At 40.2% G+C, this 144179-nt stretch overlaps 2 protein-coding genes across 5 annotated transcripts in view; one reads left to right on the top strand and one right to left on the bottom strand.

Moving 5' to 3' along the window:
- Positions 1 to 4031, bottom strand: part of ECHDC3 (enoyl-CoA hydratase domain containing 3) — a 6553-nt gene extending 2522 nt beyond the window's left edge. Inside the window, exons 1-3 of the mRNA XM_038153377.1 lie at positions 3758 to 4031; positions 3550 to 3671; positions 485 to 582 (exon numbers count right to left, since the gene is read on the bottom strand). Coding sequence (XP_038009305.1) covers positions 485 to 582; positions 3550 to 3671; positions 3758 to 3879 — 342 coding nt within the window. The 5' untranslated portion in view covers positions 3880 to 4031. The remainder of the gene's footprint in view (positions 1 to 484; positions 583 to 3549; positions 3672 to 3757) is intronic.
- A 19314-nt stretch (positions 4032 to 23345) lies between these two features.
- Positions 23346 to 136959, top strand: USP6NL (USP6 N-terminal like). 4 transcript variants are annotated; one of them, XM_038153374.1, is made up of 15 exons: positions 23346 to 23498; positions 28543 to 28632; positions 77259 to 77332; positions 79389 to 79471; positions 96277 to 96316; positions 100965 to 101045; positions 109192 to 109299; positions 111170 to 111279; positions 113500 to 113548; positions 115191 to 115311; positions 118417 to 118511; positions 120060 to 120125; positions 120213 to 120312; positions 122452 to 122604; positions 133400 to 136959. In XM_038153374.1, exons 2-15 carry the CDS (start codon positions 28629 to 28631, stop codon positions 134842 to 134844), a joined length of 2529 nt encoding a protein of 842 aa, XP_038009302.1. In that variant the 5' UTR covers positions 23346 to 23498; positions 28543 to 28628; the 3' UTR covers positions 134845 to 136959. The 4 variants fall into 4 exon arrangements, with proteins under 4 accessions (XP_038009302.1, XP_038009303.1, XP_038009300.1 ...); XM_038153375.1 differs by lacking the exons at positions 23346 to 23498; positions 28543 to 28632 and adding an exon at positions 39756 to 40059; XM_038153372.1 differs by lacking the exons at positions 23346 to 23498; positions 28543 to 28632 and adding an exon at positions 47124 to 48025.
- The last annotated feature ends 7220 nt before the right edge of the window (positions 136960 to 144179 follow it).

Genomic DNA, 144179 nt, shown 5'->3' with positions numbered 1-144179 from the left:
TTAACCTCCCCACCTCCCTGACCTGTGTCTTAACAAGAACTTGGACAACCAATGAGACAGATCTTACTTTCAGATTGTCTACTTGTTGTGTAAGCTGATCCTGAACTTTTAACTAAATAAATGCTGGGAAAGAACATTTGATCACAAGTGATGTGAAAGTGGTTATCCCTAGACTTCTAGAAAAGACAAATTTACCCAAATACTCAGCTGCAAGGAACACTGGCTAAACTAAGGAACACACCCTGACTGTGCCCACTGCTGCAGACATGCACATTGGCATTCTACCCCTTCTGTGTACATGTAGAGAAGTCCAGGGCAAACATAATTTCACCAGGATCAGGCATTAAAATAGCAGAGCAGCAAAAATCAAAGAATCTGAAGGAATAATCTGTACTTTAGCAAGCAGATGACCAATGCTGTCCCTCCTCAAACCAATGTTTGCTCTTAACACCAGGCAATAGAGAGGCACTCAAGAACTGCTTACCTCTGCACATAGTTCAAATACTTGGGAATGATGCTTCACATCATCTTCATTTGATAGTTCCTTTAAATCATGGCCAGAACAAAATACAGGTCCTTCAGCTGCAAAGAATTTCAGGAAAAGTCAGTCTGAAGTAATAAAAAAATCAGGCGCTGAGCATACTAATGTCCCAGCTAAAGGGATGTCAATGACATGTCAATGTTCAAAAAGGAGTTTGGGGAGGGAGTTTTGAACAGAAATATTTCCTTCTGGGTTTTATGGTAACTTTAAATTGCTGTAAAGCAACATTTAAGAACAGTAACACCCATTACCACTTTTCAAGGTCTCATTTTACTTCCATTACACTTAACTCAGTTAGAAAGAATGACTTCACCTCTGAGCCCAGTTTTGTGTAAGGATGTTCAAAACAGCTCCTTGGTACAATACAAGCTTATCAGCTGGAGCAAGGCTGGAGTGCTCTGCTCTCAGACTGATAAAATATACTTAGTCCTATTTATTGTACCCAGAATTAATTATTAACTTTTGCTAAATAAGCATCGGTGTTTTTCCTGTCATGGTGCTGAAGGTCACAATGGAAAAAGAAAGAAAAAAGGTTATTGTGTTACAGGAGAACCAGAAGGGTTGTTGGAGTTTTTTCTCCACTACTAAACTGTCATCTAGAGAACCCCCAAAAGCACGTTCAGGGTTTGGGCAGCAAAAGAGAAGGTATCTGTGGAACTAAACTTTGGATTTGGTAAGACAAAACACTCAATACAGGTACACAATCTATACAACAGTGTTCCTTAGTCATGCAACTACCTGCCATTAGAATGAACCAATGTGATGCTTTACAATCCTTCAGAACTTCTCAGGTATTTGTATGGCTGTGACATTTCCAGCTACACCTATGCAGATCAAACCTTACCTATGGATTTGTTTCTTACGAATCAGATTATTGAGACAGTCTATCCAGAAATAACCAGACAATTGTCAGTCAGCTCATGGGGTTGGCAATATATATCTGGAGATGATTAACTACATCTGCATTTGAACCTCATTGAAGAATCTGCTGCAAAGTCTGTGTCAGAGGCCCAAAGCATTCTCTGAGGAATCTTTTATTTTCTTGCAATTTCTTCTTTTGCATTTTATTCAGCAGAGGAATTAGAAATAAACGGGAGTGTGCAATTTCTAAAAAAACAAACGCAGTTGTGCTCACAAATTCCCAGAGCCAACTGTTGGTCAACAGTTGTGGCCAAGCAGAGACCAGTGATGAACGGTGTTCCTCTGGGGTCATATTGGGACCAGCACTGTTTAATTGTGGGGGATAGAGTGTAAGAAAATAAAGCTAGTGCAGAAGGCAATCTCACCCCCACGAGTTGCAGCTGTGCTAATTACCAAGATTAGGAACAGGCCTGCCCTTAACAGGCCACAGCTGTGTTCAATTAGGATGAGTGCTATAAAAGGGTGGGTGGGGCCATTGAAAAAGGGGCTGGCATTTGTTGGCCGTGCTGTGAAGAAGGAGTCTGTGCTGTGAGGAGCTGCCCATGAGAAATCACCAAGAAGGTATGGAACTTTTGCAACAAGATGACAACATTTAATTTTTTTGTTAGCAAGGTGGACAGTGGGATTGAGAGCACTTTCAGGCAGTTTGTCAATGGCATGAAGCTGTGTGGTGTGGTCAGCGTGCTGGAGGGAAGGGATGCCATCCGGAGGGACCTGGACAGGCTGGAGAGGTGGCCCTGGTGTGGCCCTCATGAAGTTCAGTGAGGCTGAGTGCAAGGTCCTGCACCTGGGTCAGGGCAATCCCAAGCAGGGGCTGGGCAGAGAAGGGGGTGAAGAGCAGCCCTGAGGAGAAGCACTTGGGGTTCTGGGGAGGAGAAGCTCAGGATGACCCAGCCATGAGTACTCCCAGCCCAGAGAGACAAACGTGCCCTGGGCTGCTCCCAGAGCCCCGTGGGCAGCAGGGGACACAACTGTTGACTCCCAGAGCACTGTACTCCCACAGCCTTTAGTGTTCACAAAATTTCTAACAGCTGTATGAAATGAAGAATATGTATATTTAAACTCACTCCTGTGAAATCAGCTCTCTTCTACTCTTGTGTGTGTGCCCTAATACACAATTTCCCCCTACATATAGGAAATAGCATGATCCTAAATTAATAAACCAATTTATCTGAGATGTTTGGAAGGGGGGAAAAGGAAGGTTATTTTAAAATAGCAAGAGGAAAAAAAGATGGCTTAAGTACATCTCAAGTTTCATTATCTTTAAGAACTCTACAGCTTAATATGTAAATGGAAGGAAACTGTAACAGGCTCTGTGAGAGGCTGTTTTACATCTGTGGGTCATGGGTGTCTGTGGTATTGATAGTCCAGTCTCTCTTTCACTGGAGTGTTTTTAAAAAGAGTTCTGACAAACCAAATGATGAGGCTGATCTTGGCTCAGAGCAGGGAAGCAGAGCACTTGATTTGCAGAAACTCTGTCAACTGGACAACAAGTGCCATCCTACCATTGCCTGTTCCTGCACAAAACCCCTGTGTGGGAATGTTAATGCTTTACTTTGGTAACTCTTAGAACTTTTTTTTTTGGCTTTTGTTCTGTTTAAAGTAATCCTTACATACAATCTGAAAACCAACTAACCCGACCCTAAACTGCTGAGGGTAAACACCCTCATACCCCGACTGAAGTGCTAACATTTTGAAACGTGTTAATGCTTAGACATGTTGGCTAAAACCAAAAGCGTAACACAACCGCAGTCAGTCGTTAGTGCTGAGTTAGGATTGAGGAATTAAGAACAGGAAAGGGGAAGCTGGGGTGAGTATAGAGCAAGAGCGTGACAGGGAGGCCTGCCGGGCACTGACAGCCGCGGGAGACACGGGAGCATTAGGGAAACACACGGGTCCCTTCCCGCCCGAGGAAGAGCGTGACAGGGAGGCCTGCCGGGCACTGACAGCCGCGGGAGACACGGGAGCCTTAGGGAAACACACGGGTCCCTTCCCGCCCCGTTTCCTGTAACTCCCAGCGAGGTTGGGGTTTCGGCTCCGCGTTGGCCGCGGTGCGCCCCTGCCCGCCCGGCCGGGTGCCACGGTACCCGCGATGACGATGACGCGGAGCTCCCGGCTCTTCACGTCGTGCAGCAGGTCCCGCCGCAGGCTCTGCAGCATGGGCAGCGACAGCGCGTTCCGCCGCCGCGGGTTGTTCAGGACGATGGTTCTGCAAAACCCGTGAAACATAGCGGGGTTACGGTCACCGAGCTCCGAACGCGGCCGCGTCCCGGAGCCCCCGGCGCCCCCGCTCACCGCACGCCCCCCGCCTGCCGCCGCTCCGTCAGCGGCTCCGCCGGCGGGGCCTGCCCGGCGGCCGCGGCGCTGCTGAAGGCGGCCGTGAGGCGCCTCGGCAGCCGGCACAGCCGGGCCGCCATCGCTGCGGGTCGGGCCGGGCAGGGGCGGAGCGGGCCGGGCGGGCGGAGCTCCGGTTGGCAGCGCGTCCCCGGCCCGACCCCGGCCCGGTGCTGCTGCCGGGACACAGGGTCACAGAATCGATCGGGTTGGAAAAGACTGGTGAGACCATCGAGTCCGACCTATGACCAAACAGCACCTTGTCAACCAGACCGAGTGCCCCGGCCAGGTTTCCTTATACAGCTCCAGGGACAGTGACTCCTCCGCCTCTCCGGGCAGCTCCAATGTCCAGTCGCTCTTTCTATGAAGAAATTCTTCCCAATGTGCAACCAAGTCTCTCCTGTCACAGTTTAAGATCATATCCCCTCGTCCTGTCGCTGGTTGCTTGGAAGACAAGCCTGACCCCCTCCTGGCTATACCCTCCTGTCAGGGAGTTGTAGAGTGTGAAAAGGTCCCCCCTGAGCCTCCTTTTCTCCAGGCTGAGCCCCCTCAGCTCCCTCAGCTGCTCCTCTTCTGGCTTGCACTCCAGCTCCATTGCCCTTCTCTGGACACTCTCCAGCACCTCAATGCCCTTCCTGAGCTGAGGAGCCAGAACTGGGCACAGCACTCGAGGTGTGGCTCACCAGTGTCCCTGGTGCTGCTGGACACATCATTCCTGGAACAGACTATCCACACAAAGCCTCCCTCGGTCCTGCTCTCAGGCCTGACTCCTGCACTGGAAGGCCTGGGTGGGCAGTGGTATCATCAATGAATAGCTGGGGTCTTGGAGAGCACTCAGAAATGTGATAATTTCTTCAGATTCCACTGAGCATTTGCATCTGTGACCATGGGATGGAGATTAGGACTGTGCTGAGCGAACTTGTCTGTGGCACTGGGGTGGGATCTGTCATGACAGAGAGGACAGTGGTGTCATGCAGAGAAAATGACATCGCTTTGAGGCCCAGAGTAACTGGCATGACATGACATTCAGTTCTGCAGGGCTACATGGGAGCTAAGAAGTTCATCATTTATTCACTGGGAACTCATCATCTAGAAATTGTCATGGGAAATGGGTGTGTTCTAATTGGTTCTGCAGAATCAGTCTGTAGTCCGTATGATGCATTCAAGAAGCAAAAAAAAGGCAAATTGACTTTAAGAGGTGGTTTGGTGATTTTAAACTTCCAATGTAATTTTAAAATTCAGAGTATTTTAGGGACTTACAGGTACATTCACAGCTCTTCTTGAATATTGCTTATGCTTCTGGTCACCTGTGTTCCAGAAGTCAAGCTAAGAGAGAGGCAGCCATGTGGCTGAGGCAGCTGGGGAACAATCTCATCTGCCAGGAGATGCTGACAGGCCAAAAGACCAAGCAGCCTTTTTCCACAAGATACAGGTACCCTAAAATGGAATAGATTTATGTCCCACATGTGCTCCTTGTAAATGTAAATCTGTGCTCCTGCTTCCTGATCTCCCTGTTCTTGTGAGTTGTTGCAAGGTACTTGTAGGTTCCCAAAGGTGTCTCTAGTTTTTGTCAGTGTCTGTTGAACCCCTGCAGCCTTTTTGACTGTAGTGGCAATTGAGGCTTCTCAGTTGTGAACATCAGCTTTATAAAAGAACCATTTGAATTGTGTTTAGTACTATATTTACTTACACAGATATTAACAGCTTAGTGTGGGGATGCACTATCTGCTTACTGATTTTATGTTGTCTAACACAATTACCCCTCAGATTCCTGGGCATTATGGCTCTACAGTAAGAGACACAGTAGGTTTATGTATATTTATGTACATTTTTCAGTGTTGAAGGTCACTGTCAGACCTGAGAGCTAATTCTGCTCTGGGCTTTCCCCACATGACCATTTTCTTTTTCTCAGGGTTGTTTGTACCTCATGGTCATTCACTGAAAAGTTCTTCCAAAATTTAATTTTAATATGCAGTAGGAATTTGCAGAAAAAAAAGTTAAAAGATCCCATTTAGAAGCAAATGAGATTATCTTATATAGAACTCAGCAGTTTCAAAGTCCCTGCTTGGTTTGGCAAAGGCCAGCACACCGAGGACACAATGTGTGTGCTGCTCTGGGAGAGTTCCCAATCCCCTGAAACTCTGACCACTGACCTCTTTCAAACTTGTGAATACCACCTGATTTTTTTTTTCTTCCAGTTCCTTCTCTTTCTCCGTTTGCTTTTCCCTTTTCTGTCCATTTCTGAGGAAAGAGTATTTTTGCGGTCTTCTCCAAAAAGCTTATTTTTTATATAGTGTTTCCAGCTCTCTGGAAATTCAGTTCTTTTTAACTTTGATTGACAACCTCATGTTTCCTTTCACACCCACCCCCATTACAGATTGTGTTTTGGCTGCAGTTTCCCCAATGCATTTAGGGGACCTGCTGCTGCCTTCTCTGAGAAAGTACTGAAAAAAACTTTCCTATTTCAGACAGATTTCCTTTTCACAGCATTTGCCAGCAGTATTGTGGTTATGGCTGAGCTCACAGTTTCAACTGGAGACAGCCAGAAGCCAGGATTGCAAGTACCAGACAGGGCTTTTCTAACCTTTAGCTGTATAGATCCTCATAAAAAATGAAAAGGGAGAATTCAAAGGACATGATGTGGCTTCATCCTTAGATCATTCCAGAAACTATCAGCGTATCACTGTGCAGGAAAAGATGTTTTGCAATTCAAGTGTGCTTAGCTGCTGTAAAGGCCTCTGTGCTCTCCATTGTGATGTTTCTAGATAGCATGCACGGACAATAAAGATACAGGATCCCTTCCTTCATGAAGCACAGGTATTTATTTGGGTCTTTATTTCCTTGGCTTTCAGCGAGCCCAGATGGGATGTGAATCTTGCAGGAGCACCTGCTGCTATAAATAGCAGGTCCACCCAGGGAAAAGGCAGACCTTGTTGGGATGCAGCTGAAATGCAAAATACATCCACCTGCACATATGTAAATTGGTAAATTTATCTATAAAGACATTTCTATCAATTGGAATGCTATGATGAAAACTTGGTACTATTTTATGGAACATGAGGCAGACATATCCTTAGCAGATTTTCATGCAAATTATTTCTTGTCAAATGTTGGCATTCCCAGAGGATCTTGTGACCTGATTTTCAACACTGCTGAAGGCATTCAAATCCCACTGGGATCCAGAGGGGTTTGGCACCTTAAGAACTCAAAGGCTGCTTAATTCTGCGCAGGTGTGTAGTAGTTCCAGGATAACAGGGAGAGCAGGGTCCTGTTCTTGCACCCAGGCCAAGGAAAATCATTTATTTCCCTGCTTTGTAAATTGTGCTAGCAAAGAGCTAGACTAGTGCATCATGGTTTCTCTGATGTGGAACCCTCCAGGACTGACTAAAGAAAAGATGAAAAAAGATTTTGCATTTTTGTTTCCATTTAGCAAGGGTTCTGAGCTGAGTCCCAGCACCACAGGATGGGTGCTGTCTCTGTAACATTTTTATTGTGTCCTTAGACAATTTGTGTTTTCTATATTGCTGTTAGGACAGAAATAGCACAGAAACTTCAGGAAAATACTTAATTGTGCTGGTATTTTCTAAAAGCATGAAACCCTTTTATTCTGTTCACAACTCAAATTCCCATGACCCTGCTACCAAACCTCCTTTGAGTCCTAGCCCTGGGTTTTTTTCTTTGAAAAGTCTGGGAAAGGTAATTTGTATATCAGCCTTCTCTTTATAGAAGCTCTAATTATGAAGTAGTAATTAAAATCAATTACAGGATTAATGTATAGGAGACTATCAGAAATTTTAGCATGTACTTTAAGAGAAAGTTATATATTTTTAAAAATACTGATTATTCTGCTAAAAGAAAAGATTTTAATCCAGTGTTAACTTCATGACTGCCATTGAGAATTTGCAGCAGCCTGTGAACCAGGCTAATCAGTCAGGCTGCCAGTCAGGTTCAGATCAGGTCCTTCCCTGCCAGTACTGCTGCCTCCTGCCTTTACATTTAGCATTCCTTCAGCAAACAATCCAGTGTCCTGTTTGCTCTTGACATGAAACATAAAGCTCCCAGAGTCACTTCTGCTGCAATGCCTTGCAGTTACTGCTCAGAGCTGTTTCCCAGACACTGTGTGGCAGCACTGCTCTGTGTAACGGGTGCTTCTTATTTTCCCTTCTGCTTGTGGACCAGGTGATGGACCAAAGCCCTTTTGCCACTGTACCCATTTCTGCTCCTCTTCATTTGCTCTCTTTCTCTTATCCTCCCCACACTCATCTTTTATCCTATATTGTCCTCACTGTTAAAGTGATTTATATTTTCCTGGCGTCAACATTAGATTTTTTTTTTTTGTATGTGAGATTCTTAAGATGTGAACAATGACCAGAATTATAAAATATGTGAGGCTATAACAGGCTTGGAAAAAAGGGGATATTCATTCCTTTCTTCAGAGGATCTACCCTTAAGTTCCCAATTTAGTTACTTAATCCTGCAAGGCTCCCTACACAGCCAGTAGAGACGTTCTCTCCCCCGCAGGGCTGAGCAGTGTCTAAACGAGCTGCCTGCTCCCAGTGCCTCTCCAGGCTCCTCCTGCTCTCCGTTCATTGCACCGCTGTCGGGGTGTAACCCCAGCTGGGGACTCAGCCCCGCGCAGACGCTCACTCACCTCCCCTGACAGGATCAGGGAGAGAGTCAGAAGAGTAAAACTGAGCAAAGTCATGGGTTGACATAAAGACAGTTCAGTTGGTAAAGCAAAAATGGTGCACAAAACCCAAGGAATTCATTCCCCACTTCCCATGGGGGTGTTCAGCCATCCCCAGGACAGCGGGGCTCTGCCAAATGTAACAGTGACTTGGGAAGACAAACACCATCACTCAAAATGTCCCTCCTTCCTTCCCCGAGTTTTACATGCCAGTCATGACCCCATATGGTCTGGGATAGCCGTTGGGTCAGTTGGGGTCAACTGTCTTGGCTGTGTCCCCTTGCTCCCCTGGCCTCCTCACTGGTGTGGTGGGGAGAGGAGCACAGGAGGCCTTGACCTTGTGTAAGCCTTGCCCAACAATAACAAAAACTCCATGATCTATCAACTGATTCCAACACAAATCCAAACCAGCCCCATGCAGGGTACTGTGAAGAAAACCAGCTCTGTCCCAGCTCAAATCATCAGTAGAGAACCGAGGCAGACTGGTCTGATGCCTCTTGCAGGGCATGTGAACTTTGCCTCATCCACATGAAAGGTACAAATACTGACCTAAGCCCAGGGACCTCAATGGAAGAAGGGAGTACCAGAATCCTCTCAGCCTGATGATTCTCCAGCTATATCTCAGGATTCACTTCCAGATGTCAGTGCCTCTCTGCTGTGGTTACAGACAAAAACACTGCTGTGAGTGAAGAGATAAACTGTTGCTACTGTTTGGGGCCAAGAGTAAAAGTCTGCATTAAGTTGTCAGTACTTGGGAACACCCTCTACTGCGGCCTGGTTTTGCTCCAAGCAAGCTCCAAAAGCTCTGCAAATGAAGCCAATTCTCACCACAAAATGGCATCTACTACCCAGCTTGTCCCTGGCTCTGCTAGTAACTAAGTTACTGTAGCAAAATACATTGAATTTTCTGGACTCTTCCGGTTCACCCGTTTCCTGCCCCTTGGCCAATTTTCAACTAGTTTGATTTTCTTTCAATCCTTTTCATCTCATTACAACCACCATATTAGAACCAGGGAAAATATTAATTGTTCAATTAAATTGGATTTTTATCCAGTGAGAATACCAGACTCTTACAAATGAGCATGAGAATGACAGAATCCTAATAGTTCCTTGGCACCACCACCATCAGAAGCTGCACAGGGATAACACAGACAACATCCACCTTAGGTAGAAAAGTTTATGAAGTCCCAGAAAAAATTAGTTCAGTGAGGAGCTGAAGCCAGTCATGTCCATACCACACCAGGGAAGGAGGAGGGGGAGGTTTTTATTTGTCCTTGCACCATTTCATGCAAGGGGCTTGACACAGAACGCTGCTCATTACTGGGTCGGTGGTGACTTACATATCTCAATGGTGTGTATTCTACCTTATCTTGCATCTTATCTCCCCGGTGCTGTGTCAGACCTGGCAGCCAGGAGGCAGGACAAGGAGCCAGCAGGGAAGCTGCCAACTGCTCATGTGCATTTTCTTTATGGAAGGAAATGCCGGGCTGCAGGTTGGGCTCAGACCATCCAGCTGGCCCCGATACTCTCACCACACACTTCCATCTTATCAAGGCCACACATGTTAAATTCACAGTGTGTTGGCACAAAGGAAGGGGCGATGGCCTGATCCAACACAGCTGTCTGATATTGTGGAGAAACATCCTGTAACTCTCTGTGTCAAAGTGCTCGTGGTTCCTGTTTCCAAGCAGAGGAAGCAGTAATACATAATGAGCAAAGAAAATTATTCTGTGTTTAGGAAATACTAACCCACAAATTAAAAGAGGCATTTTTATAATCAAGAATTCTTTTAGTTTTGAAGGAAAAAATAAAAAGCTTCAGGAAATTATGTCTGCCAGACCCCTGGATCTGTCAAGGAGATTGGAAGAGATGCTAAAAGTTGCAGGAAAATTACTGCTGAACAAACAGACAGAAATGAGTGCTTGCCTTGAGGAAAAGGTTGCAGCCCAGGCTCAGTGATGCTCTCTCTGGTGTGACCTCCTGACCAGTCCATGGGTGTGCCAGTTGATACACAGCTGTCAGAGGCAGCCCTGCTCTCACCCAGCCAGGAGCTACAGGCTGTGGAGGGGTTTGTGCCACACAGACACACTGGAGAGAGGATTTAAATACGTGGGGAAATTCAGGTTATTGTAACAGTGCATGACAGAATAAAAATAGACTGTAAACAGTGTTTACTAGTCCTGTAGTTGAAGAAAGAACCCGAGTTGATCGGATAAAAATCCCTGACACTCCATGTTGCTTGCCCTCTTGCTTCCCCCATCCCTTCAATCCTCCTGACCATTCCCTGAGCAAATGTGCTGTGGTGGGAAGAGTGCAGGCTTTTGGCAGGTCAAACACAGCAGTGAAGCCAATGAAGTCTGTGGCTCTTCTCTAATTTGAGGTGGTAATTTGGGTCTCCAGTCTCTGGCCTTCGGTGTTCTTAGGAGAGGTGGATACTTAAGATCACTGAGAACCCCAGCCTGCAGTTAAATGTAGCAGGAGACAGACAGTCTGATCCTATTTCCACAGGAAACCAGGCTAAAATAACCTTCACAATCTTGTTAAACTCCTACATTTAAAATGACGCCGTTGTTTTCATGAACAGCCTCCTGCACAACAGCAACACTACAGTGAACTAGAGATTTTCATCATTATCCATCTGCTTTATTGAGAGCTGAACCAATTAGTACTGGAAAGATTCTTAATATGGCAGTGGACTTATCAATTATCAATGAACATTTTAATGAACTAATCCCATTAGTGATTTTTTTAGAGTTTCATTTATTTTTAACAGCTGACTGACTAGTTTATCTTTGTTTTTATTTTTGCTTTTTTATTCCACTTGTATGAGAAATTTGGGCTTGGGCTTCGCAAGATAGCAGGAGAGACGTACATGCTGATTTCTCCCTCTCTTCTCATCAGAGGCAAGGAAATCAAATGCTTCCTTGATTTACATCCTGCTTAATCCCACTGACATTAATTTACCTAAATCTGGGTACATGATTTGTTACAGTATGCAAAATATGAGGGTTTGGCTAGGTCTCTTTGAAATAATGCAGCTTAATTTATCACTTATTTTTAAACATGGCCACCTCCTTTTCTCCTTCATCAGTGTTTATATGCATAGTTCTGGAGGAGGCAAAAGAAGACCATTCCTGAGTAGTAAATTTATTTAAATTTGGACTTCAATGATCCTTGTGGGTCCCTTTGAACTTCAGGATATTCTATGATTTTTTTTTTTTAATTTTTTCTTGTTTCAGGAGTACCTTTTGTGCTTGGCATGTTCAGCTCTGGTAACTTGGGTGCTTTAGCTGACACTGCTATTCCCAGCAGGAAACCTTCAGGGAGATGAACAGCACATATTTAGACATCTGAGACAAATGAAATAGGATTATATGAATTAATTGCAGCTGCAAAGACTTTCAAGTTCTTCACGTTTTTCATGAACATACAGATTTGACTGTTGACAGTGGCACAAGGTTTCATGTGAATTGCTGAGGATGGAAGTTTCTGACTTTGCAAGGCAGCTGAATCCCAGTTCAGTTTGAAGCTGGTGGCTGGATTCTTACAGATTTCACTGTCATCAGGTTTCCATCTGCCAGTTTGCTGGACCTGGCACAGCAATTTTCAAGCACTGACACTCGTGGCAACTCATGACAGTTCATGTAAAACCTTCTTTCAGCTTTGGGATGTGCAGTGCCATCAAACTGGACTGGATCTGGATGATCTTTAAGGTCCTTTCCAACCAATACATTCTGTGATAATATCATCTGTGCAGTCTCAGAGCCACAACAGTACAAAAAGGAATTTAGACAGCACCTTGAATCCCCAGTGCTCCCAAAATTACAGAGGTACATAATTGCACAGCTTTTTGACACTGAAAGACCAACTACTTTTCTTCAGTTCACATTAGCACTAATCAGTTGTCTAGATCTGGACCAATCCATAGAAGTGAAATTATAGGACATTAGGGAGGTAGTAAATCATGTTTATTACACCAGTAACTAAGGCTGAGAAAGTACAAAGCTCTCCCCAGAAGACATTGTACTCCCTGCTCCAAAAAGCTCAGAGCTGGAGAAAAGCAGCTGAAAAAGTTTATAAAGTGAAGGTTGTAAGGTTGTAATTTGAGAGCAAGCATGTAGTACCTTGGAGTCAGTTTGAGAATACAAACAGAAAGAGGAAAGAAAGGAGAAGAGACACTGAAAAGAAGATTGTTGGAGTAACAGTCCCAGGAGTGGAATGAAGCTGATGTAAGAGATTTTGAGCACAGGGACTGGAACGAACAACCAGTGAATGTTGAGCCAGCACTGCAGACTGGCTCTGGGCATGGCTGTCACTCCTGCCTTGACAGCTGCTCTCATGGCTTGCTTCTTCCCCATCTGAGAGCTGCTTCCCCCAGAAATGGGGATTGTTCTCAGTACAGGTGTATGCCAGAGCATCTATATTTAATTTTTTTCCCCTGAACTTCCTTTTAAAGCAGATTTAAGGAGTGAAATACAGAGAGTATGCAGAGGGACATCTGCAATATTATGTTGAAAATACTGCCCCAGATCTCAAGTTTAGGAATCAAAGGTGGGAATCCACATGCTAAACTGGGGAAACTCTAATGCTGGTTTGAAATAAGATCTGGCTGCTCACAGCCTCACTGATGAGATGTTTTGATACCCCCTTGTATCTTCACTATATCAGCTCTAGGCCACCTCAGGATGCGACCTGTGCTGAGGGAGTTCTGTAACACACTGAGCTCTCTGTCAGTTTCTTCCATCTGCTCAAGCAGGGATTAGAATTTGTCTCGAGGAATCCCCATTTTCTTTTTATAGCTTCACACTGATTCACCATGGGAAGGGGTTCAGTTATGAGGAATGTTGCAGGCTCTGAACTACATCCTGCTCAGCTGCACACCTACAGCTTCCACTCATTTGTAAAAAAAGGCTAACATGCATGCAAGAAGGTAATTTGGTTCTGTTCCTGTTATTAGACCTGCATGACTTGATATTACTCAGAAATAGTTTCTGGCTTTTGGACGCCTGTTATTATCATTAGAAGTCTTTACTACTCTTTGTAGGAGGAGGCAGGCTTGAGATGAAGAATAATTCTCCATATCCTCAAGTTCTACTGTTCCCTTTCCAGTTATGTCCAAAAATGACAGCTGGAACAAAAAAGCCAGTCTCCTTTCTTTGTATGTGCAGGTAATTTGTAGCTGCATTCTGTCCAAGATTACAAATATCCAAAAAAATGTGGAGTTTTTTTTGACCTATTTCTTTGATCCAATTCCCATCCCCCAAAAGGAAATCAAGCAATGTCCAATCCTGCAATGAAAACCCTAAGGAACAAAGGATTATTTTAATACATTTTTTAAAAGTGTACTTACTTAAAAACTTTAAGTGTAGTTGATGCAGCTGGGGGTAGGAGAATGCAGTGGATGAGCCCATCTCAGTGCCCCTTCCAATTCTGTTTTCTATGGTAATATGATTGGGAAGAGAATAATTACCACAATATCCAGTGTGAACACAGGAGCAGATTTGGAGTGCTGCCTGATTGCAAGGTATTTGTCTGACACTCATTGTCATTGCATGAGAATGCTTAATAGGCATTGAAAATATTCCATTACATGGACCATCTCTGGCAAAAATACACTGTCTGATGTTTTGTGCTCTGTATAAATGCCAAGTGTTTAACACATGGACATTCAATGCTACCAGCTGAAAACACTAAAACCTGTAAATCCATGATTCTTATTTGCAACAGAAATACCAAGAATCTTTCAGTTTTAAGATTCTTTAATAATCTTTCATGCAAACACTTTCTTTTCAGTATGGATGAACAATGGCAAAGGGTGTTTTTTCTATTCAGAAATAGATAATGACCTTATAATCATGAAAAGGACTAATGAGACTGATCTTTTCCTACAAATGCAGATCCTGTTCTGGCACCTGAACAGCTGAGTAGGAGGTAAGAGTATATTTAAAGACTAGATACCACACAGAGCAGATTCCTCTTTGGTTCTTGTACTGGTTTATACTCACTTCTCAGCACTTGAGATTGTATTTTCCAAACACTTTAGTTCTCTCCATTTACTTCATCAAAGTTTTACTTCATCAAAGTCATTCAAATCTGGATTTTAAACCTGTGCTTCTACCGAGTTGTCTGGAAGCAGATTCATTTACCTAATGTAAAGGTGAGACTCAGCACACAGATTAAGACACCTAAATTTAGGTGTCTGCACGTAGGTGCTGACCTGTGAGGCGGCTTCGGAAGCTCCGGCGAGGCCAGGAGGCACCGGCCCGGGGCTCGTTAGCTGGAGAGGGCTCCAACCCATTCACCGGTGATCAGATCGCAGCAAGTACTTATGGAGCAATTTCCCAGGGTAATCAGTGAAAGTCTGGAGAGTGGGGTTAGGGCGGCATCAATGCAGTCACCTGTAAGGGCTGTATCATGAGCTGCCTCATGGCCTCAAGCCCTTTGAGTGCCGTCCAGCCCCCAGAATGGGAGCCCTGACACCTGGCTTACACACAGGCACACACACTGTGGACATAAGGACCTTAACCTAAGGTTAAGTGAGATTCATCCCACGCGAGGAAGGGATTCTCTCAGTGGACTTCATACAGGAACCAGGCTGTAGAAGAGTTCAGAACTCAGGATAAGCAGTCTCACAAAAGTAGTGGTTAGATTACACCTGTCACCCCGTTTGTCTACGGCTTGCCTGGAGCCTCTGCACATACCAGGCTTTTCCCAGCTCTCCCACAAAGTCTAGACAAGAAGGAAAAAATATTTATGGACAATAAGGGTGTGAGGGTGTGGCCAACAATTCCTTCTTCCCGTGGAAAAGACCTGGGGGTGACTGATGCAGGACACAACACGATTGTCCTTTTCTATTTCAGTGTGGCTGTTTCAGAACAAAATTATCGAGAAAAGGCTGATGCAGCTTGTGTGACAGATTTTCCTGACTGTGTGGAAAGTCCAGGATGTATTTTAGGTGATACATTTTGTGTCATTTAATTAACTGATACTGTAGCTACGTTTGCCCTGCCAGAGGATTTCTAAACTCTTTGTACCAACTAATTTTAGTTGAGAGACAGTACAATGAACTTACTCCATTTTCTGCATTTTCACAAATTCAGATTTCACCCTTTATCTTAACTGAAGCAGCAGCAGCAGACCTACGTATTTTCCATTACCTCCTCCCCTGCTTCTAATAAAAATTCAACTATGGGTCAAATCCTTGGTTGGAAAGAGTCTATACAGTCCAGGATCTCCTTTGTATAAAAAAGTTACAAAAACAGGATGTGTTTTATTTGACTAGAGTGAACTTAATGGTCATGGGTCGTTTTCATTTAAGACACATTTTTTTTCTCGTGGTTTTCAAATGTATTTTGTTTCTCAAATGACAGCAAGAAGAAAATGTATTTTTCTTAGCTTTTTTTTTTCTTAAGGATCTCAAGGCAGTAACTTTGCTGGCAGTAATTTGCTAAATATTGCAGCCTCCCTATAAAGTGAATATGTCACTACTGGCCTTATCTGCTTTCTCAGCTTTCAGGCTTATTTCCCTCCAGTGGGAGGGAAGACCTGGGTGCTTTCCAATCTAGAATTATTAAGAGGACAGAAACACCACATATTTTTATGTACTTTTTTTCTCTCTTTTTTTTTTTAATCACTTGTATTTTTCTTCACTTGTCTTCCCAAACTGAAAGCCTGATAATGAATTCTTCTTTTATTTCACTGGCATACTATTCTTTTCCCTTGTATTTAAGTACTCCCCAGCTAGACTCTAGTTTGCCTTATTCCATTCATTCCCTCTGGAAGGGTTTTCAAGTTTTGAGAGTTCACCTCAGGAAGATTTCATAATAAGAACTCAAGGAAAATAATATAATCTTGCTTTAAAACACTTCCTTCCTCTGTTTTGCTGATGAATTATAACAATTCACAATACCATCTGGCCAGCAAGTGGTACAGAACTTATTTCATTGTTTTAACTGTATTTGTTTCTTTTGGTTATAGAGCCCATAACATGAGGATTCCCCTGCTGCTGTTCTGTGATCAGACCCAGAGTACAACAGGAGATCAAGATGTGCCCAAATGTCTGGGACTGGGCTATAAATAGCCCTGGCAAATGATCTGTAGACTTAGATGGAATTAGAACGTGAATGCTGTGGTGGAGAAATCTTTTTTTTTCTTAGGGGGATTTAATAGAAACTTCTTAAGCTCATAGACTGAATTGAAAAGGAGAGAGGAACCTGGTTTTTTTTTGAATCCAGTTTTGACATAACTCTGAATAATGGAAATAGAATTGGACAAGACATTTTGAAGAACTTTCTACAATCCCAGTTTTGAGGAATCTCACGGAACAGTTCATGAAGTTGAGTAGTGCTCAAGCTCAAGTCTAGGAAGGACAGCTTCCATCCCAGAACGTAACCGACAAACGAAACATATTCCAGCTCTAAATTTTTCACATGTGGATTGGGAGCATTAGTGGTGATACAGAGGGGAAGTACCACACCTGAGCCTCCCCCAAATCACCTGCAGCACTCAGTGCATGAGGGGAATGAGACCTCAGGGTTTCTAGGTCTTCCCTCCAAGCACATTTGGAGCACTCATGACTATCAGACTTTCAATACATAATTTCAGGCCTGATTCAATGCGGATCACAAGGTGGTGCAATTTCAGTGAAACTACTGCTTCTTATCTTTCACTGCTTCTTATCCTACAGCTGTTAATTTAATTCACTTGTGTGATTTTGAAAGACTGTGAAAATGAAGAATTACTCAAAACAATCTCTAGTCTATGAATGTTCTTACAGCTCTTACCAGAAGGTGAGTGTTCTGGTGTAAAGGTACAGAGCACTCAGCAGCAGGAATTCACTGTCTGTCCCATGAGCAGGTGCCCATCCTCAGGGTCAGTGCTGCTCCACTCAACCTTGCTGACAAGTGTCATGCTTGGTGTTGATTGTCTGATATAGAACTTTTGATCACCAGCTTTTTCATATAAGCTGTGGCCAGACAATAAAAGGCAAAGGTCAGTGCCACATTAAAGACAGAGGGCATAAAGTTCTTAGAATTTATTTTTAGTTCACCAAACCATTCTAGTCCTGAGGTCTAGATTATTTAAAGCAAACATTGCTGTATACCCACACATGGTATTTTCTCCCATGTTGCCTGAGTTCCACATGCTCACGTCACTTCCATATGAACTACAGCATAATGCAAAGCTGTGTCGTATTCTTTTAATTTTTACACTGAAGGATTTCAAATGGAACCTAACATAATTAGATTACATGTAATCTCTTCCCATTTTGATCCTATTCTCAAGAGTGTTTGCAAAGGAGCTTACTTGAGTCTTAAATGCACAACTTGAAACCACTCTGACGAAGATGAATAAGAGCAGCATGCTCTTAGGAAAACATCCTGATGTGCAGGACAAAGCCTCGTGGCTTTATTCAGTGAAAAAGGTGTCTCCATGGGCAGTGTCTGCTTCAAAATCCTCGACACGTAATTTTTTAAACTTCTGCACAAAACCTATAGCAAGTTGATTCAGAGTCTTTCCTTATCTATTTGTCTCTTGAATCAACATGGACTCCTATTCATACCTGCTTGTCCTAGGGCTTCTACAGAGCTGTGTGGTTTCTATTCAGGTGTCAGCCATCGAGATAAACTGCAGTTCAGAAGGGTTTTCAAAGAGCCATCACCTTCCGGGAGTACATTAAAAGGGATTATGCATTGCCAGACAGCAAGTCTTGTCAGGTCAGGGCAAAACAACATTTTAAGCCGATTGGCTCATATATCTCAAGGTATGTGTGTCCTTGCACAAATTCACTTTCCCCTCAACCCAGTTATTTAAGAAAATCCACCTTTTGTGATGTTGATCGATCTGAAGTGTGGTCAGATTGAATCTTGCTTATTATCCTGAGGTTACCAAAGGAGAAATATCTCTGGATGTGATAGTGAATTACTGGACTGTAAGGAAACTTTGAGGAAAACAGCCTGTTACTTGGTAGTTGATGCCTCACCTTTCAGAAAGCTCTTCCTTGCATAAAAAGGATAAAGCATGTTTACACTTCAGAGGTATTTGCTGAAAGTTTGGGAAGCTTCATCCTACTTTACAGTCTCAAGCTGGCTTTATTTACCAAAGTTGAGGGGTGCCTTTATTGGCGATGGTGGCTGTGTACAGGGACCTTGGCTTCCCTACAGGATGAAACAGGGTACCTGATGTAAACATCAGCCTCAGCAAGATCTGTGAGCACACCTTCTTCAGTGGCCAGGAACCTGAGTAACCTCATGTCCCTGTGTGTGAGCAGCCTGACCCTGGGAAATGCAGCAGTGGCCCTTCCCTGGAATGAACTCTGTTCCTAATGGGTGTGAAACAGCTTGAGAGAGCATGCCCACCCTCTCGTTGGCTTGTTTCACTCTACAGTTGCCATATGGGCTTAGTTAGGGAAAAGAGAAGTGCGACAGGACTTCCACTTCCCTGGCAAGATATTGCTGCAGTTAAGGCTTCGTAGGAAACCTTCACACTGCTTTACCCCGAACAGGAGGCTGACCGAACACAGATGGCTCAAGGCAGAGGGGGAAGAATGTGTTTAAATGCAAAGCCCAACTTGCATCCCCCACTTCACGTTGTGCTACATAAATTCTACATGAAGCGGAGCTGGGAAAAGACTCTAAATATCACATTGCTGGAAAAAAATTATCTTGATCTTTCACAAGGAGCTTTACCTGAACGAACTGAATCTATTTCTGCTCCATCAGTCATTCACATTTGTCTTTCTGCTGTTTTCAGCAGCAAATGGAAAAGGTCATAAAGACATAGCTTTTGAGCTACATTAGACAGGTAATTACACCTTTGTCAGGATCCAGCAGCACAGCAGAGTATCGACACATTTTATTACACGCTCTTGTTTTCATTTGCTTGTAACTTCATGAAAATGATTCCCTTTGAGGCTTTTAGATTTGTTGGTGTCTAAGAAATGATTCTATTTCTGTTAACTTTGAGTTGCTTTTGACATTCTGGTGGTTATGAGTGAGTGCTAATAAACTTTAATAGTGACAGTGCTCTGAACGCTGACTCTATAAATACTGTCATGAGACTCCTGGTTCCTTGTCTTACTGTGACTCTACATCAGACCTGCACTTTACAAGAATGTATCTTTCAGCTACCCTCCTGGAAAATCACAGGAAGGCACACAAAAGATGAAGCTGACATTTTGTTTTTTTGTTGTGCATCATTGCCAATAAGACCTAATCTTGTCTTATCTCTTCTTTTTCTTCCTCTGCTTTATGTTCTACTTTTCCTTGATTTGAAAGCTGTATGATTTGATTATAGCTTTTCCCTTTTTTCACCAAATCCCTTTGCCTTCTGCTGTGGGAGCAGGATGACATCCTGTTAAAAAGAATCTAAAACTCAGGTTTGGGCAAATATCAAATATCCCAATTCATGTTTTAAAGCCCATTTTGTGCTTTGGTTTAGATACAGCCACATGTTTTCTTCAGCCAGGCTTTCTGAGTTTTGCATTTGCTGTGCACAGCCAATTGTGCACTGTCTAATGTAGAAAAGGATTTCTGGAAGTTCTGTAACATAGGAGATACAGGTAAGTGACGTTTTTGGTGTTGTGATGTTTCTCAGTGCACTGAAAAACTGCTTGGTATTAAGGAGACCTGTAAAAAAGGGGATTTGTACTGTGTAAGTGTACTAAATGTTGTTCTTTGTGTAGTTTTCATAGAAAAAGAATCTTAAAAGTTAGATCAACATATAAAAGGAGAAAGAGATAAAGACATGAGAGAATATTGAAGTAACAGAATGAGACAGAAGGAGGTGAATGGGAAAAGGCAAGAAAATGCTAGAGGAGACAGAAAATTTGGGAAAAAAGGAAAGAGAATTAAGAAGAATCTGTCTTGACAGAAAGAGGGGACAGAAATAGCCCCTTTCATCAGGCAGCGAGCACTGCACGCATTCAAGTCTGATTCCCATGGCAGGAGCTACCAAAAGCAGGAAGAGAGGCCTGAACGGGTGAAACCTGAACCTCAACAAACCAGCAGAGTCTGTGGACAATGGGACTGGCTAAAGGCAAAGTGAACAATCCCAACCAAAAGGAAAACAGTCCTTTAGGCAGCCAGAAATAGTGAAGCAAAGGGCAAACCCTCCTACTCCAAGTCCCACCCGACTCCTGCTGTTAACACAGCCCTTCCTATGAAATGCAGCATCTCCATGTGTGTGTACAGGGAAACCTCTGCCTAATCATCAGCTGTGCAGAGCTCCTGGAAATGGCAATGACACGATCAGAGAAGGGATGGGCTGGAAATAACACCTGAAATTTTGGGGAACACCTTTATTTTTGGGGAAAATAAACAAAAGCAAACCCAGCAGGTGGTATAGCAGCTGAGTGCATCTAAGCTTATAAAATACTGAAGTTCTTGAGCAGCTTTTTTGGGAATAAAGAAGGGGCAAGGCCACTCTCATCTATTTAAGAAATGGTCTTGTGGTCTTCCTGAAGATTGATAAAGGATTTAATCACTCTAGATCTGCTGTAAATTGTGCTGAGTTCTATCTGGTCTGTGTTTAATAAATAAAAATGAGATAAATTCATTACTCATATTGCAAATTTACTCCTGGCTGTAATGTTGATCCCTCATTCTGCACCTTTTGTACTGCTCCAGGGCCTGGAGTTGTTACTCAGAGGCACGTGGCACTAAGTGGGTGCCTTATCCAGCATGTGGGATGCCACCTCAGAGCTCTTGGTACCCCTCAGAACTCTCTGTTCCCCACAGGCACCAGGGATTCTCCTCCTCTCACTTGGCTGCAGGTGTAGCCCTGGAGTTGTGCCCAGCTCCTTCATGTTAAAGTCATGATGTTCTCCTGCTGTGTTGTCCCAAAGACTCCAAAAATAACTTCTCTTGCAGAAAGAAGGAACAATTAAATGTTTTCCTTTACTTCCCTTGGCTAGGCCATGGAGGGAAGTCAGAGCAGAGGGAAAGGGCCTGGCTGGGAACTGCTGCGGGAAGCATTTGGGAAGCCTCTCTCTAGCCTTGGGGAGCACAGAGAGAGTTTGGGGTCATCATCTGTCCCCACCCAGGACTGGGATGTCCAGGAGGAACAGGAGAGGTTCTCCACTTCCATTCTATGATGTGAAGCTGTGTTCTATCCATCTCCATTTCTAAATCCTGCTTGTTTTCCAGGTTCCTGACCTTCTTACACATCGAGGAGTGGGAGTTGTACCCAATGTGCCAGCTGCGTGAGTGACCCCTGTCCCTCTGGCCTGGAGAGGTTTGGACATCACATCATCCCTTCTGCTGTGCCTAGGGGCTTGCCCACAGGAAACTGGAGCAGCATTTATCCTCTAAGAGCTTCCTGTGGGAGTCATTCCTCTTCCCAACTCACACACCCATGCTGCTAGAGCAGAGGTGGGTCTTCCCTCCCAGCTCCTCATGTCTTCTCCATGCAGATAAAACCACAGGTGGGGTGTCCTCTCTCTCTCGAGCAGGGGGATGCCTGCTCCTAATAGCAGAGACTCTGGTCTCTACTGGTAGGGCATGGAAAATTTCCTCTTTAAGCTCCTCTAAAAGCTTTGGTGGCCCTCTTTAATTGCCTCTCTTAAATTCCAGAAATCCTGCGTCAGCTTTCCATGGATGAGATGTAGGCCCATAATGAGGTGAAGATATTTTTTTCATGTGTCTGGAGTCTGCCAAACCAGAATGCCCACTTCTTCTTCTCCCTCCTTCCATGCCAACACTCCCAGTGATTTGGCACATGTTTTGTGTACACTGGATGCTGTCTGGATTATTAGGGAATTGCTTGTTATCTGAAAAGATTATCTCCAGCACAGCTAATTCTCTCAGGCACCAGGTACTTTCCAAGTGTTCCACTTGTCTTGGCGCACTGAAGTCTTCCTTGCAAAGGTATTTTTCCCTCACACTTGACAAGAGTTGCTTCCAGAGGCTGGGAGTTCCTGGTCCTTTCCTGATCCTCTGGCCAGTACCCACATCCCAGGACAGGAATCCCAGTTGCTTGGCTTCATTACCATCCAGTGCTGCACTGTCGGTCACAATAAGTCTTGCCAAATATTCAGTGATTTAAGTGGAAATAATCTTAAAAGAAATAATTAAAATCACTTCCAAAGGGAGGAATTGTTGGAAATGATATCACTTTCCTAATTAATTTTTTAAAGTAATTGTTTTAATTAATCAAAAGCAGTGTAATAGTCTCAAGCAGTGTAATTCTCCACTTTGGCCAGCACGTTATTGTGACAGACTTATTGTTAGATTGCTGAAACTTTCAGTTTTGCTAGACTAACCCCGATAAACTTCAATGAACAAAGGAAAGCTGGACACCAAGGATCCAAAATTTATGGCCCTCCAAGCATATATTGGAGTAACCATAAGAGACTAACAAAGACATTACAGCCTAACACTGTAGACTCTGTCAGGGAAAAACTGATAAAAAGGCTGAAAAATGTGGACTAATTAACACTAGAAGCAAGAAACCAATAACTAATAGAATAGCAATTCAAATGAAGAGAGTTGTGCAATTTAGAACCAAAGAACAGTAATTCGTTTGCTGAAAAATGTGTGAGTGAAAAGTTTTGGAAATGGACTGCATATGACTGGAGTTATCTGCGAATAAAGTAACGCCTACTCCCCAATACTATAAAATAAAGAACTCGGGAGCTTGATTTATCCCGATGTTTTTCGTGTCCCACTGGAGCCCAGAACTGGACACAGGAGAATGTGTGCCCATACTGAGAGCCTTGGCAGCTCACGCAGCACAGCCATGGAGTTTCTGAGGGCACCAGGCCCGCTTTGTGTTTTTCCCACCTTCTCCCCGCAGCAGCTCCGGCCGCGGGCAGGCGCCTCGTCCCGAGCGCAAGATGGCGGCCGCGGCGGGTCAGCCCTGTGGGAGGGGCGGGGGCGGGGAGGGTTTCCATAGCGGCGGTGTCACATCGGGGCACTTCCTGGTCGGAGGCTGCCGGTCCCGGGGCAGCGAGCACGGACGCGCCGCTGGGGAAGGCGGCGGAGGGAGGCCCCGGGGAGAGGAGGAAGCCGAGCAAAGGTAGGGACGAGCCGGGACTTTGCTCCGGCCATTGTGCGGCCCCGGGATGGCCGGCTGGACCCGTCCATTGGGGGGGTGCGGGGGGGGGCGCGCGTGTGTGTGGAGGTGCCGCGCCGGACCCTCCATTGAAGCGGGTGGGTTCCTCCCGGCTGAGGGGAGGCGGGCGCTACCATCCTCCCCCGGGGGGTGGCGCACCCCCCGCGAGGCCGGAGAGGTGGAAGTGGCGGGAGCCGGCTCCCGCAGGGTACTGGGGTGCTGGGACTGTTCCATTCCCAGCGGAGGGGTGCGTGTGTGTTTTTGGAGGCTCCCTGCCCTTCCTGCTGGGGAGGGGGCGGCGCGTGGGGGGCTGCGGGACGCGGCGGAGCCGGGAGAGCTGGGGGAGCCCGGGGGAAGCCCTGTGGAGATGCCCCTGGTCCCGTTGTAAGGTTGGAGTGAGGTGTGGCGGCGTGAGGGGCCGCAGTCAGAGCGGGCTGGGGAGCTGTGTGTGTGGGTGTGTGCTGGAGGGACTCACGGCTTTAGGTCCGACACTTGGGGCCTCCTTGAGGCCCCTCTCCTCTGGCCATGTGGCAGACGACAGTGCCGCCCTAGTCAAGAGTAGGGACGATTTCTCTGGCTGAAGCCTTTAATGTGACTTTCTGGCACCGCTGCTCTCTCTGTACCTGCTCCCTCCTCTGCTTTTTGTAATACTTCAGGTATGTGGTGGAAAGCGCCAGGCTGGCAGCGGTGGGCTGGGACGGAGGGCGTCCCCCAGGCTGTGCTCAGCCCTGGGTCTCCATGGCTCTCTCCCAGCCCTCAGACTCCCCCGGGACTCCCAGCAAAGAGCCAGTTATTATCAGGTGTTTCAGGTTCTTTCTGTGGCGTGGATGGCCGCCTGTAGAAAACCACCGAAGCCACTGGGCTGCCAGCTGAACGAGAGTCAAGTGGTGGCTTAAAAGTCACTGTCTCCAAACTCCTGTACCAGTTGTTCACCCGCATATGCTCGAGAATAACTTTCTTTGTGCCGTTCGCTGCTTGGAGGAGGCAGCTGCACTGAAAACTGGCTGTGAGGGAAGCTGGTTTTCAGCTTTCCCTGAATCACAGTGGAGTGAAAACAAATCCGCATCTGCTCTGTTCACAACAAATGTATCTTGCGGAGGATCATTCAGTTAGGATAATTATATTAAATAATTGTTTTCTATGGTTTTTTAGCTTGCTGCGCGCCCTGCAGTCTAGAGCTGCTGTGTGACAGTCGAAACTCCAACTCTGCCAGGCGTGTGTGTATTGAACGCAGCGGCCAATCAGCAGTGCCTGAAACTAAAGGCGATTTGCCTCAACGCTTTGTAGTGTAAATATTCCTGCTATGAACAAAGGAGGGTGTGTCGTTGGGCTTGTTTCATTTGTACTTCCATGTGCTTCCTCATCTGTGGCCAGTCAGTGTTTCTGTGTAGGTTCTGAAACAGTAGCAATTGCACTTCGTTGTGAATTGTGCGTTTGTGCTGTCTTGGGCATTTTACTGAGCTGGGGTGCTCAGAGGCTTGGTGCGATATTAGGCATTTTTGTTATGTTCTTTTTGATAGCTGTACTCTGAAGTGACTTAGTTTTACTCCTTTCTAACTTTTGTTGTTTCTGATTATAACTTTTAAGTTAGTTCAGTTGAGATGCAGTGTAAAATAAGTATTTAGTAGAACTGCCTTTTAACCAGCTATTCCTCTGCCCTCTGATTATACAGCACGGAAACCACCAATTTCAGACCTAATGTTTTGCCAGCCAGCTATCTGTGCAACTCTAAAACACAGTGCTTCTGAAATCTGTCTGTTTTCTGTGAGGGGCTATAATGTTTGGTTTAAAGAAGACTGTACATGACACTAAAATACTGATTTGTGCAAGGCAGGCTCTCTTTAGAGTGTTTGTGTGTTTAAGCAGGGCAGTTGCATGCTGCTCCTGTGATTCCTGGTTCTTGGGAGCTGGGGGTATAAATTCTTAATGTTAACCCCTTAGTATCTAACTTAAACAGATCCTACAGTAACACACACACAGGCTGGACCTGAATCTTTAATTGCCAGCTTTAAGGAACATCTCTGGGTAGAGTCACACTGCATGGAAGTACAATATGCTGTAATTTGCTTCCAATCTGGCTCCTGCTAATTATCCTGAAACAGAGTATTGGGTAAAAAAAAAAGAAACCTGGCACCAGCTATGGAAACAGGTAATTGAATGTATTGTGAGTGCCTGTGAATTTGCAGTTGCAAAGAGCTTTGCTCACTGCAGGTATTCCTGTCAAATCTCAGCTGGAGTGCCAGGAGTTTCACAGCTCCTGGAGGTGATACTGCCAGCAGCGAGAGAGTACAAGTGTGTCACTGGAGGAAACATGAGGTGTATGCAAGGGTTAGCTCTTGAAGAAAAGACAAAGATCAAGGGTATGTGTGGGTGGGTTGGTGGTTTGTTTTTTTATTTTTTATTTTTATTGTAGCCTTGTTGATTGCAAGGGAAAGCGGAAAGAGTGTCCGGCAGTGTTTTGAATTAAAAGTTTTTCCAAGATGGTGTCTTCCAGAAAGACACTGAACAAGTAATTGTCTTTTTTTTCTGTTTTGTACTAGTTGGTAGTATTTCTGTACAAGAGAGAACCCTGCAGGCATTGAAATAAATCCGGTTGGCTGAGAAAGCAAAGTGAAAACAGTTTTTAACACACATCCCTAGGAAAAGGTGTTGCTATTGCAATGCAATGGAAAACAGGGACTGTCTGCTGTTTGGTAGCGTTGACTTTCAACACTGCTTGCTATTGCTGTACTCAAAATTACAGATGAAAGACAAAACTTTCCTTTTTCTAAAGAAGTTACTTACAAGGGAAATTATATAAAACACACACGTTGTGTTATTTCAGAGAACAACAGCTGAATTTACCAGAAGTCTGCATTGTGTGCTAAACAGATGCTAGCAGTAGCTAAACAAAATATTTAGACACCGAAGGCAGTAGAGGAGCAGCACTTTATGGCTGGGTCAGGTTGCTCTGGTGCACTGGAGCCTTCACTTTTCAGACGTTTGGGTAGAACAGAGCTTCTGTATCATCCCCATCTCATTTCCTCACTGTTACGTGACAAGATTTTTATAAGCAATGAGGGTGCATAATTAAGCTATTATTAGCCTTAAGTGGTTTTCAGAGCTGCTGCTTTGTTTTTTCCTAATGAACAGCCCTTTCCTGTACATACACACAATAAAATGTCATGTAACACGATGTCTCAGAGGCTAAGGATTGTTAGTTTGTATTTACAAAACTAGGGTGAGATAATGCCTTTGGAAAATCAAGTTGAATGGGAGACTCTGGTCTTCCAGTTGATTATGCATAAGATTCAAGAAGAATTTGGGCCCCAAGGTTGTGTGAAACTGGTCAAAAGTGCTTTGGACCTGGTTTGAGGGATGTCTAATCCATCTGATGTTCTTAACATAATAGGTGTTATTAGCCCAGTAAATAATTAAATGTCATGGGAGTTATATTTGCTAATTTTGCCACCAGTAACCCAGAGGAAACTGACAGGGCTGCAGTTTTAATGATATGTTTTAACAGACACTTCATTTTTGAATGGGCTGTGTGTGCTTAAATATTTAATTTAGCAGACATTCATGGAAAGTTGACAGGGCCTGCAGTTCAAACTGTTCTTCACTGATGTAGCATCTCATGGCTTTGTGTTCATCTCTGCTTATGAGACAAACATTTTAGAATGTTTGTGTGGATTTTTTCAGCTGCCGTCTTCCCCTACTGAGTCTCTTCCCTGTGTTACTTTTTCAGTGCAAAAAAGTTGCTTGTAATTTTCAATCTGCAGCTTTACCAAAGGCTTCCTTTTGGCAGCTGGATTTCTTTTTTTCATAGTGTGTGTGGCTTTGATGTTTACTTTTTAAAATTGTTTTAGCAGTTGATAAAGGAACCTTCTTGTGATGTCCTGTGGTAGTTGTCCTGTGGTAGTTCCTGTACTACTTTGCTATGTGCTGTAGATCTGTAAATGTTATGTGAAGTCATAATTTAGGAAAAGTTAAATCTCTTCTTATGTCTTTTTGCATTTTACTTTGTGGGGTTTTTTTTTTTTTGAGCATGAAGAGATCAGGAGAGTTGAGACTTGAAATCTGAGTCAGCACAAGATACCTGGCTGGATTAGCACAGGTGGTGAGGTTCAGCAGGTTGTAATTTGTTTTGAAAAGAGGAAATATATCACATAATATTCCTTAGTTTACAGATAGTCTCCACTTGTGCAGGTATTAGAATAAAACTCTGTACAGCTTAGTAGATGTGTTGGATTTCTTCTTTTCATCTCAGCTGTGAGTGAAGTTTCTTTCGTTTAACTGTTCTATCAGACTTGGATAAATTTGCTTTTAGCAGCAGGAGGGAGATTATATAATACATTTTTCAAAATGTACTTGCTGTGCTGTCATTGTTGGAGATTAAGTCCTCTATATTTGGCTTCAGGGAGGACCAGGCTTATTGTTAGTGAATCCATATCTGCCCTACTTGGGTATCTTCTGAAATCAACGAGGAATTGGTGGAACTGTAGGTTTATAGTTGCTGGGAATGGTAACTTTTTCACATTTTGTTTCTGAGAAGGAAATGTTTGATGTTAGTGTCAACCTGTGCTTGTTTAGTAATCTTACTTGCATTTCTTGTGTTTTAAAAAGTGGGGTTTTTTGCATTGTTTTGCCAGCTGAGGTTGCTGAAGGAAAATACCACTTAGGAATTTTCAGTTACTATATCCATGTTGTAGTCTTGTCCTTTTAACTTTTTAACTGCTCCCAAGAGATAACAAACATTATATTTTACAGCACTTTTTTTTCAAAGCACATACACAAGTTTATAATGTGATTGTTAGAGGAAGGTTTTGGGTCGATAAACAGCCCAATGTATCCATAAGCAGTAAGGCTCCCCAGTCATAACAAACACATCTCTGTTTTCCTTTCTTTTTTCTTTTTTGAACAAGGAGGATGAAAAGAGAGTAGGAAAGACAGTTTATGTGTAAACATATATTCTGGCGATTTGAAGTTGAAAAAATTATATGTATTTTTATTTTCCTCCCACCTTCAGGACATGTATACCTCTGAGAAACCTTCTCCAACAAGATACCTTGCTTCAAGACCTGTCTTGGATTATATACAAAGAAGTTTCCAGTCATGAGTAAGTAGATTCCTTTCTTTCAGAAAAAAAGAAACCCTTAGGTTGTAGTTTAGAAGAACTGTACTTCTGTAGTAGCTTTTGGGAGGTGGTTTTTCCTTGAAAATATTCATACTGAGTTTTGTGTCTTCGGTCCTGTTAAAATAACCAAATAAACCTGAGAGTTGGCAGATGCCATTTTTAATTTGCAAATTTTTGGTCAATGTGTGCTCTGTGAGACTTCTCTGTAGTCTGGTCTCATTTTCAAGAAGCTGAGTTCTGTAACAAGATGATATTTGTTTTATTCAGTATAAATAAAACATGTAACTCTGAGGGGAAAGTGCCTTGGGTTTGCTGAGAATTCCAAAATTTGTGACTGCCTAGTAAATTAAAATAACTGGTAAAATCCAGCATAAAATCAATGGACTTCATTTTATAGGAAAAAGAGAAATACGTTACTCAAATTCTAGTATAGAGGTTTGATCCCAAAGGAATTCTGCATGTATTGGAATGATCTGAGCCACAGAAAACTGTGACTTGATGTCTGTTCTGGTGGAAAAAACCAGATGAAAGGCACCGGAAGTTTTGCTTTAGGTCATATCTGATGGGTAAGATAACCTCTTTTTAGTGAACTCTTTTGAGTATTTGAAGGTCTTGTAAGTTTTGCAGATGTGAGACTTCTTCATGCAGCTTTTGTCATGTGTGGAAATAAGGATAAAACTTAATTTGCACAGGAACTATATTTGTAATGTAGCTCAGCTTCAACACAACTGTACTGAACGTGCCGAAGGAAGAGCATCTTGTTCATAGGATAATTATATCCTTTCTTAGTAAAATAAGACCATTTGAGTTTCTGGGAGGAAATGAGTAAAGAAAATTGTTGGTTAAATTTCTTGTCAAGCTAAATGAAAAATGATTGCTCTTGACATCTGGAAATAAAAAAGAATGATGAAGGAAATGCTTGCTTAAATGCAGCAGAGGAAAAATTACACGAAAAAAAAGCTCAGAAGAGTTTCTGAACTATAGGGTTCATGCTGGTGTAGGTAGAACTATTTTAGTTTTTATACAGATTTATTTCTATTTTCATATTGCTTTTCACGCTTGTTTACTTTCTGATGTTTAAAATATTTGCTGGATTGCATAGAGGACAATTTTCCAGGCAGTTATTCAAACATCCTGATTTGTCAAACACTTTATGTAAATCTTCATTTCTGGAGCTTTTCATGTTTTTCATTGCCTTATGTGCAGTCCTGCTGTGTTAAGCGTGACTTCAGGATGCTGCTGTGGTGGTGCTGGTTTGGGTACAGCACACACAGACAGTGCTAGAGCAAAACACCCTTGGTTTTGGTCAGATTTGGAGCTGATTCCAGGCTGGAGGGTTCAGCTGTTCATTAGGAAGAATGAAGACCCTTATTCAAATGCAAGACAACATTTTGGCTGTACTTTTTGTGGTGGTCAGTAATGATGTTCTTCAGTGCTGGGTGCCACATTCTTGTGGGAAGGTGGCTGCTGAAGCCTGTGCTGTGATGGGCTTCAAGGGCACAACACAAAGTGCCACTCTTGAAAAATATGCTTTAGAGTTTGGCTGATGTTGAATTTCTTAGTTTATGGTTGACTTGAGAGAAACTTTAACCATAAGCACAGACCTTAGTTTTATGCTCCTCTTTCCTAAATAACTCAGTCAGTAAGGTATGTAAGTACCATATCTTATGAAGCTGCATTTATTTGCACAGTCTCTATATGTGTGCTTATTCTCAAAATCTGTGGGCACCTAGAATAGCTAGATGTCTTAAAAATTGTGGCAGTCTCCAGTATTCCTAAATTGTGCATCACCTAGTGTCATTCAAACAAAAAATCTATCCGAAATGAGGTAATCTCAGCCTTCAGAAAGCCACTAAAAACTCCAGAATGCTGTTAAGTGCAGACTGTGTGATTGAATCCTACTTTTTGTCTTCCTGTGATGTACTTGATTCAATACATATTTCCATTGCTCTTTGTGAAGGGCTGTGCTAGATGCTAAGTCCTAAAATGATTAAATCATTTTTCTAATATCTGTCCTAAATTTCTTCACAGGCAAATCATACCTATTTGGGCTTTTTACCAGCTTTATTCACTAGTTTTAAGTAATTTTTACCATATAATGTTTCTTGTTTACCATATAAAATTTGTTACACAAAGCTTATTATTTTATTTAAATGCCTTGTAGAAGTAAATCTGTTAATATCCTGGTACTTATAAAGCACACACATACTTATTTTTAAGCCAATGATAAGTTAATTTCTTTTGAAAGTGAATGAGAGAATTACTTTTTTAAACTTTTTTGATAGTTACAGTGCCTGCTTTGGATCCTGTTGTACTGGATCTTTCCCTGTGTTGGGAAGAGCATTGACAGGCTTGCAGAGTTCACCATTCATAGTGATTGTTTGTTGTTGGACAATACAAAAAATCTGTTGAAACTGAGGCAGTCCCTGTTGAGGATTTTATTTCATTGAAATAGCTTTGTAAATGTCTGTTTTCATAAATAAGGGTAAGACAGATTTGTGTTTGAAATTGTGCTTTTCCGTTGTATGCCTTAAAGGACACTGAGGTCAGATCCTTAAAGGGTTTGTAACAGTATCAAGTGTAGCTAGGTGAAGTTCATTATTGATTTGTTTTGTATTTAAAGATAACTTTTTCAAGAAATCCTGGTGGATGCAACCTGCCTAGATTGTCCCACCACAGCAAGTGTTGATTTAATCTACATTTTCTCCAGATATTTAGTGGCCAGAAAGCGTGTAGCGTCATGATAAATTCTTAATGTTATAAACTCTGCTCTTTATTTTTGGGGATTTTCCTGTGCTTTTCTCCTTTGAGGAAGGCTCAGTACAATGAAATTATTTGAGCTGCTGCAGTGAAATGTAAAGTTAGTGCACACTATTGCAAGAAGCTGCTGACATCTTCATTTTTTTCCCCCTGAATGTATAAGGTGCAGTGCCAACTTACAATACAGTGTATTTCTTTCCTGACTTTGTCTTTCTGCTTTTAGTTTTATTTCTAACACACTAAAAACGTAATGCTGCATGCATTTGGGAAGATCACCTGCTTCTTTGTGCTTCACTCCCATCAATTCAGGTTTTCTTTCTGTTTGACTGAGGGTGGGAACACATTTTGTGTGAGAGAAGACATTTTGAGAGATGCTATGCAGTGTAATCTTACATTCTGCAAAAGCTTGGTGTGGCCTGGTAATGATGGGGGCAGTTTTTGCCTCTCCAGTTTGAATCAAGCCCACAGTGGTGTGATTAAAGGCTGCTTCTGTTTGATGGCTGGTTACATACCTTGACCTCTCATTACAGCTCTGGCTTTCTAGTCTGTGTTCACAGAGGAACCTTGTGGTTTTGGGATTTCTGAAAACATAGATTTTGTTTCTTTTCTTCTGTGTTCTCATAGTGTATGTAAAGACATAGTTTTGCCTGTCAGTTTCCCTGTTCATGAGCATTGAACTTGGGAATTAAAACAAATGTTAAGGTCAGTCTTAACATTTTAGGTCAGCCAGATCAAGATGCAGTGCTGTAGTGAGTCCCTCTAGGCCAGGTTGGATGAGGCTTGGAGCAGCCTGGTCGAGTGGAAGGTGTCTCTGTCCATGGCAGGGCATAGGAACTGGATGATCTTAAGGTAATTTCCAACTAGCATTCTACACATTATTATTTCTGTGCTTGCAGCTGAGGAAAGTGTCCTGGGCATCTCTAGAGCTCCCTGTCCTAAGGAAAGTCTGTGAGTTAAGGCTGGCTCCTTTTCCCCCCTCATCCCCAGTCTCCACTCCTGGTGTGTCAGAATGAATCTGTAGTGAACTGAGGACCAAGTCAAACTGTTCATTAAATAAATACTGGGGCTTTTTGTTTGTTTTACCTGAAGTGTAGGTGGCTGTGCATTTTATGTAGTGTGGGTGAATTGTTGCAAATAATTAAAGAACAGAATGATTTGATGGAAGAGGCTCTGTAGTCATCACTTCTTTGCAATGAGGTTGAATGAAAGAAAGGAAGAAGTCTAGGTTCTGATTCACTGAGACAACTGCATACTAGGGAGGGAAAGCTTACCAAGAAACTAAAATACTTTAACAATACATAATAATGAATAGTTAAAGGATGTCAGATTATTATGTTAAATGCTAGGTTTTTTAGTTTTGAATTATGAACCCTGAAAGCCTAGTCATAAAATACAAATTTGAAGCTACAGTTAGTGAAGTGTTTTCACAATTGTTGTGATTTCACAGCAGAGTTATCTTCTAATCTTCATAAATACTGTGACTTGAGAAATAGAGAAGAAGCAATTGTGTGTCCTGGGTTATTTTTCCTAAAACTTGAAATAGTAATTCTCTATGAAAAACTGAAGCTGTGAATAATAAAGAATTGTTGGCTACAGGGGACAGAGAGCCATAATGCAGATTTGCAAAAGATGACTTTGAAGACTTGTGAAATGTTTGTAAAAATTTTTAAGAGTTAAATAATAGCAAATCCCCTGCAACTCAGCTATGTGAAAAAGAAGGAAACCCACAAGACTCTTAAATAGTAAACTACTGTATATTGGTGACTCCCTAAAAATTGCTTCATTGAGAATATCAGTGTTTATTTAATTTTTCCTCTTCTTTTATTGGAGCTGTCAAGGGAATTCACCACTGTAGCTGTAGTGACACATGAGAATTTGCATCAGTAGTTGTACACTGTTAACTTTTTTTGTGGTGGGGTGTTAAAGCATGAAAAAGACATGTTGTTTGGCTCTGGAATCTTGTGCTAGGAGAACTTGTCACTTGGTATTGCTTCACTGTTGCTCTTCTGTGTTGTCTTAACTTTTCAGATCCCTTTTTTTGGGGTACTGCTACTTGCTGCTCCATCTCCTCTTTATAGTGAGCTTGTACCTGGTGAGACTGAGCAACTGGGCTGGAGATAATTTCTGACTCAAAATACAAATTCAGAGATCAGAATTAATGAGTTACAGAAATCTGTGTGGTCTTAACAAGGAAGTTTTGATTGAAGATTCATTAGAAAGGTTTGGGCTGCAGGAGCCAAGGCTGAACTCAGGGTCTTAAAATTTCATGACCTCTTTAAAATGTTGCCCATGCCAGTAATGGTGCCTGCCTGAATTCCTGCATTCTTCCTTGTTACTGGAGCATTCCTGAGGCTGCCTGGGACTGAGGGGGCTCCCTAGGCTCTTGCCTAGGTAGCTGCAGCCATGGGTGCCCTGCTGCCCTGCAGGGAGAGCAGTGAACGGGTGGGGATCAGTGATCTGTGGGGCAGATTCTGGTAAATGCTGCTTTTGCCTTGCTGGAAGTGTGCATGGAGCTGTAGCTTAAGTTGTTCAGGAATGTGGTAATCTTGGGCTTCCTCTGTGCTAAGCAAGGAGAGGCATCTCCAGAGGGCTAATCAGATCTTGGATGACCCAGTTTCTCACCAATACTGTAATTAAACTGCTCCTCTGAATACACAGGGTGCATGAGTAGCAATAAAATACAAACCCAAATACTTTGTACAAAACGGATGTATCACATGGGGAAAATGCAGGCACATTAGAAGAAACTTACTTGTTGTTTTAATATTTGCATTTTATTATATTGGATTTTTATTTATTCAGTTGACGTAATGATGCAGCTTCTCAGACCTTGTGGATTTTTTTTCTCATAGTACAGCTATTGAAATAAATCAGAACACAAATGAAAGCTTTTTGAAATTTGTCTGTATTTAAACAGATTTAAAGTTATTTTAAAAATTTGTTTTCATAATCCTTCCTTTATTTTTGGTCACTTCATAATCCTTCCTTTATATTTGGTCACATTTTAGGATATTTATGGCTGGTAAGTTGTGGCTTCCTTTGCACTTAAAATTTATTTTTAGGTCAGAGAAGCAGATAAACAGTTTTTGACTTTTATTCTGTCACGTATTTACTTGCACAAAGTAAGTCTTCAATCTCCATAGTCTGAAATGAAGCTGCATCTTTGCAGGAGGTTACAGTTACCAAAAATGTATTAATCACATCCAGAAGCTGTGTTTGCAGGGGGTTGGTTCAAGTTCAGTAACATCACATTTATAGGGCTTTGCTAAAAAGAGGTATTGTAAAATATTTACTGTTTAATTTAAATTAATTAATGTATAATAAAGTTAAATTTATAAAGCCCTTTGCATACATTTCAGATACATTGAACATTTTTTAAAAGGTGTTACATTTATTTTTTAATTTATTTTTCCATAAAGGGAACTTCAAATCTATCCTCTTTCATTTGGGCTTTTCCTGGCAGGTTAATGGGGCTTGCCTAAATAAATTAGTGCAATGTGACACCTACTTTTAAAGAGATGTAATTTCTGTTTGTAAACCAAAATGTTGGCACTGGCAGGAAACTATTGTTAGTTTTGAGCTGACAGGAGAGCTGTGGCAGGAAAATTACCATCATTAATGCTGTTGGAGTTCCAGTGTTGTCGTGTACACACAGCGTTCCCCAAATGTGTCCTTTTTAGGTACTTGCACTTCACGTTTATTCTGCCATGTTTGTGCTGGGAATTAAGATTGGGTTGTTTACAAATTATTTACTTCATTATACTCTAGCTGTGTGTTTCTGAAACAGTAAGGATGATAAAAATATGGTTGTGATAATAATTTATGTATATTTAAACATTCATTACATGTTTTATTTGTGATATGTATTTTATGTAGTTTAGTATTATATATATATAATATAGTATATATACTATAATATATAATATACTATAATATATATAGTATATATAATATACTATAATATATAGTATATAAAAATATATATACTATATAATATATATAGAGTATTATATATATATATTTAATATTTTATGTTTTTTCTTTACAATGTAAAATTATATACCTACATTAGAGGTAGTAGAATTCTTCTATTTAGGTGTTTATAAATAAAGGAGAATAATCTTTTAACCTTTGTCTGCCTCTGTTTTGATTGATGGCCAGTAATTGATGGAGTGCTGAATTATTATGACTAATTGGCATACACGGGAGTACATGGCTTTGGCATGGTAATAGTCTCCCATTACACAGTTTTTAATTTAAATCTTAGTCTTTGGGCCTCTCTCTGTGCTCCCTTATATAGAACATTGCACAATGCTGCCTTTATCGGGGGCCTCTGGTGCTCCTGCAGCAGAAGGAGCGAGTGGCGCAAGAACACTGTAACCTTGTTCTCTGGAGTGAGTATCAAGTATTTGCCACTATGTGAGCAATTCATATTTCTGGGATCCTATTCATCGTGTGATAAGTTGAGGGTGGTGTTCAAGTACATTCCAAAGGGGGAAGGATACAGAAATTCCCAACTAAAGTACAGATGAAAAGCAACAGTTATAAGTGTAGATGTTTGGGTGGGCACCCCCTTCTCTGCATAAGGCACTGCGTAGTCACAGAACCATGTTGCAGTTACTGCAGCAGGACTTTAGAGGCTGCAGTTTAAGCTCCCTAATGGTGGTGTTATTTCCTGTTGAATCAAAGAATTCACAAAACAGCTGAATGGGATGAAGGATGAAGAAGAACTTTCCCAGCAGCAGTGTTAAATGAGGTGCTCCCTGGACTTTCCTTGCCTGTTGTGAGCCATGTTCATTCTCATTTTCCATACAAATGATTGAATAATGTGCAGCACTGCGTAGGAAAAGTGAAGTACTGCTGCTCGGTGGTGTAGCTTTATCACAGCTATGAAAAATAATTGAGCTGTAGCCTCATTTTATGTTGTTATTCATGTTCATATTCAAGAAACAAAGCACCTGATTTAAAAGATGTGTGGTTATTTTAAGCTAAATTGACTGTGTTTCAAGAAAAACTATTTTGATATACTTTACCCAGCTACTGATAGGAAATAACTTCTTTGATTTGTAACACAGTTGGAAAATATTTGGGGTGGTTGCCAGAAGTGGGGTTATGTAAGTAACATAGCGAGATTATTGGCTCCATATTTAAGATCTTTTCTTTACTTAAACTATCCAGCCTGTTATCCTTGCAGTATTTACAAGGATTGCAGATGTTTGTTGGAACAAAGTAACTGCACTTAAGTGATAGGATTGATATCCTATCAATCAGCTGATTATAAGGCTTGTTTAAGCTCTCATTGCAAAGGACCCTCTCCCCTATAATTAAGGTATTTTAATTCCTAAAGTTAAATGTGAGACTGGAAAGATAACACTGGAATTTCTTCAAGGCTGTTGGTAAACCTGTTCCTATCCTGCTCAAAATTTCTGAAGGAAGCACAAATCTGTGTAGAACTTCCAAGTTCTTCTGGTTTGGGAAGCTGGTGTGATGTGCTGTTTTCTTTCTTCTCTTCCTTTTGTTTTCCTCAGTTTTATTTTGTGTAATATAATGGTCTCCAGAATGGAAGGCATACCAATGTGGTGTAGAACCTCAGTGCTTTTGGCCAGGGCAGTCATGAATCTAACAGATCACTAATGTATAAGGGCACTTTGTTTTAATAAAGCACTTTGGTTTGCAATAGGAGAGGATTCTTGAATGCAGTCTTTCTGTTTTAGCCTTGAAAAGCTCTTTGAAAACCTGCCTAATTCTGTTGTGGAGTGCTGAAAGCCTTACTCAGAGCTCTTTTGAGCACCAGTCAGACCTGCCAGAATTTTTAGGGACATAGGGAAGTAAGTCTCTCACCAGAATGTTCTGTTGCATTCAATAGAAAGCTTTTTCCTTCTCTTTTTTTTTTCTTTGTAGTAGAATTTTATACAGCATTATATGAGGAATTTCATTTTGTGGTGTTACTGTGTCTGAGTTGTACAAACAGTACAATAACCTTAATTTCCTGCTGTCCCCCAAATTTAGCTTTGGAGGTGACACTTGTGGGCTGCAGCTCTGAGTTTTTGGAGTGATGCTGTGCCACAGCCATGCTTGTGGTCAGGCTGCTCAGCAGACCCTGTTTGCCTTGGGAGCTTCAGTGCAGTTACAGCTCATATTATTCTCTATCTGGATGCAAAAATAGACAAGCTTTTAGCTTCCTCTCTTCCCCAGTTGCATCAAATTACCGTAAGAATGTTTGAAGGATGTCATGGTCTTGGAGGACAGGAGAGAAAAAATTTGGTCTTGCTTGCTGTAAAAAGATGAGGTACAAATTGAAAAGTGTCAATTTTGCTTTTATTTTCTCCTCACTTCCTTCCCTGCTCCCCCCCTCCCTTTTCTATGTCAGAAGCAGTGACAAAAATATTTGTCCGTTTTGCTCTAAGTATGTGGTAGGACAGTTTTCTTTTTAGAGCAAAGGCTAATGAGTCACTTTTAGAGGCATTTCAGTATTTATTTATTCCCTGTGCATTAAAACAAACTAAAAAAACAATATTTATGTGAAACTCACTGTAAGGCTCTTGAGTGTTTTTTCCCCCTCTTCTTAATGCAATCAGTCGTTAAGTGGAACATCCATTTAGGAGAACTAACACAGTTTGTGTTTTTGTTTAACACTGTGTATTCAGTGGACTTACAGGATGATATTGCAAGGCCAGGTTACCTGGATGTTATTCAGTGAAATTTAACAAGGATAAATCCCCTGCAAGGGGGTTGATGACACTTCTGTTCCTCGAGCACTGGTGTGGTGCCAGTGGGAGTTAAAATGCTAGGTTGCAGTGCCTGAATGTAATACTGGGTAGAATGAGGACCCTTCTTGTCTGGACCATGGCAGTTGTTGGCTGAAACTTGGCATGGTTTTAAATTCTCTACAGCTGCAGAGAACATAGAGAACAGTAAATACACTACAGTTTTCCATCTGCCAAAACTGAGGCCGTGTTAGTAGGTCCCTGTGTTCTTGTTCATGGATAAGTAGGTAAGGCATTTTTCATTTGGATAAATTGACTGTCTTAAGGTGAAGCTGACTAAAGAAGTCTCAGATGCCCAAGTGCTTCCACCATTTTTTCATTGATGAGGTGTCATGGTTTGGTGCTGGCCCAATGCCAGTGCCCCCATGAAAACCCATTCTCCCCTGGTGTCTGCTGTGAGATGCGATCAGAGACAGAGCAAAGCAGGCCTCCACTTGTAAACAAGGAAAAAACTTTATTATCATGTAACTACAATAAAATTAACACACAGAGCAGAATGGAAACCTCTCAAACATTTTCTCCTCCCCCCACTCAATTTCCACAGAATAACACAAAACCTTAGTTCTTTATCCAGTCCATCACTCTTCAAATAATCAACACAGTCCATCTCCACCCTTCCGACAATCACCTCTCATTTCATCAAGGAGAGAGGAGCCCTCCTTGTGCCACAGGCCAATCCCCCGTCACTCAGCACCACACGTCGTGACTTCTTCCTTCCATGTTCAGTGCTCTCACCACTGCACATGGACCAGAGCTGCTTTTAGGGTTTCCCCTTTCAAGGATGCCTTGCCCAGTTCCAGAAGAGAACGACAGTCTCTCACCTTTTCGGGACACCAGTCCCCCCCAATATTTCACCCCCTGGGGCCGAGGGGTCTCACCATCACTCATCACCTGTCGTCTCCGCGCACATCACTCCTTTGGCACCACCTCCCTTTTTCGGGACACCAGTCCCCCCCAGTATTTCACCCCCTGGGGCCGAGGGGTCTCACCATCACTTCTTTGGCACCGCCTCCCCTTTTTTCGGGACACCAGTCCCCCCCAATATTTCACCCCCTGGGGCCGAGGGGTCTCACCATCACTTCTTTGGCACCGCCTCCCCCTAAAATGCAGTCTCTGAATTACAGGAAAGATTCTGTCCATGGCTATACAAGAAAAAGTCCAGCCAAAAGCCACTCCATCATCTCCTCCACCTAGGATTTTTTTACTCAACTTCTCTCAGTCGTTCTTCACTTGCACAGCTTCCATCACACTTCCCTATTTCCTCTCATCCGTCTCTCTCCTCCTTCGACTCCCGGAGGATCAGCATTTGCCAGGTTTCCACCGTCCCACAGAAGGGTTAAAATCACAGTCTCTGCTCGTCTCGAACTCCCACACCGCTCCGAACTCTTCCCTTGTCGGCCCCCCCTTCTCTTCCTCGGCCAGGCCGGTGCTTATCAAGTTCAAGATAGCACTGGCACCTCTCTCTTTCCCTCTCTCTCCCGAGGGGGGGGGGGGGGGCTGCCCACCACCTCTCTGAGTTCTTCCACCCTTCCATCTCTGTGGGGAACTCACTCTTATCCAAGCCATCGCCTCCCGTCCTCTGCCCAAGGCTCCGGCCCACCTCCCTCGGCTGCATGGCTTTCCCCTCCCCCGCCCAGCCCGAAGCTGGGCAGGGGAGGTCTGAACTCTCCTCCGACTGGAACCAAGAGGAACGTTCCCCTGGGCGTTCTTCGCTTTTAACCCCTGTGTTCTCAGAGGTGTATCCATATCCTCAATGGTCAAACCAGGTGCCAATATCCACATCTGGGCACCTATTGGTTTGACCACTACCACCTCCCAAAAACTCATTTCCTCTCAAACCACGACATGAGGGAATAGGAGAACTGCTCAACAGTGGCAGCATGTAAGTAGTCACAGTTAACATGATTGTCACATTCAAGTGCTAAGCTTGGATTTTTTTAAAACACATTAGTTAAAATCTGCTTTGAAAGCCTGCATTCTGAGAGAACATAGAAGGAGAGCTGGAGGCAGAGGTCTGAAAGTGACAGGTAATGGTGTGTCCCATTAGAACAAGTGCAGGAAGCAAACAGACCCAGGTACACTTCCTTTCAAAGGAGGGTGGTTCCTTTCTGCTCTGTGTGACCTTTGGGTTAATTTCATTGGCTGCTTTTGAAATGTTGAATTTGTTCTTCCTTTGAATGTGTGTCTGTAACAGTTTTTTCATTACTAAGGTAGATTGCATTTGTGGGATTAGATGCCACTTTAAGCATTAGATTAGCCTTTACAGAGTATTCAAAAACTTGTTTTGAAAGTTTGGATTTTTCTTGCAGAGACAGAAAGCCACACTGTGTACTATTTGCTGCACAAACTATGGCTGCAAATACATGGGCTTAATAAAAGTAGTGTGTATTTTGCAGTGGACTAATAAGGTTTGATGTTCTTCCTGGTGCCTCTCTACAGCTGCATTTTATTACTTGGATTAAATATCAGCCTAGAAATGTACATGCAGTGAAGGATTTAATCATGCTAACAAATAGCAGTGCATAGAATTTTCTAGTTTTTCTTTGCCTCAGGGAGGTACAAGATTATTAGTCCCATTTATATCCTCTTCAAAAGGAAACCAAGTAAGGGTTTAAATTAAAAGCAAAGTTTTTATTTTTCTTCTTTCTTTGAATTGAACACACATTCACTTTTATCAGTCTATGCCTGATTAAACTAATGAATGTACTTTGACTTTGGTATTAGCACATGTAAGATAGTAATAGTTTTGATTTTTGTTTAATATAGCAAAACTGAAAAATGTCTTTAATGACTAGTGTGGCTTCTTTCTGTGTGCTTAGGTTTGACAGAACATTTAATGATATCCTTTAGCTTAAGATAAATTTGTTGATTAGCACTACAGCCATGACCCAAATCCAGGCAGTGTAAAATCACTGCATATTCTGTTTGAAATGCTGCATATTATTGGTGAATATATTTTAAATAGTTTTTGTTATTGTAATTACAACTTCATTAATATCTGATTTCTTTTTGAGACTTCTAGTATGCATCTTTTTTCTTCTCAGAAGAATCCTTCATTTGCAGCTAAAGCTATATGAAAACTTGCCAACTATATGAGGAAGACTGAGAAATGCTGTGGGATGTGTGCATTCACTGAGATGAGATCTTGTACTACCATCCTCTTTCTTCCTTCTGTTTAAAAAAAAAAACCCTCACCAAATATTATTTTACCAATCATTTAAAATGGACTGCTTAGAGACAGTCTTTTTGGGGGGGTGGGGAGTGGTGGTGGAATTCCATTTGCTTTGTTGCTGCTTTCTTGACCATTTCTTGAGCCTTATAAAGTGACCATTTGGCCTTTGAAGGGCATGGTGTGAGTGTGAAGAAAAAGAAATTGAATTAATTTGATGATTCACAATAAGAATCTGTCGTTCTATTCTTACTCATTTTCATAATGCTTTATAGCTTGCTTAACACAATCCTAATCACATAGACCCAAAAGACATGAGTACCTCTGTATCTAAGGAATTCTGCACTGCAGCCTGAGCTGTTCCTTTTGCCAGGTCTTTATGGGTTAAATATCTAAGAGCTTTTGGAACCCTTTGAACTGTTGCTAAATGGTGCAGTTTAGATGCACTTGTATGTCTAAACCTACAGTTCTACAGAAAATGGAGGAGCAAAGAAGAAGCAGTACCCTTTGGTCATGGAGGTGACAGGTATAAAACACGTTTTTTGTGAAGAAAAAATAAATTGTACATCTATACATGCTTTTTCCTTTTTGTTATTTTTTTTTTGGAAGAGTGCATCAAGACTTCCATGAGCGCAGACTTCTGATACTGATCTCCATTAGTGTCTGGTGTCTGTTATCAGGGTGTTAAAAGTGATCTACACAGGCAGTTCCCTTGGTTTCATCGTGGCTCTCTGAGAAACTCACTGTCTGTCTTGTTATGGTCTAGAGCCATGTGCAGAATGTGTTGTAGCAAGAGCTGAGGGGGTGACAACTGTGCAAGAAGGGTGACAGTGAGAGCACTGAGCAGGGATGGGATTGTGCAATGTGTAGTTTTCCTTCACTGTGTGCTGTAAGCCCTGCAGAATGTGGCCCTGTGTTTTTCTGTCTTCCCTTTTTCCCAGTTACAGCATTTATTTTTTCTGTTTTGGGTTTATAGTGTTTTTTCCAAGAACAGTAGAATTACTTTCATTGACCATTTATTGAAGTTTTCCATCATTTGAATTTAATGAACGGCTTTCTTGTATGTTTAAAGTATAAAGAAAAACAAAAAAATAGCTTTCTCTTGAAATTATTACTTTTCCAGCCTTTAGATCAAGCTACTTTCTCTTCTTTAGAAGATGCCTTCTAAATAAGGCTCCTAGATCTGCAGCCGTAGTTTCATGCTTTAAAATTTCTAGCAAACCTGCTAGAAATGAAGAAAAAAATACTCCTAAGTGGATGCAAGTTCTATTGGATTAAGCAGTTACTGACTCTGAAGGACCACTGAGAAGACTGTGAAGATGTTTATTTATTTTTCTGGATGCTTTGCAAAATGCATAGCCAAAAGCAGTCATCTTTGAAAAGTGTTGTCCTGAATAATAAATGGAGTTGTGTCACTCGTGCAAACATTTTTACAAGAAAGGCTATCAGAATTTCACATAGGAATTCTTGAGAGCATTAAGTTTTCTTCTTTTTGCCTCTTTCATGCTTCAAAGAATGATCTTTAGGAAATAATGAAGATTAAGAATTCAAAGTTTCAGAGATTTATGGAGACAGTTAGTTATTGATTTGGAACTCTAGAATTCTTGTCTAACTATGACAGGTTATTGAAAACTTAGTAAAAGCTGTAGGCTTCTGTTCAGAGATTGGAAAATTAATTCAAAATTTTAGTGAGAAACAATAGATAACCTACTTCATAGCAGCTGTAGTAATAATTTTTATTATGATATATTGCCTGTCTTAGAGCTCAATGCCTAATTGTTTGGAGATAATAATTTGAAGACAGGACATGACAGGAGTATCATAAAACAAAATGTTTCTGGGGATAGTGGAGATAGTTAAGGCGTATGCCTTAGCTGCTGGATAGACTATCTGAATTCATTGTTTTTGCAAGAAATAAACAGTTTGTGGTGGTTTTTTTTTGTTGTGAAGGGATTATGCAAATGTTCTTATGATATACTCTTCTTTTTATTTGATATTTAAAGACCCTTTCCCCTGTTGCTTGACTTGTATTTCCTTAATCCTTTAATCTATTCTTGAAAACTTTTATCCTGCATATGAGAGAGTGGTTCCTGATGGGAAAATCAACTTCATTTTCTGAGCTTCTTTGTCAAGATGGGAGGGACAATGAAGCAGTTGAAGCAGTTGTGCCATGTATGGTTCCTGAAACTGCAGCTTTTAAAGCAAACATTCAGATGGGTCATTAAGAGCAGGTGCTCTCACTTTTGATGGCGCTGGAGTTTTTACAGCCCCTGTTCCAGACAGCCCTGCTGGGACAGCCCTGCCCACAGCCCTGCTGACTGTAGGGTGCTGAAACACCTTCTGGGTGTTACAGCCTAGACAGGAGGGTCCAAAGAGCAAATGCACCCTGCTCCCTTGTAAATCCCCTTCTCCTGCCTCTAACGTCAGACTTTGCTCTATTGCAGAACTAACGTCACCAGAAGTGTTTTGTGTATTTACTTGCTTTCTAGAAGACTTAAGGCTTGATCCGGCTGTCCCTGACAGAACTGCCCTGGGCTAGGACCTTCCTGGCCATTTTGTTATGGGCTTTCCATTCCCTGGGGTGTCAGGCCTGAAAGCTTGGCATTTTAACCATGTGTGTAGTCTAGCAGCTAGGGAAAAGGGCACAATTCTGGCTGTGGGGACCACAGGGGAGGATGATGAAGTCAGACCTGCACAGGTTTCTGCAGAGATAATCTGGGAGTAATCAATATGCAGAATATCTGAATTCTGGACAGTTCAGATTGATAAGAGATAGAAAAAGAGCAGTGAGAGTAACTTTGCATCTCAACTCTAATGTGTGCAGGGCTGCTGCTCCTATAAATGAAAGCCCTTGAGCCATTGCAGTGGGTTGGGTTTTTCTCTGTAAGTAGCTTGTACATATTTCTGTAAACGAGGACACAAGAAGCAGGCACTTTTTGGGTAGCTGCAATGCTGCCTGGGAAAACCCCGAGGGTTCTTGATGGTTTTTTAATAGCCTAGACAGAATGCTGTGAATATATAAACATTACAGATTAGAAGAAGAGAGTGAAAGAGAAAATATTAAGTCTTCCTCAGACTTAAATTCTGATCTTCCCCACCCCCTGTCAAGTACCTTTGACAAATACCCACTGAGCCATCCTTCTGCAGCATCATTTGTGCTGTAAATGTGTTACCTCCTGGCAATATGCTTCATGAAAAAGAGCTGCTTCCAAAGATCAGTTAATTATAATTACGTTACCGGAAGCATTTTTATTCTGAATTATGATAGCTGACTAATCAGGATGCAGGTCATTTTTTTTATTATGCTTGTGAGAGATCAAGGGCTGTACACAGTGATCCATAAAATTCCATCCTGGTTAACTGTTCCTTCCAATATCAATGTATTTCATCATGTTGTTAACATGGGCTTGATTTCTGTATTCCCTGCAATTTTGAAGGCAAGGAAGAAAAGCAAAATCCAAGAACATCATCAAGCACATATTGCTTAGCAAGCTCTCTGTTGAAGAGGAAAAATGCTTGGCAGAGATCAGTGGTCTATGCACTGAATATGTAGCACTACTTTTTTCTCAAACAGAATCTACTGAAGTTGTTACCCTAAATTTATGTCATGGTTTCTTTGTGGTTCACCTTGTGTATCTGTGTCAGAATTGCTGTGAACTTCCATCTGGTGTATCCTTGCCCACAGTGGGTATTTTATCAGGATGTGTGGTCTGAGAGGTGGCAGTTGTAGTGACAGATTGTATGGAAGTATCAGTTAGTTCAGTATCAGTCAAAGATAAGAGTGAACTATAACCAAGTTCTGACTCACAAGTAACAGATGAAGTTATACAATTTAGTGTGTTTTATTTCTGGAAGTCTTTTTGGTTTTGCCTCTATACTAAAGCAGGTTTAGTGTTGCTGTCTTGGTGTATAAATTGATTTGAGGAAACACAAATAGCAGTCACCAAGCTTACTGTGTAATTCTTCAAAGTTTCAGTGATTTGTTGAAATTTCTTATTTATCATTCCTGCTTCAGGCTTGCACCATTTTCTTTACATTGCATATGGAATGTTGTTTATATTTTCCTAAATTATTTTAAGGCTTTCTGAGCTTTTCGGGTTTTTTTTCTACATGCCATTGTCACAATAAAAAAGAGAGGGAAACTGCTGTGCCTACCAACTTTGGAAACTGTTTCACATTGAGGAAGGCAGGTGTGATGTGAAAATGACTTCCAGTCCTGAAGTTCTTGTGTGTCTTTCTTTAAAAGGGAGGACAGGGAACTGTACCAGCAAGGTAAGGGGCAGTTTGGAAGAAAAAGGAATTACTTCCTTTTTGCAGTTGAGAGTAGGTACTGATGTGCTTAATTTGTTCCTTTTAAAATAATTTTTCACAAAAGTAGGTACAAGTCATGCCTTCTTAGTTCTTTCTTCCTCTGCTCCCCTTTCCCAACTGTTAATTTTTGTCAGTCCACCATCCTCTCCTTGTTCCAGCACTTGAGAGTGTTATTGTATAACAATTGTATATTATATTGTATAATTGTATTGTATAATCAACCTCATTTAAAAATCAACTGTAGGACCTGCAAGGTGTATTCTTGCTTTGGAAGGCCAAATGGGTGTTATTGCTGAATATTTTATTCAACCTTAATATCTTTTTTCTTCCTTTCTCTTCCTATCCATAATGTGTTAATATAAGGACTGTCAAAAGTTTAGTAATTCTGTACTAGTTGTGTTTTGTGCACCATGAATGTAAAAGTCAGTATTTTAGAGAAAATTTGCAATGTAATAGAGTTGTAAGTAATGGTATTCCTTTGGTTTTATATCTTTGGCTTGAAGAGAGGTTGTTTGATTACCCAATTAAATAGAGAACCAACACCTCATGGTGAGATAATTGTGGAAAAAATTCTTACAATGGCAGTTTTGAGCACTGGATTATTAAATAACAGACCTCCAGGTAAACCTTACTGCACAACCCTACGTTTTACATCTTACTTAAATGTTTTGAAATGATACTTGTTCTGGAAGGGTCTGCTTGTAGTGATCTTCTCCAATCCTCTCTAGGTATAAAGTCATTAGTCTTAAACCTGGAATTTAACTTCATGTCCAGGAGTTAGAAATTATTCTTAATATAGAAAAGCTGATGATTCTGTCTGTAGCATTTTGAAGAATGTTTCTTTAAGCTTTCTCTTGGGTGGACACTTGAATGTTTGCAGAGTGGGAGAAGAAATTGGACAGGGAGGAGGATTTTACTTGTCTTTGTTTTAACTAACCAAATAGGATAGAACTTTGGGTTGCTCTTCCTTCTGGCAGAGATTAATGGGCAGGCTGTGAATGAGACTGACATAACAGACATAGTTTGTTGTTCCTGGGCTCTGTGTGATTCAAGAGACTGACATGGACATGGATAAATATGCCAGTAAATCTTAAAATCTGAAACGCTTGTGATGAGCAGCTGGAAATGGAAAAATGGAAAGAGATGACCTCTTCTCCTCCCCCATCTAACACTTAAGCAATGGGAACAGAAGGTCTACAGGCCAGAGAATGTGGCCTGTGGTTTGTTTTCATGTTACAGTTTTCAGAACATGCAGTTGGCTTCCTAAATTGATCTCTGTGTGTGCAAGGCCTCGCAGTGCTGTGTAGGAATTCAGTTTTCTGAAGTGTTCACAGAGCCTCTTCAGGCCTGGCAGTTATTTAAAGTGATCATATAAAACATGAAAAGTGATCATATAAAGTGATCATATAAAACATGATTCCTCAGGATTTTTTTTTGGGGGGGTTGCTCTGCAGAGGCTTTGACAAAAGGCACTTCTGAAGGGCCTTTGTATATTTTCCAAATGTCTTTAAAAGTGTTGTGGGGCACATACAGCAATCTCTCTGCCTAAAATTACCTGGCAGAAGTAATGACAATACCTTTGCTGAAATAGTTCTCTGGGCCTCTGGTGGTGGGTGAGAGAACGCCTGAAATCTTCCCAGGATTTCCAGCGTGCCTCCCGGTGTGTGAGAATTCCTGTCACGTACGAGGGTGTCAGAGGTTTCTGTTCGAGGGGGGAGAAGAGGAGCCCAATGAATGCCTTTAGCAGGAGCCTGCTTGTGCCTGATGGAGTTTTTGCAGGCTGGGTTTAATTTTAGTTCTCTTGGTGGGTCTGACGCTGGCTCTGCACTGCACCGGAGTCTTTCTTTAAGCATTACGTGAAATTTCATGAACTGAGACTGACTTGAAAAGAGGATGCAGCCACACTTGTTAGTTACTGAGCCTAGGGGAGCACGCTGCATCTGTCGACACTCTTTTCATGAGATTATTTTTCTTTAGCTGCTTTGTGAACGTTTCCTTTAAACTTTATTTAGAGAAATCAGTATGTGTTCTCTGCAGTAAACAATTCTAAAATGTTCTATAGAAATACATTTAGGACTGCTTGCAGTTTTTTGTCTCCGTGTGCTGAAGTCACTTTAAATCCATCACCCCAGCCTGTAGAGTCGTCAGGCAGAAATCTTGCTGGGAAGGTAGATGAGTTCTTCCTGCAGCAGTTTTGCTTGAGCATACTGAAGACAGCCATGTAATAAGGTGTAGTAATGAAACCTGTTGGAATTTTAGAGGAGCACCTCATTCCTTTGATCTTGCTAAGGAGCAATGATTCAAGTGCTACAGATTGTAAAGGATCTGGTGTCGCCAGCAAGACGGAGAACAGATGCTGCCAGGAAAGGTAAGAGCAGCTCTGGGATTTACTCAGTGTTCTCAGTAACTTGCTGTGAATCAGAAATATTTGGGGAGTTTGTTTGTAGTTAAATTGCATACTTGATACTTAAAAATGCTCTTTGTTGTAGCATGTACAGCTGCCATAATTTGGCTTGGAACTATATTAAGCCTAATTATTATCGTTTTTGCAACTGCTGCTTTCCCAAAGAGAATCCCAGTGACGTTTGTGATGCTGAAAATTGAGTTTGTCAGCATCTGTAACTGTTACTGTTGTACTAAAGATTTGCCCTTTTTTTTGTTTGTTTGTTTTTGTGGTAAAAACATTTTTGTTGTCAGGAGCGCTCAGGATGTGAAAATAGCAGTCGTATTCTGTGTAGTTTTGAGAGTGAAAATAGTTTTTAGAGTCGTAATGCTCTAAATGAGAATAAGAGCAAAACCAGGCTTCTTTAGAGCTTATGGAAATGGGAGACTGGAAGTACACAGCTGCACTGCTGGCTAGGTTTTACAATTAGATTATTTTAGATTACAACTAACTTCAAAATCCAAAATCCCTCTTGCAAGTGTAAGAAAAACTACTTGAAATAATCAATGATTGTTTGAATTCAATTGATGTTAAATGCTGTTCTCCTTTACTTCAGTGTGTTGAACATTTGTGGTTTTTTTTGCTAAAGTAGTGCCATCTTTTGTGGTATCTGGCACACAGCTAATGAGAAACTGATTAAACACTTCTTTTGTCTTTTACATCTTAATTATTTGCAAGTGCTAAATATTTGGTTTGTAGAGGAACTAAATAATTTGTAGGGATAACTTAAAAAATTTCATTCTTACTAGAATTAATTTGCTGGGACTAGTTTATTTTGTATTGAATAGGTTGTGAATAATTTAGGATTTACAGCATCTGCCTGTTACTGTGCCATTTTTCTATTCTGCCCTTATGTGTAATGTGTGGCTGTAGGCAAGTAGTTTTATTTCAAACCAAGTAACATCAGGCTGCTCTAATTGTAACAAGTCAGGTAATGAAACACCTCTGTAAGTAAACAAAAGGAGTGAAGGTAGAACTGGGCTCAGCTGTTACCCTCTTTTTCTGAAAGAAAAAAAGGTAAGGTTCCTAATTATTTCCTTAGATTTTGCAGTGATTGGTTGAACATCTCCCCCAAGAGTTGTGTAGTTTCATCCCAGTGAATTACTTGACTTCAGCACTGTTCAGTGTTCATTTTTGATTTGTGCTGCTTCCAGAGAAGGACGAAGGGACAGAAGCTCTGTTCTGCACGTACCTCACTAGTCAGGCAGGATTTTTATAGAACTACTGTAAGAACTGCATAAAAAGATGTAACACCAAAAGCCATAGAAATACTTATTTATAGGAACAGATTCAATGGAATTGAAAGGGAAGGCTTTGAAAAACATGAAGAAATGCTCTTTCTCAGTTCTAAAGCTTTCAGGTTTTTTTTCTGTTTATTTTACTCCCTTAGTGAAAGACATTAATTTTGGTCATTGTTGGGTGGTATTCTCAAGCTGCTACTAACTGAGCTAATTAGGTGTTAGCTCCTACAGAACCCGGTGGTGCATTTTGATGAGCAATGTTTAGATCTTTACATTAAAAAAACATTCAAGTATTCTGAAGAAAACATTTACACAAGATGCAAAATGCTGACAGGTTTTGGTGATCGATACAGTAATTTGAGTAGATATTAGATTTTTTTTCTTCACAGCGTGCAACATTAAGCATCTGGTGTACATGAAGGGCTGTATTCTGCAGAAATGACTCATTCTCGGTATTGTTCTCAGTAAATGGAAAAATGGACTTGTAAAGAAAGAGTTGCTAGGAAGCCCACTGTGAATGTGAGGTGAATCCGTTGAGACACGGGGGATGATGTGTGAAGTGTTTACCAAAGTGCTTTCAAATTGGTGTTACTAAACTGTAAAGATTGTAAATCCCACTCCTCAGGTCCATCCTCCTCTTTCTCTTTAAAAAGTGTTTTCATTAGAATATAATTTCTTGGGAGGTAAATGTTACAAAGGAGCACAGTGTATTAATTGCATAGTTCATATGTAGTATCAAGTTAAAAACTTCTTTAAGACTGAAGGTCCTAACCAAGTAACTTTTTATAAATGGTACATAAGGTTGGGGGGAGGGTGGGGAAGGATTCCTCTGCCTTCCAATTTTCCCAAGATTTATTTTCAGACCGGGGCTTAGAAGCACAGTTAATAGCCAAGAGAGCATCCATCATTCAACATCAGAAGCTTGTTATAAGGTCTGCAGTAAGCACAGCTACTCTGGAGATGAAAATTCAATCCCTGCAGAAGAAATTCCTGCAGAATGCCATTTAAAAGAGCCCCATTACTAATGCTTCATGAGTTGAAATGTAGATTTAATGGGGTAGCTGAGGAGCCTGACAGAGTTGCGGAGTCTAATTTTGGTTTTTTATGGGCCAGTCTGTTTTCATTGTGGCTGTGACCTATGCCACAGGTCAAATTAAATTAAATTTTCTGTATCATAAGAGGTTGAGAAATAGGTGGTTTACAAGACTAAATCCCACAAAGAGTCAGGCAGTGTGAGCATGAGTGTCTGCCTTGTCTCCCAGTGCAAGACCTGTGGTTCTGGTTTAGTCTTCAGTCTTTGGCTGCTGAAGATGATATCAGAAAATCCTTCAGTAGGCCTGGGAGTCTTGCTTAGTGAATACATGAAGTGAGCTAAACAGTCAGTTTTGATTCATAATGTCTCACATTTCCATACTTTTTAAAAATCTTGTGCTGTTTAAAAATTGAATTATTCAATATTTTTAGGAAAAAAAAAAGTCCTATAATTGTTTTCCATAGTTTTCCAATTGCAGTGAAGCTGAGTATGTATATTTTGTTTTTTGGTTTTTATGGGTTTAGTCTTTGGGAAACTCCAGACCCTTACCATGTCAGATTCGTTAGAGGAAAAAATTGCCACTAGTCATTTATTGTCAGAGGAGTAACCCTTTACATGTCCTGTAAGTCTGAAGGTGAACATGAAGTTGTAAAGAAATTTAAGGGGTTGGCATTATTTTATTTATGAAATCAAAACTCTGCTTTGAATAAAATGATAAATCATGGCAGTATAAAATTCTCTTGACAATGTTCTGATTTGAAGCCAAACATTTTATGAGATCTGAAACCTTTCTGAATTTTAAAAAATAGTTCAAATGCTACTTGTCCTAGAGAAATCCACATAGAGTATAAATCTACTAATTATTTTCTTCTTTTCCATCACTAAAATCTTGGTTGAAATCCAGGTTGTATAAAATTACTGAAGAAATACTCATGTTTACTTCTTTCCTCCCTTCCTCCTCTTACAGATGGCTACAGCCGAACTTAATTGGCAACATCACCTTGATGTTAGGATATAAAAAGAGACGTTGTATTAAAACACTTCTAGCAGATGGGACAACTAAATTGAAATCACAGAATTAAAAAGAGATGCAGTATTTCAGTGAGAGAGAGAGAAACCTGAGAGAAAACTTCAGTTTAATGCTGGTTTTTTTTAATAATGCAAGAGGAGGCATATGTTTGGTCACTGCACTGTTTGGGCCTATGAGGTATGTAAATGTTGGGCCAGCTAAGGATAACTGTGTTTAAATTTTCCAGCAATAAATTGGGAAGTTAGTGCCTGGATTCAGAGCAGCCAGTACTGTGGTGGTACCTTGTATTTCACACTTCGACTTGACAAGAAATAAGCATTTCTTGTCAATGAAATGTTTTCTTTGGTTTGTTTCTCTGGGTGTGGACTAAGTTGATTAGTTGCAAGATGGAGAAAATAGCAAAAAGGTTCCACATCAAGTAGTCATGGTGTTTTCTCTTTACCTTTGGTGATAATAGAGGAAAAGTGTGCTCAAATCAAAAGCATTCCATTGAGGCATCTACTAAAATATGAGAAACTTCCTTCAATCCCTTGATTTTTCTGTTTGTTGTAGCATCTTTGCAAGGAAGGCTGAGAGTTTTGCCTCTTATGGGAATTTCCAGGGTTACTTGAAAATCTTATTTTATTTTTTCATATAATACTGTTATGATCCATCTTGAGTATTTTAACTGATAAATGCTGGATTAGAAGTAAAGGTTTCTCTAGATTCATATACCTATCCTCAAATTACTTCATTTTTTTAAAGGAGACTGGCCAGAAGAGCCAAGTTTAAAAATATAAAAATTAATGAGCTCTTCAGTGAGCTGAAAGCAGGGAGTTAATTTTTTTTTTTTTTGGTCATTAAATATGAAATTCTGCTCACAGGAGCCAAGATAATGTATGGTAGTCTGCAGCTCATCAGTACAGGTACACAGCTTCAATTCACAATTTACTGTGGCAAAGTTTCCAGCAGTGTGACACAATTTAACTCTATTTCAACAGTTCTTCTGACATTATTTGTGCTGAAGTTTCAGCTATGGTTTCACAAATAATTAATGTTGGCAGAAATGTCTCCTCCTGCCTTGCCTCTGCTGCTCACTTGGCCTTTCGATCCCTGCTCAGATGCCCACAGTGCTTCACCTGCATTTGTGTACCCGTGCTGTGGTTTGGAGAGGGACACTGTACTTCTCATTCTTGCTGAGCTACTGTAACCTTGATCAGTTTATCTAATCCACCTGCTAATACAACTGATCCACTGCTGGTGCAGCTCCACAGAGGTGCTTGTGAGCTCCAAGGAGGAGCCAGCAGTGGGATGGGAGTGAATCCATGGGGACAACCTTCCTTCAGTGCTGCCACTGGCTGAGGCTAATGGGGAATGCTGGTGGGATTTCCTTCTGCTGGAGTGTGAAGAATTAACCTCGGGATGATACAGACACAAGCAAGTAATAACACAGTTGGGTCACACTGCACAGCTGGACACACAGTGACTCATCCAGAGTGTTTTTACCTGATATTCTCTATTTCTGTGGCTGGCATTTGTTATGTCTCACCTTAAATAATAGTAACTTTCATGGGTTACACCTACATCGTGGCTTTTCCATTGAATTTCTTATCCTGACATTTTATTGCCTTTTTTACTTTGTTTGAAATTTTATTGTTCCGCTTTGTGTGATGCCAGCTGCAGTGATTAGGAAAGGTCCTGGTGCTGCTTCACCATATGTAGCTGTTAATGGCTTACTTTAGTGTCTGTGTATTTGGTTATTAGGTAGGTAGCATCATTAAACAAAGTCTGTAGGTGTTGTATCTTGGGAATTGGTCTGTGGCACAACAAAATTAGTACAGACAGCTAGAATTCATTTAGCTGTGGAAGAAGTGCAGAGGAAAGAAACACTCACTACTTGTTCTCTCCTTCTGCAGTAATGTTAGTTACCCAAAATGAGATAATTTACAAGCAGGTAAGCCCAGCAAAGGCAGCTCATCCCCAGCTTCCTACTGTGATTTGTTATTCTAGTATGTCTTGGGGTTATTTTTGGGAAGGTGTGACCCTAAACCCATGAACTGTCAACTGTAATATTCTCAGTAATCCTGAAATACAGTTTTAGGGTTCTTATTTGTAGCACATGGGAAATGTGGGAGCTTTAGATAAAATATTCCTATACAAGTAGGCTTGAACGAGAAGGAAGAGTAGGGAATGGTGCAGTAGTGTAACAGGAAAGAGCACAAGAGGTTTGCAGTGATGTTTTTGCTAGATGGGACAGAAATTCAGTTCTGTGTGCATCAGCACAGCTGTTTTGGCATCACTGAGGCTGATCTGACTTGCTGTGTGTGGGGATCTGCAAACCCTGTCCTGGTTTCACTGCAGCAGGAGGCACCTGGCAGCTGGGTGAAAAGACCAACTGAAAGCAAGGTGGGTTTGTTGGGTTCCTTGAAAGAGGAGGACAATGAATGATTGATTCAAGATTAACATTTGGGAAGATTAATGAGTAACATAGTTTTGAGCTCGAGCTGGTAGGATGAGTATATTTGGCTTTCCGGTTTCAGTGATGCTCCAGCTGAGACAAAGATTCTGTGTTGCCTGAGGCATTTGTGCACTGTGTTAGCAGTAGAGCCAAGATCTCAAGCCTGGATCTCTGAACATGGCCAAAAGCTGTTTGTATCCTGTGCCTTCCTTCTCTACTGGCTCTTGTGCTTCTATCAGTGTGGGAATTTTACAACTAAGACATTTTAGTTTGGGTTTGGAGACATTGAGAAAAGGCCGGGAAGCTCTGCCTGAAGGATCTAGAAGAACAAGCCTTATCCTCACTCTTGCATTTTCATAGCTCAGGTGAACATGTTTTTCTGGTCTTGAATTTGGTGGGATGGCAGTTGTGCATATGCTGTTTTCAAGCATATAGAACTTTTTTCTTGCTGTCAAAGTGTAATGCTGATGTTATTTTACATAAGCAAGTATATTTCTTTCCTTGAAGAAAAACTTGTGCTGTTGCGACGTGCACACTTCAAGCAATGAGGGATCATCTAATTTGTTTTAATGTGTTAAGTTCTTAAGTTTTCAGTATTTTATCCTCATACTTATGGAATTTGAAATTCAGTGTTAAATATGAATGTTGATGTCCATGTGTGTTAATTGGGAAGCTGGTACAGAATTTATTTGAAAAGCTTGAAAAGGTGACAGTTTTTTGTTAAATTGCAGTGGGTACGATTAAGCAATGGCACAGAGATAAATGCTAATATTGCTTGTTTGTTTGTTTGTTTTCAATAACTTAGAATGTGGTGAATATTTCAAAGTGACAGGGTCCCAGCTGGACATTTTCCACAGCAGGTAATGAGAGCAGTTGGGTGGCTTAGACAGTGCTTTAGTGTATATTGACATTTACAACTTCCCTCGACATCTTATTTGGCTTCTTCAAAGTATTTTTGTCCTGTTGAACTTCTAGATCTTTTGGTGTAGCTTGTAAGGAAAACATCCAGACTCCTCCAATCAGCTAGCAAAGCACTTTTAAATATTTTTCTTTTAGTTAATCCTGTCTAACAGCAAATAAAAATACGGTTTTTTCAGTGGATTAGCCTCCACTATTTTGTCCTTCTGGTTGCAAATCCAGGCAGTTTCTTTTAAAGGAAATTATCTGTCAGCATTAGTATTAAACTATCCATAAAAATGTTAATTTGAACTGAATTTCCAGATCAAACAGAAAATGTAATTAACGTCAGTTAATTAAATTCTTGGTGGAAATGAGAAAATAAGTACACAGATGCCCAAGACTGCTGTTGTCTCCTTGCTAATAAAGCAGCTAACGAAGCATTTTTAGGAGTACCTGGAAGGGGGCAGGTCCTTGCTGAAAATAATTTCCTCAAGGAACAGATTCTGCTCCCTTCTGCTTCATGTCCCAGGTGATGCAGGTTTTTTCCTCCTGCTGTTATTTTCAGTAGCATTATTACATGTCATCACAAACAAATAAAAGGAAATAGATGTGCAGTCACTTGATTACACACTCTTCTCTCCAGGAGAACAGCACGACCCCTGTGTCAGGTGTCATGGTCCCTTAACTCTGCACCCCAAGCCGGGGTACAGATCTTGAGACCTGCCATGAGGGCTCCATGTGTGCAAGTGGGCTTTGGTGTAAAGTGAGTCTGGGCTGGCTGGCCACAGCTCCCATGAGCAGATTCTGGCCACGTGGAGAAGCTCATGGACACTCAGCTCGTGGACTTCGGATACTCTTGTTTGCCTGATACCAGTGCTGGGTTGAAGGTGTTCTCTGCTGCCACTGGGAACAGCTCGAGTGCACCCTGCACACGGAATTGGTGGTCAGAGCAATAACTCTGCAAGACAGGGTTGACCTGTTCCTTTAGTCTCAGGGTGTTCTGAAGACCTCAGGGGCTTTGTAACTTTTAAGCCAGGTATCATCCTGATTCACACAGTTGAAGCCATACATCCTTGGGGAGTTAAAGTTGTGTGCTGCAGTTGATATTTTTCCCTCCCTTGCCACTGTGTGTGTGCTAGTTGTTTTGTTGGTTGCTTGGTGTGTTGGTTTTTCTTTGTTTAACAGTAATTTTTTGTCTGGCACTGTTGTGCTTTTCAAACAACACATTATCACAATCTGGATGCTCCACTCCTATGGCACATTAGCCACAGGGCTGTTATAGTCTAGTGCAGGTATTAATGACATGTAAGTGGAATACTAGGAAAAACAGTCTCCTTATTTACCTGTGGTTTAATTCATCATTGAAAAATAGGTTTCTATTAAAGGATCTAAGAATCAAATGTCTTTTTCTTAGCATTCATGTTATAGTGATGGCTGCACCTTCCCTTCCTTGCACCACTGCAGGCACCAGTTATATCTGAACATGGAGTGTTCAAATATAACCTTTCTATTATTTTTCTAAAAGCAAATAGCAAAGTCCTGTAAATTTTGGGGGCAAATCAGATTGCACAAAACTTTCTGCATTTATTGACTGGAAAATATTTTTATTCCCTGGAAACTGAAGGGGAAATTGGTTGTTTTTTCTTTGTTTTTGGATGAGACATTTTTCTTGTGAGATGTACCTAATATACCAAGAAAGATTAATGTGTAAGCATTTGGAGAGGAACATGAGTGTGAACAGGCAAGTTTCACCATATTGCTATGTGCTAATTTTCCCCCCAAAATATTTTGACTACTACAGGGCACTCTTCAAGCCCTTTTTTGTCTCCACTTAGTCAGAGGTATCTTACAGAGGTTAAGGCTGAGTTTCAGGCTTCCTTCTTAGAAATAAATCCTTCAAAGTTTTAGTTAATAATTTTGGTTTACTGATTCCTGTCACAGTTAGAATGGAAGTGAAGCTTTTGTTGCTAAACCTCATTTCTGAGTGGGAAATAGCAGGAGTCTGAAGGACATGGTTATAATGCAGTTCACAGGTCTCAACTGGAATGTGAGAAGTTGCCTTGGTCTGAGACTTCCTCTTGCTGATAGAAAAGGAAATACTGTTTGTGCTAATGAAGGGACTTTGGTAACTTGAATATGCTGTGATCTCTCCTAGAGAAATATTTTCTGTTTCGTTGAAAGTCACGTTGTTTGGATTGGTGGAACAATTCTTCATCACTTTCAAGTGTTGGGTGTTCCTGGGATGTTTCCAGGGCTCCCCAGTGTGCAATCTACTGCTGATTTCAGGCATTGCACTTTGCTGTGTGATGTATAAATGGCTGCACCATTGCGCCGTGTCCTAATTTTTCTCCTTCTCTAAAGAAAAAACCTGACGAATCCTTTCCTTTTTCTGATGCCAGCTGTACGTTGAAAAGACTTTTAAAATGTTTTGAAAAATTTCCCCATCTATGCTGCAGCTGCATCAAGTCTTGAAGCCACCATGTCACATCACTGGGTAAAAGAAAATGTTGTGTTCACAGACTGTAGTGTGGATCACACATTGCACAAATCAAAGATATGTTTTTGTCAATTCTGTGCCGTGAATTAGTACTCTGGCTAGGTTTTGAAAAACGTGGGATGAATGCTAGTCTGGAGCTTGCCAAATCTATAGATGAAAAAGAAAATAAGCTACACAGACTCCAATTCCCACTACTATTTAGTTTATAGGCATTGGAATGACCTTCTAATCTGTGCAGTGATAATTGCCTGTTTTACATAATGTGTAAAGCTTTGCAGAGGAGTATTTGTAGTGATGGAACATGTATTAAAAATCATTGTCTGGCGACTAATAAGAATGTAAAGCCATTCTATAAATAGTGCAGATAAGCTCTAAAAGGAGGAATGAGCAAATATACTTAGGCAAATCAAAAGACAGCTGTGCTGGGCCTGGGCTGGGCATTTAACATAGCAGTGGCTCATGAACTGTGTCCATGCTGGCAAGGAGTGAGGCACTGGAGGCAGAGATGGACAGAGGAAGGCTGGGAGTTCAACATTCCTCTGTATTTCAGCAGTTTTTTCCAGGCTAGATCAAACCTTGGGTAGAACATAATTTGGAGGTAGGAGTGCATCTCCCAGATAGCTGAACCTGGAAGGAATCCAGCTTTGCATACTTCCAAGTCTCTTCCCAGCACAAAGTGGAGAGCAGTAAATAGAGATGATCTGGAGTTATGCTGCAAAGCGCTCTTCCAATTTAGAATAAAATGTTATTTATAGAATTGTGTGGAACATCAGTAGTCTTTTATCCCAGATTTATGATCTTGGCATTGGACAGAATAGCCTAATGAGGTTTTTCTTGGAAATAAATGGAATTTCTGGTAGGCTTGATATTTCAGGGGCAGAGGGGGATAGAGAGATTATGCACTAAAGCTTTGAAGACTGACATTTATAACTTGGGTTTTTATATGCTCTGCATTTTGAGATTATGTGTTAGTGGCAGAGTTTCTGTTTGGCCACTGTGCTGGGCTTACATGGCAAGGTTTTGGTAGCTGGGGCTGCAGAGGTGGCCAGTGTGAGAAGAGGCCAGGGTCTGCCCCTGGGTTGGACACAGCCAGACACAGCTTGCTCCCAAACTGGCCCATCCTGGGCCAAAGCTGAGCTCACCAGTGAAGCTGGTGACAACTCTGAGATAAGATAGTTAAGATATGGTAAAATTCAGAGTGCAGCAGTTGTGAGAGAGGAGAGAGAGAAAAATACAGTGGGAATTAACTCTGCAGACCCCAAGGCCAGTGGAGGAGCAGGAGGAGGTGTTTAAGCACCAGAGCACAGAGTCATTGGCAGGTCTGGAGAAGACCACGGTGAGGCAGCTGTGCCCCTGCAGCCCATGGAGGTCCATGGAGGGAGCAGAGATCCACCTGCAGCTCCTGGAGAGCCCATGCTGAAGCAGGCTCCTTGCAGTAACTATGGCCCTGGAAGAGGAGCCCACACCAGGAACAGGTTTTCTGGGAGGAACAGCAGCTTGTGGGAAAGGCCCCTGCTGGAGCAGTTCATGCAGGACTGTATCCCTTTGGAGGGACCCCGTGCTGGAGCATGGGAAGAGTGTCAGGATTAAGGAGCAGCAAAACCCAAGTGTTATGGGCTGACCTATACTATTTTTAATTGCCAGTAAATTAGTTTTTCCCAGCCAAGTAGGTTTTTCTCATGAGTGTAATTGGTGAGTGACCTCCCTGTTTATCTTGATCATGGGCTTTTTCTTCTTTTCTTCTCCCGCAGTCAAGTAGGAGGAGTGAGAGCAGGTCAGTGAGCACCTGGCAGCCAGCCAAGGGTCAACCCACTACAGCAATGCTGAGGATGTGGACAAACTTAAACTTTGCGGGCCTCTGTTCCTGTGAGTTCTCCCCAGTCCAGTTTCCCTGGAGCTGCCAGTGATGGCAGCATGAGCAAATTCAGCAGCTGGGCTTTTCTGTCCTGGGTTGCAGTGCACTCACATGATCCTGTTTACCAGCTCTGCCCAGAGCAGTAACTTCCAGCAGAGCAGGAGACAAAGAGCAGTGATGTGGTCAACAAGCACTGTAAATCCAGGACTGGATGTCTGAATGATGTCCTCCTGTCTTTTCCTTTCTGCTCTCTTAATGTACTCCTAGGTAAAATCTGCCTGTGTTTTAAACACACACACACACAAAAAAAAAGAGGTTAGTAAGCTTTGTAACATTTCCAGGTGGTGTGTAGTAACTGGTTTGGAAACAGTATTAAATGGTATGCCAGTGGAAGTTTTGGAGCAATTTTGGCTGTTAAGTGTTAGAAATTCCAAAGTCATTGCTACCATTAGGAAATGTCAACAAATTATCCCTTGCATCCTAGCTGTGATATAATTTCGTGATATAAGGAGCTTGGATAAAAGATAATCAAATTAAGGTTAATAAGGATGCACTTGAATGTGAGGTAGTTGCAGGTAGACAAGGGGCCACAAAATTTATTTGATATATCTGAATTATTCCTGCTGCTGTTGAATTGCTGTTTAATAGTTTGGTCTGAGCTTTGTTTATTTAACTAAGCTGCCTTGGTAATTTCTGATTCCTTTTTCATTTCAAACAACTTTTCTGAGGTATTTTTTATTTTTTTCCTCTCAAACCTATTTTTACCTTTTATCTGTCATGCAGCTTTCATCAGTTGAGTTCATAGATTTCTGCTTAGTGGAAAAACCTTTGTTTTCAATTAAAAACTAAAAAAAAACCCCAACTACTTAGAGCTTCTTATTTGGGAATAATTTATTTTAACACAAAGACATTAAAAATGGCTCTAACATGAAAACTATTTCAGCTCTTTTATAATTTTAATTTTTTTTCCTCCACAGTTAAAAAAACCTGCAGATGAGCTTGTTTCCCAAGCATTCTTTTTCATTTTGAGCCAAATGTGAAAAGTCCTTCAATTAAAATTTGGGCTAAATCCTACAGTCCCATGGGAAAGGCTGTAAATATTTGGTATTCTATTTATGTGAGCTAAGAAGCTTGAACTTCAAATACTGATGGCTGAATGGTGTATCAGGGAACTGTCTGATATTGGACCAGTAATGACATACCAGTTTCACTGAGGAATAGTCACCTCTGAGGTGTAAGAATAAGAAATTTGCCTTGATTGCCCTGAGGTGGCCACAAAGCAGATGTATCTGACGGTCCCATCGTTACAGTGGCTTATAAATATGGCAGTTCCCTGTGTCATATCCTTATATCCTTACAACTTGGAGTTACCTAAAAGGAGGCTATAAGGTTTTTAAAAAGAAGCTAATTTATACCTTATTTGTATTCTTTTTGTGCAGGTAAGTCTCAGTTATTTACTGTTCATGGACTCTTCACACTAACTTATGCTACAGCCTATACTTCTCCAATTCTTTTTCTATTTTTTCTTCATTTTATTAAGAATGTGCAGTTGTTTTGCATCCATATTTTGCCTCTATGAGTTTTCCTTTAGGCTTTTGATTTTTTTTTACTTTTTTTTCTTTCATTACAGCATTGCTTGTGTAAGCAGAGAGCTACCAAATAGTGCTGATGTAATATACAGGTGTGAAGGGGGAAAACAGGTGCAAGGGGATGGGAAGATTGGTACTCAGATTTGATGGAATGTTGTAATCCCATGCCCTTTACTGATGGTGCCTTCTTCATGCTTTAGCTTGACAGCTAATTCTATTCTAGCAGTTTGGTACATCATCCTCTTAAAATGTCATTTCTTAGCTAAAACATTACACTTCCTCCCCCCCCCTGCTTTCTGTATCCTCTTTTCTTATTGTTTGCATTTGTACTGTCATTAGGTGTGGCTTGTGAATTCTCACCACTCTGCTTCTCAAGTCTCAGAAGGTGTTACATCACCAGAAGCAGTGACACAGGTCACTGCCTTGCTGTGGGCCGTGCGTCAGGGTGAAGGCTGCAGTGACCAAGCTGAGCAGCAGTGCTTGGGCTGCCCTTCCACCAGCCCTGGATCTCTGGGTGCTGCAGCCTTCACCTGCATCCACACACAGCATCAGAAAGGAGTTGTACCTCTCAGACAGGGGGAGAGCCTCTCGCTGCATCCCCACCAAAGGTTTTTAGTTTAGTAAAGCCTGATTAGCTGAGTTTCAAATCCGTGTATTTGTCTTGTGCCTGTGCTTAAATTCCTGTTTATCTGCGAAAAAGGGACTGAGTCTTTGTTGGAGCTGGTGAAACACCACCTGGGCTCAGTAGCACCTGAAGAATAATGGCTGTTTGTGATACTGTTTTAATTGAGAGAGAACTTCCCCAGGGTGTGCAGCTGACTCATTTTTCAGAGAAACCTGTCATCAGTGTGTCTGAGGTGGCCTGACTGTTACCCTGGGATTAAGCAGCCTCTTGTACCTCAGGTACAAAGTACTCTCTGATGCTTTTGTTTTTCTACATTTATAGCACATGATATCACAATAATGTGAACCACTGGTTCCTGTTGTCAGTGCTTAGGTTTTGTGTGCTCTTCCAAAACAGTGGGTGGTGGCAAATAGAATATGTGTGAGTAATTTTATAGTGTTTAATAGCTACACCCCTGGATTTTTCTCTGCCAAGGAATAAAGTGAGCTAGAGAAGGAGAAAGTGTAGAAATTCTGCTCACTATTTAAGCAGAGTCATACTGATGACTAATGCACCCTGAAAGCTGTTGTCTTTAGTGTGGATTATCATAATACAAATTGAAATAGAAATTACATTTCTTCTTTTTCCCCAGACTTAAGAGAGACTGAGCTGTTTGTAAATTCTTTCAAGAACTTGCTGTCACAACAAGAAGTTTGTTGTTAAATTGAAGGCTTTCAGAAAACTCTAAAAACAAGAGAAATATTTGGTAGTTTTCATTCACTTTCAGACTTGTGTGATAGATGACAACTGTTTGTCTGCTGAAGAGGGAAGAGATGATGAAAGGCTGTTGGATTTTCATCCAATTTGAAGCCCTTGGAGTTCCTTATCCTTCCAAAATGTAGTAATTGAAGGAACATTCATTATGTTCATTCATCCTCTTCATTTCCCATCCTATTGCTAGGCCTTTCAGGAATATGAGTACAGAGGTGGTTTTGGTTTGCTGCATTGCAGTTCCTTGCTTCAAGAACAGGCTTTGGCTTTGGTTGTAGTAACATCAGAAATGCAAAGCTGTCATTTAAACATGTGCTGAAGAAATGTTTTCAGTGGTAATAGGGAACCACAATTCATAACCAAAATACATTTTTCCCTTGCAAGTAATTTTGGGTTTAACTTGACGGATGAAAATTTCAGTGATGAATTTGCAGAATTTCCATGTGAGGTCAATTGATTTCAAAATGAGTGTTGCCCCTCCCTCATGGGAAGGTTTCCTGCCTGACTACTCTACCTTTCTAAGTAAAAAAACAGGATTCAAAGGCCATGTAGGCTCACATAGAGCTTTGACCTCTAAGTTTTCTCTCTGCAGCTGGTTTTAGTTAGAGCTCAAAGCTGTTGTCCTGTGGAGGTTGGTTGCTTGGTTCATGCCTGGGTAACCAGTCAGCCCTGTTGCTCCTGGTCCATCTGAGCTGCACAAATGAGAACTTGAACCCTCCCCAAAGTGCTGAATATCTTAATTGCATGTCTAGAGGCACAGCAGACAGTGGGTGGATGTGTGTTTAAATCCCAGCTGGTGCTGTTCCTCTTTCTCTCTGGCGGGGAGAGCAGTTCATGTCTGCCCTAGGGGAGGGTTCTGCAGTGGGTCTGCTTTTCCCAGGGAACAGGATCCTGTTTGCCAGGAGCAGCTCCACAGGCTCAACCAAGTCGTGACTCTTCCTGTGGGTTTCGATTCTGTGGTGGATATGAAATTCACAGAGGTTGAGAGGGATCTATTGGGAATGAAGTTGGTAATATGGGCTGGACTGGAATCCATGAAAGGCTTTATTTGTTTATTGTCCTAGAGCTAATGCTGATAAACTGGAATAGGGATTTCCAAAGTACTGCATCAGTGTTTGTATTAGATGAAGTAGGCTTTCTCAGTTCAGTGAGTTTAAAACTGCTTTTTTTAATTTCAGGTAATTTTCTGCTGAGATATGAGAATCTGTGACAAATAGATTTTTCTGGGTTATGGGTGGTTTTCTTTGGTTTGGCCTTTTTCTTTAACAGAGTGTATTGGTTTTGAAGCAGATCATCATTAGTAGTTTCAGTGCATTATTGACTTCAGCATAAACAAATGGATTTTTCTCTTGATGGCTGTGTATGAGGCATAGACTAGAATTAACATCATGTTTGTTTTGCAGTAGGAACTTGTTAAGGTGTTCACAGCATGTGTTTGTAGTTCATTTTGCATCAGTACTGAAATAAAAGTACTGATTTTGGGAGAAGTAGCATTGAAAACTTTATGGTGGGTTTGTGTTACTGAAGTACCTCAGTGCTTATCTTGTTCTAAGCCAATAAAAAGAAAGTGTTACTGATGTGCCTGCCTGTTAATGCACTGATTATTAAAGTGATTGTTTCTGTGCAACAGCAGTATAAATTAATAAGTATAATCTTACATCAACACTAGGTATTTGTACAATGTTTTCAGAATATCCAAAGAATGAGCCAAATGCTGCCTCTTGCTGTGATCTCTTACTTGAAGGAGATTTATAACCCCTTTGGAAAATTCTGTTCTGACCCTGTATTGTCCTTTAAAGCCACAGATTCAAACAAATGCCTTTTCATTTTCATTTTGTGGTCTTTTGGTCTTTTTCTACTACAGCTTTGTGCCTGCCTCTCAGTGGTGCTGACATTTTGGTGTTGTCTGTACTTAACTGGAGTCAAAGATTGGGGAAAAAGACCAAGACCTTTTTTTGGCACACTCTCCTGAGTTTTAAGGGTGCATTACATCTAAAATCTAATTATTTTTCTTGCTGGTACATTGTTCTGTAGATACACAGCCAGAAAGTTTGTGATCTTTTTCTTCCCCCTTTCTCCCCACCTTTGAGTTGTTTTATCCAAACTCTGAAGTTGTTCTATATTGACAAAGGTTTTAACTGATGCAAACTAGGTGGAGGCAAACAAATTCATATTGGTAATGCTAATGAGCAGCATGAATGCAACCTGACTGTGAGTCGGTGGGTATGGCACTGGGATTTATTGCAGCTGCTCTGCTGGCTTTTCCCTCAGCTGGGGGCTGGGACCAGGCACACAGGACAGCCCTGGAGGCCCTAATTCCTGTTTTGCATGGAAATGCCATGGCTGTTTACTTTGTTTTGTTTACCAGTCCTCCATCAGTGAAACTGAAAACAACAGAACCTTCTTGTCTACCACTAACTTCCTCTTCTCATAGCAAAGATGAAGAAACTTCCCCCGTTCCTGCTGCCATTTGACAAACTTGTTAACCTTTCATCTGGCTGTCTCTTACTCCTCCAGCCTTTCCTATAACCACTTTATAAACATAAAAAACATGGATCTACTGCTGCCTGACACTTAAAATTATTTCAAATGTTCAGAAGGTATCTCAGCATTTCTTCCCCTCTCTTTAAGTGTCATTTTAATTTTTAAGTTAATGGCAGATATTGTAAGCAGCCAGACATGACTGATACAAGAGGGCAGGTATCTAAATTTGCCTTGATGTCTTTCTGTGGACTTAAGCTTATCACAGAGCCACCAAGAGAAGGTTTAGTGTCATATGAGCTTCTTGGTGCCATTCAGACTTTTCAGAGGATTCCCTGAGAGGATCCTATTTGTACTTAAGGTATTATTACTGCAGTTAAATGTTCATCTGCTCAAAGATGAATAGCTCAGAGACAGAGCAATGGAAGAAAGCTGTTCAGCTACGGTGAACTGAGCTGTAGCGTGTAACTCAGTATTTTTATTTTTTTGTGAAGTGCTTTAAGTATTTATTTTAGTATTATATTTAAAGTTGAACAGAAGGGCCTTGCTCACTGTTGAAACCTTTGCTCACAGAAGCTCCTCTCACTGTTATTGTGCTTTTTTGGTGGTTCTTCCAGTAGTGTATCCTAATGGTAGATGGAGGGATGCCTCTGTGGTGTAGATCACAGCAGTCTGTCTAGCAGCCTGTAGTAGCTGGAGTAACTTGTGTAACATGCTGTTGCTAGAATAAAGCAAGAAATGCTTTTCATCCTGCCACAACTTTCACAATATTTTAGATTTTCTTTTCCTACTGGGCTGAAAATGAATTTAAAGCTTGAAAATGAATGCCAAGGCCTCCCCATGCTGTGTCCACACAGGCAGAGCAGTAGCTCAGCCCCTGGGAGGCTCAAGTTCAGGTGTGAGCAGAGGCTGCAGGGGGGTTTTCTCACACTTCTGGGCAAGGACTCGTCCCTGTGAACTTCATGTTGTCTCTTCCAGGACAAAGCAGAAAAGTCAAAGGCTGGTAGTACATGTGCAGCTGGGGAGTAAAACCTGGTGATTTCAGGAGCTGCTCATCTGTTGCTTGTTTGTGAGCGCTTCCTTTTCCAAAGTTTCATGCGGGGCCGGTGAGGTTTGGGCAGTGCCTGTTGAGCTGAGCAGCAGCTCGGTGCCACCCTGGGGCTGTGGATGCTGGGCAGGTCTGGGGAGCTGCTGCTGTGTCCCCATGGGGCTGTTCAGCTTCTGCTCCTGCCACCTTCAGTCAGAGCTGGTGTTTTTCTGAGCTGGCTTGGAGCTCTTCAGTCTTGCTAAGTGGCAGAATAGCATGTATTACAAAAACAAACCCTCCTTTTCTTCCTCTTGTAATCAGTTAAATCGGCTGTGTAATTAAATGATGAGCTGGACTGTGGGTATGTCAGTGTATTCACAGCTTGGCTGTGTGGAAGAGCAATTCTGTTTATTTGAGCCAGCATAAAATGATACCAGTATCAATGAAATTTTGTAACTAGAAACATGTTGTAGTTTCTCTAGCCCTACAGAAGAAATAAACCAGCTTCCTCAAAAATTAAGAACCGAACTCTTTTAAAAAACTTCACCCAGAGTCTGTATGAGTGTTGTCTTGGTGATGTTTTAAACTGGGAATAGACTTCACATCATTAATGCTGAATTTTAAAATATAATTATTGTTTGCTTCATTAATTTTGACTAATGCAGAGAGAAAAATGATTAATCAGGAGACTTAACATAATTAGTGCAGTGTGGCAACTGACTACTTAAATATAAGTCTGTTAACGTGGGAAGCATAGCTCTTGTTATGAAATGTTCTACTTTGTGTCAGAATTGAAAATATTAGAACCATTTTACTCTTTAAATTGATGTGGCAAATCTTAGTGCTGTAAAAACATTCATATTCTACCACTAATTATGATGTTCAAAACAGGAAATCTGAAATAATGTTGGAAATAATGTCAGCATTTCAGAGAATTTTTTAATGTTATTTTGATTTATGTTGCTGGGGAAAAAAAAAGATTTTATATGTCATCCTGATATATGGCATTGGGAAAGCAAAGAAGAAATTTATTACAGAGAACTGCTATGTTCAGTCTTGCTGAAAGATAGTTTTGCTTGTGTGTTTAGTAGCCTGCCTTGGTTAAAAGAAGTATGAGCAGTGTCAGTGTACAGAAGGGATATTTTAGTTCTTAAAAGCCTCTGGGAACTGCAGGCGTAATATACTTTTAAAGTACTAGGGATTGGAAAAAAAAAAAAAAAGAGGCATTTTCAACTAAATTTACTTATAAAATCATAACCAGTACCTGAAAAGCCACTGGTGTAAAAATATGCCTTGACTTACATTAGGTTGAGGGTAAAATTCCTGGAATATTTCAGCTTTTCATCTGTCAATACTGCTTCTGAGGTCAAGTGTCTGATCTTACCATATAATGCAGCAGATGATTTGCAGCGTATTTTATTAAGACATAATTGTAAAGGCTAGGGCTAGTGCTGGGAAAGGTCATGGATTTCAGGGGGAGTGTGGGAGTAATACTCATGAGCTGTAGATGAAACAGATTCTGTGTTACAGTGGGATCAGTTCTAGCCACAGCAGGAGTTCTAAGCAATGTAATCTTTTGGTGGGAGACCATAAAATAATTTGCAGTAGTAGAAAAGCTCCTGTGTTTTTCCGTGAAGGCTGTGCCTCTGTTGTTCCATGGCTGCTGGGTTAGAGCATGTGTCACACGCAGGGCTCGCTGTGTCCCCTGGAACAGCAGGATGCAGATCTGCCCCCATGAACACTGCAACAGCTGCTTGGAGGGCTGGGCTCAGCAGTGTTTGCATCTCCTGACAGACAAACGTGTAGGTGAGTGACCACTTCTATGTGGCCACAATGCTGCCCTTTCATGGCACTGAGGAAAGAGAACAATTGTGATGAAAAGGCCAGATACCAACTACACCCTTGGGAAGAGAAGAACTAAGGATGACTTAAGCTTAGACATAAGACATGAGCTAGTTGTGGCACAAGTCAGACCAGTCTTTGCATACTGGCAAGCCCCAAATTATACCCAGCCTGGGTTTTTACATTGAAGTCTATTAAGAGCTGCCATAAATGTTTCAGGTTGTGTTGACAGAAGCTTAGGCAGGAGGGTGGGTTGTGCATTGATTTTTATCCTCTTTTTCTTTCAAGAAAGGAGCATTGTTCAAAATTGGGCTTACTCTTTTCAGTATAGCTTGTTGAAAATTGGCAATTATGGTTTCATCTGGCTTTGCAACTGATTATGTTAACCTTCAGCAAATTAATTATCTTCTGGCTCACGACTGCACACAACACTTTGTGAAATGGAATTACAGTAGAACCCTGCCAGATCTTGTCACTCCACTTTGTAACCCTTGTGGGAACTTTCATAAAGCTCAGTAGTGAGGCGATGACATAAGCATTCCAACTGCAGCTTCCAGCTGGTTAGGTGTAGGTATTGCTGATGGAGTGATCTAATTTTAAGGTGTAATTATTTACATGAAACACACAGAAAAACAAATTGCAAATTAGGACTAATTAAATGGCCAAGTTATATTTTAGTAGACTGTGTTCTTTTTTCTGTTTTATTTCTGTTTTATTCTGAGTTTTGTGCTTTCATTGCTGCATTAAGTAAAAGTGTTAGTAAAGCTATGTTATTAAAAATAAAGTGATAGGCATACTGCAGTAATTGATTATTATTGGTGGTATTTCTGTAAGCCCTTTAGTCCATTGTTGCTTAAAAGTAAGATACAGAGCACTTGATTTAAATTATATGCCATACATAGGCGCCTAAATTCTCATTTCATGTTTTGACACAGGCTTCCTCTGTGGAATATCTCTTAGCAGAGCTGCCTTGATTTCCCTGCTCTTGCTTTGAGTCCTTTGGAAATCACTTTAAAATTGATTCGAGAGGGTTTTTAGTAGCAGTTAATTATACTAATTTCCAAAGTGACCACTTTCCATTGGTGAATGTGCAGTGTCTCATAGGGGATGTTGCAAAACTGCAAGAGTTCTACCATAGTGAAACTTGATTTTTCATTAAGATGAGAGTTCAGTCGTGTTTCTTCAGGGAAGTTAAATCATTACTTTCATATTTTTCACTCATTACTCCTCATGCTGTAAAACTACAGTAGTGTCTACTCTGAATGCTGATTATTAAGAGGGGGAGGGTACATGTGTTTTGCTGTTGAAATGGGCTTTTTTTATTGCAGAGCATAATCCAATATATTGATTTTCCAAAGAGTTTTACTCTATCTTTCAGCTTTTTTCTTTTCTGTGGAATAGAGAGAAATTTCGGTTCAGCCAAAATGTTACCTTTTCTGTGTGGAAGTCTCCTTGAAAAACACTCACAAAATCAGACATGCTAACTTGAGAGATTTAAGAGAAGTATCAGTATAGATCTCTAGTACAGTTATAGTGTATATATATGTGTGTGTGAGTAATATGGCTTATTGCTGTCTGGGATTAGTGTGTGGTAGAAGAGCAGCAGTGATGTTAAAAAGCAAATTGTTTTCAAGTGGTGCAGGGGTGACAGAGGTTACCTGGGACAAATGCTTGTGTTCATTGTGTGTGAGTTCTTGTCATCCTCACCACAAATATGCTCACAGATAAGGAAACAGAAAGTAGCTGGTTTCAGTTCAGTAGTTTTGTTATGAGCAAAGTGGAAGATTATTTCTGTGTGGCAAGAGGATTGCTGTTGTGTGCATCAGCAGTAAGAAAATGCTGCTTTTGAGGGAAATGTGCCTGGTAGTGGACATGGCACTGGCTTAGTCTAAACTCATCCTGGTGCCAGAGACTAAACTATTGACACCTGGGCTTGGGTGGGATCCATGAGCAGTAATCAGTGGTGAAGACAAAGGAGCTGCTGCTCATTTCCAGGCTCGGTGCTCTGCCACACGATATGGGGAGGAAGGTTAAAACAATTGAAGGAACTGTTCTTTTTTCAGTCTCTGGGGAAAAAAGACTAGTCCGACACATTTGATCAGATCTCCTGTTCCTGGCATTTTAACACTTCTCAGAGTGCAAGAAAACCACAAAAGGGTTGAGGCTGAGAGACCTCTTAAAGTCATCTGGTGCAACCCTGTGCTCAAGCAGGGCTGTGCAGAGCTGGTTGCCCAGGACATCTCATGACCATCTCCAAGGATGGAGAGAGATTCCACAGACTGCCTGGGTAACCTGTGCCAGTGCCACTGATCATCTTTCAGCTATCTTCCTAAAGTGTCTGGTACTGTGTTCCCTGACTTGCTTAGCTTAGGATATGGAATTGGCTGGTTCCTGGCTGCAGGCATCACATAGCAGCAGAATAGAAGTGTGAGAGAGCATGTGAGGACTGAAGTCTGTGCAGGAGAATGGCTTTGTGTGTTTGGCCTGGGATGTTTGGTACAGAGATCTGGTTTTCAGGTTTTACTCTTGAATTTTTGTACTTCTATCAACAAAAATGTTGTTGTCAACTTCTGACGTCCTAGGTGCTTCAAGTTCCCAAGATACCTTGAACAGTAAAGGAATTTTGATCAGAAAATATGTAAAATCTCCATCCTTTAAGTAGGGAATGCCAGTTACAGAAATCTAAACTGTATTTTTAGAGTTACCTAATTTTGTGGTTTCTTTGGTAATAAGCCAGGAAGAGGGTACTTCAAGCCCCATTTCAAGTAAGTTCTTTCAGTGAGACGCTTTTCCTGCAGCACTTGGAAAACACCAGTAAGAATTCTTGCCCAAGAGTATAACAGTGATGTGTCACAGGAGCTCTGGCCTCTGAGGCTGTTTGTTCAAATCCTTTTGTTTATTATGAGCTGGAATGCAGGGCTGTGGGCTGGGCTGGAGAACACCAGCGTGGTGCCTTCGTGACACTTGGCATTAACAAATGGCATCTTTGTTCCAGCCTCTGCAGCTCCTGGAGCTGTAGAGGGGCTGTGTCTGGAAAAAGGAGCACGTGTCAAGTGGCTCAGTTGTGTGGAGCAAATACAGCAAGTGGAGGAGGAGAACTTTCCCCCGGTCAGTTTTGATAAACTGATTTAGAATATGGTCTAGAAGCAAACAGATTTACTTCATGAAGACTAAAACAGAGCTCTGCAAGGACTGGGAAGAAAATGACAGTTTAAAGACTGGTAAAGTGTTGTGTAAAATTTTATATACTGTCTTTAATTGTTTACATTGTGCTGTTATAATCTCTCATTTCAAGTTAGTGATAACTGAGTTTTAAATAATAATATTTAAGGAATATAGTTAAGTTTAATGGTGGAAGAAATGTAGCTCAGTTAACTTGTGGAAATACTTACTTCAGAGAAAGTGTTGCTGTGCAAAAGGGATTGTTTTTCTAACTAACCAGCTCATTTTATGTTAAAGCTCTCTTCTCTGTTTTAGAAATTCTCTTTGCATGAAGAGTAAGTATAATAAATGATGCTTAATCCCTTTTGTTCAGAGCAGCTTTAGTACTGATGTGCAGGTATTTACCAAGATTCTTCCTTTTGAACATGGTGTACCCACAGCAAAATACTTTTAAGTGTACGTCATGGCTTTTATTTCGTTGTTTATGGGAATGAACTGGAAGGAAAATAAACAGCCTGAGTATTTAAGGGACTTTCTGCTATGACCAGAGAGTTTGTTTACTGCTCTGCTATGTGCTTTGAATGTGTAGATGCATAGCAGCTGGTGGTGGTGCCTGCAGACAGGAATTTGTGCCAGTGCAGCTCTTTGAGCAGTGGGATGTGTAATGTGCAAACAAGCAAGAATTTTAGTAAAGTAATGGGAAACAAATTAACATTTCCAATTCCTTTGGGGTTTTCAGAGTGCTCTGTAGTTGGAGAGACAATGATGGTAGGTTAAAGGACGAAAAAGGAAGAAATGGCTTTTCAGAATTTGGGATAAGGTTGCACAGGATGCTCTTGGTATATTGAGCCTCAGCCCCGTGGAAAGAGGCATCACTTCTGAGGGTGCTGTGGGTGAGCCTGAGCCAGTGTGTGCCCAGGTGGCCAATGGCATCCTGGCCTGTACCAGCAATGGTGTGGCCAACAGGACCAGGGCTGTTATTGCCCTCCTGTACTCAGCACTGATGAGGCCACACCTTGAATCCTGGGGTCAGCTTTGCCCCCCTTGTGACAAAAAGGATATTGAGGTGCTGGAGCACGTCTGGAGAAGGGAATGGAGCTGTGATAGGGTTGGGAGCACAGGTCCTGTGCAGAGTGACTGAGGGAGCTGGGGGTGTTTATCCTGGAGAAAAGGAGCTCAAGGGGGAACCTTACTGCTCTCTACAACTCCCTACCAGGGGCGTGTAGCCAGGTGGGTATCGGAAAGCAAGGCAGCCCCGACGAGGGGGAGAAAGATGAGGAGGACTCCATAATATCAGAAGGCTAATTAATTACTTTCACTATATTATTCTGTATTATATTACACTATATTACATTGCATCTAAACTGAATTTGCCAAGCACTCAACTGCACACGACTGCACAGAATCTTGTGACTGTCAGCCGACAGTCCTGACACACACACACACCTGGCCCTCATAGGCAAGGAAACACAACACCATCACTCTGGGTAAACAGTCTCCATATTGCATTCCACTTTGGCACAACACAGGAGCAGTGAATGACAGAAGAATTGTTTTGATCATTCTTTTCTCTGCTTCTCTCACTGCTTCTCTCAGGTTCAGACAATGTGCGTCCCACAGGTGGGGACGGGGCTCTTCTTGCAGTAACAAATGACAGAATGAGATGAAACACATTCAAGATGCATTGAGGTGGTTTAGCTTGGATATTAGGAACAATTTTGTTCCCAAATGGGTTCTCAAGCCCTGGAAATAGGCGGCCTAGGGAAGTGGTGGTGTCACCATCCCTTGAGGTATTTGAAAGCACTTGGTGCTTGGGGGCATGGTTTAACGGTGAGCTTGGCAGTGATGGGTTAATGGTTGGACTCAATGATCTTAAAAGTCTTTTCCAACCTAAACAAATCTGTGATTCTTCTTAAATTTATGGCACATCTGTAAGAGGCATTTTATTATACTGCTGCTGATGCATGAGCGCTACAATGTACCTTGTACCTACGACTCCTTCAGTGTAAGGAACTCACTGAGGCTCTCAGAGGCACTCATTTCATACTGCCTTCATGAGGGAGCTACTCCATGGTTGTTACCTTTGGCAGGTGAGGTACAGCCTAGTCATTTTTAGGCTGTTTGAGAGAGAACAGCTCTAGTGAGTTTGAGTAACCCCAGAAAACATTCCTATAAATTTTATGACTATTGTAGGGACTAGAGATGTGTGCTCAGTGGATTGCACATGGAGATCACTTTAAAAAAGGTTGTGCCTTACTGGTTTGCAGTTCTGGAGTTGAACAGGGTTAGAAGCCATGCAGGATTAGACAAACAATTCAAAATACAGGCACTTAGTAAACTTTGTAGAGCAGCAGCTTTTCTTTTTGTGGGAAAGACCAGTGTTTTACTGTCTTCTGGCCATTCCTCCCTCAGCAGCAGCTGAGTTCTGCCAGGCTGTGATGAAAGCCAGGTGTAACTATGGACTCTGTGTTAGTCACCCCAAGCAGGAGTGGCTGAGCTGCTGCCAGGCTGTCACAGGCTGTTCAGCTCCTTCTTGACTGCTGGAAACATAAGGGATAGTCCTGCCAGTTCCCCCTCCTTTATTCTGGAAAACTGAGTTACTGCACGGATTGCAAGAGGGATCCTCAGTGTTTTTAGCTCAGTGATTTACATGAATACAAAATTACACTGTTGTAAATTTTCCCCCCCTACCTTCTCCCTACCCCCACCTTAAAATACATGATTAAGTGGATTATAAGGGGTCCTTGGGTCAAGATTCTCTGGTGTCTGTAGGTGATTCCATCCCCAGCTACTCTTCATCTCCGTGGAACAGAAGAGAGAAGATGCCATGAAAGCAAGAGTAAAGCAGGATTTTTTTTAGTTCTATCAAATCATGAAACCATATCTCTGTTTCTTGCAAAAATCTTTATCCTTGGGAAGTTTCAGTAAAATTCAGAATTTAATTTTTACATCTATTTGTACCTTATTTTTTCTTTACTACTGTTTATTTTTACTTGGATGTGTTGTTTTGCTTTTAAATGTCACTTATGGCAGTTAGTGTCTTCCAGGTAGTTTAGCATTCATTATTAGAGCATAATGTTAAATACTTCTAGTTTGCATTATGTCTGTTACTCCTGAGGAGATTCAGGACACTTGGAAATTTTCACAGTGAGAACAGCCATTGGAATAATCTCTCCAGGGCAGTGGTAGTTTCCCCAAGACTGGACACTTCTAAGATTCAACTGAACTGAGTGTTGGACAGTCTTGTCTAGACTGTGCTTTGGCCAAGAAAGCTTGGACTAGATGGTCCTTGGGGTCCCTTCCAACCTGTCATTCTGTGATTGATGCTGGGCAGGATTTTAGCCATGCTCCTTGTACCTTGTAAGCCTGACTGATTTTGGGGGAACTTGAAAGTGCTGTTTAGCATGCCATTGTGGACAGAATTTATCATCAGGTCATTGCTAATATATTTCCCCATTTTTTAGTTCAAATCTGTTCTCAGTACTAATTAATTGACTATATATTCATGTTGACCTCATTTGAGATGGCATTGTTTCCTGTATAATCTGTAATGCTAACTTTTAATTAGTAAATTTAATCATACTTGTATCATATCTTTAACTGCTTTCACTGAGATAACACTGAACAAAACTGATAAGACCTTAGAATACAAGTTATTTGTCTTCAATTTCATAGAGATGCGTTTTTGTGCCAAAGAATTTTTCTTGTTCCCATATTTAGCTTTTACTTTATCAGGAATCAACGTGTAATTTCTAAGTTGGAGGTATTTAAATATTTCCTCTTATAAGAAAAATCATGTTTAATGCTTATCTCCCAAAATAAAAGCTCTTGCCCCCTTCTCAAGCTGTTTTCTGGGTTTTCAGTATGGATGGATTAATGAAACATTGAACTATCTCAGTGCAGCTGGAAGGTTAAGATGATTCTGGCAGAAAGCAAAGAGGATTACTTTAAAGGCAATGAATATGATAATTTACACACTAAATGTAATTGAATTGTCATGAGACACAGAACATGCCAAACTTTGATTCACACATTGCTTATGCAGAGGAAGGGATGGTAAGCCATGGCCACATTTTCAGCATAAATCAGGAACTTGCTTTCTGGTGCAAATACAGTTTGGCATTCTTTTAAGCAAAGGTTTAAACTTTTTTCAGCTTACACTGTTATTCTTTCTGTGTTTTGTAAGATCCGTGCATGTCCTTTTGACCACATTTTAAAATAAAAATCGAAACCATTTTTAGTTCTGTTTAAAAAATGTATCAGCTACATACTATGTGAATGTATTGACTGCTGTGTATTACAATATTGTCTACTTATATTCAGCCCCACTCTTCCACTCTTTCTCAAATTAAAACTTATCTCTTCTACTTGGAAATTAGTGATAGGACTTTTTAACTATTTCTTGAAGCTCAGCAGCGGGTGTCCTTTAAACAAGGAAGTTTTTCCCCACAGCTGTCCATTGGAGAAGTGGAGATTTGGGTCCACTGGAGATTTGAAGTTGCTGAAAGAATGTCAGGGTTCTAAGGAAGTTAAAAGTTTACTTTTTAAAAACTCAGAATTAGTCTTCTGTAAAGACTTGCTGTAAGCACACATCTGTCTTCCAACAGGAAACACAATTTAATTTTGGTTACAATTCCTTTATCTTCTCACTTTGAAAGTAAAGCAGTTCATCCGCTGCTTTTTGTCAGTGTTGATTTGGTAGCTTTAGTGGACATTGTCAGTTCAGCAGACACGCTATGTCAACTAGTCAAGATTAGAAACCAGATTGTTGTAATTATGCCGGGGGAATGCTGGAATGCCCTGGCAGTGGTGGGAAGTTGTGTCTGTGCCCCTGGGTGTGGCAGGGCTGGGGAGGGGCTCTGGGAGCTGTGCTCAGGGCTCCCATGGGCAGCCAGGGTAACAGAGCCCTGCAGTGGCTGTAAAGCTGTGTCAGAGAAAAGCAAACCTGAGACCCAGCTGCTTTGTCCCCTGTCTTGAGTCCCCTTTCAGCTTGGGAATAAAGGATCCAGCACCTGAAAGCACAGGAGGAGCAGTGCCCTGCTTGGACACACCAAAATCTGAGCAATATGACATGGTTCTACTCACTCCTTATCTTACAGGGAAGGAAATGATTTGTCAGTGTTGTAGCTTAGAGATTTGAAGCTTCCAAACATAGCAGACTGAATTATTTATTATTTTTTTCCTCTCTCAAATAACTGTAAATACATGTGTGCTGGTTCTGCTGCATACTGGAAAAATTGCAGAGCTGTATGTATTTTTAATAAACAGGAATAAAATAATGGTGACAAAGGGGGCCGGGTGAGGGTAACCAAGTGTGACTTCTGGGGATCATAAATGAAAGCTTTGAAGAAGCAGCCAGACCTTCTCTTGGGGAAAGCTTGGGACAAGCAGTGTTGTTGTCTAAATGCTGGTGCTTGTGTCTGTGGTGGTCATACTGAGGTTCTCTTAGTGTTCCCCTGGAGAAAGGCAGAGTGAAAACAAGCAGAGACCATGTTAAATCTCTAACAGATGGCTTAGAAGGCCACCTTGGCACAACTTCTTGTCTAAATGTTGAGAAATATGTAGGTAACCTTTGTTAAAGAAACATTAGGTTTGAACAAATAATTGTGTTAATGTCATACGATAGAAAACTGTAATATCTGATCTGTTTTTCTATTTCATGACCCAGATGGTTGGTATGTACAATTCCTGAAGTTCATTACGTTGCTATGAACTAGATAGTGAAAAAACTCCACATGCTTGGAGTTATTTTTATAAGTGTTAGATTGAAATATATTTTAAACCTTTTTCAAGCCTTGCTTTTTCTGAAGTTCATTGCTTTTTAATAATCAAAAGAATTCAATGCTTAAATATTTCACTAACTTATTAACTAAAGCTGATTTACCTCATTCGTTTGATATAATTATATTTGGGATATTGAAGTACTTTCTGTTGTTGGATATTCAAAGTAGCAACTTTTCCTTTCTCGGTGCTCTCTGTTCCTGTCTGTGTCCTGGAGATGGTTTCTGCTCAGGGAACAGGACTGAGCAAAACTTGAACTCCACTCACGTAGCAAATGCTGCATATGCAGTGTCCTCATGTCCAGTGCTTACTCACACCCTGGTTTTTTGTTTTTGCCTGTAAGCCTTCCTGTTGTCATATCCTTACACTTATTCCAGCTCTGGGTTGCCCAAGTTGCAGTTCTGACACTGTAATGACATCCTTCCCTGTTTTCTGAGAAATAAATTTTCGGCAATTTCTAAGAAGCCATGCAGTATTTCTTCAGTATTCCAATAGCTCTACAAATCCTGTGAATGCTTCACAATTTTGTTTTAAGGCAGTAGTGAATGTTTCAGCTTTCTTTGACTATTAGAATGTTTGTGGAATTGCCAGATAGTGGCCTTTAGTACTTTCTTCAGTCTTTGAGTCAGTGGGTTGTGAAGAATTATTTATTTACTGTATTAAATATCTGCATTGGTGGGAAATCAGAAATATTCCAAACTCAGCAATTAAGATACTGTGCAGTAACTGTACTTTTGTTTTGAGCAGTATTCAAGACTTACACCAAGGTCATATTTTGCTTTGACACAATAGTTTTGGCATTTCTCCATTGAAGTAGTCTCCCTGAAGTTGATTTTCCAAGTATTTGGCTGCAGTTCTTTTTCCACAAGGGAGAAAATCTGAACAACATTATTTTAATTCCTCTACAGGTGCAGATGCTGAGCAGGATGCTGCTATCAAACTTGCCCAGGAACGAGCAGAGATAGTTGCCAAGTATGACAGAGTAAGTGAACCTTTTAGTAATTTAAAAGACATTTTATAATGGATCTTCATAATATGTCTGTTTAAAAAGTGAATCATGGTTCCAGCTTGCTGCTGTTTAAAATACTCTGTTGAGTACTAATCTGGTGTTTGATGACACACTGGCCTCTGGGTGAATTGAACTCTTCTCTCCATGGGGAATATTCTGGATAATGACTCAATCAACTGATTTTTCAGGTGCATAGCAAGTTACTTTGGGACTATTTCAGGGAGTGTATTGTATTAGAAGTGAAAGTAGGGTGTTTGAGGATGCTCAGTGTATCTGTGAGATCAGAAGGACTCTCATTTTACTTTTTATTTATTTAGTCTTTGGTTATGGTAGTACAAACACTGAAATTATAGCAGAAGAAGTAAAAGATGAGTGAGCTGTATTGTTTCTCATCTTGTTGTGGAGAGCTGAAGAAATGCCCTGGTCATACCATGTTTGTTCTTGGACCCCTTGTCAGGAAAAGCCTGGCACAGACTGTGCCCAGAATGCTTACATAGTGCTCAGGTATTTTTGTAACACTTACGGACTTCTTAAGTGTCACTGGAGTAGAGAGCAATAGCCTTGTTTGTAGAGTTCATGCAATGTTTTATGTTCCAGACTTACTGGTGGTCTGCAGTGTGCAGTAAATGAGTGGCTCACCTTGGACTAATGAAAAACCTGCTTGTTGAGCAGCTGACACCAGCTGCTCCTCACAGCTGCTCAGTCACTGCCACCTCAGCTGGGCAGGGGAGAGAAAATGTAACAAAAGGCTCGTGAGTTGGGATAAAAGCAGGGAGAAATCCTTCGCCAGTGACTATCATGGGCAAAGCAGACCTGAGTTGAGGAAATCTGTTCAATTTATTACGAATCAAATCAGAGTAAGACAATAATAAAACAAAAACTGTATCTAAAACATTTTATCCCCAACCCTCCCTTCTTCTCAGGCTTATCTTTGCTCCCAGTTTTCTCTACCTCCTCCACCTGAGCAGCGCAGGAGGATGGGGAATGGGGGCTGTGGTCAGTTCATCCCCCATTGTTTCTGTGACTCCTTCCTGCTTGGGGGTTTGACTCCTTAAACTCTTCCCTTTTTCCAGGGGGGGTTGTCCCTCCCACAGGCTCCATGAACTTCTTCAGTGTGGGTCCTTCCCATGGGCTGTCGTTCTTCATGAGCTGCTCCAGCATTGGTCCTTCCATCAGGGTCAGTCCTTCAGGCACAGGAGCTCCAGCATGGGCTCCCCATGGGGTCACAAGTCCTGCCACCAAACCTGCTCCAGTGTGGCCTGGGCCATGGGCAGTGGCAGGTCCATATTGAGCTGGCTTTGTCTCTGTTGGATGTGGAGGAGGCTTCCAGCAGCTTCTCAAGAAACTCCCCCTGGAGCCCCCTGCTACTAAAAGCAGGCCACACAAACCCAACTCGCTTTGTGTTCTGAGTGGTGGCCTGATTTCACAGCCAGGAACCTGTGCACAGCCCACACCAGAAGTAGGTAGAGCTGAAGTGTAGTTAAACTTCTGCAAGCCTTTTGCAAGACTGGCGATTGGAGAGGAGGAATGGGACATGGATGAATGCATAACTGAGGGGAAAACTCAGTGCTGCATTGTGTGACAGCTGCTGCAAGTCAGCATGGACATTAACTCGGGGCTGTCTGCAGGATGTGCTCTTGCTGATGATTGTTCAGGAAAGATGGACTTGGGAAATGAGTAGAGGTCACTCTGGGGACCTTGATGCATTTTTGTGGAGTTTAACAACAGGTGTGGGATTACTGTGACTCTGGTTGAAGTGTATTTTGTCTATAGCAGTGACCAAGAGAGATTTCCTGTGATGAAATTACAGGATAACTGTTTGTAAGGGCTGGGATAGGTGTTCTGCTCTCCTTTCTCTGGGCCGGTTAGGTTAGGACTGGTGTTCTTCTGTTCCTCCTCTAACCTCCTGCCACTATGTCCCAAAGTGTCCCAAAGGTTATGCTTTCAGTGGTTGGATGCTCCCTTATGTGTCTTTATTTGTTGTGCCATAAAATATAATTTGGCTTTTTGTTTTTCCCTTTCCCCTTAGGGACGTGAGGGTGCTCAGATTGAACCGTGGGAAGATGCTGACTACCATCTTTACAAAGTCACAGATAGATTTGGGTTTCTACAGTAAGTAGCAAGCTTGTAAAGAAAATAAGATCAAAAGTTTGCTATGAATATTCAGGCTCTTGATTGCATTACCTATTTGGTGAAAATATTATTATGCCTTTAATAGATATTTTGGAAACTGCTGTGTAAGTGTTACTGCTGGCTAATCTTTCACTGTGCTTTTCAATTCAGTTTCTATCTGGGTTTTTTATTTCTGTAACTTAATCTTGCATAGGGAGTGAAATGTTTTAAAATATTTTATTGGGGAATGAAAATTGGTGGTCTACAAAAAACATATTCCAAGCTGAATTGCAGATAAATTTTGGTTGTGAATAACTTAGTTGGATGCAAATGAACTTGAAGGTCTTGGAAGGATTTATAAAAATTTTGTTAAAATGTTTAATTTTAAAAAGATCCCAACACATTAAGATTACTCAATGGTTGTGTATGAGCATAAGTGTATCTCAGTCCATGAAAGGTTAATATCTTTTGGCTTCATGTATTTTTTAACCTTACTGAAATCTCTGCTGATTTGGGACCTAATGTTGAATCAGCTTTAAGTCAGAAAATGCCAGAGTCCAGATGCAGTTCCCCTACAGGTGCCTCCTTTGTAACATAATCTGTTCCTTTTTGGCAAATAGAAGATTAGAGTTTTACATTGTATTAGGGTTTTTGTGGTTGGCAGATGTAAATATGTAGCTTGCAGAAACTGGACACAAGCTGACTTGCTACTTTTGATGATATCAGGACTCTCTGAGGTTCTTGGTGTTAGGCATTTTTGTTTGAATACATGAAATGAAGTTCAAATCCAGAAAAATCAGTGATAAGTGGAAAACTTACAATTCATTGTATTGGGAAGGGGGATGTTTATGTTTTTTGGGGGACTTCTTTTCCTTCCTTCCTTTTTGCAATATTACTGTTTTTACAAGCTGTCAGTTAAAAGTCATCTTTACCTGCAGACTGCTTGTGCTTCACTGGGGTGAGTCAATTTGATGCGTGACGTTCTGAGAGATCTGTTTCACACAAAGAGGTCCTTGTGTTGGTAGAGCCCAGCTGCAGCACCATGTGCCTGCAGTTGCAGCATTCCTAACGGAGAACTGATGTCAGAGTTACTTTATTTCTGGGGCAGAGGTAATGGAAGCCACTGCAGGGTTCACCTCTGACTTTGTGATCCTTGTGAACTCCTGCACTGTTCCTGTTACCTGTATTGTGGCATTTTTATGTGTTAGATGTGTTCCTCAAGTCCTCTCAACTTGCTGCTGCTGTTCAGTCATTACCCCAGCTGTTCCTCTTGCCCAGAAACATCTCTACTCACCAACACAGAATTAATTCTCTATATATGTCAACTTCAAGGGATGAAAGCTGAAAGATTTAAATTACATAAAGACTGCACAGGTTAACAGTGTGTGCAGATAATCTCTTCACTAATTGTGCCTATTTGTAGCTTATCCATGTCTTGTTACAGGGCAGATTTCACCAGGGAATGCTCTCAAGGCTGCTTTATGATTGCTTAAGAGAAATTCAGTGTGTTGCAAATGATGTTTTTATTTTCCTGAGAAGAAAAATCTCTCCTAATAGAAGAAACGTAATTAGGATAAACAAATCAACTGTCCTTCCCTAAAATGACAATTTATATTTCACTATAGATTTTAACTATGGTCTGGGTTGTCTATGTGCTGTCATACTGGGCCTGCTGTGTCTGAAGGAAACTCCTGTTCTATGAGAGTTTGAACTGCAGCAGGATGTACCAAAAGCCTCAAAAGTTTGTCATCCCTGAGAGCCATAATTCCCTACCATCTCTCAGGTGTTTGCAGTGTAAATTAGCAGACAGGCTGATGCACACTGAAAACAAAATCTGGGGCAGTACCAAACTAAGTGTCCTAGGTAAGGTCTACGGGGATTTGTAATCTTGTTTATATTGACATCTTGAAATACTAAGAGAGGTGTCTTTTGTGTCAGAAGGGTGCTGGGTGTGAGGAACCTGATACAAAATTAGGGCTTGTTTTCTCAAGTACAATAGGCTTTGATTATTATCAGTGGTTTTCTATTTTTCCTTGTCTGTGTCCTGTTTGCAGCTTTCCCTGGCTCTGTTAAGGGGCTGTTTAAAGTTCAGCTGATTGCTGATAGGGCAGGAAAGATAATTTTGAGGGAATGAAGCACTCAGGCTGCACGTGTAACTTGCCACTGGGTAGAATATGGGAGAATGTAAAGGCTAGAGACATTTGAAGAGTGGTTTTGGTCTAGGTCTGCGGTTCTTCTAGTGTCCCAGTGTCCTTATTTGTGTGTTAAACTGGGAATTTGTCAACTTGAGGGACCTGAAAACTTTAACACTTCTATTGTCTTCTTGCCCTACCAGTAGAAGTGGGCCCAGGTTTTCCTCAGAGAGGACTGAGAGGGAAAATGCCTTTTGTTTACCAGTAGAGAAATCGGATTGTGATAGGAAATAGATACAACATACCCCTTCAAGTAAAATATATAACTTTAACCTATTTAAAAGACCCTCAGTTGAGGTATTTGGCATCTTTGATCAATTCTAAGTGATGTAGTATTTACTGCTGATAAGAGTTAGGTCCATCTTTACTCAAAATTGTCCTAAATTTTTAGTAGCTTCAGAACACAATTTAATTTGTTTGCTGCAGTACTTTGTTTTGCAGTTCTGCAAATGAATGTGAATGTTCTAGTTAACTTAGGATATTAAAAGGAAAGTGGTGTGGACAGATGATTAATATTGCTATTTAAAACAAAAAAATATAGCTGAGTTAATACTTAATGAATTTAGGGAACAAGAAAGTGTATTCAGTGAGAAGTAGCAGAGCATTATAATAATGAGACTTATTTGAAATGAATAAAGGGAAGTTTTAGAGGGAAGTTGGATGTAGGAAGAAGGTTTCCAGCAAAGCTAAGCTGTGAAATAACCTGTGGGGAGCCCAAGGGGACTGTCTCCTGAGATGCTTAACAGCAGAGTGTGCAAAACAAAATGCAGCTAGGAGGAGTTTGTTCAGTGGCACTGACTAAATTGTAGCAGTTCTGAGCTACTCTACTGCAAACATAAATTGTGCAGTAGAGGCATGCAGGAACCAGGAAGAGTGAAGCTCTCATTATTAGCTAAATTGTAGAAAATTTGGCCTTTACCAGCTACTGTTGTTGCAAGGCTATAGGGAAGTGATGGCTTGTGGTTTATTTAAGTCATGGGGTGTTGCAGGCAAACCAGACTCAACTTGGAGAAGTTTTTTCATTATTTACTGCCAGGTAACATGACATTCTGACTGCTGAGTTGGATGCTGGGTAGGAACACTCCATACCACTCTAACAGGCACCTAGAGGAAACACCTGTCTCCCCTCTGCCTCCAGGACAAACTTCCCTTGCTTTTTGTCCTGGGCTAGCCTTGGATCACCCCATTTCCTTTGGTGAGGTGGCAGACAGTGCAGGAGCCCCTGCACATGACGATTTCTTTCTGCTGCTCCTGGCTTTTTACTTATTTTCTCCCTCTTCTCTTTGTGTCTTACATGTCTTTCCCCACCCTGACATGGTGTTCCTCTCACTCCAGCCATGTTCTCAATATCCCCTTCCACGAGTCTCTTCTCTCTTTCCAATTAATGTTCTTCCTCTTCATTAATACAGATTTGTTTCTGCCAAGTGCTGTCGATCTTCCTCAGTGTCACCTGATATACATATATATTCCATGGTACACATGGAATAGTATATTGAATTAATACATCAATTAAATAAATATTCATATAACGTGGAATAGCCTATTTAAAAACCCCCAAAACTATTCACTTTTGTAATGTTTCTTTCAGAGAATCTCATGTCAGTTGTCTTAGTCATGACCACGAGTATTGACAGAGCAGACCAGTTATTTTATACAAGCACAATGTGGATACCAAGAAACCTAAAAATATTAAAAAAATATATTTTCCTTCCCAGAAAAACCTCAGGCATGGTCCTTATTCAATGCAATTTGTTTTGCAGTAAAAATCCTGCTGCTGATTCCACATGACAGTGCAGGACTGCTGAGCAGTCAGGCTGATGTGAAAAGTGCCATTCAATTTTAAAATGAACATTTTTTCCTCTGAAGCCCAGCCCCGGTGTCTGTATATACAGTGTACCAGTGTTTTGATAAGATTGGATATTCTTTTCTAGAAAGTGCAGGAGCTGGAGGCCTCGAGCTGTGCCTGCAGCTGATGGAAGCCCAGCAGCCCATCCCTGGGGACTCCCACAGGGCTCAGAGCAGGCTCAGCCTGTAGTAGATGACTTCTGCAATCAAGTATTTTAGGAATGGGAGAAATGCCTAAGATCTCTTCACAGATAGTCATAACAAAAACTGTTTAAGCTGATTTTGGAAATGAAAAAGGCAGAATGTGTTTGGTATAAAAAAATCTGAGGTTGGTTTGCTCAATTTTTCATTTTTCCTCCCCCCACCCCCGTTGGATATGTTGTATCTTTTTGGTCAGCATTGTATGAATGTTGACCCGGCACCTCACAAAAAAGCAGTTCCTCTTTTATCCTGTCTTGGAACCTGGCTAAATTTTAAATTAAATGTCCTCAGTATTTTCGGTGTGGACTGTTCTTTTGCCAGCCCTTTTCTTTACCTTGCAGATAACTTCTATTTGCATTTTTTCTGTCAGCAGTCCTTGATAAGGGAGTAACTTCAGGGGAAAAAAAAAATCCTAGAGGAGTTTCTGAGTGTCTTGAAGCTCATAGCAGGCATTCCAGTAATGCCTCAGGATCTGGGATTTTCCCCTTCCCCCTCCTGGAATTGTTTAGTTGATTTGGTGCTGCTTTGGAATTGTTAAAAAAGCTACTAAAATAAATACCTTATTCCTTGGGTGGTGACAAGTTCCCTACTATAACTAGGAATGTTTTAAAAGGTATTTTATTTCTTTAAACTGACAGTTTATGTAATGTCTATATTGATTTGTCTATTTAGAAGTGACAATTTTATGAGTTATTTTTATAGCTAAAAAATTATTAAAGGTCTTACTACAGTAAAAGAAAGCAAGAAATTCAAATGACAGTGTTTTTGTAAGTAAATAAGAATTTATGCTTTAACTGACTGTCGTTGAAACACATACATTCATAAATATATCCTTGAATATATCTATCTATATATCACATATATTCATGAATATATTCTTGTATTTATTTTTGTATTTATTTTTTGTATTTATTTTTGTATTTATTAAACTCTCCATTTAACTACAAGGACAAAATAACTTGATTCCCTGTCCCACATAATGTTAGAAGTTGAATGGTCACAAGAGCATTGGCTGCTTGGAGTTTGCAAAACAGCCCAAACTTTGTCCATGATCCTGAAGTAGGGGAGAAGCTGAGAACAGCATTTTGCAACTGTAAAGGTCAAGACCAGTATAAAGAGCTGATCCTCTTTGTGCCCTCTCAACACCAGGCCAAAAGTCAGAGCAGGATAAGCCAAATGGCCTCAGTGTCTTCCCAGAATGGCACAGCAAGCTAAAATTTGAGCAAATCTGAGCAGCATCCCCAACATACCCCTGGTCAATGTGCTCCAGGTCCTGAGGGGCTTTGTACTGAAATTTGTAAAGCATTGAACAACATCCCCCTGAAGAAGAAACATCAGCCAGGTTCATTTGTTTTGGTACCTGTTGGAACTACAGATTTCAGTCTTTCAATGATTTGGGGACCGAGCAAAAATATTAAAAAAAAATAAAAATGTCCCACACTTGTCATTTTTAGCTGTAAATCAGGATTTATGTTATCTGGTCTTTTAAAGCATCCTTGTGTGTGTATATTCTTGATGATTCTTTTATATTTCTCTCTCTGTATATCACCCAGCTGAGAAGGAGGTGCTCTGTTTTCTTTTATAAGAAAATTGGTCAAGACCACAGTTTGCTTTTCTAAGTAAAACTAAAAAAAAAAATTGGTTTTTGAAATTTCGGGTAGGTACAGCTCAAGTCCAAATTTTACTACTACTTATTGGGAAATATAGATTCTGACCTAAATACTCTGACTAATATATTGTGGAAAGTGTTTTAAGTGTTCAGACATTAATAGTTATGACGTAGAAACAACAGAAGAAACTGCAATTTATTTACTGCAACTTGCCAAAAACTTTTTTCTTTCCATTGTTCCCTGATGAATGCCAGCAACAGAATTGTTCTGGTAACTTTTGGTGATGAGCTGTGAAAATCATAGCAGACATGACATCATTCAAAAAATTAGAATACTTTTGTTTCTTCAGCCTGCACCATACCAATTTTTTTCAGACCTTGTTATTATCAAGGTTTGTGTTAACTTATATTAGTACTTGTTATCTTATAGCAATAATTTACATTGTCACAATTTGTGGTCTGACTTAGGTGATTCATTTTTTATGTTTTTCCTTTTGCTGCCTGCTCAGTAAATGGAAACTGAGATATATATTTACTGTAGCAGGTGCTGTTATGGTGATAAATACTCCAGGATCAGCATAGTGAGACCGGGCAGATTGGAGGTTTATTTTGCAAGGTTGTTCAAGTGGGTTTTTATCCCCTGAAGACCAAGAAGTGGTACAATAGAAGTACCAGGGGTAGAAAATACAGATGTGGTCTGCTCCTCACCCCATTCATGAGGCTCTCTCCAAAATTTGGGTTAGATTCTTGTGTTACTCTTACAGTAGCTCTGTGCTGATCCTGATGGAATTGTACTAATTCACAGCAGCTGAGAATGTGACTCATACCCTTAGTCTTTATCCCGTGAGCCTGTTAAAGCAGAGAACATGCTTTGAGAATGGTTTGCTAATGATGGAGATTATCCCATTGCCAGAGGCACTTTTCAAATAGCAGAATTCATTCTTTCTTTTGCTGACATGAGACCTACCTGCTCTTCTCCATCAAACTTCACTCTTTAGAAAACATAGTGCATTTTTATTAGCTCCAGTGCATTTCTACAGCATGCTCCAAAAATGAGTTAGGGGAGCAAAGAAACTGAGAGCTCAGTCAAGGAATGAGATACTCCATTAAAAATCTCCAAATGAAACTATTGATTTTTTTTTCCTTCAATATTGTTATTTTGCCCCAAACTTTTTGATAGAGAGCAATATGATGAGCAACCAGTTATCCCCTCTTGGAATCTATTTCTTGGTAATTTGTATGTAGCCTTGCTGGAATATAGTCCTTGTCTCTGAAGTATTCTGTATGCATTCCTTAGTATTTTCTCATTTTCTCCTGTGTGCCTGTTGAACCACATGTCCAAGAGCAATAACTCTTGCACAGCTCTCCCTGCTGATTTGGGTGGGTGTGTGAGTGAATTGTCTCCAGGTCAGAGCTGTGAGCTCAGGTCTCTCAGGGTTCTTGGCAGTAAAATAAGTTATGCTGAGATTTTGGGTAAGAGAAAGAAAGAAGCATGGTTGATGTAATTTGGTAATAATGAAGTGGCATTCAAAAAAAAAAAGGGATTTTATATAATTGTAGTTTCGAAGTTTTAGTAGGACAGTCATGGAATCAGGGTTGGAAGAGAGTTAAGACAAGCAGTAAACCCAGCACCATCGCTGTAACCCCATAACCACTAAACCTCATCACCCAGTGCCACATCCAGAAGCCTCTTAAACGCCTCCTGGGGTGGTGACTCCACCACCTCCCTGGGCAACCTGTTACAGTGCCTGACCACCCTAAAAGTGAAACATTTTTTTGCTAATATCTAATCTAATCTCCACTGCCTCAGTTTAAAGCCATTTCCTTTTAAGGCCATGAGATCTGCACAGCAGAGTTCAAGGAAAGAGCTCCAAGGCTACGAGAAGAGTTGCAAAGTTACTGTTCACAGTGACATGGAGCCACAGTTCTTAATTTTCTAGACACAGTAAATATTGCCAAACATGTTGAGTGATGTGGTCATGTGCTAAAATAGCAATGAAACATTTATTTAACAGTGCAATTATAAATGTCAATCTTACTGCATTTTATTTATGCTGGTCATTCAGCAGGGACTTACTGTCATTTTTTTCTTCTCAGCTTTGTGAGACAGGGTCAGACCCTCTTGTCAGGAGAGTGGCTAAACTCTTCCCTCCCTTGGGAAGAAGGGTGCCAAGCTCAGCCTCTTTCAGCTGCCAGAGTCAAATCTTTATTTTAAAAAAAAGTTCAGATCTCTCTTATTAGAGAAAAGTTGTGTTTCTCTTCTCTTTCTCCTCAATATACAAATATACCTTATTTTGACTGTCTAGAATTTTTCATGAGGCATTATAAAGATTCACCATGGGAACTCTGCTGGATTCTCTTCTCTCCATTGGAATCTTGTATTATGTGCCATGGATTCTGCCTTCTAATATGTGATACACTTGCCTTGACTGATTTTTGCTGCAGAATATTCATTGCTAATCATATTGAGGAACTGCTGTTAAAAAAAAATAAAGCCAACCACAAATTTCAGCTCTATTTAACATTCTTTCCTTTTGCCCTAATACACCCTGAGGATATTACCTTTATTTTTGGAGAGAAGTGTTAGTTTTCTTGAGTTGGTTATTGAGATTCAAACTGCTTTTGTTTAGGTCCATCTTCCTAGCATTAGACAAACCCTTTATTATTTTTTTTTCTCTTTGCCTGCTTCCACCAGGAACTACTTTTACAATAATACTTTGATTGCATTTCTTTGTGACAAAACCTGTTTTGAAAACACAGCAAACACATTATTTATCAGTTATGGAATTCCTGCTAAGTTGAAATGAATCCTTGCTTACTATACATTTGTGAAGTCATGAGGCTGGTTCAGAGACCAGGATAAATAGCTAATTTTATTTAAACATCCTTGACAGTGGAAGAGTACATTGGACCTGCTGTAAAATTTGTTTAGTTCTGCCCATTCTGATGGAGTTTACAGCTCTGCCTCCTTGATGGAAGTGAACACGGGTCTGTGAATTTGTCTGCACTCTTGGTGGTGGTTGTGGTGGTGGTTGTGTTGTGAGTCTTCTCTTTGCATGCGTGCATTTGAGCTTGTGTCCAAAAGCATGAGCTGTCCATGGCAGTTTGCAGTATTTGCTTCCTTAAAGTGAGGTCTTATTTTTGCAAGAGCGTGTGGTCAGAAGTGTTGCTTTAGAAGGTGTTTTGGTTACAACAAGGAAGTCTTCAGTGCCTTTCTTGTTCACTTTTTCTCACACTTGCTATTTTAACAAGTATTCTTTGTCAGCCTGATGGGGAAAAGTGATTGTTTATTCCAAGCTGTTTCATGAAAATTGTTCAAACCAGATGTAGCAAAGGCAGAGGAATCAGACCCTCTCTCTGGTGGTCACCTGTGAGCTTTGCAGTTGCATATATTTGCACTCACTTGTGTATTTAGTGGTAGGACTTCACCAGAAGAAGGAAGTGCCCAGAAGTTATGTCTCTAGAAGTTAGCAACGAATTTTTCTGTGACTTGGACTGTGCATTTAATTTCTTTTGCATCAGTATTTAAAATGTTTTTTGTCTTCCCTTTCCCCTTGTGTTATTTTGGTGATCTAGTGTGTGGTTCTTCTCTCACTTTCATTTCATGCATGGTCATTCTGTGGAAGGAAGAGATTTTCTATTGTTATTTGCTGTAATTCAGAATGGTCTTTTTTTCTTTCCTAAATCTGTGTCACAGTGTTACCCCTTTCTTTAGCTTAGCTTTATTCTAAGCTTATTCTTAGGACTGGAGTTGAAATTTGAATTTTAAATCCATTCTTTCAGCTGAGTTAGTCCAGGTTGTCACTTCAGCAATCCCCTGCAGATCTAGAAGGAAATGAGGTGAATGCAATCCTGCAGATTTGATGGCGAACACAAAAATAAGCTGCAGGATAATTCTGCCAACTAAGGACAAATAATGTGTTTTTTTGTTAACAGCTGCTGCTACTTGATTTCAGTAAAAGCTCATCCAGTGTGTACTAGGAATTCATAAAGTACTTCCTTGTATGAAAAGAGCTATTAGGTAGCAGAACTGAAAAAAAATAATTGACTGTGTTAATATGGTTTCATCTATACAACATTCATAAAGCGATATGCAGTGGTTTTGAGTTACTGCTTAAGCTCTAAAACATAAGGAGGTAGTATAGTCATTATTACCTCATTTATTTCCTCCTAAATTTAGCATTTCTAGAAGATGAAAGTAACTGAATGTGGGGAATGGCCAGAGTGTGTTTCACTGGCTCAGGTTGTGAAGGATGCTGAAAGGGGGGACAGTTTTTAGAAGTGCAGAGATGCAGCTACTCTTGACCCAATGAAGGACCCACCAGAATGGGATTTGAGACCACTGAAATTCATTTCCTCAAAGAAGCAAGTGTAGGTACATAATGCTTTGAACTTCAGCAGTGAACAAGTGTATGTTGCTGGAACAATACCATCTTAGGTAATTTATGTTCAAATATGCTTTGCATAGCACATGAATTTTAATACAGATGAAGCTGCCAACATGCAAACCATGGATCACTGTTAATTTATGGTGTAAGGGATCTGCACAGGAAGGAACCTGTGAGCAGTACTTCAAAACAGGAGATATGTGTTTAAGGAGAAAATCCGAGGTGTTTTAGACATTTATCAAATGTAAATTAGAAGCAAGGCATTCTCTTTCATTTGCCTTTTAGGCTCTTGGGAATTTTAAGGTAGCTTAGGCTAATTTTTATCTTTCTATAAAAACTTGATTCTGAGAAGACATTTTTAACCTCAGTGTTCATTTATGTGCAATTAAAGTGACATCAAAAATCACTAGAAATGCTTATGTGCTCAGTTCAGCAGATTATAAATTTTCTCAAAGGTGTTCTCATTCTGTGCTGGAGAAACTTTCAAGTTTTCATATAGAGCACACCTTTCCACTAAAAACAGAGGACAGCACATATTTTTAGCATTTGGCAGTGAAAACACAGTTCTGTGTTTTCTGCTATGAATTTCGTAATAATTTTTCAAACTGGCAATACAAACTTAACAGCAAAGTCATCTTTCAAACAGCCAAGTACTTTGCTGAAAAGTCACCATTTTGAGATTCAGTTGAATTTGATAAAACTTGAATTTTATTTTGTCTCATCTCTTAGAGTTCACATTGCTTGAGACTTTCTGTACAGGAGCTACGTGTTCATGGCACTGTGCTGTGCAAATTGGCAGCGACATCCACGGAATCCACAAATAATAATTGCAAATAAAACCTAGTCACAAAATCACATGTGGTCCAACCTTTTGCCAGCATTAAATTCTTTCTTGCAGCATGTTTCCTGATAATTATATTGTGGAATGTCATACTGGCTTATCCCATATGTTAATTAATTGCTTTGGCTTGCTTATGAATTTTAACAAAACTTCTGAAAGCTGTTTTTTAATCTGCTGTAGTCACTACCCCCATACTGTGCAGAGGTTGTTTGGTGAAAATTCCAAGTGAATGATTACAGTAGCAGAGCTCCAATTGAGAGACAGACTCAATCAGAATTGTGAGTTTGTAAGTACATTGTGAGATAAAATTCTATGGCTCACTTCCTTCTTTCTATCTGTGAAAAACAACAGCTTTCTTACCTTCTCCTTAATATTTTCAGAAATATTTTCCATATATTATTGATTTCGAAAATAACACTTTTGCTTTAATTTCCTTTGAGAAGCTGGAAGATTAAAGAAATATTCATAGTCAGGATTCCTCTGCAAATTACTTTGAAACTGATTCTACTGCCAAGCCCTGTTGTACATATCCATAATACCCCATATTGCCCTGACAGCTTTATGTGCCATGCATCAGACACTGAGGGGCAGGCAGACCTAATAGCATACCTTGTTAGTGTGTTTATTGCTGTAGAAGTGGTTTCCCAGTGTGAATATACTCATTTTTTTGTGTCTAGTAAAGCCATAGACTCCTACAACTCGCTCCTGACAAATCACACAATTTAAAACTGGACCTATTTGGGAAGGTTTACTTTTTCCTAATATATCTGGATACTGTAGTGGTGCAAGTAGTTACTTCAGCAATCTGAGTTTCATATTGTACAGCAAGACAACTCCATTTGTACTAAAGCTCTTTGTCTCAGACACCTGTCAAGTGAATTCTTCCCTTCTCATACCTTACCTGTGTATGGTCACTCTTACAAATTTATTTCACATCACTTTTGGTTGTTTCATACCTTACTGATGTTTTTGTGGCTATTTCTTCACAAATTTATTGATCATGAAGGTTTCAAAATTATACAAATGACTGTTTTGAAAAGTTTTTTAAAATACTTCCTTCAAAATAAGTCTCCTGGGTAATAGCAAGTATGTTTTCCTCATGGATTTAAACACTTAGAAGTGTCACAAATTAACTGCTGAATGCACATTTGTTTCTTCATGATTCACTCCATGAGACCATGAAGATCATTGTTCTGCAAGAAACTTCTCCCAGATTATATTGAAAATGTGACACCAAATATGATTTTGAAATACTTTTCATTTAAAATGAAACTCTGTGGAGTGGCACAAGGTGATGCTCTTGCACTTAAAGGAGAGCATGAGAAAATAATTGAGTAATAGTTTGAGAAAACCTTTTGCATAGGTACTGCTTTGCAGGCTTTGTGAAGATTAAACCTTTTTAGTGTCTGTGTTACACTGGGTTCAGTAATATAGAAATATTGAATGTAATTGACTCTTTATTAGATGACTTGTGTGTATCACAGTTATTCCCACAAATATTTCATGATAACAAGTCCCAAAGTTCTTCATGCTGCCCTGGCCAGGTGTGAAATAGAAACTGAGAAATAAAAATATAACATACCAAAAGATTTTGAACATTACAGTTCTTCAGGCAATTAAACTTTGTAGTATTTTTGGTCTTATTGTGGTCAATTTTTGCCACTTTTTTTCCCCCTAATGAGAATTTTGTTGTCAGGCCTTTCCAGCTTGTAACTGTTGAAGTAATGAATTGATCCTCTGGAATTTGGAGTTCTGGGGTGACTGGTGTACCAAGGTTGATTATTGCATTAAATATCTTCCATCCTCAACTAAAGCTGCAAAGGACAGAGGAGGCTTTAAATTTTTTAATCTTAAGCCAAACCAGAAGCAGGAAAATTCTGTGATTTGAGTCAGCAAGGAGCATACTTGGGATTCAAATACAAATGTAGGAAAAGAATAAATCTGTTGAGTGTCTAATATAAGAAAGTCTTTCCTTGTGTTTGTATTGAACAAATACATCAAAGTGCTCTTTAAAGATTACTGATTTAAATAGCAGCAGTGGGTAGGGGACTGTAAGCTTGTTAAGCCTTAGACTTTTCAGTTTATTTCAACTACCACTCAAGGAGGTTAATTACAACACATGCTGTAATGGTCAAAACCATAGATCTGCATATTTAATGTTCTGAAGTGACAGATGATTGTGCATTTGACATAATTTTTTAAGAAGTTTTCTTGAAACATTCATGAAAACCTGTGTTAGCCGGTGTGGTGGAGTTAAAGAGGTAAGATCCATTCATCTCTTAAAACGTAATAAAAAAAAGGCACTTCCAGTCAGGTCTAATAAATGAAGTCTTGGCTTTGACCTTGGAGACCTCAGCAGAAGGTGGAAGTAGTCCAGACTGAAAGAAGGGAGGGTGGCTGTGGGCTGGTGCTGCAGATGAGGACCATGGGTAGAGATCCTGAGTTCCAGTCAAACCTTGGAATCCAGTATTTGCTTTCTTCCAGTGAGATGTCTTTGAAGAACCTCGTAGTAGGGTGACCATCAGGCACCTCACTGTAGTTGGGATTTGATCTTGCAGTGATTTGCAGCTCCCAGACCTGGAGACAAGATCTTCAGCCCTTCCTCTTGGTGCTGTGACTGCAGAGCTGCTTGGCTCTGCAGGCAGAGCCTTGAGCTGCTGCTGGGATTCCATGTGGCTGCAGCTGGGAGCTCTTGTCTTCATAGCAAAGCACAGACCAGGTGTAGTGATTGTCAATTCCTGGCTCATTCAACAGCTGACTTTACCTATTCAGATTTTATTTAGTGAGGACAGCAGAAGTGTTAAGATCTCGTTTCTGCTGAGACCTTATTTTCATTACTTCAGTTAAAAGTATCCCTGTGACTCCTCTTTTGGATATCCTGGATTGTATAATTCCAAGCTAATTATGTTAATCAGTTCTGTTCTCTCTGGATTCCCTAAATGTGAATATTACTTGAGCTATTAAAGAAAAACAGTCGTCTTAGGGCAGGATATAGCTGTATTATGTTAATACTGTGCACTATTTCCCTTTATTATTTGGTGAAGTATGCAGATAAAAACCATGGAGAAATGCAAGTTTAAATAGACTGGGAATGGTTGGAGAAGATTTATTTTTAAAAGAAATAATTAAGATGTAACAATATTAGATTGGCTTGGCTGGGGAAGGAAGGAAAATATGCATCATTATAAAGAAGAAATAGAAGGTACAATAAAATAACAGATTCATAGATATTATTGATTTTGTGCCTGATTCTACCTAATAAAAGCAAATCTCTAAGGTTTCTGCATAGAAAACACACTAAATGGAAATACATTAATTTAAACTACCTTTAGGGGCTTTGAGAGAGTTTGTGTGCCTGCACTGCCTTTCCTTCACTCCTTGCAGGGTAGATTTTAATATTTACATATGTGAGGATAGGGGCATAGTTGATGCTATATTGTTATTGGAGAGGAAGGTCTCCAGGACCTCCTGCATGTCCAGTGAGTTTCTGAGCAGCCCTGGGCAATTTGTTTGGCTTTTGTGCTGTTTTCCAGGTGCTCAGCAGCATCTTGGGGAATAAACACGAGGCTGCCTTAATGTGCTGCTGTGGAATGTCAGTGTAGCAGCTCAAAAAATAATGAGCGATCTGGGCATAAATGTGATGTTGGATTAATTTGGTGTCTGCTTCCCAGGACATGAGGGCAGCCTTTTTCTCCTCAGGAGGTTCAGCCATGCCTTTTTTTCGTACATTGATGATATCTCACAAAATTAGCAGAGAGCCATTCCTTAATAAATCACTAGAACTCATTCTCCTTCTGTGAAAAATAAGATTTGATTAATCTTTCATGTGATCAGCTTCCATGCTGGTGTGAGGAGAAGCTGTCAAGTGGTACCAGTTGAGCAGAGGAGCTGCTGTGGCCACTGTGAGTCCATGGGGATGCAGAGCTGGCAGATCCTTGCCTTGCAGGCAGCACTGCAGGAAAAAGAGTTTGTTGTGTGCCCAGCCAGCTGCTGGTGTGACCTCCTAGGGCTGGAAGAATGAGGCTGCTGTGGGAGGCTCGTGGAGGGTAGGCAGGGCCTGCAACTGTCACTGAAGAATTGGAAATTTTAAGTGGTGTGAGAAGGCCTGGCAGTCTGTGCATCAAACCAAACAACAGCCACCCCAAGCAGATTGTATTAAATTGAATTTTTTCTTTCCCTTTGCTTTTTCTTTCCACTTCAAATAAGCTTTCTAGAATTTCTAGGTGATACTTGGCATACAAAGGGCCTGCTTTCAGCTGATTTAGTTATATGAGAACATGCACAATACTATAATTTTGTTAACATTTACAAATAGCACTGACTAGAAGTTGTTTCTAGGGTGTTAGATGTTTATCAAGAGTTTTTTTGATTATGTTGTTATTCAGCAAAAAAGCTTTCATGTATTTGTTAAGTGCTTCTAAATGAACAAATTATGCTTTTTGCAATGCTGCTCTAAAGCAACAGTCTTGGTTTTAAAATTGGTTCCTGAGCTGTGGCCTGGAAAATTCGACTTGTGTGTGGTGTGTGTATTGACTTGTGTGTGTTGTTAGACTTGCCTGTGAAGGTGTTGATGGGAGCAAGTTTTTCCATTTAGATGAAGTGGTTCAAATGTATGTCTTCATCCTGTATTTCTTTATTTAAATATAACTTCTGAATTTGAAACAGCATATAATAAATGCAAGGAGATTGAATACAATTCAAGTGGTTTGCATCAGAGTGTTCTTACACTGACTGCAGCCTTCACTGCTGTAGCCTTCACCAAGGTCACCCTTGCACAGAGTGGATTCAGGTCTAAAATACTGGTGGTTAATAGCTTCTCTGTAGAAAGCTATAATGGTGTAGGTATGAGGGTTTTTTTCATAATATCAAGACTCAGTAGGAACTTTTAAAAGTATTTCATGTGTTTCCTGTGATTTAGTCCCTTTTAAACATGGTTTTGTTGGGTGTGTTATTTATCTGACCTCAAGAGCTGAAGGGAGTTGCTTGTTACAGTTGTGCTGCTGTGTTTTCAGAAGCTGCAGGGGTAGGCAGGCTCTCTTGGCATCAAGGTGGTCCAGTTGCTTTTGGGAGGAAAAGCACAAATTTCTTTGCTAAGAAAAACAGAAGTCAGAGGCCTCAGAATGAAAGGAATGGAAAGTCTGAAGATTTATCAGGTCAAAGGTTGCTCTTCAAGCTTTCAATTCCTAAGCTGCCTTTTTAGGCTTAGGGTAAGAAGTGAAAATACTCTAATTTTTTAGTATTAATGAGGTACCTAGTAACAAAACTAATTTCTTTTTCTGCTACTTCCTGCTTGTTACTTAGAGTGAGATTTGTAGTTTTGAGAACATGTGAGTTAACTCTCCTAAGTCAAGCAAAGTCTCAGTACCTTTCCTTGAGCACAGTAGTAAAGGAGGAAGCTTTTTTTTTGTTGGTAAATTAGCTAACAATAGTATGGTCAAAGAAAACAAAACCAAAATCATTTGGGTTTCAGTTCAGTAGGACAGCACAGAGTGCTTTTACAGAAAAAAAAAAAAGTTTTCTTAAGCTATGTGATGTTTTAAGTTATGCAGCTACTTTGATTTAAAATCCTAGTTCTGTACTTAAATATTAGTTCTTCTTTACAGCTCAGAATTCTTATTCACTTGTTACTACAAATTGCTGGTGTAAGTGCTGACTTGTAAGAGCCTATACAGAAATGATTTTGTGCCAAGAACAACCAAGACTAATATAAACTTTGTCTTTGTTTTCAGTCCAGAGGAGCTTCCTGTCCATGATGCAGTGATAGAAAAGGTAAGTCCACTGTCCTCCAGGTTTTACTAGTAAGTAAACGTTTACAGATTTACAACTCTTAAAAATATAAATAATTGTGAAATGAGTTGATGAAGCATTTTAGTGATTTGAATTTCCAGAGAAGCACATTCCAAGTCCCCTAAGAGCTGTGTCCTTGAGGCCAGATTAACTCACCCACACATCCGTGGGGGCCCACTTGTTTTTACATTTGCTCCTGTCAGTGAGAGTGAATATTCCTCTCCCGTTATGTGAAGGAAATGGAGCTACTTAAGAGCTCACATCCAGCTCTGCTCTGAAAGAGTGAAAGCTGTGGTCGTGTGCCAGGAGCTGCCATCGGCTGTGCTGGGGGATGGATGATGGGAGCGAGGTGGTGGCACTGCCACCAGGTGTGTGCTGCTGTCCTGAGGAGCATGGGCTGCTTTGGGAAATGGTGACAAATATCCTGCTGCCACCATGGTGGGGTGGCCTCCCTTGTAATGCTGAGTTGCTGAGCTGGGTGTATTTCAGAGGTGCACGTCCTGTTGGCAGCTGTTGTGGGTCCTGGTCCAAATATCCTTCTGCTGCTGGAGGGTTCTGGAGGAACTGATGTGTTGGGAATGTGGAAAAAGCAATGGGGAACTGAATTTCTGCTTGTCTGGGCCTGCTTTCTGTTGGTATTTCCCCTTGGTCAGCTGGGTCGGTTGTTACCTCCAAGACCAAATCAAATCAGAAAATTCAAGATAAAGTATTTAAAGTTGTAAGTGTAAGTTATCCCTCTTGGCTGCACAAATCAGTAGAATACGTGGAAAAAGGATGGAATGATTTATTTCAAGGCAGCTCAGCTCTTTGAGTGTTAAGAGCAGCAGTGCTTCTGCAAATTAATTATTTTGTGCTTCAATTATATACTGAAGCTAGTAAGAGATGCTTACTGTGAAAGAGTAGAACTTGTCTCTTTTGTTTTGTCTTGGTTCATGTGTGGTTTTGCATACACTGCCTGAAATAGTTGCCTTTTCCTGCCATGTTTCATTACATTTAATAACACAGTGAGTGTATGTATAATTTCATTTCCATCAGAAGGACACGGCAGGGAGGGTGAGTCTCTGAGCAGAAATATTAGGCAGTGTGCAGCTACTGTGGTAGATGTGTTTTGAAGCTCTGATTCACTGTAGCTTTGTAGTTAGCCTTAAATTATTTGAGGGAAAGAGTGTCTTGGTTCTCTGTCCCAAATTCTGTTTGTGCTGTCTCTAAGTGTCAGCAGAGAAACTGTATTTGTGGAGTCAGTGTTAAATTGCAAGTCTAGTGTGTTTTAAAAATCATCCAGTGATGCTCCTGCATTAGACTTCTGGTTACACTCCTGATGGTATCCTGACCTCTGCTGGTCTGAGCTTTATCTGGCTCCTGTCAGAATCTGCAATTTTCAAGATACCATCCATAAGGATTACTGTGTTAAGTTAATGTAGGCTAAGATTAAAAGCTTTCTGCACAATGTCTTTTGAAGTCACTCGGCAGAACTGTTTATGCTTTCCTTTTGCCTTGTGAATTTAAAAAAATATTCCTAACTCAAGTTTTCATATAATTTGCAACTTCTGTAAAAGATTGATATCCTTGTGAATTTGGAATCTGTTCTTCAGACACAAAAAAACCCCTTAGGCTGGGATTTCTGTGTGTGTGTTTTTGGTCATAGTACCTTTACTCTGCGTTAACAGTAATAATTACTCATTTTGGTGCTTCATTACTTTGCTGCACGTTTGATGCCTTAAATGCATCAAATCATTGTCCTGCATTATGAACTACTTAACCTTGACATGAATAATCTGCCATCTCTCAGATAAAACAAGGGGAGGAAAGATTTTCTAGAGGAGGAAAGGAGACAGAGAACTGACCTCAGGAAATCTGGAGTCTGGTCTGACTCTGATTTTGAAGTTCTATGAAATGTTTTGTTAGTAATTTTCAGTTAGGTTTTGTCATTGGTTTACTTGATTACAGGTTCTCTGGGGAGCAGTTCAGCAAGTTCTGGTTTTGTGGGAGGTTTCTGCTGAAGCATTGCTTTAAGCCTGTGCCCCTGGCACATGTGCTCTCCAGGAAGGTAGAGAGTTGCACACAAGAGGGGTGCTTGGCAATTTAATGATTTCTGTGCTTTCACTAGTGCATTGTTTACTGACATGAGAGTAGAAACCAGCTCTGCTTCAATTAGGGATTCTGTTACTCCCAATGGCAAAAATGCCTCAAAGTGTAAAATGTATTCAGAAGACAGATAAATGTATTTTTTTTTTCTTTTTTTGGTGACAACTACACGGAACTTGTCTGTAAGAGCAGTAGCAGCATCCCTCTGCTCTGCAATGAGCTGCCTCAGATCTGTCTTGTGTTTTCAGTGTTGTACCTGTTAGACATAAAAGTGAACATAATTCAGACAGGAAAAGAAATAACTGAAAGTTTTCAAGAACTGAAACACAAAAATAATTGCTATTTTGACTACAGTAGCATCACTTGAGAATGGGTAAATTGACACAAAGACATAAAAGCTTGAACAAACATACAATTGAAGTGAGCTTCTGGCTCAAAAGACCAGAAATCTTGAAAGCAGATCAAACATACAAACAAAGCAAAGCAAAAAAAACCCTATCTGGAAGCAGATAGGGTTTTATTTTTCTTACGAATTACATGAACAACCTGTTGAGGGCAGAGACCTTTCCTGACTTCCTGTTATTCCTGCAGGAATAAAAATTATGCCTAAAGAACATCTGCTTTAAGAGATGTTGAAAATGCTGATTTCTTTAAGGGCTTGCAAGTGTGAAGGAGAATCAGAAACAATGTTGTGAAATCTTGGAAACAATAGTTTTTCTAGCCATGCCCTCTAAAAAGTCTTAAGAAATGTGTTTTAAAAAATTTAAAAGGCTTTTTTATCTGAGATACTGCCCAATACAGCCTGAACCTCAACAGGAGTGTGGGCAGTTGATTGCAACATGAGTAGTTAGATAAGGCTGAAAGAGTAGAGGCACTTCTTTTCCTCATTACATTTTTATACTTCTGTCAGGCTTACAGAATTTGAATTCAAACAAAAAATAACTTGAAAACCCAAACCAGCTTATTTCCGGGACATTTTGTGGACCTATCATAGTTGAGGTGGACCTAAACTTCATCAAGTTATACTTCTGATAATGCAAGCTTTGGGCTCCTGGATGAAAGAAGTTCAGGGAGTTAAAGAAGCCCATTGTATTGCATTGGTAGCCAAGAAAGAATGCACAAATTCTGAGGGGTAAAAGCTTGTAGTAAAATTAGGATTCTATTGGGACAATAAGTAGTAATTTTCTTTTATATTCCCCCAACATTTTGGATGCAATTGACTTTATAAATATGTAATGAAAGTATTTATAACTTTCAGTATCCTGTGGAGCTTTAAAATTAAACTTTTACATTGTTACCAGATTGAATCACTAACCGTATGAATATCATTCCTGTCTTTATTAATCCCTGAATTTGAAGTTGGAGGTTGAGGGGCTGTCCTTTACAATAAGACTGAATACTTTGTTTTATATTCAACTCTGAAGAGAAAGTAGTAGCCACACACATTCATTTTTTTGCTTTAACTTTTCCACTCTGGATCTTCTGCTCCAAAGCTTTATGAGAGAGTTTAAATAGTCTCATTAAAAACATGTAAAAACACACAGCTAACTATTAACTTTGTGGTATAATCAGAGAAACTTTGCAAAATGTAAAACTGAGTTGTAAAAATAAGTGCTAAAAGTCTTATCAGTGGAGCTAACAAAATACAGATTTTTGGTTGTGTGGTGCCACAGTGCCTTGAAATTCTGTGGGCTAAGAGGGCTGATTCCAAGTGCTTGTTTGGTTCCCAAATTTGAGAAGTTGATGGCAACTCTAGCAATATTTTCATAGACAGAAGGGCAGTCTCTAAGGTAGTAGGGCTGTACTTGCTAGATTACTTAATGTAACTATTTGTTTTGAGAAAATGGAGTTTGTTTTGATTTGGATTCTCATTCTGTCACCTTGTTGCTGAAATATTCTTGTCAGTTATAAAATTTAAGCTAATAGATCTTCAGAAGAAATCCTTGATGTTAGGTTACAGGGTAATGCAGGTGAAAATGTGCCTGAATTCTTCAGGAGGAGAATTGTGGCAAGGATTTCTAGCTTTTAATGTCTAAAAATTAAAGCTTATTCCCACTTCTGCTCCTGCACTGTCACTCTTGCATGCATTTGTTTTTGTTCGTTTTTAACTTTGTACCTTTTAAGAAGGGATAGTTTGTGTGATCACTTGCAAACAGAAGCTAATTTTGTTAGGGCAAGTCTGGGAAAGATCATTTCAGGGACAACTAACTTTTAAGTAGCCTGATAACCGAGTATAAAAACAAATGGAAGTTTTGTTGGTTTGGGGTTTTTTTGTAACTTGCCAAATATGTAAAAAAGAAACTTCTAGAATCTTGTACTTAACCTCCTCTTATAAAATACAATTAATCCATAGTTTCTGCTTGGTTTTTGGTTGGCTGGTTTTTTGGATGTTTTAAATGAACTGATGAAATGAACTATTTGCTGTTTTCAGATGAATGAATAAAAAATTCAAAATGCTCTGTTAAACTTGTTCTTTTTAAAAAAACATAGACAACTTTAAATGCATTTGTTTTGGAGATACTAAAAATTTCTAATTCCTTTTCAGCAAAAGAACCTTGAAATTGAAAGAACTACAAAATGGCTTAAGATGCTGAAAAGCTGGGAAAAATACAAGAATAGTGAAAAGGTAAAATACTGCATGGCTGAATGTCATTGGCTGTCATTTCAGAAAGAATGCATACCCTGAAATTAGATTGCCTGTGTTTGATATCTGAAAAAATCCAAACCCACACCGAAAGAATCAAGTTTTTTGTTCTTCCAAAAGGCAGTAATACCTAATAATCCAATAGTAATTACCCCAAAAAATTGGTGATCAAATGCAAGGAATTGTGTTCATGTGTGCAGAATAATCTGTGGACAGAGTGGGTCATGTCAGGTGTGCTATTAGGTGCTAAATACTTGATTTAAAACTAGGTGGGGACTTCTATTTGAACAGTTTATTTGCTGGAATTGTGGTCTTGGTCATCTTAAAATTATGGAAGAATTTCAGCTGGAAAAAAATTTGCTGGAGGGGCTTTATTCCAGCACTGGGCTCTGGCAGGTTTCATAGCTGGTCTTGGGGCTGTTTGGTGGATAATGCACGGAATCCCAAATTCAGATTCCTTCTTCTCTTCAACACAGCTGAAGACTTGTGTTAAGCTGTCTTAACACAAGACAGCTTAACCCAAGCTGTCTTTGCATTTTCTCTTACGGGTTCTGTTGGTATAGCTCAGAATCTAGAAAGTCCATTTCCTTACAATATGATGTGAATGCATGGAAAATAATTACTTGTTCCCGAAGTTTTTCTTATGATCCTACTTTGTCCTGCCATTTTCTCTGGGAGGGGAAATTAGGGGTCTTAACTGTTGTGACTTTGTTTCTTTGTTTTGTTAATGTAGCACTAAGGAGACTGTAAGATCAAATATGTTCCCAAGTCAAAGGGACAATAAAAAAACCAAACTCCATAGCAGCTGCTTTGTTTGCAAAGAGAATGTTAAACATGACCTTTCAGGTAACCCAATAACCACGTGTCATCTGAGCAGCAGTGGCTGTGCTCTTCAGCCATTGGTGACATCAGTTAAATAAATTGGAGACACTGAGTTAAATAAATAATCCTCTCTTCACCAGGCATGCAGAAGGTCTGGCAGATCAGCTGAGCAGAAAGAGTTTCAGTTCATGTAACAAATTATAGGCTGAACTATAATAGGGGCTGGAATAATTCAATATGTTCATAAAGGGATGAACTTCACTTGAGGCTAGGAAAAATTTTCACTCATTGTGAAACTCTAATGAAGCTCATGTGGTTTGAAAAACAAGGGTGTTTTCCTTACGCTATCTCACATCTTATGTGCTAAGTGAACCAGAAGATACACAAGAAAGAATTCTCCTGAGCATCCAGTGGAAAGCCAGACATTATTTTCCAGTCACTATGGAAAGCCTGGCCACGTTGTGCAAAACTCACAATTAAAGGCAGTTTTTATCTGGAAGTGTGTTGGAAGAATTCACCAGCTTTCCAAGCTCACATTCTTGAATCATGGAAGGAGTAGTTGTAGGAACAGTTCCTGAGTCTTGTTTTCTGTCTTCACTAGACTGGATAAATTGGTTAATGTTAGAGAAACAAATTGCTAAAGAAAATGAGCAGCCTCTGTGTTACAAGACTCGCATCACCTGACACTGCCATGGTTTCTGTGCAGTCAGGCTGCTCCTGAAATCAGTGTTCTTTAGAAACAGCACTGAAGAGAACATTGCAGCAACAACAACAACAATCTATAATCCTTTAACAATGTTATTGGATTATAGATTATAATTGTTCTGATGGCTTGGTTTTGGAAAATGGCACATTTGAGACATGACTGTGCTCTTAAGTAGATAGGGAGACTCAGAGAAAGTGATGCTTCCAGGTATACAGCAGGTATGTACAAAATACAGGACTTTTGGACAGCCTGTTTGTGATGAGCCTTCATAATATACAGCTAAGAGAGCTTTGCCCTGAAGGAATCTGTTCATACTGTACATGAATCCATATATTTGATTCCATTATCCCAAACTGTCATATGCTTAATTGCAAACTACAGTTTTCATTCAATACTCTTGCAGAGCTGCCTATAGGCTCCTTCTCAACTTTTTTTTTTTTTTTTCCTTTTGTCATAACTTCACAAAGAGAATTAATGAGAAAGCATTAACACACGATGGTGGGTATGTGTGTGCACTTGAGATGCTTCATTTTACATCTTCTGGTCTTGACTGCTGAAGAATACATATATATATATGTATACACACAGGAATATATATATATATATGTACAGATAGAGATATAGATATAGAGATATAGATATGTATAGATATGTATAGATAGAGATATAGATAGAGAAAAGAAACAGATGAGGCATCTGGAAACTTCACGCTGTTTTCCCATTAGAACTCTTGTGCTAAGCCATGTAAAAAAGATGGGGTGGGGAATAGAGATTAGGAATGAATGCCCATGAGGAGCTGGAAAAAGGTGGAAGAATTGTCATATTGAGACCAGAAATGTGCTCTGGCTCTACCATATTTGGGTAATAGTTTAGAGGTAGTGAAGTATAAATTAATAAAGTGAGCTCATGTACAGCTCCATAACAGAGTAGAGTCACAGAATCATGGAATGGCCTGGGGTGGAAGGGACCTTATTGATCATCAAGTTCCAGCCCCCTGCCGTGGGCAGGGCCACCTTCCACTAGACCCCCCAGAGTCTCAGAGCCCCATGCAGCCTGGCCTTGGACACTTGCTGGGATGGGGCAGCCACAGCTTCTCTGGGAACCTGTGCCATGGTCTCACTACCCTCACAGGGAAGAATTTCTTCCTTATGTGGGAGGTTTTCTTGTTGCCTGTATGTCCTTCGCCAGATTTGATCTCACCAGGGCTTCAGCTCTCTAACTGATCCCTAGCTGCTTGGACAATCTCTCTGTATTCCTCCAAACTGCCTGTCCTTGCTTCTTCCCCATAGGCTTCCTTTTTATGTTTGAGATTGTCCAGGCACTCCTGTTCATTCATAAAGGCCTCTTGGTGCTTTTGTCTGACTTGCTCTTTGTGTATAAAACTCCTTGATTCCTGTGTGGTTATTTAGGCATCTTTTCAGGGGAGTTGTCATGGTTCTTACAGATACCACTCTGAAGTGTGTAACTGCCCTTGTGTCTTTGCTTGATTGATATTTGTCAAAATAAAGCTTTCATCTCCCCATCAGTCATTTCATATGCAGGAAGTGTCACAGAGCAGCAAAGTTTGTGTTTCAGCGTGGTCCTTCTCTAGTTCGTGCTTTTATTTCCTATTTGTATTCTACTGCTTAGTAGTTCAGGGTACAATCAACCACCCACAGATAGTAAATCCTTCCTGGCTTAGTATGATCATAACTTGCAGGAAAGATTAAATAAAACTGTTATATGTTGTATTCCCATTTGAGTATTTCCACCAAAGTATTTCTGTCTTTGCCTGTCTGCCTTCATCTGTCTGTGATTGAAGTTGCCTAAATTGAAGGGGATAGGAAGAAGAGAAACAATCAGGGTAGCTGCCATTTCCAGCTGTTCTGGCATTCACACACAGTGTAATAATCAAGTCTCCAGTTCATTTGGAGTCTGAACACAGAGCCTTAATGAAGAACCCTCTTTGCATTCCTGAGATTTTTGAATGAGATGGAGCAACTCTTCTGTTTGCACTTTTTCTCCCTTTTTTGCAACCCACAGAAGCTGAAGAACCTCTAAAGGCAGCAGCCTTTATAAATATATTTTCTTTTCATTATAAATATACTTTCTTGTGAGACTTCAGATTTTAATTCTTATGCTTCTCATCACAAATTCTTTTTGAGGTGGCAGAGTCCCTTTGCTACTTGTGCAGCTCTGCCTGACAGCTGAGAAAGTTTTATTTTCAGGAAAACCAACTTTATATCTTGCAGGAGCAGTGATGCCAGTTGCCATTCCTCAAGGCAGTCCTGTATGACAGTGGCCTCATTTCTCTTTCCAGAAACCAGTTGGGTTTGTGAGCTGGAGAGATAGGGGCCAGGCAAGGGAGGGGAGGTTTTATGTTTTTCAGGTGTTTTTGCATGTTGGACATTATGGCCCTCATTGAGATGATAGCTAAATTTTTTTTTGTCTTCTTGCTTTATAGGGGTTTTAGTTCATTCTGTATATTCAGTGTATTAATGGGTCCAATTTGTTTTTGCATGAGAAGCTCCCTTGAATTCCCAGGTGATAGAGCCTCATTTAGTGTGAGTTTCTCCTACCTACTTCAGGATCAACGATCTTACTAATAATTGCAGGAGTTTGACTGCTGTCCTTGTCTGAATATCAGCTTAGATGTGCTACAGAATTTAAACCTGTATTTTTATGTATCCTGTATTTATATAATTATATGCATTGAGGATCTTTTTGTTTTTCTATGTCCTGTGCTGATGGAAACATCCCCCATCCCATAACCCCATTCTTTGAATGATGAATGTTTTCATAGATGTGTCTCTTTATCTGAACTCTGAGTTTATGTATTCATGCTTTGTTTTGAATGATTATCTTAAGAAAGCCTTAATCTGCACAAATTATTTAAAATTACTCAGTATTTCATCTTCCCAGAAGAAGAAGAAAAAAGAAACTTCCTGAATTTTCTACTTTCTGTTTTATTTGTTAATTCAGAGAGAGCAGGAAAGCAGATAAGAGTTCTGCAAGTATATAGATACAAGCAGCATTTCTCAGCAGATTTTTTACCTGGTATTACATAAGGACATAAAAGACAGCAGAGGGCACTAGCATGGTGCTTATGGTAAAGATATGCAGCTAGCTAATAATCACTGAGCTCATTTATATTTTCTTTAACTGTTTGGTGACTGAATGATTATCAGAAATGAATTTTGCAGTGAAGTGTGTGTGAGTTCCTTCCCCCACTCCCCAGGATGCAGCACAGCCGTGTAATTTTCACAAAACTGCAGCATTGCACAGGGTCACAGAAAGGCTGGGCTTGGAAGGGGCTTCTGGAGGTCACCTGGTCCAGCCCCTGCTCCCTCCTCCAGCTGCCCAGGACCATGTCCTGATGGCATTTGAGATTTCCAAGGTTGGAGACACCACAACCTGACTGGGTGACCTGTGCCAGTACTCTGTCACCCTCACAGTAAAAAAATGTTTCCTAATGTTCAAAGGGAATCTCCAGTGTTTCATTTTGTGCCCATTGCCTCTGGCTGTGTGAGTGGGCCCCACTGAACAGAGCCTGGCTCTGTCCTTTTTGCCCTCTCCCTTCAGTGTGGTGCTACAGACAATTTGATAAGATCCCCCTGAGCCTTTGCTCCTGGCTAAACAGTCCCAGCCTCTGCTCATGGCAGAGGTGGTCAGGTCTCATCATCTCTGTAGCCCTCTGCAGTGTGTCCATGTCTGTCTTGTGTTGAGAACTGGACTCACTGTGCTGAGCAGAGGGAAAGGATCCCCTCCCTCAACCTGCTGGGAGTGGTTTTGTCTGGTGCAGCCCAGGATAGCACTGGTCATCTTTGCTTCAAGGGCACTGCCCCGCTCCTGCTCAGGTTGGTCCACCAGGACCCCCAGGTCCTTTTCTTCTGAGCTCTTTTCTGGCTGGTGACCCCTGGAATGTTCTGGTGCCTGGGGTTGTTCCTTCCCAGGTGCAGGACTTTGCACCTCTCCTTGTTGAGGTCTGTGAGGGTCCTGGCAGCCCATTTCTCCAGCTTGTTAACATCACTCTGGGTGGCAGCAGAGCCCTCTTGGTGCATCAGCCACTCCTCTCAGTTTTCCATCAGATGTGAAATTTTTCACGCTCGTTTCCATGTTCTTGTTTGTGCACTGGAGCCCATGCCAGACTGAGTGACATTTCTCTCCTCTGTATCAGATGGTGAAAGTCTTTGGTCTTGTGTTCTGCTGAGCCTGTAGGCAGGATCTGGTAATGACTGGGGATGACTGAGAGCTTTTTCTCTGCCTCAATAAAAGAATAGATGGAGCAGCAGAGTCAGTTGAACACAGATCTAAAATGGTTTGCAAGAAGCTGTGAATGTTATTTGGGTTTATTCTGCCAGGTAGTGCAACAATTCAGAACTTAGCTACTAAAAATGTTTGCTTTCCTCCTGTTTTTTTGGCATGGCTGTAGTTGGCTGATGAAACTGTTCACCTCTCTGTCCTTTCTGCTCTTTATAAAGTTATATTTGCAATTCACTTTTCAAACTTTTCTGTGAAAAGGGCTTCCACAGTTCTCTCTCAGTTTTTACTTACTGCTTTAAGGGCTCTTCTAGCATTTGGCTGTTTCAATCTAGGCAGTGCAGAAGATGGGAAAATTGTAAGTACCATGGACTCCTCTGAAACTAGAGATTCTTCTCCTTCAGTTTTATTTTCCAAAAAAAAAACCTTGAACAACTCTTCAGTTTGGATGGATGGTTTGAATTATTTTAATTGTGTTTGGATAAGAAGCTGTTATTATAAAGGCTTATTTCTGGCCTTTTATATCTACCTGACCTTCTCCCAAAACATTAATTTATACAACAACAGTAGTCTTGAGAATTTATTTTTCAACCAGTTGTCTTCATTAATAACCTTTTGTTCTTGGAGACATTTGAAAATGAGTTGAAAAATTATAATTAGCTGACAAAAATGTTTGTTGTGAAGGTCCTCTGCTGCACATGGATTGAGAAATAAAGCTACCTGTCACTGAGGACATAGATCACTGCATTTTTTCCCCATAGTTTTCTTCCAAATTTCCAGAAAAGATATTGCAAATTTGACTCATTCTGCTTTCCAGTAGACAGACAGGCTAATCTCTTCCTAGGATGACTCCTCTGCCGTTGGGGGTGTTTGGCTTTCAAAAGACTGAATTTTCTTCTCTACAAGCAGGTACCCTTGTGTCTGGGTTGACACACACTGAAATCCTGTGTGACCTGAGCTCAGAGTATCCATCTGTAGAGAAGGCTGCTTTGGAGCTCTGTATGTTTTTCTTCATCTTTACAGAAAAAATTCTACTGGCACAGCTGTGCTCACACTGCAAGTGTTGCTGCTTTAGCCTTCTTTGTATTAATGCAGCAAAGTTTTCTTCATGAAGCACAACATTTTTTTTGTGGACAGTCTCCAGGATGGCTGTTGTATCTTATACAAGTTTATGTTTTTCATTTGAAAAAGGAACAAGGGAAGAAACTCATAACCTTACTTGTGCAAGAGTTAGAGATTCTGCAATCCAGACACAAATCCTTGCTGGCATTAAGGACACCTTTGAAGAGCTGATATATTCCAAATGGCAGGAGGGTTGGAAATACACTGCAATGAGGGGTTCATTAATTTCCCAAAACTGGAGATGTGAAATACGTGAAAAGAAAAACAATCCTGTCATTGAGGAGGACATTGCTTTTAAAGTATTTCTTACTGCAAACATAACTTTTATAAAATGTTTCAAGGAAGTGGTAGCTTTGTCAACTAAATTTTTTAAGGTCTAACTTCCATTAGAAGAAAAAATTAGAGAGCAGTTGTGTGTGGTTTGCTCTCTTTTAAACCTAATTGTCATCCTGTATAATCATTAAAATAATGGTAAAAACATAATTTCAGAAAGGTTCATTTTCTGTGTCAGAGTTGTCTTTTTAATTTTCCTTTTCTTAGATATGTCTTCAAAAGATGATAACACCATTTTTGTGTTCTTTTGTTGATTTTTTTGCAAATGTTTCAATATGCATGTAGGAGATTGATTATTAGTTTAGAAATACAATGTGAGGTCTGTTAATTTTAGAAATGGCACATTCTGTTGTTTTTGTGATCTCACAAAAGGCTTGTTTCCTTGCACACATACATTTGAGCATCCTGTCGCAGTTTTAGAGGAATTCAAAGATCAGTTCTGCTTTTGGGTTTTTACTGATAATTTTTAAAGCTTTGTGATTTTGCTGCTTGCTTTTTTGCCGTTTCTATTTATAGACTGCAATTACAGTGAGCTATTTGTGGCTTATCCTGAAATAGTGTTGCTAAGAATCTGATTTTTGGGATCTAAATGACAAAATTTGCTGAGCAAAGGTGGTACAATTTTGATAGACCTTCCTGCATGCAAAAGTCCTGGCTTGAAAACATCACCTGGGATGGTTTGGCCCATGTGTCTGTTTTGTCCCTGTGCCTCTGGATTCTGGCAGGAGGTCCCAAGACACATTGTTCAAAATACACTGGAACACTTTGTCCCCAGCAGGTCATCCCTTTCCTAGATTGCTTGGTGCAATTCCATTTTTCTCTTCACCATGTTGTGCATCACTATTCCTTTTACACAGAGCATTGTAAATTGGGCTGCATTCTTACCTTCTTTTCTTTTTTTTGCAGTTTCATAGGAGAATTTATAAAGGGATCCCACTGCAGTTGAGAGGGCAAGTCTGGTCTTTGTTGCTTGATGTTCCAAAGATGAAAGAAGAAATGAAAGACTTTTATAATGTGAGTTTGTAGAATTTCTACTTAATATTAATTTAAAAATACCAGGTACTAAAGCTGCAGTCTTTATTAACCCTTTGCTGTTATGCAATGTTAAAAAAAAAAAAGAATTAGATATTACATTGCACTCTATTGCTTGTTTTAGCTAGGAAAAAGCTGAGCTGAGAGTGGGTCTGAGTAGATGAGGATTCTTATGAAAGAAGATTGGTGTTGGTATTGATATCTAAATTTTGGTGTCTGTTACCTTCCTCATATTTCTTGCTCTTTAGTCTCACAGGCTGCTTTTCCTGACTATTATATTTTAAGTTCCTCAATAAGACTAGTGGGAGATCCAAAGGAGGTAAAACAGGTTATGCTGAATAATGTAGTTGTGAGAAAGAATGCCAAGTTAAATTAGAAGCATTTAAAAATAGGTGAAATAATCTTCAGGAATTACTAATGTCATCTAATGCTCAATGCAAAACAAAGAAATGCTTGTAGTTCACTTACAGAAGTAGAGTTTCTTCCATCATTATCTGCTTTATTTGTTATATACTCATCTTGCTGCTCTCTATTTTCCTATTTCCTGAAGTGATACTAACACTGCTCACTACAAGTGTCACTTACAAACTGCACACCTTAAAGTCAAAAGGATAATACACGTTTATTGTAGGTCAAATAGCTTCTTTCAGTTCTGTTTGCAGGGGGAATTTCAGCTCTTCACCTTCTGTCCTTCCTGTTTCTCAAACTTTTGGTACCCTTGTGTTCTTTCACACATGAGGCTGCCATGATTGCAAGGACTTAGGGTTCTTCTTTTCCTATATTCTATCATGTCATAGGTGTTTAGAGCTAGAAATTTTCCCTTTGCTGCTTTTCTGTCTGTCTGGGGGACACATCATTCTGGGGGTTCAGTTTAAATTGTACTGAAAGGTGCACATAGCTGAGATTGTGGTTAGTGTTGTGTTGGTTCAATGGCTTACAAGTAATTCCTCATGTGCCTAAAGCTTCTGGTTGTGTTCAACAGACTTGATGCATGTTATTGTTCCCTGTTTGACCCCTTTGTTATTATAAATTTTGACTTTACTCTTGTTTTCTTGCAACCAGAGTCCATAGAGTTTTGCCTTTTGATTGTCTGTGGTATTCTCTAATAGTCAGAAGTAATGTTTTAAAAATACCATAAAGGTCTTGCAAACTCAACTTTTACTGACAGAAGTGAGAATAAATGAATGAGAGTCAAGAGAAAATTATTGTAAGTGCAAAAAATAAGGTGTCAGTCTAAACCTGTGCAGGTTTCATAAGTATTCAATTACAAAAATGGATTTAATTATAAAACACTAAAGCAAGCGCTAAAGTAGGCATATTCTACAGCTAAATTAGATTAGAACAGAAAGACAGAGGAAATTACTGGAGAAATGTCCATTATCTATATTTGGATAATAACTGGCAGCTATGTAGCTATTACTTCTGCTAGAGAAAAGACAGGAGGAGTATGAAAACCACACTAAATAATTTGCTTAAAGCCTAGTCTAGAGCATTTGCATCTCAGGTTCTTGTTCCTGAGCAGCAAAATTAATTTTCTTTTTCTAGTGCTGTGTTTGCCTCAGAAATGGCAATAAGAAACTTAAAATGCTGTAACAGCCTTAAATATGGGCAGTGAATGATGTGTCCAAAAAATGTGTATTATGGGATTGACGTTTACTCTGTGGCTGTTTCTGACTCATAGAATTTGTACATTGAATTTTGGGAGGTAAAACTGTTAATCTCGTGAGTTGCTATTCTGTATTGTTTTAAATCCCATGATGGCAATTAATTCAACACAGCTGTACAAGTCAAGCAGGTTTCTGCTTTTTTAGAGTTGACAATTTTCAACTTTTGTTCTTTACTGTACTCCCAGAGATTGAAGTGTCAAGCGCGAGGGTCTTCACCAGATATTCGGCAAATTGACCTGGACGTGAACCGCACGTACAGAGACAACATCATGTTCCGGGACAGATACGGTGTGAAGTAAGTAAACTTCCATCTCCCCAGAGAGTTTAGCCTTCCTTTGGATTTTTTTATTCTTCCATTATCTAATTCAGAACCAAATAAAGCAGTCTTTTTGTAAGTATTTAATTATTTACAACTATAGGCCGTAATGCTTTTGGATTTCTTCAAAATGTTTTGTTTCATTAAATTTTTGCTGCCACTAGTGGAGGAATATTAGGCAGCTGTCATCTTTAAAAATGCTTAATAGTGAAAAAAGTGGGGATATAAACATCAGTATTGTTGCTTGCTTGCAGCATCAGCACCCTGCTGAGAAGAAGAGGGTATTTTTCCCCTTCTGTCTCTGTATTGGTTCAGTTTTTAATCTCCTTTTCTTGCCAAGGCAGATTTTATGGTAGTCTGCTGTTGTCAAAAAGTGGTACTCAGAGCTGTGGGCTTTAATGTGATAATAAAAGAAACATTTTCTTACATTATTATTCTAGATATTTGGTGGAAAAATCCTGAATCAGGGGAATTTCTTTGAAGGCTGTAAGGAAGGAGCACAGAGCAGAGATTCCCAGGGTGAGATGGCTTCGTGCAGCCAGGGCAGTTCAGGTCCATTTGTGCAGGGCTGGCAGGGCCTGTGCTGCTTGGGCCTCTCTTCCTTCTGTGCACACATTTTAGATGTCAACAGGAGCTCGTTGCCTCTTTGGTTTGGGGTTAACTCAAGCAGAGCCAGCTCCAGTCCTTGTGGCTGTTGAAACCATGCCCTCAGAGTCCACAGGAAAGCCTTTGGCTGCCTAAAATAATTTCACACTTGGAGCAGATCTCAGAATTACTGTACATATATAATGCATTTCCAGCAATGCCTCGATGAAAAATTCAGAAATCATTTCACATAGCAATGAAATAAAGTCCCCTGGGTGAGTCAATTGCTTGTTTGACTTTTAAGAAGACTCTGTGTCTTTAAAGGTTCATTCTTTTACGGGTCTTCAGTGCTATCATCTAGTGTAAATAATGCTGAAATCACTGTTCTGTGTAGGGAACTGTGAATGAGATTGAGCTCCTGTGCTCAGTTTCATGTGGTCAGCTGAGGGTACAGGCGGTTCCTGTGTTCACTGGGGACCTGTTTGTCATTGTAAATTGAGGCTGCAGCCTAATGGCTAGTACCTTCTTACACTCTTCTTTGCTTACTGAAGAATGGCTAAACTTCAGTTCTGCAAGAGGGTAAACCAAAATGCCACAATGCAGATGTTTTGATAAAATTCTCCAAGTGTAAGTCCTCTTCCCAAAAGAAAACAAGCTCCTTCTGGCTTAGTCTTTCTTTTATTTAGCCTGCTAATATCTCTTTCCATTCATTGATAAGTAACAGGGAGAAAATTTCACTGGACAGAAAAGGGACAATATGCAAAACTCTGCTGTTAAATTTTAGCAGTTTTACTTGTAGGTGAAAGTAGGCATTCAGGTATCCAGATTCTCTCCTGAACGGGTGACAAAAAGTATCTGTGAGTTTAAAAGTTGATTGTGAGAGCTCTCCACTGTTACCTTCATACACAACTTGGAAAGAGCAGAGTTCTGCTGGCTGGTTTGGTGCTGTTGGGGGCTTTTTGTCAGGCTACCTTCACAAGTTAGACTGTTTGGCAGAAAGCAAGGGACCTCTGCAAAGCTTTTTGTAATTATTGCTCTGAAGTACCCGGAGATCAACAGGGGGTTGAGCACAGGATGCTGAGCTAGAGTTAATAATGTTTTTCTTCAATTTGACAGTAGCAGTCACTGGAGCAGACTTTAATTTCAGTGCCAAGATTAAGACACCTTTGTGGCTGCTTTGTGTATTTCACATCTTCACTTCTGCATCTCTGTTTTGAATCAGTAACAGCTGTTAATGTTCTGCAAGCACAGAAAACAAGTTTGGGGAGTTTAAATTTTGGCATTCAGAATAAATCAGTATTTGAAATGTCACCCATGCAATGTTTCACTTTACCTGTCTGTAAAAATGATGATGTGTCACCACTCTCTTCTAAAGTATATTGATACTTTTTGAAACATTTCAACGTGTAAAACATCTTAAAGGTGCTAATTACAAAATAGGCTTGAAATCAGAAGCACTTATTGTTGTCAAATGTGGTTTATCCTGTTCTTTAGTGCTAGACAAGTTAAATTGGGAAAACATGTTTCCAAAATACAGTTCACTACTTCTATGTTCTTCTATTTTTACAAAAGATAATACTATAGTTTTTTCATTTTCTGCTCTTATTTCTCCAGGCAACAATCTTTGTTCCATATTTTAGCTGCATATTCCATATATAATACGGTAAGCTGTATTCTTTCACACTTAAATCTGGTTTCTCTAAATGTGCTGTAAGATAATAACTTGCATCTCTTTCTCCCTAAAAAAAACCAACAAACATTTCAGAGACCTTTCGAAGTACATAGAAAAAAAAATTATTTGTTGACATATTTTGAGCTGAAGTTAAAATAAAGCATCTGAATTATGAGTTTTATTGGACAGACTGACCTATGCTTACAATTTGTAATAAGAACACTGAATTTGTGTTGTGCTGGAGTGTTATGTGACTGATATTTCCCCCCATTTTATTATCTGCCTCCTTTTCATTTGAATGATAGGGAGGAAAATACTGCAGAAAGATGCATGTTGGAGTCCACAGGTGTATTTCATGACCTGAAAGGTTTTAAAAATTTGGAATTAGTTTAAAGGGTTGCATCTTTACATTGGTACTTTGTCTTGGCTGCAGTCCTGAATGGGATTTATTAGAGTGGGGTTCCCAGACTGTATCATAAGGGTTAGAAGCTTATGTATTTGGTAGTGTCTTTTGGCTCTATGCTAAAAATAGAAGAAAAAAAAAAAAAAAAGCCTTCATGTCCACATTTAACTGTGCTTTTAATGCACTGTTCCATCATTCCTTGGGCCCATCTTGAGCATTTCTGTGCATCTTCCTTTTTATATCCATCAGCAACTCCCCATAAGTCAATATAAAATATGTTAACCTGGGAAGAGGAAAGAGAAATTAAAGCAGTTACTTGAATTAAATACTGGTTTGTTTGAATTTTTTCAAAGTTCTAGGAAACGTAACCTTTCTGTCTGACTTTTTCTACCTTGTATAAAATATTGGACTGGTATTTTCAAGTTTCATAATAATTATATTTAAAATCAATCATCAGTAATGATGAGAATTTTATAGTGAAGTTTTTATTTTGCACTTCTTGTTGTATTTTTCCTCTTAATGTGTAGCAGTTCTTATGTTTTGGTTTTATCTCTAGAACAAAACTGTGCTAAGAACTTGTAAACCTGAAAAAACTTATTCTACAATTAAGTAATTGTCCTTACAAATACTTCATTGATGGGGTTATCTTTGCAGCTGAATGATAGTGACAGCTGGTTCCTGCCATAAAATCCAAAATTAATAGCAGAGGAAGTACTCAAGTTCAGTTTTGGAACAATATTTTTTTTTCTTTGGGTTTATTACAGTTGCTTGCTGTTGGGCTGCTAAACTTGAGCAAGTTTCTAGTTACAGGTCACTGTTGAAAAATCCTGTGTTTATCAGATGGTGCCCTGACTGTAAACAAAAACAAAGCCAGATACTCTCACCCTCCATAAAACCCCCCAAATTACAGCTAAATGAGAAATGCATCCATTGGACAAAAAGATGATATAGTAACTTGAAATCATTAGTATTGACCAAGGATTTTGTTCATCAGTAGTGAGTTCTAATGAGTAATCAATACTTCCAGGTTACTTTTCAGTCGGAGGGTTGTGCATCATCCCTTCTATCTATCAGTATTTTTAATGTTTAAATATGGAGTGTGTTTGGTGGGAAGCTTTGCCATCAGGACAGGCATCATCTTTCCTCCACTAACTCAAGGAAAAGCTAAAAGCTCGTGGCTATGAGGCTTTTGTTTCCAGCATTTTAATATTTCCACTGTATGATTTTCAGGAAGTTGGATACTGTCAGGGAATGAGCCAGATCACAGCTTTGCTCCTGATGTTCATGAATGAAGAAGATGCCTTCTGGGCCTTGGTGAAACTTCTCTCTGGTCCAAAGCACGCTATGCATGGTATGGAGTTTCCTGTCAGTGTATTTAGGTTTCAACCTGGCCTATTTAAGCTGTAAATTATTTGAAAATGAAACTGTTCTGTTCTGATTGGTCAAAAATGAATCATAATGAGAGCTTTATACTTGGGGGAGGTATTGGATGTTACTGGAGCTCTCATATATTAAGAGAGAGTAATGGTTTTTATTTGTGATGTCTTTCAAATAGTTCTTAATGAAAATCAGATGGTTTCCTCTTCTCTTATTCTCTTAGGGAATGTAACCAGTTGAAAACTGGTTATGTAGACATCTATATAGTAATAAAATAGAAGTGGAAGCCTAATACAGAATGTGTTAAGTAATATTGCAGCTGTGCTGTCATTTGGCAGGACAGGAATGTACAGCAAAAAATGGACTTGTGTCTAGGCATGAACTTCAGGCTTCTCAGTTTTATCTCTACCTCACACAGAATTTCCTGCCCTCATGGTATTGTTGCTCTTGTGTTATTGGTAGTTCTCTCTTTCCATGCCAGATTTAGTATGAGCTATGCATATTCCATGGTTATTGGTATGGAACAAGTCCAGGAATTCCAAAACCTTTGTGATGTTGCAGTTCTGGTGATTTAGAAAAGCTGTGATTCTTGGAAGCCTGCAAAAGTAAATGTCATCCAGAACTTGGGCTTTTTAGCAAATTTCCAACAAGTTCTAGCTGCTTTTCCCTGCTGAAGAATTTCTCATTCTGTGATATCTTCCTTCCCAGGTTTTTCATTGTTCCTGGATGTTCTCCATCCCCAAAACAAAGGGATAGTTAGTTATTTTGCTGTTTACAGTTCTGCAAAGCTATCGATTCAGGGGGAGGAAAAAAAGTGTCATAAATGAAATTTTGAGTTCATCAAATGTCAGAAGAATTTCTTGGAGCTTTACACAATGATAACACAGGCTAAAAGCATCTTACAAAAAAAATCTAAAGGCTTCATAATAATCCAAACAGGTGTAACTGCAGCCATGTAGAATATTGAGCTCCTCAAAGCTCACAGAAAATTCTTACTTTGGGGGAAGTAAGTCAAAATCAGGTCCTTATTTACCAAATCATGTGCATGATAAATAAGAGGATAAACACAGGCAGATGAGTTGCTTGAGATGTTGCACACCTCCCTCCTTCCCTCCTTTATTCCTGTCACACACCTATCAAGTGATGGGAGAGAAAGGAGGGAGCTTTGAGTAGCCCAAGGCTTGATGAGCTTCTCCACAGAGCATATGAACATTGTGTCACAGCTTTATTACATACACTGAAACTGTTTTGGAGTGCCTGCTAGGCAAGTTTGCATTTATAGAGGATGATAAAACTTTAATTATAACTCATATGTTCCAAATTTATCATTTATTAAATGTTGCCAACTAGTCTAAGGTTCTGCTTTCAGCAGGTTGGACCAGATAATCTCCAGAATACCTATCCAGCCTGGATTTCCTGTGATTCCTTGAGTTTATGTGTTTTAAATGTCACTGTGCATCTGTAAATATCACTGTAGATTCCGGAAAGGAAACTTTAAACTGAGAAAGGAAACTTTAAACTCAGGAAACTGGCTTAACTGATGTCATATTACAGTTTGCACTTTCTGTGTTCTTCTTTGGAGAAAGTAGCTTAAAGCACTGTTTGTCAACTCCTTAAAGCTTAAGGAATTTCAATTCCAAATTGTCAATATCCATGAAGAAAAACTTTTATAGTTGCACTTGATGCCACTGACAGCAGATAGTTTTCTGAAATGGGCTTCTGCCTATGGAAATCATGGGGGTGGGCTAAGAAATTCAGTTAGAATCATATTGGCAGGATTAGGATGGTTAAAAGCTCCTCCCCACAGACAAGGTTTTTCATGGGTTTTTTTCAATTTTATCTGTGATACAGCAACCTGGAATACTTCTTGGGTACAGCCCATTAGCCAGACTATAGTATAAAACTACTTGAAATGAAGAGATGAATTTGGCCTCTCTGATATTTCATATTGTATGGAAGATGTAAAGTCTCTAGGTGATAAATACAGACATCTGACCCTGAAAATTATCTGCTTTTCTGGAAGCTCTTTCCATTGATCTTTCTATAGTCTTAAAAATTCAGGATAATGAGTTGGTGTATGTAAATGTAAAAGAGCAACCTTTCATGGAAAAAGAACCTTTATTGTTATTGTTGATGGCTAATTAGCTTTGATGTAGTCACTGTTTACAGTAAGAAAAAAACCAAATGCCTTGCCTGTGTTATTGAGATTTCCTAATATGCAACCTGACATTTAAGTATTGTAGAATTTGCATTTGTGTCTATGAAATACTAAACATGTGTGAATCTGGGGTTTTAAATCTTGTGTCTTAGTCATTGTGCACTGAATTGCACAATTGGAACTAGAAAGACTTTGCTTTTTGGTTTGGGACTTCAGTCACTCTTTTTTTTTTTTTTAAGTTGCATGGCTACTCTGGGTCTGTACTTGTTCTTCCAGTTTTCATTCTGCTTAAAATATATTGGAGTTTTTTTTAACTTCAACTCTGCTGATACCTCAGCTGGAAGGGGGACTTAAGAATTTTCCATGTGTAATCACCAAAACAATTAGATGGGTTTTTTAATGCCCTCTGTTTCAGTTGTGTGAGCTCACAGTCTTTGCTTATAGGATATAATCATGATATTTGTCTTCCTAGAATATCCCTCTTATCTTTTTTATGGTCTTTTCTTCAATGCAGACAGTTCTAGTAGACACCTATGCTATTTGCCCTTCCATCATGAATTTTCTAGGCTATAATTTCAATTTTAGTGGGTGAGGGTTGTGATTCTTTGTTTTGATTTTCTTTTAAAGAATAATTATAAATGTGGTTTCCACATGATCTTATATTGGTATGACTAATGTAGGACTGATGGATCTGCTGTCATTTGTCATTCTGATCTAATATTTTTTACTAAGGGAATGCATTGGTTGTAGCTATTTAGGCAGGAGTATGTGCATATCTGTATAGAGACATCAAAATATTGATATGAATATCTGTTCAGATCCAGTGGTCTTATAGAAGGATAATGTTCTTGGAGCCTGAATTGCTTTTTTATGTCATTTTATAGTACCAACACCTGTTAAGTGGCCAACTTCTTTTCTTAGGTTTTTTTATTCCTGGTTTTCCAAAACTCATGAGGTTTCAGGAACATCATGACAAAATTCTGAAGAAATTTTTGTCCAAACTGAAGGAGCATTTGGTAAGTATTTATTTCACTATGCAAGCCATGCAAATTTACAGCTTTCTACCTTGTTTCAGTTCAGGGGAACCCACTAGATCAAGAATAAGCAAACTTCAGGAAAAAATGTGAAATTTTAAGAGGCAGAAGTGTTGTTGTTTTCATTATAGACAAAGTCGTGGTGCATTTTGACAAAGTTATGATAAAATTGGATCCTAAGAATGATTAATTTGGGTGTCTGTCTCACTTTGGACCTCTGAGTTAAGGACAATGTGTAGTTCTCTTTGGCCTTGTGTAAGCTTCTGTAAGCAAACTGGTGCTAGAACATTTTATCAGGGGCTTTTTGTGTGTTTAGCTTGTGGTTCATCTCTGGACAGAGGTGACTTTAGCACCAACCAGTTTTAATTTCTGTTTAAAAAAAATAACCTTTATAAGAGGTTTTAATGGTCCATTTAAAATACTTCTAGTTTCATGAAGCTACATGTAGATTTTTATCTCTTTTAATGCTTTTAAATAGAAAATAATATGCCTTTTCTTAAGTATTGGCTAAATATTTAATATTTATTCTAAGATGTAAATTATTTTTCTAATGGGAGAAAAATGCCCTTCCAGTAGGCATCAAGAATTTCATTTTGTAGTACATCAGTACTGCCAGAATCCATCTCCAATTCTTAAAAGGTAGTGTAAGAGCTGCTCACTTGCAGCAACATCCTTTTCCCCATCTCTTCCTGTGAGTGTGTCACTAAAATGAGCCAATGGTAACTCCTGAAAGACAAAAGTAAAGCCTGCACATAAACCAAAGGGATTTGACCCATTGTTTATTCAGTATTTGTGTAACTAAGTTCTCAGATTTGGTGCTTAATTTTTGGCAAAGCTGAATCTGGCAAGCATAGAATATGATTTTATCCCACAGTTAAAATTCAGGATTTCTTAACTTTTCAGCTTTTACTTTGGCTTTTCTTCTTACTGTGCAAAGGACTTTGAACAGCTCCAGGAAGCTGCAGAGAAGCTTTAGCAATCTTTGAATGGGTGTCATACCTGATGGATTATCTGTGCTCTGGGGAAAATCAGGCCCCTTAATCAAGAAATAAAATTCCTTATCAGCCTAGATCCTGTTTGAGGCCCACTGGTCAAAGAATTTGGTTGTTTTCCAATAATTTCCGGTGGATATGTATTTTTGTAAGGAAGTCCTTTCAGCCTTGCTACAGAGAAATGAAAGACTTAAAGGACCCAGTGCCTGAACTTGGGTTGCTCCAGAATATTGATTTATTTTCTTGAGAGAGGATTTTATCCTCTGCTACCTCTGTCCCAAGAACATGATAAAAGTCTAGGATGTATTAATACTTTAGCACCTCTAAGTGCATGTTCTTCAGGTGGTGAAATTAATGAAGAAAAGCTATAAAAACCAGAATTTGCCTCTGTTGGATTGAAGTAACAGTGTCTCATATAGTTAAATTAATTATTTATGGTGACTATTGAGTACATTAGCCTCAAGGGGAAAATGTTTTTTCATGGAGAGGCATTACTTGGATTTTTGAAAGTATTTTTCAACAACTTTGTTGTTTGCAGGACTCCCAGGATATGCCCACCAGCTTTTACACAACCAAGTGGTTTTTCCAGTGTTTTCTTGATCGTGTGAGTATGTTTTTCTTTCTGTTGCTGTTTTTAATTGTGACTTGGGGCAGACTGTTTTCACAGCATTGCCTGATTCTGTCATTGCAGACTCCCTTTACATTAAGCCTCAGGATATGGGATATCTACATACTTGAAGGAGAGAGGATTCTCACTGCTATGTCTTACACAATTCTGAAACTGCACAGAAGTAAGAAAGAAATCTGTCAAACCTTTGAAACCTAAACAGAAGTTCAGCTAGTTTTGTTCTCATTTTGTGTATCTTGACCCTAATGTGTAAAAATCTTAGTTTCCCACGTGCCTTATGCTGCTTCTGACAGATATTTTTCATTCCTTATGCACAAAAAGTTAAAAATCTTTGCCTTATAATTGTGTGTGTGTTGTGGGTTGATCTTGGCTGGATCCTAGTGCCCACCAAGCTGCTCTATCCCTCTCCTCTTCAGCAGGACTAGGGGAAGGAGAAAACAAGATGGACTTCTCTAGACACCAGTGCAGCACTGTGAGGGCACCTGTGGGGAAAATTAACTCCATCTCAGCTGGGCCCAATGCAGTGTGATTGTCAAACAGAAGTATTTATTAGAGTAAGAAAGTTATTTGGACCTGGAGTGGGTTGTATTACTGACTAAACAATGGGGAAAAGTGTGGTAGTTTCATGGTCTGGAAATGGCTTCCTTCGCCACAGGATTGAAATTAATCAAAAAACACACAAAGAATCAATACTGTGCCACTAAATGCTGCAAATCTACCAGCAAATACCTCAGCAACAAGGAATCATCAGTCTGTGTCATTTTATGCCATTGTTTGCCCAAGAATATGATTCAAATCCAGAATTTCTCTAGTTTGCCTGTGTGACCTTCTCCATCTCTTGACTTTGGGTGAAGTAAAATTTGAGATTTTGAACAGAACTGTGCCTGGTTCCCCAAAATAACATGGCATCCTAATTTCCAAAGACCCAAAAAGCCTTTGAGAGTGGATGGTGGCTTCTAAATAGATTTGAGCATTTCTAAGGATACCTTGTAGCTCAACTTTGAGAAGCTCCTCCTGTGGGACTTAGGCTTTCTGAATGAAGTCATTTGACTCTGTGTAAATGCAGAGGTCTATATGGGGTCCATAGAATCAATGCTTTAATTTCCTTGCTATTTTATCCTTCTGGAACTGTGGTGATGCTACTTCACTGTCTCACTGGGATGTTTTCATTAGTTTGTTCATAAACAACTTTGAAAAATGGAGCAGGTTCCCTGCTACATTTTTGCACTTGAGAAAACTAAACATTTAGAGGCAAATCATTAGGCTTAACATTTTGGTTCTTCTTCTTTATTTGCAAATAGATATCTACTTTATTTCTTTTTTTTAATTTTTTATTCACCACTCTTTTAATGGGAAGACCTGAGGAAAAAGTCGCAGTGTGGATTTGCTTGCTTAGCAAGTACACAGCAACTTCCTCCATGATCAAACACTAAGAGAACCTCACGGCAGCAGAGGAGATGAGAGGGCTGGCAGAGAAGCTGGCAGAAGACAGATTCTGATTTGTTTTCCAATTCCTTGTCTACCCTCAAAAACATAGATGGTACAGCTATTCAGTCAGTGTCATTGTGGAATACATGCCAAGAGCATTTTTATTACAGCACCAAAACAGTTTTTTATGGTTTCCGTACTGAAATTGTACATCTGAAACTTTTGATGATGAAATGATGAAAAAGAGGCATAGGTATGCAATTATAGCCTTGCAATCTGCATGGCCTTACTGTTGTGTGAAAAGGGAAACAAAAATAATCTGATAATTATAAAATGACTTTCAAAATATGACCTGAATTTTCAGAGAGCCTGAAGCAATGGTTCTGAAGTGTGAACTGCCATCATCATTTCATTGGGAGTTAATTCAGTTGTGAATGAGGGTGCTGTAAATAGGGATTTTTAAAATGTTTATCTGCTTTTCAGAGCTCCTAATAAGAGAGGTGATGTCTGTTGTACAGATCCCCAGCAGGTTGCAAGTTGAGGATGCAGGCTGACAAATAAAGGCCTGAAGCTGTTGGACATGAGAAGGCTGAAGGAGGGTGACTTGTATGTAGTTAGCTTTCTGAAGATGCCCCTTTTTGAAAAACACCATCCTAAGTAAAGAATAATGTGTAGAAAGGATTTCCATGGTGACTTTCAAGTGAATTTTTCATGTATTTTTAAATCTCTAGTTGTAGAAATCAGTTATCTGCCTAATTAACAAGTGTTTTTCATTCTACTTTGAAAACAAAGGCACCTCGTGACTAAAGTACATTTTTGAGTGTTCATTATCAAGATGTCTTAATGTATAATGTAATATTTTCTCCTTATATAGAGCATCTGATGAAATTACAAATGGAAGAGCTTGTAGAATTTCTGCAGGAGTCTTTAGCCAAGGATTTCTTCTATGAAGATGACTTTGTAATAGAGCAGCTCCAAAATTCTATATCAGAATTGAAACGAGCAAAACTGGATTTACCAGTAGCTGGTAAGAAACTTGCAAATATGCAGAGTTAGATATTTGGAGTTATTCACACATTGGTAATTTTTTAAATGTTAATTAATGCTGTTAAAACTGTGCAAATATTTTCCTCTTCATCACTGCATAGATTTGGGGAGTTTTTACCCAAAAATATTTTACAGTGTAAAATCACCACTTTTCCTTTCATGAATTTTTCTCTTCTTTTGGTTGTTTTGTTTACTGTTTTTAAGGTAATGGCAAAGCACTGTGAAAAGTACCATGTTCTGGTAATTTTATTATTTCAATTCATAAAACCTTTCAGATAGAGGATCGAATATCAAGGTTTCAAAGTGTCTGAAACACTACATTGAGAATCCAGACTGTTTTGTAGATTGATTAGATGTGGACCAAACTTCAGGTCAAATAGCTTCTTCTGTTTGTCAAATCCAGATTTTTAATTTTTTGCAAGTGATAGACTTGCTGGGTGTTTAATGGAATAGTTTTCATTATTTCTTTTTAGCCTTTGTGCTTTTTGGTTGCAGATAAGAGATGGTTGTTTCATGTGACCTTAGTTATGAAATGTAGAGGATCTCTTCAAGACTCTATTCTTTTTTTCTATCCCTATCTCCATAGCCTTTAATTAGAATTTTTCTTGTGATTACTCAGAGTCCTTTTACTTTATCCTTCCTAATTGTAGAAAAGTGTGTGAGAAAATGGTTTTTTTTTAAAAATTACAAACATGGCAGTATTTACCTTGAAGTAACTTCATTAAGTTGCTCTGGTTAGCTTCCAGAAGTTAGGAAGTGTCAAAATAAAGGTTGCCTGTGTAGCAGTGTTGTGATAATTTGTTCTTTCATTAATGAACTTAATTTTTCTGTTTCTGTTGACATTATTTCTTGTATGTAGTATTGGGCTGTGTCAGATTGCCTCATCACAGGTAAATACCTGTTTTACCTGGTTCTTCGGATCTCTTCCTATGGAGTACAAACACTTTCTGTGTAATTGTTTCTTATTCTGTTTCTTCTTAGAGTTCCCATTTTTCTTGCTCCCTATTCCTGTGTTTTGCCTTGTTCCTGAATTTCTATACAATCTGTCCAGCAGAATTTCTGCCACCCACAACAGGCCTAACTCTTTCTGCCCTTTTCATCTGTTGCTTCCCCTTTCTCACCCCAGCATTCCTATTCTACCATCTCTCCATCCTTTTCCTCAAGCTGAGTTTCAGTTTCAACTTTCTCTTCAGAGCAAGTTGCTCTTTGTCCCTGCACTTCAGCCAGGTGCTGTCTCAGGTGTCTTGTGCAGTGGGTGACAAATCTGAGCAACTGTGTCCTTCAGCATCAGTGCCACACTACCATGTTACAAGGAGATAGAAATCCTGTCTGTTCAGTCCTAAATACAGAGTTCTCCGTGGTTATGTTTGAACAGTGAGGGGTTTATCCCAACCGCTTCACTTGTCTGTAGACACATAGATTTTTTATGGGTGTGGTAAAGTAACTTTCATTAGTGAAAAGTTCCACTTGAAACTGTGGTAGGGGAAGAATTGGTAGGGGAAGAAATACAAAAATTGGCAAAGATTTTTGTAGTTTGCTACTTGATGGAGGTAGTGTATCTTTCCACCTAGAAAATCACATGCATGTAAGTCATATTGAGATTTTCTGTGGAAAATACAGAATTTAGTGGAAATTTTCTTGATGCAGAAGGCAGAAAGTCTGTTCCTAACTCGTTTGTTTTAAGGCCTTTGTTTTGGTAGAATGTCTTCAAGTGGAAGTTTGTTTGGGAATACTCAGGATTTTCATAGAAAATTCAAGGAGGATTTAGTTGACATAAGAGTCACCCCCCCTTGTGACAGGGAGGTGAAAATGGGAGACTCACTGAGTGTTCTTGTGGATAATAACAGCAACGAATGGTGACTGTGTCTTCTTCCTGAGACACTTTGGCAATGGGATGCAGTTGTTTGCATGCACACTTAGGTGTAACCTCTGACACAGTGAGCTGACAGCATGCTAAGTGTTTTGGGCCACTTTAATTCTTAATTTTGGTAGCTAAAGAAAAATCAGCAACAAAATGTCTTTTGTGTGTTGGCTTTTTTTCCCCCTGACCATGAATGAGAAGGTTTAGTTTTAAAACAGGAGGAGCAAAGGCAAAGTGAAGTATACGTTGGTGCTGGAATTGAGCTTTTTCCTTTTTGATTTCAGATTAACCTGGGCAAGCCTTTCTGTGTGGTATGTTTTTGCTAGGGGTAGAACGGAACATTATTTAACCTTTCACAAACTAAAAATAAGATGCCTTCAGCCTAATCCTTGGGAATCTAGCTGATGTCTGCTCTTATTACTTGAGTGAGGCTGCCTCATCTGTTCTTGGTATGAATTTAATAAGCCTTTGGTTTTATTTGTTAAAGTTTTCTGCACTCTCCTAATTTTGGTTTTATTGATCACTGTCTTCGAGCAGTATTCTTTTTCAGGTTTTGAACATTGTCCAGACATCCAGCTTTGCTCATGTGTTGTGATAGGATACCAGGTGCCCTCCTCAGCTGGGCAGAGGAGAGAAAACAAAACAAGATTTCTGGATCAATACAAGGACAGGGAAAGATCACTCAGCAATTGCCATCGTGGGGAGAACAGACTAGACTTGAGGAAATTACCTGAATTTATTTCAATTAAATCAGAGTAGGATAGTGAGAAATAAAACCTTAATAAAAACCTTCCCCCACTCTTCCCTTCTTTGTGGGTTCAACTTCACTCCCATTTTTTTTCTACCTTCTCCTTCCCAGCAGCCATGGGGGGCCACGAATTAGGGCTCTGGTCAGCCCATCATACATTGTTTCTGCTGCTTCTTTCTCCCGAATGAGGACTCCTCACACTCTTCCCTTTCTCCAGCCTGGGGTCCCTCCCACAGGCTGCCAAAACCTGGCCGTGGAACCTCCATGCACATGTCTGTCTGGCTCTACTCTCTTTACTACCTTGAATTTCACTGGTTTTCTTCTTATTTCATCTGAAACATATGGAATTATTAGAGGTGATGCAGCCACAAAAAATACCAGCCTGCTCATTTAAGTATTCACTGTAGCCTGAGAAAATAATGTTTATTTTAGTTTTCTCATCTGAAATCAAAGCACTGCTTCCTGTCTTGTACTTTTTTTTTTTTTTTACACTGAGCAAAAATTACACATTTAAGAGCTAAAGCAAAAATGCATGTTAGGATCAAGAAAAAAAAAAATCTTCATCTTGCAATTGCATCAGTATCAGTCATCCAGGAATAGCAGTGAGCTAATTAAGCTCAGTGGAATTTTCCATCTGGCATCCTTTGTTAAGCTGTATAGATTTTCCTGCCCTAGTAGGGTAAGCTGCAGTAGGATATTAAAAGAGGTAATAACTTTTGTGTTACTTTAAAGTGGATGTCTATTTATGTCTGATGTAGCTTTCTCTGGCTCACTTCCTCCATGGCTTCTCTCACTGAATTAAGGAGCTCCTTGTTCCCTTCAGAGCACAGAGGGAAGGGACTTGTTTAATATTTTCTCTCTGACAAAGCCCTTAAAATGCTCAGCCAGAAGAGATGGGTGTTCAGGAGATCTTGCTGATTTTGGGTGTCAGTGATTGGCACTGTTTTTACCAATATCAGGGCTGTTTTGCATAAAGAAGGCCAAGGATTTTTCTTTCTTTCTCTGGAGACAGGGGCCTATGTGCTAAGCACACTTCTGACTGGGGAGCTGGGCTTTTTCACACCTTGGAGAAGGGAGGCTGTGACAGCTGTAGATAAAAACTATCCTTGAGGGTTCTCTTCTGACCCAGCCTCAAAAAGAAGAAAAGGCATTTGGTATTTTCTGGATTGCCTGGAACATGGTGAAGGATGCCCACGCCATGGCTGGTGCTTGAAGAGCACTCTCACCTAAGTCTGTGTGACTTCACATATTCTCCTGGAGTCAAATCCAATGTAAATTCAACCATCTCTTCCTTAATTCGTGGATGATATTAAGACCATTATGTGAAAAATTTTCTTGGTATACACCACTGATTCCCAAAATTCTTCGATGCAAATTCTCTCCTTGTCTGTTATTTAAAACAGCAGCTAAATTCTATAAATGCTCACAAGATACGGATAGAATTTCTAGCTTTGCTGTAATTTTTTTCCTGTAGGACTACATGAATAATGCAATGCTCAATAAACAATATTTATATATGGATAGATTTTTATAGTGTCTGACTTTAATAAACAGAAGTGCTTACCAGTGAAAGTTCCATATTAAAAATATGTTGCTGAAAATAGTTTATTAATCCAGTGTTTTGTAAACAAGACAACCAGGCCTTTTCAAGGTGTGAAGCCCCTCAGGTCTCTTCTTGAGACATTTTCTCACCTGTGTTTTAATAGAAGGGTCCTGAAAGGGGTGTGCAGGGGGCTCCTAGGTTGGGTTTTTATGACTGCAAAGTCTATTAAACTTTCATCAGCTGAAGGCCTTAAATCAAAGTCAGAGGTTTTGTACCTTAATTTTAAAGCAATATTGGCAAATTTGAAATCTGTCTGTGTCCTTGTGATTAACACCACCTTTAAACTGCAGTTCTTCTAGTTTTCCCTACCTTTTTTGTATTTGGGGAGAACTGGTGAAGTTTGAATCTTGCATCTGCCATAAATTTTAAAATGTTTATCTGATATTTATCTTTGAAGTTATTAAATTTATTATTAGTATCTTTTATTCAATGATCTATTTTACACAGTCATCAGTCATAGTGCAGAAATGTATACTACCTCAGTAATCTCTTAAATAATATCTGTTATCTCCTGTTAATGAGCCTTCTGGCAGCCAAAGCAATAGAAATATGTAAATCAGCTTGACTTTCCTGTTTCTGATGGTGTCTTTCTTTTGGTTGTGTTTTGTTTCAGAGGAATTTTGGATTTTTCTCTTGTACTTCAGGAATACACAAGTAGCTATTTCAGACATTGCACTTCATGCTTTAATAAACTAAACTATTTTTTTCTGCCTTGTTAGTGTGATGCAACTACTTTACAATACTATGAACTAAAACAATATGTGGAGTTATACTAATACAGTCGGTATATATCCTTAGCAGTTTTAGACTTTGGCTTTGCATCATTTAAAAATCTTTACTGTTTAAAACTTGCATGATCTTTAAACACATGGTCCAAATAATTGTGTTGGTCATTGTTCACATTGCCGTTTAAAACTGACTTTTCAAGGAAGTATATTTTCTGGAAGAAATGTGGAATTAGGAATGTGAAGCAGTGGTTAACTTTAGAAATTTCTTTTTTGTAAGGGCATCTTACAGATGTGCAGCTGATCACCTGTATCTTCTGGCTAATAACCAAACCTGTTAGGATTTCTGTTGTTTATCTGAATGCAGATGTTTATAAAATAAGTTTTCCTTATTGTCAGTACCATAAAAGTGACACAGCTGCCAGAGAGGCAAACAGTGCTTTTAGTTCTCCCTTCAAGTTGTCCAGCACTATTTCATTTAGCAACTCCTTTGCCAGTGATGGCATATAAAGGAAGGAGGAGCAGAGGTTGACTTTCAGACAGCAGCTAGAGCTTCTAGTGCAGGCACTCAAGTTTCTTTAAAATTCTCTTGGTCTTGTAAACTGAAGAAGACGAGATGTCACTGGTCGAAAATAAACACAAAATTTCAAGTTGTCATTTTAAGAGGTTTTTTTTTTATGACCATTACCATCCTTGAAAATTGTGTTAGAACAGTCAAAGTGCATGTATTCTGTTGCTGAAATTAAGGACTAGACTGTTATTCACCAGAGAGAGCACTTAAAGCACTTTACTCCAATTATATGTCTGCTACTCGATGCACGAGGCTGTTAGTGCCTCCTGAAGCAATTATCTGTAAAAGTCTTGTAGTGGAGATCGACTTCCACTGGGTGGTGGCCAAGGCTTGTTTGAGCAGGACGAAGTAAAGAGAGACAAACTTTCTTTACTATGGCTTGTCTTATCTTTTGGGGAGCAGTCAGATCTGCTCCTATTTGCTTTGCTCCTTTTCACGTCAGGAGATATGTTTGCCAACAACAAGCAAGCACCTGATTGTTCTTGTTTTGCTTAAGTTGTCTCCCTCTACTTCCATTGCTCTCCTTTCTCACCCATTTTTTACCACATTTCCTTTATTGTTTGATTATTTTATGTGATATTGCATAGAAGCCAACTAAATCACTACATTTCTTTTAAAGGAAAAATAAAAAAATCTATAGTTCCTGCTCTGTAAACTCTGATACAAGCTATTATAGTGCTTGTTTTTGGGAAAAGCCAGTGACAGAACTGTCTAGAAATCTACTCTGTTGAAGGAAGGAAGGAGAGAAGGATGAAAGTAGAGACATCCATATCTCACAGGAATACTGGCAACTTGGGAAAAATCTCATTGCCCAGATTGCTTCAGAGAACAAAGGGACATTTTGATTATTGTACAGGTCAAGACAGTCACAGCTGAACTAGACAGCTTTGTCTTAACTTCTGGTTTTAAATGCTTTCAATTCTTGTATGTAAACATCACAGATTGTATAGAAAAGCACTTGTCCCAAAAGTACTTCTTACAGTACTTTTTCTTACAGAATTTGGCAGTGTCTCCATTTTTCAGTCAGACAGATATGTCCAGACAGTGAATTAACTCGGATCTTGGATCAGCAACACAAACAGATACTCAACTGAATTTCCTTTAAAACATCCAACTAAAATTTCTTCCTGCTCAAATCTGAGGAGTTTGAACAGTGAGTGCAGTTGAAGCACTACAGGAGATGGTTGAGAGCTGTGTGTGAGGCTTTAGGCAGATTTGGAGTGGAAAAATGTTAGATAAAAGAAATGGGGCTTGAAGGAATTGGTGCTTTTGCATGCTTGTCTGGCGAGCTGTTTGTGTACCTCTTCAGGTAGAGATGTTTGTTGTGATTTGGTTTCTTTTGTTTGCTTTTGCATTATGGTTTCTTATCCTCAGCTTTTGCTTTTATTACCTTCTTTCTTTCTTTCTTGCTAGCATGCAGCATCATGGGTTTGTTGCTGTTATTGCTGATAGTGGACTGCCTAAAGCATTCCCAAACACAGCTGGCATGCTCTTTGTGCATTTGAGGAGTGTCCCATTGTGGTCATCTGCATGGTGGTAATTTGGTTATCCTCTACTTGTTTAGTTTGTGAACTTTTTTGGAACTTCAGGAGTTTTTATTTGTTTGGGGTTTTTTTTGTTTTGTTTTGGTTTTTTTTGAATTCTTGTTTCACTGGAAGTGGCAACTCTGTGTGTGTATAGGTAGTTACGTATGATCTGTACACTTCAATTAGAATTAAGCAGCCATTTTGCAGTTTCAAAAGATTTCCTTTAGAAGGGGATTGGTTTGCAAGATGTCTTTTTGCTGCAACATCATAGATCTTTACACAATTCCGTTCCTCTCAGTGCTTTTTATGGCTGGATGTAATCAGTGCTGGAGCACCGTTGAACAAGGCTGCTCTGGTAGCCTTGATTCCTGAGTTGGTACCTCCAGCAGTGTGGCCTTGATCAGTTCCACACGCAGATGTGGGTGACTGAGCAACCAGTGCCCCTTGTTGGCATCCAAGGTCAACTTCAACCAAGTTTTGTGGAAGTCCTGTGGCTGAGGTTTAACGTGTATTTCTTCTTTTCCCCACCGAGCCTTCTTCCACACGTTCTCATTGTTCTGTATTTTGTTTTCCCTGACTGCACTGAGCTCTGGTGTTACCAGCCTATAAACACAGTTTTGTGCTGTTAAAATGCAGAGGTTTTCTTCTAAATGAATTCTCCTGCAATGCTATCCTTGTTACTCAGGATGTGAATTAATGTTGAGTTCTAACAATTCCACTACAGACATGGCAAGATTTCTCTGGTAGTCATGTTCCAGCTGTGATTCTTGTTACAGGATACATCATGTAGACCATGCAGCCCACATACACCTGGTTGTAGACTGTTCCTTTACCCTGCAATGAGAAGGAAAGGTGACACAAAGCAGCCTCGATAGAATTCAATAAAAATGTCTGCAGTATTCTCACTTGGGTTTATTAGAGCTTAATGGTAATTAGGAAACCTTAAGTGTGTGAAATTAAAAAGCAAAACCTCACACAAACCCCACCTTTATAGTGCAACCTAGTATATTTAAAGGATCTCCTACTGCTCTGTAGACATTTCTTAGAGTAAAAGCTGGGAGAAAATAAATCAGTTCATGCTTTTGATGACCCTGGGCAAATAAAGGAAGCATTGCAGCTACCAGAGGAACTGGTCTTCAGGTTTTTATATATATGACTAGAATATTTTAACTTAAAGTATGGAAGAAAGTAAAAACTTTTTCTAAAACATGTCTTCTATACAAGGACAGAAATTAAATAATTTAGCAATGCTGCAGAGCCATTTTCTTGTGCTATTCCATAACTACTTTTGATCTCCTGGAGGCTGTAAATGGATTAGCAGCCCATAAGGATTAGTTCTCTATGATTTAGATGGCAGGTTTTTGGTATGTATTTTGTATGTACCAAAGTATTGTTTCTTAATGCAGACTTCATGCTATTTTTACATTCAAGATTAGTAAGACTGAAAGCACTGCAATCTATGGTTTAAGTAGCAGGAATATTTATTATGTCCAAAATTCACTTTTATTTAGGAGACAAGATCTTCAGCTTTGCCTGACTGTGTATTTGAGGATGCAGATGGAATGAAATCATACAAATGCCTCTTGTCAAACAGCAGCAAGTTCAGAAAGTGAACCCCTATTCATAAAGACTAAAGGACAATTTTGGAGAGGCTATTGCAGCAGCCAGCATATTGCAGAGCTGTTAAATCACCTCTCTTACAGCATCCATGCAGCTCCTTCCTTTGTCCCCTCATCTGTTCTCCAGTGGTGGAACACTCCCTTGCTGGGGGGTGCACGTCTGAGAGTCCTGTTCCAGATTTTATTTGGGAATAGTGGGGGCCCATGTGGAAAGAGACCCAACATGAGACTTGGAATTCCAGGAGCCACTCCCTGGAGCCTAGAGCTGAGGTCTGGCCCCACCATGTGTGTGGTATGTGAAGTCAGGTTTCTCAAGTTATTTCTGAAGCAAAGGGTAGGTTTTAGGTTTACATATGACCTTTGGCCCTTACAAAGAAAAATCAAGAAAACACTAGTTTAATTATTTGGCAAATCTAGGCTGTTTCTATTAAGTGCATTTATTTAGTTATCTGGTGATGGCACCATTGTGTTCTTCTCTGCTGTCCTCCTGCAATGGCCTGGCTGGCTCAAACTCAGAGTTTTCCTTTTGTTTATATAGCTACTGATCCATGCTGGTCGTTTGTTACACTGTTCTAACAAATAACAGTCACCTTGGCTGCTGGCTTTCCTCAGTGTATCTGTATCAGGAACCACTCATCAAAGACTGAGCTCCTGCTCATGCCTGTGTAAATGAACATAGCTCACTTGTAACCACAGCCCTTGTCAGGGAGAGACAGTTGTGTGTATTCACTCCTGTGAACCCTTAGAGACAAACAAAAAGAATTGAAATTGCAAATAGCTAGAAAGTGAGGTGCTAACTCTCTGATCTCTGATGGGAAGAGATTCTACAGTCCTTGCCTTAGGAAGAAGCAGGGATTGGACAAAATTATTTTACCAGCAGCCATTTTATATAATTTATTTCGCATAGCATTTAAGCAAGGGTAGCCATTTCTTTTTTCCTCCTTACAACAAAGCTTCTGTTTATAAATAGATACACAGTGAATAGGACTTGTTTGGTAATGCTGACTTTAAAACTTTTGTATTTTTTTAAATGCTGAGCATCAAATGAATTAAATCTAGATTAATACATTTAATGAGAAGTGCATGACCTTTTCTTCTTATAATGGGAAAGTAATGGATTACACAATTAAATAAGTTATATGCAAGTGGATATGATAAAATACTTTAGCTGTGATTATGGAGGGCGTTGACTGCTAAGGAAAAGGATTACAGTAGAAAATTTGATATGAATTGTTCTGTGAGCAGCACTGAGCCATGAAACACTTCTTCATTGTTTCTGTATGTCACTGTGGGTTGCTCTGAGTCCCCACACTGTTGATGTTTGCCACTGACTGTTGCAATGTGTAGAGCTCCACTCTGGGAGAACTTTCCATTCGTGTCCTTGTTCTGCAAATGATGTCCTTGTGTCCTGCAAAACCCATCCGTGGAACACTCAATTGAAACCATGACGTAGCCAGCATTGGTGTCAGCTGCTTCAGTTGTTCTGTATTGATAAAAAGCTGAACTGAAAAAAACATTCTGTGTATAGAGCCTTTTACTGGAGCTTTTTCATACTGAAGATGAAATTTCTAGGCAGGAAAGGGTTTAGGGAGAACAAAATGTAGATGTTAATGAGGAGCTCCACCCAAAAACTGGAGTGAGAGACAATTCAAAGATGTCATCTGGGAGCTTTGTGCATGTGAGGGAGGAGCTGGTGGTGTGGCTTGCTAGAGGTGAACATTAAAGGATGAATGAATGGAAAACAATCAAATGGGAGAGTGATATTGGGGAAGGATTTTTAAAGTGGACAAAGTAGTTTGCTTATTGTAACAATGTGAGGAGGGTTCCATACAGAATTACCAACATGCCATCTAGGAAAATGGGTTTTTTTCAGCAGTGTCGTGAGAGAGCAAAAGCTTGGTGAGATTGCATCAGCTGTAGGAAGGAATAACTGGTTGGGAGGAGAGGCTGAAGAAAATCTGTATTTGATGTCAGTGTACAGGAGAACCTTTGAGGTGTTCAGCAGAATGGTGACCCAGAGGGAGGCCCAGTTAATTTCTTGCTATTTGTGCTTGCATGACAAACAGATCAAAGAAGGCCTCTGCACAAATGTGAATTTATGTTATTCCTGTTCTTGTTTTAGGTAAAGAAGATGAATTTCCAAAGAAGCCATTGGGGCAGATTCCATCAGGACCTCTGCCTTCTGTGCTTAACTCCACTCCAATGCTTAATGGACAGAACAGCACTGGTACACAAGCAGCAAAACAAAGGACAGAGAGAAGACCATCCACAGAAGAAGAACCAGAAAGTTCACCAAATGACCGAAAAAGAATTAATTCTGTGGAAAAGAAACCTTCCTTAAAACAGCAAAAGATTCGACCAGTAGAGACACAAAACAGTTTGCCTAAGAATGAGGTGGATACCAGAAAAAAGCCTCAGCCAGCAGAGCAAGACAACTCAAGTCTGTACAATAATGCAGCTGCTAATCAGAATTCTAATGCTACTTCCAACACAAGAAGGGAATTTGTACCTAAGTGGAATAAACCATCTGATATCAAAATAATGGAAAAGACAATGAAACTCACTGCAGAGGTGAAAGGGAGGCCAGTAAACCATTCTGGTTTGGGCCCACCACCAAGTCCTGGAGAAATGCAGCCTTTGAATGTAAAGCAAAAGGTGAGGGTTTTGGATGCTGATGAAGGTAAGCGAGGGTCTAATGCATCTCAGTATGACAATGTTTCAGAGGATGAAACTGAGAACGAGAATGTTGTTGAAGAGATGCTTGAGAGAGCTCATCCACAAAGTCCTAGGCATGTAGCATTTTCTAACAGTCCAAGAAAGCAAATAGAAAAAACACCAGCTCCATTAAAAATACCCAATAATTACACCTTCACTTCACAACCCAGATCTCCAAAATATGCATCTCAGCCTGATGGTCCATCTCATGGACTGAATGTAAAACAGCCACTGCCAGGTTATAGTAATCCCCCTACTTACTATGGGAATTCTCCAAAGCATGTTTCCAGTATAGGCAATACAAGTTCTGCGCCTCTGCATTACCATGGGAATCGACCCAACCCCTCTGTAAGGCCATACGCTCCTTTCATGTCAGTGGATTATTCCCCAAATAAACTGCAAATGAATTCCTATCCTGCCAGTCGCCCAAATGCTCTTCCACCAGCCCCTGCTCAGACAGAAGTCGCTCCTGTTGATGCATACACCAGCAACTCGAGGTCCTCCCCAGGTGTCAAGTTCATAATCCCTCCAGCAGATTATTTACCAGAGGAGAGAAAGTGGCTGGACGCTGCCTACGTCTACAGACACGAACCCTACAGGCAGCCCTGGAGCCAAGACCTTAACAAAGGCCACTTGGATAATTTCCAGAAATACCAGCATTTTCAGCCAACACCTTTACAAGACCGCAGTCTTCCTGCTGTTTCTGTGGATAGTCCAGTGAGATACAGGACTTCCCCAACCTTGGAAGAGAATGGTTCCCCACAGTACCAGTATGCAAGCACGTCAGCTCAAGCCCAGCACTATCGGAACAGAGCTGATGGATTGTCTGTGCATGAGTCTGTGCTTCTCTGAGAATCTGGGTGTGCTTAGTAAAATGGCAAGAACCAAAACCAGTTGAACAGTACTGTGTTAGTAGTAGTCCTCTGCAGTTCTCTGAAATGTGGATGGTTCGTGTGAGTTCAAAAATAACAACACTTTTTCAGAGATGTTTCAGACTTTGGTTGAAAGCTGGTGGAGTTCTTGGACTTGCGTGGAAGCTACTGGAAGTGATCTAATGCACATAGACATAGCAATAAGCTCATATGCATCATGTGGTTCATGCTGTCATCGCTCCTTACATTTTAAATAACTTGTGTTACAATCCTTCTGCCTCAAACCTGTAACACACTGAAAAGTTTTGACTGACATTGTTAATGCACTGTACAGATGTGTGCGTGTGTGCCTGTGTGAGTGTGCACTTACAGTACACAAACTCATATGGAAAAGAGCTAAAGAGTTTAAATTTAAATGCATTTAACTTTGGGCAAAGCTTGTGAAGTACTTTTATTTCATATTAATTTTTCTTTGTAATTTATTTGAGAAGCCATTCGTTTTGAATGGGAATTTCTGTCATTTTTATACAGCTGCCTCAGCATCCCAGTATCTGTTCTGGGCAGGAGAGATGCTTTGGGATTATTAATTTAATCATATGTGAGAGTTAATTTCCTCTCCTTTGACTACTGTTTGTCATTTTCCTCAGCAGGAAGGAGCAGGCAGGAAAAAGCAGATAGCCAAAAATGTCTCTCTAATCTGGCTAAGAAATGGTGCTTAAATTCAGGGCAGTGTTTAGGAGTTTTTTAAGTGCATCACAAATGGAGAATTTGTACCTTCTCACCCAAATCTACCTTCAGAATGTCGTTCTGTATGCAAAAGACTGGACCACAGTGAGACTAATGCCAGATACAGAAATGGTGCTGCACCCTTCACTTTTTGCCATGCTGTGCTGTCAGACTCAAACTGGTTGCAGGGCCAAATCTCACAGGTGTCAGAGGATTGATTGCACAGCTCGTTGACACCTCTGTGAAGTGCACACAGGAGTTTGAGCTTTGCTCCAAGCTTGACATTCCCTGAGCTGTGTGAGTATGCAGTGTCCCCTGTCGAGTGGATTTTGTTGTGTTTTGCCCTTTTCCCCCCAAATTGCTGGTGTGTTCCTGTCTGTGGTGGGGCATGTGCTGCTGTGCTGTCGGGCTCACACTGCATGGTGTTCTACACTAAAATGACCCTGACTGTTGTTAACAGGAACCTTAAACTCCTGCTGATACAAGTAATTCTGATTAGTCTTTGCAGCCTTTGTGTTTTCCTTTCTGTTTTGACTGTGAATTGGGGTGGAATGAAAAGCAGGTGAAGTGGCACATGGAGGATGGAGTCCTGCGAGCTGCAGGACGCGCTGACCTCTCCCCAGGAGCTGAGGCAGAGGAGGGGCTCGCCAGGAGAGGTCCTTGGAGTGCTGAACAGAGAGATCTCTCTAATACTGAAGTGCTAAACATTGGTATCAACACCAGTTTGGAAGGTTGTCCTGTTCCCTTTTGTTTTGTAAGGTTTGTTAACTGAAGACATAGAAATGGATTTTTTTTTTTTTTTCTTTAAAGAATGAGCTTTAGTGCCTATTATTGCTGCAGGTTGGCTCTGTAAGTTTTAAGGTACAGAAGTAAAACAATTTTTACAAATGGAAGTAACATTTACTTAGTATGTTTCAAAACTTTTTTTTGTGTATATAACGTGTCTGATGTAATTTTTAATAACTGGGCAATTTTATATTTTAAAAATTGCAAACTGCAGCGAAGTAACTGTAGCCAAGCACTACACTGAAATCCTAAACTAAAATTGTGAAGATAAATATGACTTGGGCTTACTTTAGTTCTGATTGCTTACAGCAGCTTAGAAATGTATGTATATAATATTGTGGCTAAGTGTAATAATCTCAGTGTTTAATGATGGTTCTGTAATTCATAACGAAGCTGTACAATTTATTTGTGCAAACAACTCGAGACTCCAAAATATGTATCAGCATTAGTAAATACTGTAGATTTTTATATATAAAATATATACACACTATTTTCTTATTTCATCTGCAACAGTTTTATAACTGTGTACCCGATTTTGATGTGACTGTATTTTTAACATGTTAAAATAATAATAATTAAGCTTATGTTGTTTTGTCTTTCTTCTTAATTATTTGATTAGCTCCAAACTGGACTTGAGCTATTCTCAGCACAAATAATTGCTTTTCATAAATGAATCATGTGTATATATATGATGTATCCTATTTAATTTGTACATGTTTATTTTTAGACTAAGCAATGTGGATAAAATCTATATAGTCCTTTTGCATTATTGCAGAAGTGGCAAGATTATTGATTACAGTTTATTACACTAGTAAACCTTAGCCTGTCATTTGCAAAACCTAGGAGCATAAACTGTGATCATTATTTTCTGGTTTTGTTCTAATAATCTCACCCAATACCACTTTAAAAGAGAATTGTTGGCATAAGGAATTTGCAAAGTTGCATTGATCAAAGTGCAAAATAATAGTCTGACTGTGGCTTACATGTTTGGAGGATGCTACTGAGTTTTTTTTTTTTAAAGAAAAGCAACCCAGCCTTGTGTCATCTGACTGTAGTGCAGAACACATTTTTATTTTCATTTAACTGGACAAACCAGACTCAAGGTACAGGCAGATTTGAGTCTCATTCATACCAGTAACAAAACCCTTGGTGCTGCAGAGTGCAGGGAGGCACAGCTGTGCCAGTGCCTTGCTGGTGGAGGGGCTCATCTCAGTGTCATGGATTAGATATCCTCACAAGAGCTTTGCTGTCACTGTTTTCTTTGGTCTGAAAACAGTGGAGTGGTAAGTATCAACATAAAAGATTTGAGACCTTTGCTTTCTTCCTATGGTTTAATAATTTTCCAAGATCTCTGCTTTGAGCTGTACAAATGGTAAGTTTCTTGTCCAAGTTAGTTGTCATGGCTTTCCTTGTGGTTGGTGAGACAAATTCAGCGTAGGGATTTGGAGAATTAACACAGAGGAACACAGAAGACAAAGTAAGGAGACGTGTCTAACTTCTCTATGGCAAAAATTTAGTGAAATTAAACTAATTAGGATTTAAAGGGAAAAGAAAGGGCCTTGAGTATATGCTGGTGTTGTTTTTCCTTTCACTTGGATGCTCTGCTAGATTAGAGCTAATGGCTTCAGCGTGGTACTGAAGCATTTAGTCTTGTGCAGTACAAATCGTTGTGGCCATGCAAGAAGGACAGGGAGGATGATATCACTGGTACTCTCAACCCTTTTGGTGAGTGGGGTGTGATGGCAAGATCCAGGTTGCTTACCTGTATAACCAAGTTGTTATGCACTGCAAGTGAAGACAGAAGCCACCCCTGCTCCTCCTTCCAGGGGAAGATTCTGGCATCAGATTTGGTGATCAATCTGAATCTGAACATCCATTTCCTGGGCAGCTGAGGAAGAGAATCTGACCTCAGGAGAATTCTTTCCCCTTCCCCAGATCCGTCTGTGGCCAGTCTGTAATGCTTTAGGGAACACAGCACAGAGGAAAGAGAAAACCTGTTTAGCCAGAAGTCTGTTAAGGAGAGTATTCCCTCCTACACCTGCTGATCACTACCTAAAGCCTTAAAGCATGATATTGTTTGCAATTGTTTCAAAATTACCAGACTGAACTGGACAATCCTGTTTTTCTCATGGCCAAGGTGTGTAAATGCCAGTTACCTCTGTAGTATCTGTCAGCAGGATGAGTCCCTTTTTGTAAAACTGTTCTGTACTTTCAAGGCAAAAAGCTAGAGAGTTTTAGAAATCATGGAGGATGCAGAACAGAAGTACCTTATTGCTAGTCAAAGATACAACACTGTAATAAACCACTGAATAATTCCAAAATTAGATGCAAACAGTAAACAACATTGAAATGTCAAAAGACAGAACAGCCTTCAGTGTGGGGAAGCAAATCCAAAGCTTCCCTGAGGTACATAGACATTTTCCAGGGAGATTCTACTCAAGAATCCTATCCTGAATTTCACATCATCCTCAATATGACTTTGAAATGGACTTGCAAATTGCAGACTTTTTTTTTAATCTCCCCCTTGGGTGGCATTACACTGCATGCACAAAGAAGAATACTATTTAAAATATGCCATCAAACGCCCACCGTTTCACTTCCAGCAGAGAACATTCCACTTTCAATACTTCAGTGAGAGGAAAATATAATCTTTTTTTGTAGTCCTTTAAATACTGCATTTTTGTAAAGTTCTGTAAATGTAGCATAGTTACAGTTTAACAGCTACTTTACCAAGTATAGTTCAGATGCTTGCTTAGAGATCCTCTAAAGAGGATCTTTAGATGGCATGAAGCTACTGCATAATTTGCTGCAGTTTCTTTTTTTCTTTTGGGCAATATTAAGACAGTCCAAATGCTTTTAGTGGCAGAGTTGCAATGAGGAGATGACTAGGCCAACAATTGAAATTGGAAATATAATTGCAGTCATTTTGGAATAGCCTTTAAATGGTTGCCAAATCCTGGGAAAGACACCGTTTTCTGGGTTCTTTGTGCCAAGAGAACTTCTTACTGCAGCAGGGAACACGTAGGTTCCTCTCCTGAGTGATTTGATTCTCCCTGCTCACACCAACTGCTTTTCTTTCTGCTTATGGAGTTAATATGTTAGTAGAAAATCAATGGAACTTTTAGAATGAATGATGAGAAAACAAAGCTATCTTGTTCTGACTTTTCTTTCTTCCTTTTTTTGTTTGTTTGTTTTACTGATTTTATTGTCAGCCTTGTCAAGGTGAGCTGTGTGTGATGTGATTCTTCTGTCTTCTTTCTCTGGTAATGTGCCAACGTGTTTTTCAGAGGCTTTGTGATGCCTTTTTGCTGCTGTTTCTGCTGTATATCAGAGGTTATTGTGTTATTGTTTGCCTCTTCAGCTCTTCCTTTCTAGATTGTGGGCAAATTAAGGGAACAAAAATTATACTCAGTATTGCAGTTGGTCAGAAATTCTCCAAGAAGGGTAATTCCTGACAGAAAGCAATTTAATCTGGCAGTTGGTGAAGGACATTGAACAAGTCTTTGGAATCCAAAGTCTAAGGTTGCTTCTGCTTGGGGTTAAGCACCAAAAACCATATTACACACATCCCACAGAGGAATTTTTTAAAAAAATGCTGTGTCCTGCCACTGAAACATGCCAGCTTGGAGCTACAGCTGCCCTGCCAGTCTGATATGTTTGATTTGGTTAAGTGAATAACCCGTTTCCTGGTAATGCATTGGTTTTGTCAGATTTTTCTACTGGAAATGAGGTAAAGAATTGAAGCCTGGCCTGGGAACTGGGGTGCCTGAGCTCCTCCATTTAATTAGGAGGACTGAAGTTGGCTTTTGGTTCAAACCATCCACTTCAGTTATTGAATTTGTAAGTTCAGGAGTATCTTTAGAATAATTTGTGGTATTGTCCCTCAGGACTTGGGTTTTTTTCAATAACAGAAGGTCTGTTAGATTACTTTGTCTAATCTGTGCCTTCTTTTTAAACTTCTCTGTTCCCGTATTTCCCCAAAGAGAGCTCAGATCTGGGAATGACTCCATAGGTAGTAAATTGATCTTAGTGGTTGATGGTAGATCTCCAGTGCTACCATCAGGTGGGTTGGATGGTGTTTTCAGGCACTTAGCACTCAGCATGAAAGCTGGGGTTTTGCCATACAGGTAAGTGGAAAAGCTTTACTGGTGCAAGGCTCCCCTTGAACCCAGCAGCGATGTGTGTTTATAGTGAAACTCACAGCTTTGAAGCAGAAGGGCTGGCTCGCAAACCTGGTGATGCTTAACTGCCTTAACCTTTGGGAGTGGAGTTTTTGTAGAGTTTTTAGTAGAGTTATTGTGGTGGTAGAGCTTATTCCTAGCAACATTTGGGTTTTGTTCCTCTTAAATTTCACAGGGATTATCAAGTCCAGCTCCTGGCCCTGCACAGGACACCCCAAGAGTCACACCCTGTGCCTGAGAGCATTGTCCAAACACTTCTTGAACTCTGTCAGGCTGATGCTGTGACCACTGCCCTGGGGAGCCTCTTCCAGTGCCCAAACACCCTCTGGGTGAAGAACCTCTTCTAGTATCCAACCTAACCTCCCCTGACACAACTTCAGGCCCTTCATTCCCTGTCACTGTCACAGAGCAGAGATCAATGCCTGCCCCTCCTCTTCCCCTCATGAGGAAGTTGTAACTGCAATGAAGTCTCTCCTCAGTCTCCTCCATGCTGAATGGACCAAATGCCCTCAGCCACTCCTCATATGGCCTCCAGACCCTTGTTGCTCTCTTTGGACACTCTCTAATAGTTTACTATCTCCCTTACATTGTGTTGCCCAAATCTGCACACAGCACTCAAGGTCAGCAGTATCCTGGCTGAAACACATCATGGAGAAGCCGTGCTCTCAGAGGAGGAGGAGTTGGGTCCTCCTGGAAGTCAGCAGTTTCAAATTCCTGGACACAAGCCCCACGAAGGTAACCTAGAACAAATTAAAGTGGTTTTAAAACAGTCCTTTTGGCCTCAGTGTTCCTTAGAGACAGCTCAACCGATCAACCTTTCAGTCTCCAAAGAAAGTGACTGTGTTTGAAGATGTTTCTTTGATGCCATTTGTTTGGACTTTATGTCTGGAACTCCTGAAACCCTTCAGAGTGCTCTCTTTTTTTGTTACCCAAGTTTTCCTGTGTCAGGTTTTTTTCCATCTGAGTTTTTTCAATTCCAGTAGAGATGTCCACCTGTTTGCTTCTCCAGCGAATGAGTTTTCTTTCAATTCTTGTGTCAGCCTGTCATGAGCTTCATGCTTGGTGTCAATTCATTGCATTCTCCAGTCCATCTCAAGGTCTCTCTTCAATTTGCAGTGCTGTCACTTTGCTTTGCAGAAAACACTGAAAAAAGGACAAAGTACACGATTTGGAGATCATAAAACAGAAATTATGAGTGTAAAATCCAATCATAAGCATTTTAGAAAGGTCTGTCTGGTGGTTGTGCTGTGAGCAGCACTGCATCATCATAAGTGAGAGAAGTGCTTATCTATTACCTTGTTAATTGGAAGGGCTGGGATGATCAGTGGCTTTGCTGAGCTCTTTTCCCCAGTGATACCTCGTGTGGGAGGTTGTGTCCATGATTTGACAATTTGATGCTGGTCAGCACAAAGGAGCAAGTCAGCCTTTGCTGGATGGCTGAGCACAGAATTCTCTGTAAATATTTCATCACATATAGTGAATAAAGAAGGAATAGTCTCTCCTTGCCATAGAATGAGTACTCTCACAGCTCCAGAAAGTAATTTGCAGCTGCTGGAGTTGTACAGAGCTGTACCCCAACTTTTGTGATGCTGTTCATTGTGATTTTGCTGTGGAATGTGTAGAAGGGCAGCACTTACCTCTGGTGTGCTTGGTGACGTGCAGCTGTGCATCCAGGTGGGCAGTGTCCATCCTGCCTGCTCCCATTGCTTTCCTGGTGGGCTCAGTTTCTCTTGGGCACACCAAGTCTGACAGGGGAAGAAATCAGCCCTTTGTCTGCTCTAAGTATTCATGGCTCTTCCTGGGTGCTGGCTGTGGGGTTTATTTATTTTGTGACTAAGCTTTAGAATATATTCAGTTTCCACATCTCCTGGTCTTCCCTGCTCTGTCCAAATTTTGCCAAATGCTAAAGGAGAGGGGAAAATAATGAATTCTGGAGTTAAGCATCTGTGGACTTGACCCGCTGGAAATTGTGCAGCTCTGTCTGCTCCCCACAGAGAAAAGTTCTGGTAGCCCAACTTCAGAAAGGAACAAAATAGTTTTGCTCTTTAAATGCCATTATAAAACCCCACGATTTCAGTGACTGGGTGGGGTGTCACGCTGGGCACACATTTATCATTGTAAATGTTATGTCTGAAAGGCTTTGAAATGCTTTCGGAACGTGTGATTTTGGGCACATAAGCAGATCACTTTTATTATAACCTTCGTGTTGCACTCAGTAGGGTTGGTCAGGTGATGTTTTTCCCTGTTCCTTTAAGTGGTTTCTTACAGAGGCCTTTGAGTTCCAGAATAATGTTCTGTGCAACCCTGATAATTACTTTCTTATTAACTGGAAGGCCAGACTCCCTTGTCTACCACCCCTTTTAGAAGTGAATCATGTTCTGATATTAAAATGACCCTAAGCTGAGATCTCAAGTTTCCTTTCCAGCTGGACTAATGGGGCTTGTAGGAGGGAAGGAAAACTTCCATGACTGCTAATTATCCTTGGTTTGGATTAATAAAGGAAAATTACTTAACCACCCATCCAAAGATGGAGAGTTAGCTTACCTTTGAAAAGACTTGCCAGCTGCTAACAAGGTAGTTGCACTGGATTTGCCTTTTTTAAAGATACCTTGGGTGTATCCCCTGAGTTCTGTATGCAGAAGGATTCATCCTTGTGTGCACTGTTTGCTGGAAGGGCTCAGCACAATCTTAGCTGGCAAGTTGGCCACCTCAGCAGATGCCTTTGGAGCTAAACCAAGGACTGTGGTTCCATCTATGAGCCTGACCAGGACCTGTGGAGGCCATTGGGGGTTTATAAGTAATTTTAAAGGGGTTTACCTTCAGGAAAGGAAGGTGAGCTGTGTGAACTTCTCTCTTTGCAATTCTTTTCTCTTTAAGCAATACAGAAGGAGTGAATTGCTGTGGGGTTGGAATTGTTTCCAGCCATAAGAGCAAACGGTGCTCAGACAGTGCTGAAGGAGCACTTTCCATGATGGTGTTCCTATAAGGGAATTGCATTTAATTATTTCAAATTATTGAAGCAGGCCAAAGGGTTGTGTCCAACCCTTCAAGTGACTTAGCACCCACTGTTCTTCATGTAATTTGAGGAGCCAATGTCCATGTCACTTAGGAAGGCAAGTAAGAACAGTCTTTATATCCTTGGCATCTAACAGATGATCAGTTTTACCATTAGCATAGCTGAGCTACTTTATGAAACCTCCCCAGCCTGCCTTTTCTGTCTGACACTTCGTTGATAGTGTTGTTTTTATGAAAAACCTTCAGCCCTTTTATTTTTAACTCCTGTGTTAATGATGGGGATGCTTAGGGAGAAATTCCCTCTTTGCTTTTTTGCCTTTGCTGTGAAAAAATAATAAATGCTTGTCAGCCTAACAAGATGTAAAGTGCCTCCCCTGCTCTGCAACGTTTAATTCCTGAGGTGTCTTTGTAACTGCATTTTGTTTTGCTGAACAGAATTTCTCAAAAATTTTCTATCACATCAACTTGTGATAAGTCTAGTCTGACCTTTTGAACTTATTTTTGGCTCAGGGCATTGTTTTTCAGTCCCTGCCTGCTTCCTTTCTCTCCCGGCTCAGAGACAATAGACTTAGAGGATGCTGGTGGTGCTTTGAGGTGGATATACCTG

The sequence above is a fragment of the Motacilla alba genome, chromosome 1A (genome assembly GCF_015832195.1).
Source record: "Motacilla alba alba isolate MOTALB_02 chromosome 1A, Motacilla_alba_V1.0_pri, whole genome shotgun sequence".
Lineage (NCBI taxonomy): Eukaryota > Metazoa > Chordata > Aves > Passeriformes > Motacillidae > Motacilla > Motacilla alba.
This window is presented reverse-complemented; position numbering and strand designations above follow the sequence as displayed.

What these genes read in the sequence shown, in the direction of transcription:
- USP6NL (XM_038153372.1), top strand. Translation starts at nt 47,953, where the DNA reads ATGATTCAAGTGCTACAGATTGTAAAGGATCTGGTGTCGCCAGCAAGA. An exon ending in CATATTCCATATATAATACG is followed by an intron (nt 113,549 to 115,190) that starts GTAAGCTGTATT and finishes TATGATTTTCAG; the next exon opens with GAAGTTGGATACTGTCAGGG. An exon ending in TCCAGTGTTTTCTTGATCGT is followed by an intron (nt 120,126 to 120,212) that starts GTGAGTATGTTT and finishes CTGTCATTGCAG; the next exon opens with ACTCCCTTTACATTAAGCCT.